The following is a 135,197-nucleotide window of genomic DNA, read 5'->3' on the forward strand; positions in this document are numbered from 1 at the left end:
AAAGAATCGATGTCCAGTCGTTGGAAATTACTTAGCCAATCGTTTAGTACGTGGAGAGACGCTTTGGCACAAGCTAGTAGTAATATTCGAAGTGGGGAAAATTACTCGGATCAGGTAACAATATATTATTTATTTGATACCCAAATTTACTAAATAATTATTTGTTTGTATTATTTATTTGTTATCTACATAATTTATTATTTATTGTTTGTATTATTTATTTGTTACTTATTTTCATTATTTACTAAACTTGAAGCCTTCTTACTTATTTTCATTATATTTGTTACTTATATATATATATGTATATATTTGCTAGTTACTTATTTTCATTAAAATTATTTATTTGTTACTTATTTTCATTATTTACTAAACTTGAAGCCTTCTTACTTATTTTCATTATATTTGTTACTTATATATATGTATATATTTGCTAGTTACTTATTTTCATTATAATTATTTATTTGTTACTTATTTTCATTATTTACTAAACTTGAAGCCTTCTTACTTATTTTCATTATATTTGTTACTTATATATATATATATATATATATATGTGGCAAACAATCTGGCAGCACCCCTGACGATCGCCCAGCGAGCTTGGAGGATACCGAAACAACGCTCCACATCCTTCCTGCACCCCTCTTGACAGCTTGCAAAGTGTTTTTCCTTTGCACTCCGCGGACGTGGCACTGTTTTGACAAAGGTTGACCAGCGCGGGTAGATGCCGTCAGCTAGGTAGTATGGCCCGTCGTACATACGTCCGTTGACCTCATACGTAACTTTTGGTGCCTTTCCTTGCAGGACATCGTTGAACACTGGGGATTGGGCAAGGACGTTGATGTCATTTTGAGCTCCCGGGACCCCAAAAAAGGCGTGCCAAATCCATGTATCAAAAGATGCCACCGCCTCCAGAATGATACTTTTTGCTCCTTTTCTGTCCCCGTAAGCGCCTTGCCATGCACTTGGACAGTTTTTCCACGTCCAGTGCATACAATCAATGCTTCCAATCATCCCAGGAAAGCCTAGCATCTCCGCCTTCTTCAACAGCCGCTCCAAGTCCATGTGTGTAGGTTTGCGGAGGTACTCAGCGGTGTAGATAGATTCGATTGCTCCGCAAAACCTCATCAGGGACTCAAGAATGGTTGATTGCCCCATCCTCGTTATCTCATCCACTTGGTCTGCAGATGCTCCATATGCAAGCATCCGCAAGGCAGCAGTAATTTTTTGCTCAGGCAGTAGACCCATAGCACCAAAAGCATCTTTTTTTTGCACAAAATAAGAATCATGGTTGCAAACAGCAATCATGATTTTGTTGAACAAATGTCGTTCCATTCTAAAACGACGTCTAAAGTACGTATCAGGGAATGCACTATTAGGAACAAAATAATCATCCAAGAGTTCCATACCTCGTCGTTGCCTGCTTCTATCAAGGTTTCCGGAACGGCTGGGCCTGCAGATCTGAGCCGCAGCTTGGATGACTCGACGGGAATGTGAGGCTCTGCCCCTTCTTACTTCGTCATTTCTCATTTGACGCTCCTCATCCTCTTCCCTCTCATTTCTTACCCCCTGGTGATTGAAGATTGCTTCAGATTCGTTAAACAATTCTTCCTCTTCCTGATTGTATTCCCACATCATCCTTGAGGAAGAAGAAGAAGACATTGAAAGAAAGAAACAGAAACTATGAATAATGATACAGATTTTTGTGAATAAGGAAGCAGAAACTATGAATAATGATAGAGATCTTGAGAATTTTGGTGTGAGATTTGTGAGGATGGATGGTGGATTTTATAGAGGATTCAGAAAGGATTAGGTTCTGCATAATGCCACGTGGCATGCCGTCATTCGTTACAAATCTGATGGAAATCTATCCTCAAAGATTGTGAACAGATTATGACACGTGGCATGTCGTCATTCGTTAAAAATCTGATGGAAATCTATCCTCAAAGATTGTGAACCGATTATGACACGTGGCGCGACGTGATTGGTTAATAATCTTATCAGAAATCCATCACCAATAATTGTATTATTTTGTATTATTTTGTATTATTTAATAATACTTCGGATAATGATACGTGGCGCAACGAGAACGATTAAAAATCTTATCCGATATTACAATTAAAATTATTTTGTATTATTTTATAAATAAAAAAAATACTAATATTTTATTGCCTATTGCAGGGGCTATTGAAGTGTAACGGTGGAGATGCAAATTCTATTGCCAGGGCTACTTACTGTTCATTAAGGGCAGTTACTATTCATTAGGTGGATTGAATAGTGTATTGCCAGGGGGGAGGGCTCCAACGCTGGAGTTGCTCTTAAGGACTTTAAAGGAATTTTTTGTGTCTTCAATGGGAGTCCTTATTTAGGGACTCCCACCGCCACTTTTAAAGACTCATTTAGGGACTCAAAGAGTATAGACATGTCCCTAAAAGAATATTAGCTCCAATTACTGCCCTCATTGTATAATCCTTAAATTTAAGGACTATAAGATTAAAAAATCATTGTTAGTTTCGCAGCCGTTGGTCTAAACAGTAAAAACAAAAAATAAATAAATAAAACTATCAGTATACCGTTGTTTCTCATCTATAAACAAAAGAAAAAGCATTAGGCAAGTAACAACAATTCGCACGTGTTGGGTACATTAATGGTAGCTGTATAGCATGACACACTCCGACCGAAATGTCCACTAAAACTCTTAATTGAGCTTTGCTGGCCGACACTTAGAAGGTGACGAAGTCATAAAGTGTAGTGATGTGGAAAATATGAATAAATTTAAACCTAAAAGTGCCTAAATACAAGAGTGCGCTAGTGAGCGGGAATGAACCCAATTCACACGTGACGTCAAGGCATAAGTAAAGTACAGTAAAGTGGATTGAGAATTATACCCTCAGAGATAACCACTTATACTGAGATTTGCCAAGAGTCTTTCTCGATACGAAAGCTCAGCTACTAAAACCTGGAGGGACGAAAAACAAGGGTGAGTGGGCCTAAAAAAAAAGTTTAATAAAAACCTTTGAAAACGTTATAACCCCTCACCATAAAACATGTATAATTTCCAAGATATACATACTACATATAGTTTGAAAATACTCATCGTAGCCTGCAAAATATCAAGATATCAATACAGCACAATAGTTCATATATAAGTGCATGACGTCAGTAATTGTATCATTTCACATAAGCAAACATATCAAACCAAGTGCTCATCGATCTATGCTAGCACACAAGTCGGAGTCGCCTAATGCAACCTATACGACTGAACTGATGCTCATCAATCTATGCTAGCACACGAGTCAAAGTTGCCTAATGCAACATGTACTAGGTGTAATCATAATATACGCTCTAGTGTTACAATCACGTGAAGACTGGCGCTATTCGCGGTCACCTACAAGTCAAAGTTGCCTAATGCAACATGTACAACATGACTGGCACCTACTTGGATCCAAGGCGAGCGTGCGGTGCAGAAGTGAACATACACGTGAAAGACTGGCCCTAGCCCTGAGCGAGCACTAAATTGAGGTGCAGCAATGATGAGGAGACTACATAAATATAAGCATGCCAGAGTGATTCAATAGTTCTAATCAACACACTAACATTCATAGTCGTAGATATAATTATGGCATCAAAGATTATAAGCATAGCTGTGCATCCCATAGGGTGTAGCATATTCCATAATTTCTAGTCAATATAACATTCATCAAAGCCGTAACTTAGATTAAGGCATCTCGTAGGATCCGGAATAATTTCATAAATTCCATCATTTCGCTAATGCTTATAAATTTTATTCTTATCCAGGCGTACATAAGAAATTCTTTTTCAAATGCATAAATGGAAATTATCAATCATATATATATATATATATATATACACATACACACACACACTATAAAAAGGAAAAGACCCACTCACTTGAAGTCCACGCTATAACTCCCTAGCACAAATATTGAGGGGTCAGGAACAATCGTCGCCTAGAACAAATATCAAATCACATCTCAGAATTCTTATCGATAGAACACATAGCTTACATAAAACACATCCCCAATAACGTTCTAGAATGATTTGAAACCCATTAACCAAAAGTCAACCATCGGTCGAGGGTCGATGGTAGGGTTCGCAACCCTACGTAACTCGATCCGGAAGATCCGCACCTAGATTTCTGATCCGTAACTTCCCAAAGTTTCAATAAGCCTCTAGAACAACATCCTAAAATCTTACCACGATCCGACGGTCGGATCTCCACCAATCACAATTCAAGTGGCGGTCAATGTTTTATTTTACAAACTTACAAATCCAATTCAGGAAGATCCGTAATTCAGATTCCTAATCCGTAAGGTCCTAATGTCCTCAAATATTATGTACTATAACATATTAAAGTTTGGTGACGATCCAACGGTCAAATCGTCGAATCATAAAATGGTTCAGTGGCATAGTATTCCATTTTAGGTTTAAACTATCAAACTATAACAAATGGTGATCAAATTGAAATTAGAACATTGAATTTAACTTTAAAAAGCAGCGTCGTCCTACTGGCCATGCGACGCCACACATGGCAGTCGGCCGCTCCGACTCGTTGAAAAATCAAACAACTCCAAAAATTCCCAAATTTTACAAGAATGAAGATCTCAATGAGTAGAGCAATTTTTATACATGTGGCCAAGTCCAATTTTGCCAGAAAAATCCTCAAATCTCCACGAACCCGCCGGAAACCCTAGAAAATGGTGGTTGTCAATTCGTTGTCTCCAATGCTTTGATGCACCAACCAAGGCTTGGGACTTGTTCCTGGGTTCAAAAGGAGTTGAACCATGGTGGTGGTTGAAGGTGATGACTTCAGAAATGACGAATCGTCGCCGCGGGTGCCCTCGAACTCACCGGAGAAGACATGAGTTCGTCATGAAATCTCCACTAACCACCATTAAGTTTGTGTGGAATTTGAAGAGGGATTGTCGTTGAGTCGAATGGTGGTGGTGGGAGACTCCAACTCACTAGAAAGAATTGGAATGGAATGGAGTCAGAACGTAGGTCGAATCGTTAAGGAGAAATTGAATTCATGAGGAATTGGAATGGAATGGAATCATAATCAAATTCTTATTAAAGTTGTTTGCTAAACTTTCTGGAATTGGAGTAAGAATGACATTGACCTATATATATTGTTTACTAGTTCACATGAATCAAAAGAGAAACTAATGTGATTACTAAAATACCCTTGTTCTACTAAATTAATTTTGTATGCTGATTAATAGAAAGTCAAATGCTATAAAATAAAATTAATAAGCAAACTAACCAATTACCAAACCCCAACCTAATTGTTCCTCTCCTTCTCCGCCTCTCTCATCTCTCAACAGTTTGAAATTCAAGGTGGGTTTGTGGCCTATGGGCAGTGGTAGTGTTAGTGATATCGTTTCTATGAACGATTAGTTTACAGGGCTGTGATTTCATATTGGTTTGGTGTGGGGGCTTGGTTTTTGACATTTTGTTCATAAAATACCTACTAAAATTGCAGCAAGGTTCTTCTTGGTCTGTGGTTTGATCTACTTTTGTGGTTTAATTGTTATGATGATGGTGGCTGGGTCTGTGTCCTGGGAAAGGCAAGGGATGTGCGACAATGGTGAGGGAGAAAGAGAGGGATAACACTTGGGACAAGAGCTTGGGTTTCTTTGGAATTTCAACTTTTATTGGAGGGCGCAATGTGTATGAAAAATGGATTCCTCATCCCCTCAATCCTTCAAAATCTAAATATCATCCAATTGTTAGGAGTCCAATTCCTCCAAATCTCATAATTGGATTCCAAAATTTGTGTGGAACCCATTAAATTTTGACTCCTCCAAATTTAGTAAATACCGGAATATTCCGTAATCGAAATTCAATTTCGTTTCTTAATGCAGATTACCCTTACGTAAACGTGCCCTTAGTTACTTTCAGCATTGTTTTTCTGCTATTAATTTCATTTGCTAGTTTGAAATCTGATGAGAAAGATTTTAAGATATGTTGTCTCTCTTTAGGAGGGACAGATCATATTACCCAATTTCTATGAAATGGACCAAAACTTCTTGCCACAGTGGCGCAAAGGGCCTGAGCTATCCTCAATTCACTTGGGCCTAAATATTGGAACCAGGTTAAATTCAGTTTCCACTCCTAAGTCGCCAGTGGGGTTGACGGCTTAAAGCCCAATAGCTAATACAAAAGAAATGTTTTTTTTTAACAAAAATACAAAAAAATTGTTAACTACACTTTCTTTTTTTTCTTTTTTTTATACACATTTATGTTCATCTTATATTTCGTTTTGTTTAATTTATTCAATTTGATGATCATAAATAAAAAAAATATGTGTTAGAGAAACAAAAAATGTGTGATTATCATTTCCTAATAATATATGCCTGACAAATAGAAAATACTAGGATATGTTGCCCGAATGTTGTTGCGGGATCACAAAGCTTATAGATAATTATGGATAAAAAATTATAAAAAATATATTGAGTATAATTAGTAAATTTAAAACTGTGTAGTAGCATAATATTGATTAACAAAAACAAAAGTATCAAGAAATAAAGAGCGAGTGGAATTGAGTACTTACTTGGGTTGAGAATTTGAATAATCGTTTTTCATTGTCTGAGTTAGATTAACACCAGAAAAGTTGAGTTTGTTGTAATTAGCAACAATAGTCATATAAGAGTTAAAAAAAAGTTATGGAAACGATAATACCATTGAAGAACAGTTAATTTCTTAATATTATAACTTTAAAAATGAAATGAAAATGCATTCCGAGATGAATCAGAATTATGAGAAGTGATAATCTCAGCCTTGATTATTTGGAGCGATGGTCATCATTTTCGTCTTTTCTCTTCAGATGAATTAGCTATTACCAATTTATACACACTCACTTCTCCTAATCTATTCCGAACACATAGTTAATTATTTGTTTGTTCACCGATGGATTTAAGATAAACATTAAAAAGATCAATCAAATCAATCAAATATGAAACTTTACACTTATAAGTAAAGAGCAATATAACTAAATTGTCGTGCTGATAACAAAAAGATACTAAACTTTTATTTCCACACAATGTTAATAACTATTTAGCCACTCAAAGTTCATTCTTTGTTCTTCCATAGTCATTTGCTCATTCCACCCACCATTTTGGAAAAGGATTATATATTAATAAAAAATTTGTTAATTTTTGACATGGTGAGAACAAACTATTATAGCAATTTGATAACAAAGAGTGACAAAGCACAACAGAACAGGAAAAAAAAAAACAAATTACTATTTCTCTTCATTTGTTTCATCCACCTGAACAAAACACAATATACAAACACATCTATTTAAATAAGGCTCACCTATATTATAAAAGGACCATCCAAAACAACTGAAAAAAATACACTTAACATGTATTCAACGTCTAATAAACGATTACCAAGTGATAAAATGATTACACAAAAGAATCTCTCCCCTAAAACCATCCTAACAACCTCATCCCGAGCCATCCCTTTCCGACCTAACCTCTTGCAGACCCTACGTACCATTGGTTCAATAAATTAACAGCCAACTACACTTGGTGCAAAAGATATTTAAACCATGTTCTCCTCGGACAGCTGAAATTAAAGGGCATGCAAGTGAAAAATGCATAGCAACATATAATAGGATCAAAACGAACTATGTGAAAAGATAAAAGCAAGCTAACTATTCTCCATGATGAAAAACTAAAGACGACTTGAAGAGAAGAGGAGAAACTAACCTTTAGAAGTAGTCGAATGAATGCAGCTTCGTGGCACTGTCCGTGGAAGCACTCAAAGCTTCAAAGAAAACACATTTATATATGTCTTTGAGGGAAATCAAATTACCCAACGGAAATTTGTTAATCAAAGGCTTTAACCTTGTATTGGAAATCAAAGCAGAAACATGTAAAAGAGCTGTGACATACCAGTGGAGCTCTTGAGCATGGAAAGGCTCTGGTTTTTTTTTTTTTTTTTTTTTAAACGGAAAATAAATAAGAAACCGGCTGAAAAACTCGAAAAACCTCTTCGGAAAAACTGGACATCAGCTTACCACTGATTCACCTAGACCGTAACAAATCGAGGCATGCAAATGGTGGTTTTTGTTCCTGAGATGAAGGGGAGACGATAGTAAAATTCAACACAAAACCAAAATCAAAAGGAGGTATATTAAGTTGGAAAAAGTATTCAAATGATAGGATTTCACCAATTTTAAGTTAGATGGGAAGTTCATGAATGGTTGAGAATAATCAGTGAGCAACATGAAACTTGTCATGTACTTTTGGTGCGAAGAGAAATAGGTCAAATCGAAGAGGAGGTGCGCAAAGCGATGAATGTGTTAGACCAAGTCCTAGTCCGCGTGCGGTTTCAAGAGTTTGTGATCAAGTCAAACTGTTATCCCACAAGAGTTAGTTTAGGATAAGACTCTTTCAGATATTCCTTTCCGTGTAAATCCAAGTTTGATCTTTCTGTTGTATCTTTGTTTTTCAAATCTCCTTGTAAATAGGGTTTTCAGTTCCCTGATGTAATCTGGAATGCATTATAAATACATGCAGCCAATCACTGATTGGTAATGCAATTGAAGTGAGACTGTGAGTGTTTGTAAGTTTTACATGGTATACGAGCCCTAGCAGTCTAACGACACAGATCAGTTTTTTTTTTCCATGGCCGATTCTAGCAACGGTGCAGCAACCCAAACCTCCAACCTCACAAATTCCACCATGAACCCCTTCTCGTCTTTGACCACAGTTGTGAATATTAAGCTCGATCGTACCAATTACCCTCTATGGTTGGCTCAGATCTTACCTGTTCTCAAAAGTCGGGACCTGTTGGGTTACGTCGATGGGACGGTTGTTTGCCCTCCCAAACAACTTTCTGGCAGTACAACTACCAATCCTGAGTACACAACATGGGTGCAGTACGATCAAATGATACTCAGCTGGATTAATGGTTCGCTCACGCCGTCTGTGCTCTCGGTCGTGGCCAGCAAGAGGACCTCTCGTGCTACCTGGGAGGCTCTTGAGCAACGGTATGCCTCTACATCCCAGAATCGCATTTTGTTTCTGCGGAATGAACTACTACAAACAAAAAAAGGTGATTTGTCGATTGCTGATTATCTTGATAAGATGAATGCTATTTCTGATAACCTTGCCCTAGCTGGCAAACCTGTGGATGATGATGAACTTGTCCAGATTATCTTGAACAATCTTGGGCCTGCTTATGAGATGACCATGAACGCTGCTCAGGCACGTGATACTCCCATCACGTACCCTACGCTTGAGGCGCTCTTATTGACAACTGAGAGAAGGATGAATGAGCAAGCTGCTCCACTCTTGGAGGCTGCTCCTGTTAATGCCTTTGTCACTGCCAGAGGTCGTGGTGGAAGATCTCGTGGAAATGGACGAGGAATGGCTCTGGCTGGACGCGGTGGTGCTGCTGGAAACCAGCGCGGTGCCAATCCCCGCAACAATTACTTTACTAACAGTATGCGCCCTAACTTTGCATGCAATGGTGAAAAATTCAATAGTGCAGGAGAACGAATTATATGCCAGATTTGTGGAAAACAAGGGCATCCTGCCCTAGATTGTTACCAAAGAATGAATGCTGCGTATGAAGGAAGGATCCCAGCCAAGAAACTCACTGCCATGGCCACCTCTTCAATCCCTGTTAACCGCCAAAACAATGGTCAGTGGCTGCTTGATACTGGAGCCAATGCCCATGTCACTCCAGATCTTCAGAATTTGGTTAATCCAAAAGAGTATAACGGTAATGAGAATGTGGGTGGAGTAGGTACTGATTCTGGAATTTCTATTTCTCATCTTGGTTCAAATACTCTACAAACTAAATCTTGCTCATTTGAATTGAAAAATATCTTAAGATGTCCCACTGCCTCCACACATATTATTTCTGCTCACAGATTTACCCTAGACAATCATTGCTATATACTTATTTTCCCTCATTTTTTCCTTGTCAAGGACCTCAAGACCCGGAAGACGCTTTTCCACGGGAGATGTGAGAATGGCTTATACCCATTTTCAGGTGGCGGTGGACAGTTTAATTATCCTATTTCAGTGTGTGTAGGCATTCAAGTCTCGGCTCAGAAATGGCATTCACGCCTTGGGCATCCTGCCTCGTCTATTGTCCAATTTTTAATTTCAAATAAGAAAGTACCAATTCTTGGTGCTTCCAATGTCAAGTTTTGTCAGTCATGTCCCTTAGGCAAGAGTACTAAATTACCTTTCAGTAGCTCGGAGTCTGTTTCCCAGTTCCCTTTACAACTTTTGCATTCTGATGTTTGGTGTTCTCCCGTTAATTCAGTTGAAGGTTTTCGCTATTATGTGTTATTTGTGGATGATTATTCTCGCTATTCTTGGATTTTTCCAATGAAAACTAAATGTGAGGTATTTGACATTTTTGTGAAGTTTAAAGCACAGGTTGAAAATATGTTTAATAGTTCTATTAAAACTCTTCAATGTGATGAAGGTGGTGAGTATAAAAGTCATGTATTTCAAACATATCTTGCCACTCATGGCATTTCCCAAAGATTTTCGTGTCCAAAACATCCTGAACAAAATGGTATTGCCGAAAGAAAACATCGTCACATTGTTGAGACCAGTATTGTCATGCTTTCTCATGCACATATTCCAAATAAATATTGGGTCGATGCTTGTTTAACAGCTACTTATCTAATTAATAGGTTGCCAAGTCGTGCCTTGTCTCACAAATCTCCCTATGAACGATTGTATGCCAAAATTCCCAAATATGAAACTCTTAAAGTATTTGGTTGTCAATGTTATCCTTGGTTAGTGCCTTACGCACAGAATAAACTCCAACAAAAGTCAAAACCATGTGTGTTTTTAGGTTACTCACTGAATCATCAAGGGTACAAATGCTTAGACTTGTCCACAAGACGAATATATTTGTCTCGCCATGTCCTATTCGATGAGGACACTTTTCCATTTAAGGAACTCACATCTTCCCTGGGGAGCATTGAATACACAGGTAGTATGACTTCTCCTGACTTATTATTTACGTTTCCGCTTTTATCTCCCTCACCACAGTCCAATTTGTTACTTCCTCGACAGTCTTCACAGGTCCTACCCCAACCAAATCCCCTATCTTCTGATGTTCCTCCTTCCAATAACCTCATCTCCACCTCTAGTTTACCTGCTCCTTGTGACACACCAGCCCCAATGCCTTTAGCAACCTCTAGGTCTACCAACTCCTCTTCAAATGAGCAAGAGGCGGTACCATTTCCTGAAATGAACCAATCCGTGTCAGTTGATGATCACGGTCCTACTTCCTCCACCCAACAGCCTGTGCCACCCGCAAGAATGACTACTCGTTCACAATCTGGCATTCAAAAGCGTAATCCCAAATATGCCTTGCATGTTAATATTAATCCTTCTCTTGTTTAACCAACCTGTTTTAGTCAGGCCATCAAGAATTAGGACTGGAGGAATGCCATGGTTCAAGAGTTCAATGCCTTACAGCGGTGTGGTACCTGGAAGCTTGTTCCATATCATTCACGAATGAACTTGTTGCCTAACAAATGGGTTTTCAAGCTTAAACAACGTGCAGATGGCTCGGTTGAACGGCATAAGGCGAGGCTAGTTGCAAATGGCTTTCATCAGAAGCCTGGCATTGATTATACAGAAACTTTTAGTCCCGTAGTGAAGCACAGTACTATAAGGCTTGTCCTTAGTCTTGCCGTTTCACAACGATGGCCTATCCGACAGTTGGATGTACAGAATGCGTTCTTGCATGGATTTTTGAATGAGGATGTGTATATGCTGCAACCGGCCGGTTTTGTTGATCCACAGTATCCTAATTATGTTTGCAAATTGCAAAGGAGTATCTATGGCTTGAAACAAGCTCCTCGAGCTTGGTTTCATAGGTTCTCGGAATTTTTGCTTCAATTAGGGTTTCAAGCATCCCCTTGTGATTATAGTTTGTTCGTTTATAATCACAGCGGTGTTTACTTGATTCTTTTGATATATGTGGACGATATTTTGTTAACAGGCAATAGCTCACGGCAAATGACTTGCTTAATCAACAAGCTGGGAACTTTGTTTTCAATGAAGGATTTGGGTCCATTACATTATTTTCTCGGTGTTGAAGTCAAATATGTGGTTGATCAGATGCATTTGAGTCAAGCTAAGTATGCGTTGGATTTATTGCAGCGTACCAAGTTCTTGGATGCCAAACCGATTTCCACTCCAGTTTCTTGTGGCCAGAAATTAAGTGCTTATGATGGTGAGGCATATGACAGTCCAGACTTATATCGAAGTGTTGTTGGCGCACTACAATATCTTACCATCACCAGACCCGATCTTTCGTATGCTGTGAACCAGGTCTGTCAGTTCATGCACTCTCCAAAGACTACACATTGGACGGCAGTCAAGAGAATCCTACGTTATGTTAAGGCCACGTACAATCATGGTCTTCTGTACAAACCTGGTAATACACATCTCACGGCATTTTCAGATGCGGATTATGCTAGGAATCCTGACACTCGGCATTCCACTGGCGGTTTCTGCATTTACTTCGGCTCCAATCTTGTGTCCTGGAGTTCTAAGAAACAAAAAACGGTGTCTCGCTCGAGTTCTGAAGCTGAGTACAGGCAGCTGGCTTACACCGCTGCGGAACTGTCATGGCTACGGTCCCTTTTTCGTGATTTACAGTTACATCTTAGCTGTCCCACTATTTGGTGTGACAATATATCGTCCATTGCCTTAGCTTCGTATCCAGTGTTTCATTCGAGAACGAAGCATTTGGAAGTTGATTATCATTATGTTCGTGAGAAGGTGGTTCGTGGTCAGCTAATGGTAAATTATATTTGTTCCTAAGATCAGACAGCTGATTTGTTCGCTAAAGGTTTGTCTGTTATGCGTTTCAACCTTCTAGTCTCCAAGCTTCCAGTTGTATCTCCCCCTATCAGCTTGCGGGGGGATGTTAGACCAAGTCCTAGTCCGCGTGCGGTTTCAAGAGTTTGTGATCAAGTCAAACTGTTATCCCACAAGAGTTAGTTTAGGATAAGACTCTTTCAGATATTCATTTCCGTGTAAATCCAAGTTTGATCTTTCTGTTGTATCTTTGTTTTTCAAATCTCCTTGTAAATAGGGTTTTCAGTTCCCTGATGTAATCTGGAATGCATTATAAATACATGCAGCCAATCACTGATTGGTAATGCAATTGAAGTGAGACTGTGAGTGTTTGTAAGTTTTACAGAATGCATGGGCAAAAAATGAAGGAACTGCGAGCAACGATGTGTAGAAGAAAGGAAAGAACGCTGAAATCGAAGAGGGAGTCAAATGGATAAAAAGGATACCCAGGATGATGATCAACACAAGGCCAAAAAGTGGAAGAATCCCGAAGAAAAGAAGGGTAACAATAAGGGCAAGAATGCCATTTTACTGCAGCAGAGAGGGTAAAAAGGACCGCTAAGGAAGAAATGGGAGGGCATATTAGGGTATTCATTGTTTATGAGCTCCTCTCGATGATGAACAGTAACTTTCTGCTGAGTTTTAGCAGATGTAAATGTAGTATCCATTTTTGTATACTTTTGAACGCGTAAATTCCTCCAAAAATAGGGAGACCAATTAATTTGCACTTTCTAAATGACGTTTTACTGTAGTGGCAGAAAGTAATAATGTCTATATACTCTTATATTATCACTGATCTCTCTCCCCTTAACAACCAATTTTAGTTAAAATGATATCTGAAACAGAGGGGTAGTTGGTGGTGTGCAAAAGGTGTAGAGGCACAGGACCCCGAATTATTTAGGGGCCTCAAAAAAATGTACCCTCCTATATATTACATATGTATAAATTTCTAATAATAAAGTTTTAAACTGAAAAGAAAAAGTATCATCATATGATTTAATCTATATTACAATTGATTAAGTGAAGCTTATATTTAATATATTAATTTTCTACTTTTCTCTAGCAATAAAAACTTGTATATTACTTTCTCCCACCAATACAAACGTATTTTTATATCTCTCTTTCAGTTATGCTCTATTTTTTCATAGATGAACCCTAAATCATGATTTTATGTTGGAGATTAGAACATCTCCAACGGAGACGTCAAATTCAAAATATCAAATTTCAATTTAATGGCTGACTTGGTAATTTGACATATTGTCTATATTTGTTTTTCCACCTGATATGCCAAAATTTATTACTTCATTTATGTTTTTTTTTTAAACAAAAATAATAAAAGTTGGTTTCTTGTTGGTTTAAAAATAATAAGAGCGAGATGCTAATTTCAAATAATTTTGAATATTGGTTGTTGAGCTTTGCATGAATATATTGTCCAAAAAAAAAAAATTCAAATAAGCAGGGCCTTTTTATTAAATTCGCACAGGGCCCCCAAAATGTTAGAGACGGCTCTGCTCTAAAATTGGCATAACTCCTCACTTTGGTCACTGAGATTTAAATTTGATGTAACTAGTCTCTGAGTTTGTCTACCGTCAATCATTTTGGTCTTCCATGAAAAATCTCTGTTAAATAAGAAAATGACAAAAATACCCTTAATCTCTGTAAAATCATTTTGGCCCATTGTTTATTAAATTGAGGATATTTTTGTCATTTTGATTTTTATTTAACAGCGGATTTTCACAAAATGACCAAAATGATTGATGGTGGACAAATTCAGGGATCATTCTATCGATTTTAAAATCTCAGGACTAAAATGAGAAGTTATGTCAATCTCAAAGATCATTTTGACTAAAATGTCCTATTACTTTAACCAATTAATGTGCCGTTTTGTCAATTATATATGGGAGAAAATTTATGTTTTTCTTTTGACATTTGAAGAAGATTTATGCTGTTTTCCTTTTTATTTTATTTTTATCAATATCAGCTTTACATCTTTGTCAGTTTGTTGTGAAACGAATTCATTAGTATTCTATTTTTAGAAAAATTAATTTGGATTAAAGTTCATGACAGTTTTACAATGTGGTTTTGGTGAGTTAACATAATTCTTTTTTGGTATATTTTAACAGGAAAAAGAAATAAAAGGTTGGTAACTTATAAGGTCTTCCAAGTAGTTTGAGTGAGTGTGATATCCAATTACCTACCTGAGTTTGTTACCTATAACATTATTGTTATACTAGTATGAGTTCAATATACCAGTATCGCACTCAAATTTTTGGAGCAATTGTAAAAATGTAATTCCTATATGAGCTCAATATATTAGCTGCAGCACCTTAAGGGATGGCATAGCCTCGCAAGGTTGAAACGAGAAAAGGCTTACGGTGCATACCTAGGCACCCAGAGACTGGAATACCTAAGAGGGAGTTATAATACTTTTTTAAAGGCTAATTATTTGTTTTATATTTGTTTTTTGTTGCTTCAGTGTAACACTTGTCTTTTTTTTTTTTATTGTTTTATTTTTATACACGATAGTGTTAATAGGTTAAAATGTCAGTTATTAGGAGAGTAGGAAATCGGTGGAGATTGAACCCAAAACATGGTGTATAGGCATCAATTTTTTTCGCCACTGTGGTAAAATGCAACCTGCCTTGTCATATTTTGTTTTGATGATTAGAAATTATATGTCCAAAAACAATTAATTAACAAAAACAAAAGTTAACTACGAGGAAGAAAAAAAACAAAAGTTAATTAACCTGACAAGGGGAGTGGATTAAATTCATTCACAAGAAAAAGCACATCCCAAATCCATGGCAAAACAAGAGTTGGAGAAAGAGGAGAAGAACAATGGCACAAGAGAGAGGCCTAACAAGAAGGAAGTCATCATCACCGTCTATGTTGAAACACCATCACCGTCTGATTCGTCCCATCAGAAAACTGATGATCATGTTAAGAAGATCAAGCCCAAGCCTAGCTCCCAAAACCCTCATCAGACTGCGAAAACACGAATCCATGATCGCCGAGCTCGACTCCTTGCTTATTCTCAAGAGCTAAGAACAACTGGTGATTCCCAGAAAGTGCAATGGCCTAAGAGTGGTTCAAGGCCAAAGCCTAGGGTAAGTTTTCATGCATATATAGATTGTTTGGTAATGTTGGTACATTGTTGATTTCGCGTCGACACTCCATTGATATATATACTTTTGGTAGTTGGTATATTGTTGATCTCTATCGATAGATTGTTGAAATTTGATATCGACAATATGACAGACTAGTCTATAGTACCTATGATATTGTCGATATCAGTACTCGTTGTTGAATTCATACGAACGTATAAATTACAAAACTGAGGTGTGACGTGCGTGTCTAGCATTACTGTATTGATCATTTTAATATTTGGTATCGACAATGTAGGTAGATTTGTATCTGGTACCGGCCAATCACTCTCCGTAGTAGAAATGCACTTGAGCATACAAATTATCGAACTGAAATTCATGTGTGCTTGGTAGGTGGAAAACAAAAGGTTCACAACTCCAATAAGACTCAGAAGAACACGGAGCAGATGGAGATACCAGCGCTTAGCACCAGAAGTAGACTTATATTGCAATCCCAAATCCATCACAGGCAGGAACAAAAAGTCCGCCGAATCAGAAACAAGTTGTAACTTTCTGGTAAATCGCTTACACATTAATCAAATTGTTTCTGCTTCATTTCAGCAATTGAAATTTGAGAAATGATCGTTTCGGCCAATGTCTCTTTTCCTTTTTCTGTTTCATTATGCATAAGCATATTGGTTATGGGATTATCCTTAATGTTAAATTAGATGTTACTGTTTTTGTCGGTGTGTTTGGGCAGAGGAAGCTAAGGTGTGTGCTGAGAGGAATATCTGGCTGGAGCTGCAACAAGGGATCCAAAGTTGCTGAGAGAAATAATCATGTTGTTTGATTTAGAGTTTTTAATGTTAATTTGCTTGAATGGGTCGTATGTCTTTTTTCTACCCACTTATCCTGCCCTGTTTCTTACAGAAGTAAAATTTAAGATCCATTTTTTCCTCCATGTGTAGACCTTTTAAACATCTTGCCAAGTCAAAAATACTCAAAACAAGGGAAGTTACTGCACAAAAATCCATAGCATACGTGTAAAAAGAACACAGTTTGGCTCCTTTCGGAATAGGAGTTAATTCTTCTTACATGCAAATCACAAGGTCACACATACTGAAAATATCGTCAGTTCCATTTTATTCACGGCCCAGCAGAAAAATACAATAGATTCTACTTGCTGTGATTTTAATGAGTTACTTTTGCATTAGTATCGTACCGTCATTTGCGGGTGATAGGGAATGCAAATTACATAGGAACCCCTAAAACAGAGGGTCCAAAATAAAGGAGGGCCCCTGAACCCACCTGGTGATTCACACAAGGAAATACATTATTCCTCCAGAAGCTGTACACCAGCTATAAATGAAATTGGCAAAAGAATCAACACGGTAGGTCACTGAATTCAGAATTTAAGAGAAGATAAAAAAAAAGGCACACTATTCACCCCTGTTGAAAGACAAAGAATAACCGATCAATACAATCTACGAGGAATATTGAACACGAAACTGCCCTCAAGTATCCAGGGTTTATGCCCAGCCATCTGCATTTCCTACAACCTGTTAATCAGTAACCTGTCACTAATCACAGCGTGCAATCCAGGCCGCAGAAGCAATGATTCGAAACCGAAAAAGTGGGTTCAACTGCCTAAGTTTCCAATGAAAATGACAATACTTCTAACGCATACCATAACAAGGTGCATCAATGAGGTGAATGCATTGAAAAGAAAATCGCAAAAGTAGAATGCATTCTCCCCAACATTTGGGCAATTTTAGTCATAAGAATCGTCCAGGTTCTCTAATTCTACGCTGCACGCCCCCACCTCTAAGCCCGACAAGCCTCCGCACCACTCCCCTGCCTCGAACAGAACCACGTCGAGGTGCAAAGGCAGAACGAGAAGCCGAAGCACGCAAAAAACCATTTTCATCCAAAATCGTGCGCCGTGAGAAGAGACCACCAATATCAAATGAACGAAATCCAAAATCATCTGAGTCACTGTCATCATCTAGCTCCGAATCAGAATCACTGTAAATGCCATCAGGGTTTGGCTCCAGCACATAATCCCCCATGATCACTGCCCCTGGAGTAGATGACACTATTGTGCTGATAACATCACTTCGCTCTCTCTCATACTCAAGCTTCTTCCATTTTTCTTCAAGTAAAGGATCCACTTCTCGGGGTCGTGCCAATGGGTGCTTTGCCTTAACATGTTTTCTGAGCTGTTTATAAGTTCCAGCAAATGAGCAATTTTCCTGCAAGCATGTTCTCTTCTTGGCATCAAAATATTGTCGTGCTGGTTCCACCACTGTCCAACCCTTCACTTGCCCCCGACATAGCGGGCATAAAAGCTCTGGTACATCTGTCTTCTCCTTGGGCTCCCCTTCACTTGAACTGAAACCTAAACTGTCCATTGGTCCATTCCATGGTTGAGAATTTTGAATTGAACATGCTTTTGTGTACGCTTTCTTATATTGTTCGAGACAGTTTGAATAGCGATGGCCAGTGGCACACATATATGGGCGACAGCCCTTATTATAAGAGGAACAAAGGAGGAGAACAGCATTGTGAGGGAACTCCATGCAGACCGAACATGTCACATTTTCCCAATCTTTCTTCTCCACTGCTTTGTGAGGTTTCTTTTTTGAATGCACATCTTTAAGAACCTTTAATGGATGCTGGATCTTCTTTACAGCTCGGAAGTCATGTTTACGTCGCAACTTGTTAACTTTGGCCATTTACAAAACACAACCTGAAATCCATCAAGAGAAAAAGAAAGAGAAAGGGAAAGGATATTATTCTTACAAATCTTCGGCATTCTAAGAATAAAGATGAGCAAACAAACTAGGTTGCTTGCATACATCTCATGCACAACAAAACATATGTGCAAATTGACTCTAAGATCTCCCTAATGACTTCATGTATCAAACACATCCAACAATTGTGTCCCTAAAAAGGAAAAGTAAATCAGGTTCTCTGAATCTTTCATATTGTACGTATAAGTCCAAATGCTATTTGTGTGGTGTCATTCTTGAAACATAAGTCCATTTAATACAGCAAATCAATTTTTTTTTGTTTTAAAAGCAAAAGGAATTTTCTGCAAAATCATAGGAACTATAATTGACAAGTGAGAACAATTCAACTGTTGACAATTTGCAATTTCGATATACAATTTGTTTACATTACCATTTACAAACCATAATTCATCATTTTATTTAGCGGGTAAGATTGAGACATAAAAAATAACCAGATTACAGAAGAAGTGAAAGTAAAATGGACAACAGCATGGGATTCTGAGATCAAACGAGCACAATTTTTTCCATGCAGCAACCAAACCCCAGTGACTAAAAGGGGAGGGGGTGTTTTATTTTTTTATTTTTTTTATTTTTTTTTTTTTTTAAGTTTTGCAGTGTATCCAAGATAAAATTATAAAAATTTCCAGACAGATCTTTGTAAAGATCTGGCTGGCCTAGCTTCATGACTTAGGAACAAAAAATATCAACAAATTCATGGAGATCCGACGAAATCTCCACTGACTGACATTATCAAATTTAGTAGCTGTCATATTGTCAAGAGAACTCAATCTGTGAGCCTCCGCATGGGAAATATAAGTGCTTACCACTCATATAATACAATTTTTATTACAGATTTAAACATCAAGAATACCATAATAATCACAGAATACTTCATGTTTATTTGATTCGGTCTTTTACACTCATTGTCCTTCTTCCACCAGTCCACTCTCGTCCCATATCGGCCCGATTTTCTATTCCTTATTAAAACCTCATCAAATTGCATACCAATAGCTTGTGCTTATCCTTAGTTATGTGTGCCCAGAAGTATTGATGAGATACTGTAGTTAGTTAATACTCCTACGCCCGTAATTTCGGTTAAACACGCAGATTTAAAATGAGATACACCACTAGGAGGACATCACAAAGAATTAAAATTGAGCAGTAGACAACCTGAAAAGATTACATCTTTTGACTAAATTGCTCTAAACTAGCACTTATTCGAATAAACACTTACAAAAATGTGGGAAAAAGACGAAAAACTCAAGCATGCATTTACTTTCAGGATCAAAATGTCACATAAATAAATCAGAAGTTGTAATCAATCGCTTGACAAAAGCCAAAAAACCTAATTTGACCGGCAAAAGGCCTGAAGGCCCTGAACTTTACAGTTTATGCAATCCGAGATCCTTTAGAAACAAATTGTACGGACGAAAACATGAACGAGCAGTGCAAAATTTGAAAATGCAAACAGAAATCGAAATGCAAATCTACATGTAATACTACGTACGCGTTCACAAATGAATCTGAAATCCCTAGAAACAAACAGGAGCAATTCACACAGCAAAGGGGTTCTTCGCAACGACCGAGACAAAGCAAACGGGAAGACTAAAACCCTAGAAACGAAATCGAAGAAAGGCGCGAAAATTGAGATCGGCGGAGGAGTCGGGTTCAGTCAGTACCTGGGAAGCGGCGGAAATGAAATCAGGCGGCGGCGATTACGGCGGGAGAGAGAGGGGAAGGTGGGGAGGAGAGAGAGGAGGGAGAGTTTTGGATTTGGTGGGAATGTGGAGGCGGAGAAAGTGAGGTGAAGGAGGGTTGGGGGAGAGTGAAAGGTTGGATCTTGGCGGGTCACGTGGGAGGAGAGAGGGAGTTGCGTGCCGTTTTTATGGTTGCTGCGATCGATGGCGTTGGTGGTGCACCATAATGTTGTCATCTGCATCACAGACGATGAAAACGACGATGAAGCCGGAGGCTTTTTGGTTGGGTTCAACCGAAAATCATTTGGGCCCACAAAGCTGAAATTCCGAGTCTCTGAGAGAGTCCATTTGTAGTGTGTGCTGGGCCCAGCCAGACCCGAATACATTGTTTCTGCAGCAAGCGACACTGCTACAACCCTTTTGCGTTTGAATTGTTTTTATTTAGTACATGTTAAATGGATTTGAATAACAAATTAGTCCTGTGACAGAAAAAAAATAAAAAAAATTAGCCCTGTGAAGAAAGTGCAGGCATGTCTGCATGCAGACTGTGAGAGGTCGGTTGAGCAGTGCATACGCCTCCGCTATGCTCTGAACCGGCTTCTCTCTACAGATGTTTGTTGCTGATGTCAACATTGACTAATGGTTTAAGTTGAAAATGCATGAAAAACCATGGAATGTTTTGTATTGGTTTTCCAAGTTACACAGAATAAAAAATAAAAAATAAGAAAAAGTCTAAATTGATGACTGATTCCCAAACAGTTGGCTATTCTATCTCCATGAATATAAAGACTTTTTCTTTGTAAACATGAACATAAAGTCTAAATTGCATGCTAAGTAAAATATTATACACAGAGATTACAGATTGTATTACGTAAGCCTGCCAATTGCAACACCGTCGATGACAAATTATATACGCCTTCCAATTGCAACACCATCGATAACAAATTATATACACATCGCGATTCCTTTCCATTTCTTACACATCTAACTACAACAACTTACTGAATTACTTACTTTGGAACTAGAAGGAGAAAACACAGAGACATCAAACACCTATCTAAATAAGGGCAAAAGAAAATCACATCCTACAACAGACGAATACGCTTGAATAATTTCTTACTAGACTGCTCGCTCCACGGTGAAAGATTTTCAGAGTAAGGAGGTGTGCACCCGAAGGGGGTTAGCAGATCCTGCGACGACCTTGAAAATTGATGAACGCACATGCACTCTACTAGCGTAAGCCAATATTTGATGGCTGAACACTGGATACCGGAGCAAGTTACAGAACGTGGATTAAATGTCCTGCATCTCTAGTGTTGGACAGAGCTGTTACCAAAAAGCAAAGAATATACTAAACAGTGAAAGCATTGGATTCTACAAGTATTTTCTTTTAGTTTACATTCACGGGAAGAGTGAGCAACAAATATGAGGCAGTGGAACACAAATCCAATCTTTTACCTTATATCACAACTTATATCTGCACAAATGTTTTCAGCTGGGCCCCCGGTGATGATAAGGAGATGCTGATCCAGAAGACGTGGGAAGGGGTCTCTTAAGAAATGGATGAATTAAGAGCTGAGCAGCAGTGGGACGTTTTTTTGGATCTACTTGTAGGCATTGATTGATGAAATCTTGTGCATCCTTTGAAAGAGAATCAGGAATCTGAGGGGGCTCCCCCTTACCAATCTTAAATAATGCTTGCATCTGTTGAGACACAAGAAGAGACTATGTCAGAAACAAATTAGAGGTCAAAAGAGATGCACCATCCAACACATTGTCATCGTCACTAGAGTATAGACCATATAGAGTACAACTTATAATGAAATTGGCACGAACCCATTCAAGATTAGAGTATGGAACCCGCCCGGTTAACATCTCCAACACAGTGCATCCAAGGCTCCATATATCAGCTGGAAGCCCATAACCTTGGCTCTTTCGGTTAACAACCTGCACAAGAATAAGATGACTGAGAAATACACGAATAAAATTTGGACACAGCCTATAACATTCATGTATCAACATATTCAGCCTTTTCAGAGGCTAGACATTTCAAAAACAGAATTAGGTCCATTCCGCCTACATGTTTGAAAAAGATACTCCATGTGATGTGATATATAGAAAAAAAAACAGAAGTTGGCAAACATTCAAGTTGCAAGATGCATCAAAACATGACAACTATCATAAGCCATAGGCATCGTTATAAAATTTTCTAGCCTTGACACAAGATGTGGGATATTTTTTAGACTGAGAAAAGATATAGGATATCTGTAACTTACCGTACTTTATTTCAATTAATTCAGCTTACTTAACAAAAGCAAATCAATGAATAATATTGCTGCATGTCTGGCTGTGTTCTTGGAGAAAATTTAATTAGGGTAGAAATCAGAAGAAAAAAAATACATCCTGCAATAACCAGGATGTAATTCAGGAAGCAAGTAAACTTTGGGAAAATCATCCTGCAATAACCACTAAATTTAGCAATCCATGATTGTACAACAAGTTTTCATCAGTATCAAATTGAAGTACATTATGTCCTCGATTAAAAGAAAAGGAGAGCTCATAAGCATTCAAAATAGTCTAATATTTTTAACTTTTGATAACTGAAATTAAAATTAAAATGTACAGGCAAACCTCTGGAGCCATCCAGAATGCAGTCCCCTGGCAAGATTTAATGTCATTCATATTTTGGATAGTCTGAAAAAAAAAGGACGCAACAAAAAATATTAGGTGAAAAATTGTTCACGATCACTTGTAAGTTGCAAATATTGAAAACACTAATACAGCAAAGATTTCGAGGCATGAAAAGACAAACCTTTGCCAATCCAAAATCTGCAAGCTTCACAGATCCATTTGCATGCACCAAAATGTTTGCACATTTAATGTCCCTTAATACACGAAACAAATGGATGAGAATGGATGCAGACAAAATTACAGAAGCAAAGCATGGAATGAACATTGCGATGGCATAGCCACTTTTATTTTCGTTCTGTTATGGGATGACCCTGACATGAGATGGCTCATTGGTGGAAAAAGAAAACATAATCCACATAATATAATTTTCAAATAAACATATATCTTGTGACATGAATTACCTGTGAACCACTTTTCGGTCATGAAGATACTTCAGTCCATGCAGGATCTGTCTTGTGTATTCAGATACATGAGAATCTGTAAGATGATATGTCTGATAGAGTTTTTGAAGGGAACCTTTAGCTACAAGCTCCAGAAAGATATAAAGGTTTGATTCATCCTACAACAACCATTGAGCAAATTATACATAACCGGATTAGATTGATAAGTACAAGAGCAATCTAATGTTGAATTAGTAAATGTATGCTATGGGAAAACTAGAGTAGATCATAATCAGACAATGTAATATACTATCAATATGAAACAGGTCAGAAATGCTTAAGCTTACACCCAATATAACTACAATTGTTGATACTACAAATGCTTAATACTTTTGGAGTCAAAGAAGACCATCAAATAATATGGCCAAAGTGGCTGAAAGTAACCGGTAACCCCCCAGGTATATACATGACACCGTGGCCAGTATAATTTTATATCTAAAATCAATTTGCATGTGAGTAAAAATAAGAAAACTAAATCAATGTATGAGAATATTTTGTGTACATTAAGGTGGACTTTTTTGTAGTTGGGCGACACTGTCAAATATAAATAAAAAGGAAGTTATACTGGCATGAATTTGTAGCATTTTATATACTGAACAGATGATCTTGACATGCATAAATACTCACATGGGACATAAAGGCATAGCATGACCAAAAAAACATGGGGCATACAAATAAAAAGGAGTACCTTTTGGGTGCCATAATATTGAACTATGTTATGATGTTCAAACTGACTCAAAAGAGCAATCTCCTGGGAAAAAAAAAAAAACAGGGAATCACAAAATGAGGAAAAGTATGTCAGCAAGAAACAATAATCAACCCAGGCTGTACTCACATATAATAACTGAATCAATTACTTAATAACAGGGTATTGACATGCAAAACCTGGACACAAGACCAGACACAACAAAAGCCTCAGTCACCTGTTCAAGTTGATAAACTCTTTGCTTTCCCTGACTTCCTTTATCAAGCAACGAAACTTCCTTGACAGCAATGAAGCATCCGCCACTGGGAGGAAAGGAAAAACATACTCAATAGGATATCTCAAATAAGGGAAAGATGCAGCATAGTTGCTCTTTAAAAAGCACATTTGTACTATTTAATTCATTAGGGAAGCTTTGCAGCAAAACAAAGAACTAATTCATTTTCATGTACAGTTATCAAACTAAACATATAGGAATAAAGGTTCTATGAATAAAAATAACTACGTCGAAGTGGCAAAGATAAAATAACTACGAAATTGCATTCCCATTCCCCTATTAAAAGAAAAGACGATACCACAAAGCCTCAATCATTTCATTTCCTAACAAAACAAGCTTGGGCCTAAGGTTCAAGCTATTGTTGGGCTTAAGCTCAGAAAAAAATCCGGACAGCTGATCCAGCTAAAAGTATGTCTCAGCTGGGCTTATTTGTGGAACAGGTGTCTGCTATCTCTAAAAACATAGCAACCATAACCTCTCATATGAATCACCTTCCTCTTATGCTTAACAAACCCAAGTACATCTGCAACTCACTACCCAGAACTATATTTGCAAAAAGGGTTCCTAGAATAACTCAGTTGTCCATACATTTGCATACCACCAGGATGGCATGATATATTGGCTTGTAGTTCTCAAAAACACTTTAAACCCTGTGAAGTAGGAAAATTAAGATATGCTTTAAGACTCATATAGAAACACAAAAAGGACAAGAAGCCTAAAAATCCCTTATCAAAAACCCTTTGAATTCCAATATATGTCTGCAAAAAAAGCTTTTACTAGTGCAAATTTAGCACTTGATTGGAGCAAGGACTCATATTCGAACAGCTATCATCTTAAGATCTTCATTCTATAAGCGATTCTTCCAATCAAATCTAAATAATGCCCTTCAAACTTCCTATCTAGAACACTCCATCAAGCTAGGCTGGTCTTGCATCACTAGTATCCTAAGGCAAATGAGGTCATCTATCTACTCTTCCATCACGTAAATTTCAAAACCAAGTGGAACCCTTTCTTTAACCATCACCATTGAACACTTATGTTATGTAGCCTCCACCTATCTACTTCCCAAGTCCAAGAACAGCAAGCTATCCTTCAAATGCTGATCTTTCTTCCCTGAGCTAGCTTATTATATCATTATTTATCCCTCTAAGCTATTAAAGCATTTGTTTCTCCTAATTACTAATTGTTGCTTTAAATTTGTTCTTAGTTCTTAAACATATTGAAGTTTCCAATCTTAATACATATACAAGAATAAGCATTAATAAGAAACTGTAAAGGGCTTTGAGCACTTACTCAGAAATTGCTTCATACACCGACCCGAAAGACCCACTGCCAAGACGGTCACCCTTCTCCCAGTGAGTGATAATAAGCTTCAGCCTCCCATTCGGCGAAATTCTCTCATTCGGAGAAACAGTGGTGGTGCTGGAAGAATCATCATCATTCGACGTCGTAAATGAACACCCTTCAGAGACCGGCACAGTATCTCTAATCTCAATCTCCACAGCACCCTCCTCTCCAACCTCTCCTTCTTCTTCTTCTTCTTCTTCTTCATCAGAAGAGGAAGCTGCAGAAGAAGAATCAATCTTCTTTCCCACAGGGTTTCCTGCGCCTTCTGGCGCGAAATCCCTCAGAATGTCCCAAGTCGAGCATCCGTCGTCGATCACCGGAACCCTCATCGACGGCGGCGGCTTGAGCACCGGCGGCCGCACACCCTTGATCCCAACACAAACCCCAGCTGAAACAGAAGTAGCAGCTGCAGCAGCAGCAGCATTATAACACCCGCTTGGAACGGCCGAGTCAGCCCGAGTCAACTCAGTTGCAGCAACAGTAACAGCCCTAACTCTACCGGACAACTCAGCCACTTCTTCCCTCAATACGTCGGGTTTCGGACTATCCGGACTATCCAACCCGTACAATCTGGAGATCGGGAGACGGTCTGAAGACGAGCGGATCTTCCGGGCCACCCAGTCCTCCTCCGATATCGAGAAGTCGTCGGGTCCGAGGCCCAAGGTCTTGTATATCCGCTCCATATCGCCCTCGTTCCCCTCGACCCGGAAGCTCGTCCGGTCCAGGTCGAACGAGCGCGTGTAGAGCGACGCCGACGACGACGAGTTGTCGAGTGAGGACGAAGTCGAGGCAGCGTCGTAGTCAATGTGCTTCGCCGCATTGCGGCGCTCGAGCCTCGGCTTCCGGCGGTTCTTCTTCGGATCCATAGCTTTCGTTCCCTTGCTATGAGAGAATAATCGAGGTAAGTGATGCATAGGGAGCTAAATCCATCTAAATTTTTCCACCTCAGCTCGGGAAATTCGATCGGAGAAAGTAAGCGACGATGTAGTGCACTTGTGTCCGATTTTCTCAGCTGATTTTCTGTTTGTTTCCCAAGAAAATCGAGCAAGAAAATGGAGGGAGGGGTTTGGGGGGCGTTTTCGGGAAACGCTGACCAAAAAGGGGAGATGGTGGGAATTTTGGAGACTGGTAAACGCCGTCGAATGGTGAGCAAAAAAAAGGGAAAACGCGGTGCCACGTGGCAGTTTATGGGCTTGGAGGAGTGGGGACCACTTGCCAAGGATCTATCTAAGGGCTTTTTGCGGTATGTCTGAGAAGGCGCGCAGATTCTTAAGCGTACGCCCTACGTCCGCGCAAAGATCTTGCTTACGTTTCGGCGACAGTAGATCAATGGTTGAAGTTAAAATCTAATTTTTTAACTCAAAATAATTTAGTTTCAAACTAAGAAATAGTCTTCAATGATTTTGGTTGAAGTTTTAACTTAAAATTATTAAATAATGATCACTTAGTATTACGATTCAGTTGTATTACTCTTCACTTGTAAGTGAAATGTTTTAGATTCGATTCTCGTCAAATGTGAATTTGAACCATATTATTGTTAGTCCATTGTAACACTAAGTCTACCCCCTCATTCTTGGTCTAGATAATATTGTTTGTTCAAAATATAGTCTAAAATATTATATTTCTAGCTTTTTTCCTTAAACGTTCTAAAACCATCTTCAACTCTTGAGTTAAAACCTAAAATTTTTAACGTAGAAAATTTAAGTTTTAATCCATAAACAGTTTTTCTTCTCCAACCCTTCTAAGTTAAACCTTTAGTCCGAGATTATTAAATAATAAATTTAGGATAATTTTTTTTCTTAAAGTAACTTTAAAAAAATATATATGTAGACTATCCTAATTTAATTTTATGAATATTTTAACCTAAAAATATTTAGATTCCGATAAATATTGTAAAATCACTAAACTGACATCATGAAACTCGTGAAACACTATGAAAGAATACGAAACACATAAAATAAAAAAAAATTTCCAATTACTTTAGCTGTTAGATTTAAATTTGGACCATTAGATCTTTCTTTTTTTATTGTTCGATTTGATCATATTAGATTTTAGCCATTGGATTCAATGAATTTATAAATATAAAACTAAAAAAATACACATATATGATGGGTCAGCCCCCACTAACCTGGGGGATTCCTGAGCTAAATTTGCTTCATAAATGAGTTTTGGGTTAAAACTCATATTTGCCCCAAGGATTGGAGGAAGATAGGTAAATTTAGAACCTAAAATTTAAGTTTTACTCCAAGAGTTGAAATAGATCTAAGTGGTGAAGCCACTTGAAGTGAAGATAATGCAAACCTTCAGGTTCCATTAAAAAAAGTTTAGAGTTAACTTAAAAAAAATATTTAACTAAACCCAAAATATAGTAAAGATAAGTTTAATGGGCTTTCAAGATAGGTAGTTAGAAAAAATTTAGGGTGTAGCAAACCAGACCACGTGTCTATGCGGCTCCAAATACAAGAAATATTCACCTACCCAACCTCCTGATTTGTCATGTTAACTCTGGCCCACTTTTATCTCACCCCCTCTCACACCACCCCTAATCCGGATGCGGCGCACAAGAACCTTTCTTTTGGTTGGTGTAAAATATTAAAATCTTTAAAAGTGATTAGTTTTTAAATAAAAATACTAAGTATTTGGATACTAAATCCTTAAACAAATGTAAATTTGAAATGTAAAAATCATGTTTGCATTTTTCTCTTTGAATACAAACACTATTACTCCACCAAGCTATAATAAGTGGAGGACATAGGGGGTTGAAGAAGAATGATCTATCAAACATGACAATCTACCACTTGACTGCATCTTATTTATGTTGAATCCCACGTCGCTCTTATTTTTTATGAGATATAACCAAGTCATTTTGGTGCAATCATCAACAAAAGTGACAAGTCAACGAACTCCTTATTGAGTAGTAATTGGAGATAGCCCCCACACATCGAAATGAATCAATTCAAAATGAATTGTTCTTTTATTGAAACTTGGAGAATACGAAGCACGATGACTTTAGCTAATGTGCAGATGTTACACTTTAGACAAGAAAATGAAATATTATTAAATAATGAAGGAAGTAATTTTCGTAAATAACCAAATGAGGCATGACAAAGATGATGATGCCATAACTAAACAGTCTTTAACTTTCCGTTATCCTGACTTCGAACTTGAGGAGCACGACTTTGTGCAACATCATCAACATAGTACAACCCCCTTCTTTTAGTACCACGCCTATTAATCGCCTGCGTCCGGGTATCCTTAAGTAAATAGAAGGAAGGAAACAATAGCACAACACAGTTTAATTGTTCGGTGACTTGTCCCACAGATAATAAATGGCTAGACAATGTGGGAACGAGTAAACTATTTTGAAAGGAAAGAGGCAAGGTAAGTGCGATTGATATAGCCCCTGTAACTGGAGCAACTCCTTCATTGGCAGTAACGATAATATTTCGTGGAGGCGGTGTGGAATTAAAGGGAGTAAGATCATAAGTTATATGATCAGTAGCTCTGTAATCAATAATCCAACCTGTATCATGATTAATTGACGCAATTAGGGCAGTGCTTGTGTTACCTGGGTCGTCAGATTCCCCATTTGAAACAATCATATCTAATCAAGAGAGATGTGAGCCCAATTCATTTGGGTCTATTTTCTAGTTTTTTTCCACAGGTGGGAAGGTTGGGCCCATGGCGTTTGGGCTGGCAGCAGAAGCTACTGTTGCTTTTCCATAAGAATGTTGGGCTCCTAATGTGGTAGGCCTACTTCTAAGCGTTGCAACAATTCTCCTTGTTTATGTGGGATGGTAAGCCCACTTGCATATGTAACCCTATCGTCATCCATAGGTTGTGGCTTCTATGAGTTCTTTTTACTCCTAATTCAAGATTTTTATGAAAGTCTCTTGTCTCGAGACTTTCAACCTTTGAAAATAGGTAATTGTTTTTTGTTTGTGGATTTGGCTACAAGTCAAATAACTCTTGGCTTTCTGCAATTGACTGGGCAACTAGCAAGAAATTTGTTTTTCACGTTGGCAATAACTAAGATTAGGATTGAGGAAGAGACAGGCTAAAACCTGCTTCGATGCCAAAATAAAAGTTATGTTTAGGGTTTAATTTCTTATCTGTAATTCTTCTCCTTCTTTGACGTAATATATATATATATATATATATATATATATATATATATAAGATATAACTTGTGATAAAAGTAACATTAAAGGAGTTTTAACCAAACTAGAAAACATTATTATATTCCTAATCTATAGGACTCACGCCAACACTCCCTCTTAAGTTGGTACATAAATATCTCCTAAACTCCACTTGTCAAGTGAGTCTTGAAACCTTCCTGCTGATACCGCATATGTTAAAATATCTGCCAATTGTTCTTCTGTCTTCACATATAGAATGTCAACCAACCTAACATCAAGTTTTTCCTTTGTGAAGTGTTTATCCACCTCAACATGTTTGGTCCTATCATGCTACACCAGATTGTTAGCTATCTCCCAAGCTGCTTGGTTATCACACTACAATAGCATGGACTCCCTAGGTTTAAAGTTATCTTAGTAAGAAGTATATAAAGCCACATAAGTTCACAAATACCATGTGTCATTTTTTTGTATTCAACTTATGTTGATGATATAGCCACCACATTCTGTTTCTTACCTCTCAAAGTCACCAGATTACCATCCACGAACGTAAAATAACCTGATGTAGACCGCTTATCAGTAATGTTCCCAGCCTAATCTACATCAGTATATCCTACCAGCTCCATATATTTATATTTTCTATACATTAGGCCTTTTACCGGAGCTCCCTTTCAATAGCTCAGAATCTACATTACAGCTGTCATGTGTTCCTCCCGGTGCATGCATAAAATGACTCACCACACTCACTGCATAAGCAATATCTGGTCAAGTAAGTGACAAGTAAATCAATCTTTCAACTAACCTTTGATATCTTTCTTTATTTGTCGGGACTTGATCCTGATATATTGCAAGATGATGATTCTGCACAATCAAGGCATCTACCGCTTTACACGTCAGCTTACTAGTTTCTGATAACAAGTCTAACACATACTTATGTTGTGATAAGTATATGCATTCTCGAGACCTAGCAACTTTAATTCCCAGGAAGTATTTGAGTCCTCCTGGATCTTTCATCCCAAACTCGGATGACAAGTACCCCTATAGCCGTTCAATCTCTTTTATATCATCCCCTGAGACAATCATATCATCCATTTATACAATGAGTAAGGTCACTTTACCATCCTTACGCTTGATGAACAAAGTATGATCTGAGTTCCCTTATCGATATCCATACTTTTTCATCGCCTGAGTGAATCGCCCAAACCAACCTCTTGACGACTGTTTCAACCCATGCAATGCCTTCCAAAGTCTGCACACTTTTCCACTAGAGTTCTCAACGCCATATCCTGGTGAAAAATCCATGTATACATCTTCCTCTAAATCCCCGTGTAAAAACGCATTTTTCACATCAAACTGTCTCAATGGCCAATCAAGGTTAGCAGCAAAAGATACCATAACTCTGATTGTATTCATTTTTGCTACTGAAGCAAATGTTTCCTGATAATCAATGCCAAAAGTTTGTGTATACCCTTTGGCTACCAATCTCGCCTTGTATTTATCAATCATCTCATCCACCTTATGTTTAATGGTAAACATCCATTTGCATCCCACCGGTTTCTTTCCCTTGATGAGTGTAACTACACTCCATGTTTTGTTCTTCTGTAACGCCTCCATCTCAATTTGCATTGCCTTTGTCCACTTCGGATCTCTTAAAGCTTATTCCACTTTGGTAGGTATTTTAATCGTTTCCATTTGTTGAAGAAGTGCACAGTATTTCGACGAAAGTCGATGAATAGAAACATAGTTAGTGATTGAATACCACACATTCCCTTATGAAGAATATATATCTGGTAACACATAAAGTGGTTTTATAGTTTCTGAGTGAGTACCTACATTAGGAATATTATCCATATGATCATTGATCTGTACTCGAGGAGGTTGAGGGGTGTAACATCCCACATTGACTAACGGAGAGGGGGTAATGTGCCTTATATGTACATGTTCCCCTCCCTATAGCACGAGACCTTTTGGGAGCTCACTGGCTTCGGGTTCCATCGAAACTCCAAAGTTAAGCGAGTTCGGGCGAGAGCATTCCCAGGATGGGTGACCCACTAGGAAGTTCTCGTGTGAGTTCCTAGAAACAAAACTGTGAGGGCATGGCCAGGGCCTAAAGCGGACAATATCGTGCTACGGCGAAGTCGATACTGTGATGTGACAGAATGTTATCAGAGCTACTTTACCGTGTGGTGCGAGTATGCCGACAAGGACGTCGGGCCCCTAAGGATGGGTGGATTGTAACATCCCACATCGACTAACGGAGAGGGGGTGATGTGCCTTATATGTACATGATCCCCTCCTTATAGCACGAGGTCTTTTGGGAGCTCATTGGCTTCAGGTTTCATCGAACTCCAAAGTTAAGCGAGTTCGGGCGAAAGCATTCCCAGGATGGGTAACCTACTGGGAAGTTCTTGTATGAGTTCCTAGAAACAAAACCGTGAGGTCATGGCAAGGGCCCAAAGCGGATAATATCGTGTTGCTACGACGGAGTCAAGACTAGGATGTGACAAATAGGACTACTGTTATTATGCTCACTAGAGTCGACACCATTAAGTCCACGCGAGTTAACACCACCTACACCTTCCTGCCACGCGACATCAACTATTCCACGTACCGTCTTTATCTCGGTCTGGTTCGATAGCCCACTTGAGCCTTCACATATTGTGATTTCAATGTTACCATGCCTAGATGGGCTTTCTGCAACATACATATCAAGCCCATATGGGTATTCCTCTACACTATCCTGCTTGCTTGGGCCATCAAGGCCAGCAAGGCCTTTTTCTGCGCGGTCACGCCCATTTGGGTTATTTGTGCTGTCATGTGCACTTGGGCCGTCTGTGCTATCTAGGATAGCAGGGTCGACATCCACATATCCATAATCTTCACCTCCAATCGTCTCCCCTTGAATAGTATGGTTGGGGGGGGGAGTTCATCTTGGAAGAATGTCACATCCATGGTGATGTATACATGTCAAGTAGAGGGATGATAACACATATACCCCTTTTCTTGAGGACTACAGTCAATGAAAACACATCGCACTGCACATGGATCAAGCTTGCTTCGTTGATTTTTATGAAGATGGACATAAGCCACACACGCAAAAACTCGTGGTTCGAGATGAAGGGTAGAAAAGATAGAAACATGATCATCAAGCATAGCCAAGGGAGTTCTAAAAGAGTGAACATGTGATGACATTCGATTCATGAGATAAACGGCGTAGGTCACTGCATTGGCCCAATATGTTTTGGGTGCACATGCACCAATAAGAAATGCAGGGGTAATCTCAAGTAGATGTCTATTTTTTTCTATCGGCTACTCCATTTTGTTGTGGAGTTTAAGGACATTTATCTCATGGAGAATACCTTTGTCTTTGAAGAACTGGGACATGTCTTGATTGAGATATTCGCCACCATTGTTAGACTGAAGAACTTTAACAGGAAGCAAGTATTGTGTGTAGACCAGACCCTAAACTTTAACAGATTATTTTATCCTCTAAAAATTGACTATTAGAATTTTTTTCCGACCAATCTAATACATATGTGCTATACATCTCATGCTATAACCCCATTTGGAAATGCTTCAAGGTTGTCAGGGTGCATACAACAAAATTGCATGATGAGAAAGTAAACCTAGAAGGTAAAATTAGAAAAATTCAAATAAAAAAGTTGTTAGCATTCCTTATAAATTTAATGTGAGATGGATAATTAGAAACTATTTTTTCTATCGGTTTGCTCTGTTTTTGTATTGAAGAGAATTTGATAATATTTGTGCTACGAATTAAACTAACAAACACAGAGTATTAGCAACAACAAAAGGTGTGCAGGTTGGGCTGGTCCAACCCCATTTTGCCTAAATTTTAACCTAAAGTTGTATAAAACGATTAGATGAAACATTTGTTGAGCTTGGACTGACAAACAGAACACAATTAGGTTGAACTAATGAATTTTTCAGTTTCTCAAAAACATAAAAAAAAAAAAAAAAAAAAAACAAACAAAATTGCGGCAACCCATTAAGAATCAATCCAAATCAACCTAAATTCCGAACCTGAGTTGGCAATTGCAAATATAAAAATACAATTTCATTTTATATAGTTGGCTGCAGGCATATGGTACAAGATAATAGATTTCTTCCGTTCTTGTCACTAGGTAAGTTCGATTAATCTACTCGCTTCACAAATCTCATAAGCTATATTTATACAACTATTCAATAATATATAGATGGTAGTCTTACAAAAATGATATATAGATTATAATTTGGTAATGACGTTCACCACATTAGCGAAGCAAGTTTCAGTTCAACCTAACTCATGTGGTTCCAGGTCCAAAATCTTATATATAGAAAAATTGAAACAACTGATATAAAAAAAAAAAGATGATTTAAAACGATTCAATCGAACTAGATAAATTCTTAAGAAAATAATCTTCCCACCTTCCATGGATAAATTCAAAATTTCTTTTTAGGCATTTGGCCATTTCTGATTCAACGAATACAGAAAAAGATGAAATATTGTATAAAACAATTAAAACGAAACATGATAACAAAATTGATTATATGTTGGTTGTGCTTTTACATGATACCATCTACCATGGAAACAAAAAAGCAATTTAAATTCTGGAAGGTTAGTTAGGATGACGACAATTCCAAATAAAGATATAGGTTTTTTTTTTTTTTTTTTTCCTTCTTTTTTTTGCGATTAAATAAATTATAGTTTGGTCTGGAAAATAAAAACAAAACAAAGAAACAAAAAGGTACCAGTTCATGGTTAGGCCGGTAGCTATTTCTCCGCAACGTTGTTAATAAGTACGAAATAGCATATTAAATAAAAATAATAATATAAAATTGGTTAAAAATAAAAAGACAAAAAATCTTTCTTTTTTTTTTTCAAAATATACGATATATCTATACTAACAGGTGCAGCATGGGGAAGTATACTAAGTCTCGCAATAAGTTAGCCGTAATAATTCAACGAAAATCGAACATAAGACCTCTCACTTACAAATGAAGAGGAATTCCCCTAAACTGTAATACTAAGTGACAAAGAGACAAAAAGTCTTGATACTTGATAGAGTTTATTGACTGTATTGCCTACAAATGGTGTGTGTAGGGGTTCCTCTAAATGGGGCACCAAATTGTTAGAGCAAGTCCATTCCTAAAAATGCGCTCGCATCCAACCCATTTAATCCACTCAAATGAATAGTGATTGACTCCAATGAACAGTACTTGGCCAAATGCATCTCCATCCTTAAAAAATGCGTTGGCACAAAGTCTAGTAAATTCGTATAAAAATATTATTAATTTTTTATAAAATAATAAAAAAAATAGTTTTAATATCGGATTGGATTTTTAACCAATCTTGTCACACCACATGTCATTATCTGAAAGTATTATTTTGTGGATAAATTTCGATAAGATTTTCAACCAATCCCGACATGCCATGTGTCATTATCTGTTTACAATAATTTAGCCAAGATTTCAATAAGTTTTTCAACCAATCTTGTCACGCCACATGTCATTATCCGAAAGTACTATTTTGTGGATAGATTTCCGATAAGATTTTCAACCAATCCAGACGCGTCACGTGTCACTATTTGTATTTTTAAACAATTTTTAATAATTTTTTAATAATTTTTAATAAGTTAATTAATTTGGACCATTTGATTTGAAAAATATTGAAATCCAACAACCCAAATTTGGACACGTAGCCAACGCCCATAATTCTGACCGTCTGTTTTTTTTTTTTTTTTAATGTTTTTTGGTCAAAAATCTTGGACCCATTGATCTTGGAATCGGACGGCCCAGAATGCGCCACGTCACTATCCAATGGTTTTGAATTTCAAAATTTTTTTACTGTTGGAAATCCAACGGCCGAAGACACGCCACGTGGCTTCTCCCCGCTCCCCTTTATTGCGCTACAACAGGGAGCCTCGCGATCTTTTTCTTGTTGAGAACGCGCGCCTACGCGCATGTGTTTCCCATGCGCTTGACCTATAAAAACCCACCATTGCCAGCGTGACGTCACATAGGTCGGGACATTGCCCAACACGTTTTGGGTCGGCCTACATGCTGGCTTGGGTTGTGGGCTGACCTATTTGGTTCGGCTTGAGTGTATTTTGTGCAGGCTAGCCTATTTTTCAGGCTTTGTCCTAGCCTACCCCATTAAGGTGGAGTTGCTCTTATGAAACATCTAAATATAGGACACTAATGTTATTTGTTCTACATATAATGACAACTTGGCCAACAATGTAGTCACCAAATGTGGTACATAATGTCATGTTGTATGTAATGTGTAAGTGCCTAAATTCCACAGCCAATATTTTTTTTCAATTTTTCAAAAAGAAAATTTCTTTTTTCTTAAAATTGTGATATAAGTATTTTTATAACAAATAATATACAATTTAATTACAACAAATAGTGTGTGAGCATATAGACTAGTATGAAATAATTATTGGTGACACTATAAAAAAAAATTATTATGCACTTACACAAGAACATATGAAAAAGAAATTACACTTCAAAGAGTGCAAAATAATTTTTCACATCACCAATAAAAATTTGCGAATAAATTGATGCTAGCCTCTTGCCACATGTTAATCATATGGCAATTGTTTTTTTTTTTTTATTGATTCAAAATACTAATTTTATAGTTATTTTAAATTTCAAACAAATAAACAGTAAAAACTTTTTAAAAATTCAAAAAACAAATATAAAAACTTATTTATTTTAAATTTATTATTTTAAATTTAATATTTTAATTAGAGAGGGGCATTCTTAAGCTTCATCATTTTAGAGTGCTAGCTTTATATATATAGAAGATAAGATATAAATATATATAGATAATCAAGGGGCGTATTGAAAATCTTTATTTGGTTTTCCGCATGTATTTTCTTTTTCTTCTCGTTTTGCCTAGCAATTGCTATTTTTTATATTATTTTATTATTTTATCTTTTAGACAATGCTATTTATGATGTTTAATTTTTTTTAATGATCACTTAGTATTACGATCTGGTGATATTCCTTTTTACTTGTAAGTGAGAGGTTCTAGATTCGATTATCGTCAAAGTAAATTTGAATCACATAATATCGTTTGTTAAAAAAAAAAATCCTAAGACATTTATTAAGAAAAAAGATCATTTATTAAAACAAAATTTTCTACTTATGCCCCATGTTCTAAAAAAAGTCTGAAAACGTCGAATGGAGAAGTTCATAGGCCCACAACCATCTATAATACAAGGTTAGGCACTGATAGGTTAACATTACGGTTCATATAGAACATAGTTGACATACCATGTAGGGTAGACTACCAAATACCCCAAACTATCACGAAGTTGTCAATTGCCCCCTTAAACTATTTTTCTTGCTAATTTACTCCCTTGATTAGTACGAGGCTGCTAATTACCCGCATGTCGTTAGATTTTAGAAAATTTCATCCAATTCTCATCAAATGGTGTCATGTAAGAGGCATGTGACACAAGTCAAGGACAAACTTGAAATTCAACTGGAGAAATCAATAAGATTCGAGAGAATTTCGTCCAAATAGTTTGGGGGAAGGGGGTAATTGACATCTTTGTGATAGACCGGTGGGTTTTTTGCACTTGGAAATACGTCACATGTCTCTCACATGATATCACTTGCAAGGTTTTATGAGTTTTATTACTATGTATTCTTCCGTTTGCTTTGAGACTCTCATTTACTCATTGTACCGATGACTTCATCAATTGTTTTTATTTCGTTGTTGAAGACTTGATGTGACATTTTATTTGAGTATTTATACATTCATGGGAGATTGTTGCAATCCTAATTTAATTAGGAATGTGATTATGTAAATCCTTATTGGATTCTATAATATCTTTTAGATAGGGGAAAAGATCCTCTCCGAATCTCTTCCATTCGAATCCGAAGGATCCTTCAATCTCAGTTGTTCAAAAGAAAATCGAACGGTTAAAAAAATGTTTTGACACCATCGGAATAGGAAGAAGCTACGATAGCAGCAGCGGCCATCAGATCCTCTGCATCAAATCCCTAATGATGGTGTTGACGGCGGGAGGGGTTGAGGGGCGCGAAGGTGGAGGAGACGACAACGTCATTGGGATCGTACTAGGGATTGATGGCTTCATGGTCCTGTTCAATGCAATGTTGAGATCGTGGCTTCGCAGACCTGTTCGAGGAAGAAGATGAAGCTGCAATGGTTTCGCAGTTGTGCTGGAGGCGAGGGTTGACATAACACACACCTCAAAATTCACCAATTCTCCTTTCATTATTATTATAAATAAAGACACAATGGGTTGACATAACACATACCTCAAAATTCACAAATTCTCTCTTCTCTCTCTTCTCAATGCACCCTCTCTCCCTCCCTCGATAATCCTTCAGTTAAATAGCCTATAACATCGTAACCCAAAGTTAATAATTCATTGGACAGCATTGATGAACTTGAGTAATGCGAGACACATGAAATTTAAAGGAAAAAAGTGAAATTAGTTGCAACAGAAGGGAGGTAAAGTGATGCGTATGCTACTGTTCGGGGACATTTTGATAACAAAAATGAAGACATGCGTTTTTCATTAATTAATACTTTAAGAAAAATAAAATTAAGATAATTTTTTCCTATTTTACCTATAAAAAATAAAAATAAAAAAAGAAGATGAAGAGGGTGTTCATGATACGTTTCATCCTTTCCCAGTGTCGCTAAAAACCAACACAAAATTTACACAACACAACCCAACCCTCTCGTCCTTCCTCTCACCCAAACCCAGAGTTCTCTCCCCCTCTCCCCTCTCGCGCAAACAAGACTAACAAAACCCTATTATTTCAGACTCTCACAGCGTTCTAACCCCATTCTTCGTTTCCCCCAATCCCCCCTCCTCTCCTCTGCCGCCGCGCTTCCTCTCGCCGCCGCTCTCCCCCTCTCTCTCACCTCCGTAACTCTGAAACTCTCTATCTCTCTCTCGGGACTCTGAAACGCATTGTTTTCAATAGAGAGAATATACTGGGGGCGGTTATTAAAACGGTTACGTTACGTTTTGGTTAATCGCCAATTCACTGCGCGGGGCTAGGGTTTGTTCTCTCTCCCCTCTCTCTCTCTCTCTATCTCTAAATATTTTCGTATCGCTTTGGTGGAATAATTTGGGGACTCTGCAATCCTAGGTCTATTGGGAGTTCTATAGAAACAGAGAAGAGATACAAATATAACATATATATATATATGTGCTAGGGTTTCAATTTCAGCGCATTTACTCGGCGTTCAGTCCCAAATTTTAGGTTTTTTTAATCGTCTCTGTGAGATTGAACCGTTGGATGGGTGTGAATTTTCGTGTGAGAATCATGGGTTGTTGTTATTCATTGTTGGCCTAGTGAACAAACACCCAATTGCTTCTATCTCTATTGGGCTTGAAGATGAGGTTCTGCTGAGATTGCAATTCCCTTCTGCAAATCCATCTTTCAATTGAAGATGGAGGCGTAGACTGTTTTTCCCCCTTTATATTCTTTGGGTTCCGTTGTTTTCGATATTATCGTGTTGCAATTCGAGACATGCACTCTTGGCATTTCCTTTGAGTTTGCACCTTGGTTAGAATCTGTTTCGTTTTCTAAGTCCCATGGTGTTGGTAGATTGTAGTATATAACCCATTCAGTTGGTAAAATCGTAGCAATATCGGAGACTGTTTACTTGATTAACTGGCAGCGGCTGGGAAGCAGGATTGGTTATTTAGGGGAAACGAAAGTTGGACTTTGGCTCTTCTATATTGAAGAGTACCTTCTGGGTACAGAACTTGTGGATATTTTCATCTTTCCATAAGTTTGACAGAAGCAAATTCTAGTTGTGATAGATACGGATAAAGCAACCAGCTCTTATTGTAGTGAGGAGTACAATTTGAGTTGTGGTAGTCACTTGCTTATCTTGGTTGAAGCAAGATTGGCTCTTGAAGTGGAAGCTAGAAATATTTTTGTTCAAACTCGGTATATCTGTGTCCAAATATAATAAGTTTGGGGTAAAGGACAGAGGTGGTGGAGAAGGTGAGAAGTGTTTCTGTTGTTATAGCTGATCATGTTCACTGCTCCTTATGGAAAGAAGTGAACCCACCTTAGTTCCAGAATGGTTGAGAAGTACAGGAAGTGTTACTGGGGGTGGCAGTTCAGCCCACCACTTTGCATCATCATCTTCTCACTCAGGTACTTTCCGCTATCCAAGTTTTATGGTCCCAGTGTTTTCCTTTTGATTTTATTCATACACATGCGCTTACACATACATACTGCGGAGGCTTCTATTACAATGGAACTTTTGGGTACATTGTCTGACTTAGGTTATGTTTGTAATTCTTATACAGATGTTTCTTCTTTGGCTAATCACTTGCGAAATAGAACCTCAAAGAGCATAACTGATTTTGATACACCGCGCTCTGCTTTCCTGGACCGTTCTTCCTCCTCCAGTTCCCGGAGAACTTCTAGTAATGGTTCTGCAAAGCATGCTTACAGTAGTTTTAACAGAAGCCACCGTGATAAGGACCGCGAGAAGGAAAAAGAGAGATCAAATTTTGGAGACCATTGGGACCGTGACTCTTCTGACCCTCTAGGAAACATTTTTACCAGTAGGGTTGAGAAGGATACATTGCGACGCTCTCAGTCTATGGTGTCCAGGAAGCAGACTGAACTTTTGCCCCGAAGAGCTGCTATTGACTCAAAAAGTTCCGGTAATAGCAATCATCACAATGGCAATGGTTTGCTTTCTGGTGTTGGAGTTGGTATTCAAAAGGTTGTGTTTGATAAGGATTTTCCCTCACTTGGAACTGAAGAAAGGCCAGCTGCACCTGATATTGGAAGAGTTCCATCTCCTGGATTTAGCACAGCTGTTCAAAGCTTGCCTGTTGGTAGTTCAGCTTTAATTGGTGGGGAGGGATGGACCTCAGCTTTGGCTGAGGTCCCTTCTACTATCATTGGGAGCAGTAGCTCAGGATCCTTTCCTGTTCAACCAACTGTTGCTGCCACTTCAAGTTCTGGGGCTTCAACTGCAATGTCTGGTCTTAACATGGCTGAAGCATTGTCACAAGCTCCAGCAAAAGCTCGCACTGTTCCTCAGGTAACTGAAGTTTGATTTGTCTCGTGCTATTTGAATAATATGTGCCTGTGGTTAATCTGACGAGACACTTTCTTTTGTAGTTGTCTATCAAGACACAGAGGCTTGAGGAATTGGCAATCAAGCAATCAAGGCAATTAATTCCAGTGACACCTTCGATGCCCAAACCTTCTGTAAGTAAATTCCACTGATGTTCACTTCAGCTTGTTTTGATAGATATTAAACTTTCGAATTCTAATTTATTAGACAGTTCTTAGAGTAATATTTTATCGGTCATTTGTATTGTTCAAGATGGTGTTCTTGTTTTATTATTTATGTTGTTTACCTTTATGCTTCTCAACATATATATTTGCATTTTTTACCTTACCATTGAGCGTCAAGGAATTGTGTAGAAAAACCAAGTTGTTATGCGAGAGTGCAAGCTACATGGTGACCTTTTCCTCATGTACCTTTCTTTGATGCTTAACCTTAGTTTTGCATTCTGAGTGGACCAACAACCACATTTCAGTATGCGTTGGTAAACTTGGTAGTCAATTTCTTGAAATTTTAGTTCTTTTAGCCTTTTCATCTCCCGTATATCAATAATTTAGGTTAATGGTTGGGACTAATATTACCTTCGTTGACATTGAACTTCACGATCTCACTTGTAGTGCAGAGGCATATGGAAGAGGTCAAAACTGAATATTGTAGGATTGATGCTATAATTGTGATTAGATCGACCTTTCAAGTTACAAGTTATAAATGTTTTGAGTTTTATGTCTGATAGCAATTCTGAATACATGTTTACTTGAGTTTCTATTCTTAGTCTGAATGGGGATGTAATTTTAGGTTCATTGACAATTGCTAGTTTAGTAGTTTAATTTTATTCTAAAACTATGCAAGTAAGTTGATCTTGTGGCTTTGTTTGGTTTGGCTCCATTTATTTCAGAGACGCGACAATCTATTTTATAACTTAGATACAGTTGGTTTGGTTCCATTTCTTTCTTCTGATGCTCATGTGCCCTCCCGCTCTTACTCCCTGGGACTTATGCCCTCTCAACCTCTCTTCTTTTTGTTCCATGCATGATGGGGATTTTGGGAGTAGGTGGACATGATAGTTTGTTGCGGAACTACTACTCTTGGAGATTTTTTTCCTTATTTTTTTTTATGTGATTGTAGGTACTGAATAACATATGGGATACTTTTGTAATTTACCTTGTAAGAGACATTGGTTGTGTCAAAATAATGAAACCTTAAAATGCTGTGGTACTGTGCGTGCACAGTAAATGTATTTGTAAATACGAACATTGAATTTACCAGCTTTAGAAGCCTTTACTCTTTTGAGTTCTGGTAATAATTATCTTATTTCTTTTCAGGTTCTCAGTTCTTCTGACAAATCAAAGCCCAAAGCAGCAGCTAGACCAGGGGAAACAAATGCGCCAGTTAAGGTTGGACAGCAGCAGCCCTCTCAATTGCACAATCAATCTCTTCGTGGTGGCTCTGTCAAGTCCGATGCTCCAAAGACTTCTAAGTTCCTTGTTCTCAAACCAGTATGGGAAAATGGAGTCTCCTCTTCACCAAAGGATGTCACTAGTCCAACAAGTAATGCTAGCAGAGCAGCAAATAGCCCACTTGCTGTTGCTCCCCCAGTTGCATCCGTTCCCTTAAGAAGCCCCAACCACCAGAAGCTTTCATCTGTGGATCGCAAGGTAGCAGCCTTGGATCTGAAATCTGGATCCACGTTGGAAAAGAGACCTTCTTTGTCTCAAGTCCAGAGCCGGAATGATTTCTTCAAACGCTTGAAGAACAAAACCTTGATGAACAGTACAATTACTCTCCCAGATTCAGCCCCTATCATTTCATCTCCAACTATGGAAAAATCTGGTGACATAACTAGGGAATTATTCAGTGATCCTGTGAGCCCTCACACCATTGAAAATGGTGCTCTGGTGACTGGCAATGGTGATAGCTCTGAAGATGTTCAGAAGTTTTCTGATACTGGCCCCAGTGCGGCAGTTTATCCGGACGAGGAAGAGGCTCGTTTCCTTCGATCTCTTGGTTGGGAGGAAAACTCTGGGGATGATGGTGGCCTTACGGAAGAAGAGATAAATGCATTTTATGACCAGGTAAAGAACTCTTTTTTGGCTCCAGTAAGGGTTAGGTTGCTCCAAAGATGGGATCTACCAAGCTGATCTGAATTGACGTATTTGAGTTTAAATATTTTGTTGTTTAAGAATTTAATTGGTGCAGTGTTTCGTAGTTTGTTATTGTTTGAAGTCCTAAAAATTTGTTTGCAATTCATTAACTCTTTGCCTGTGCTCTTTCTTGTGCAGTACATGAAATCACGACCATCTATGAAGTGCCGAGGCATGCAGCCAAAGCTTGCTGTGGTGTCTGAATCTCCTGTGACTGATTTGGGCAAGGCTCGGTCTGAATTGAGGTCAACTGACTCTGTGTCTGAAGCTTGATTTACTTTTTCCCTTACACAGATCCAAGAATTTTCAATTTTTTGATGGCAGATGGTTAGTCTCTTCTCTCTTTTGTTTTGCAAAAAAAAGAAAAGAAAACTGATGAGTTTCGGTTATGAAAGAAGAGAATGGGTTTCGGTTCGAACTCTGGATTCTGCAAATAGTGCAATAAGTTACAGGTGCCCCAATCCTGTCCGCCTAAAATGGTTTTTTTTTTCTTTTTCTTTTTCTTTTTTCGTTTAGGTTTTAAATTTAATGGGGAGAGATAGGTTAGGGGCTATTTTGTCTGCAGTGGAAGAAGAATGGGGAATTGATATTTTGGTGTATTTTGGTCCTTTTCTTCATTTTTTTCTTTCAGGAGGGTTTTCATTCTACAAGAAAAAGCTTATGATGTTTTTTGGTCAAATTTTACGGAAAAGAAATCGAAATGGTTTATTTTTAGTTTTAGTTCTTTTTGGTATGAATGTTTTTGCAGTCGTTGGTTAATATTTTCTCGTTAAGGTTCTTGTTATTTGTTCGATGGTTCTAAGAACTTCGATGAATAATGCAACAGAGGAAATTGATTATGGATTTCATTCTCATGTACAAATGTGAGCAAATAAAACCACAAAATGTGAAGTTGTGACATTCAGATGTTTGTCATGAACTCTAAGGCAGAATTAGGGTGTGTTTGCAGTGCTGAACTGAAGTAGATAGAAGTGTTTTGGAGAATTGCTGTCAACAAAAGTAGGAGGAATGGATCGTGCCCATGGTTGAATTTGCCTTGCCATACATGGAAAAGATTCTTATGTGTTTGGTACCTATTTATGATGACCCATTGCACAGTTCCCTAATTCCCAAATCCACTGCATATTTTATCGCTTATACCTAGAAAAATAAAAGTTCTTATGTCACTTAACTAAAGTTGGTTGGTATAAATGTTATGTTAGCTAATGGATTTATGTCCTTGGATCTTGGTTATATACATTACGCATCACCTACTAATAAGATGTGGTACAAAATATAGAAATACGGGTGTCTACAATTTGCACCCTTACAATTTACGTTACACACAGGCCATTTCAGGGAAGTGATACTTACTTTTCTAAAAAAATGAAGATTAGTTGTGGGACCTACTCTACATCGAACTTCAACGATCCGAATCATCTATTTTGTAAGTCTCGATTCATAGATTATTCTTGCAAAAATTTAGTTCAATCAGAAACAATTTGCCTAGTTAATTATAATGATGAAATTCCATTGTTTTTTATAGAACAAAGTGTTCGTCAATTTCTTTGAACTCAATTAGATGTCTCAAATATTCCCAATTTCTTTGAATAAAGTGTGGTATTCTACTTCACTTGTAAGTGAGAGGTCTTGGGTTTGATTCTCGCCAAAGGCGAATTTGAACCACATTATTGCTAGCCCATTATGAGGCTTAGCCTATCCCCTTCCCCTTAATATCGTTTGTTCAAAATAAATAAATAAACAGTTCAAATCATTGAAATTCGATGTGATGTTATTTTCATAATTAGTCTCTACTTTAAAAAACAAATGGAGACCCTTACCTTAAAGGGTTCCATGATGTGTAATAATTTGGTCTGTCGTTTAAAATGGACACTTTACTGCCCTAAGGCTATGAATTATTACATTGACCCTCCCATCGAGTTAAAAAGCTCCTTTTTACATGGAACTGTGGTAGTAATTAGACGAACCCAATCGGGTGCAACCTGCCGGAGTCGTTTAAACTCGATCCCTACGTTTTTCTTTTGTTGTTGTCAACTGAATTATTTTGCACCACTCTGGGTTGTAGTGGATGCTTGTATTTTCGATCTTTCTTGTTTTTTTTTTTTTTTTTGGGCAAGTGCTTTTACTTAATTAAAGAGATGGGAATTAATGAGCTTTACTTTCATGCCACTGGCAGAAGTAAATACATGTTGTAGATTTTTTTTTTCTTAACTAAGTTACCTTTTTTTTTTTTTTGTCAAACAATATATTTGGTTAGATTAAATACTAGATTAACCATCGACAGAGTTTGAACCCACGCCGTCATGCAAAGACTCAACACCTTTCTATCACTGCGATAAATGGTTACTTGCAACTAAGTTACCTTTTAAAAAGAAAGACATGGTTCAATTTTAAATAAAAAAAATTACAAAAATTTCTAATCGTATGATGTACAATCAACAGATGTGAGATCCTCACAAAGAGGATTTGAGAAGGATCCTCACTCTAACAACATGGTTAAACATCTTCATGATTAGACATTTTTATCATAGTTTTTTTTTTTTCAAAAAACAACTGGTTCTGAACTACAATTATTCACCCCTCAAAACATATGAAATACTTAAAAAAAAAACTCATGTCACAATTACATGTATGGAAGAGTTAATCATTAAAGTAAGAAAAAAAAGTCATATTTTGACTTCTAAAAAACAGAAGACCTTAGTGGTAGATTCGGTCTAAGATCTTAAAATAACTAGGGGAGACAAAACCCTTGCAAAGGTGAAAGAAAAATAAAAAACATGACACATAATTAACTAAGAGACATCAGACATCTCTCCACATGGAGAAGAGACCTGAGTTATGCATGCACATATTGTTCTAAAAATCTCCATTTAGGCACTAGATGACTAGCCATAATTCCATTTAATGCTTAGGTATTTGAAAATTAAGAAAGCGCATAAAACTACTGAGGCGCCTGTCTAGCCTGCCCAGACCTGCCTAGGCACCCACCTAAGTTGCGACTCATTTAGACAAAAAATAGATAACTTTTATTTTGTATTTTATTTTTTACAATAATTATTAGGGACTTGTTGTATACATAAATGAACACATTATATGCTTGTGTCCCAAGTTTTCATTATGTTCCAATACTTCATAATATATATATATATATATATATATATACACACACATCATTCTACTTGTAGTTTATGATGAAATTATATATATATATATATATTAAGTATAAACAAATACTTATATACACGAAATATAATAGATTCACTTAAATCCGCCTAGGCGCTAGGCTCCAACATGCTGCCCGACTAGCATCTAGTGTTTTTTAGAACTTTATGTATTTTTAGGAGAAAAACCTCTTGGAATCAGAGGATGTTGCAATGAATAAGATATATATGTTTGGGAGATAGAAAGAGATAAGAAAAAATAACAAATTGCCGTGATAATTTTCTTCAGTTATACAAGACATGTTATTTTTCTATGCAAAATTTCTCATATAACACATTGATCAATATAAACATAACAGATGATGACTTTAATCTTATATATAAGGTACTTTTTTTCTAATTCAACTGTTGAAATTCGTGAAATCTTTGTAATTTATTTTAGTGATTGTAAGTAAAACAAAGAGATTGAACAAACTCTTTTTTTCTTTTTTACAAACTATGTTAGAAGTAGAGAATTTGTAAAAATCGAACTTACACCAGAGTTTAGAGAAATGGCAAGGAGACTATTTTAAAGTGAAATTCTCTATAAACTCTCTAATATCTTACAATTGAATGTTAATTTCAATACTAATATTATAAAATATTATGCAAAAAATAAAATTGCAGAGAGCTACGATGAATGCCATTTTTGAGAAAGTCACTTATTATTACTTTCAGCCATGGTGCAAGAAAAAAAGTTAAAAAAGAGAATTGTTGCCACTCAGTAGGACTATTTAAATTATTTAGATGGTAACAAATTAAAAATAGCATCTTTGTTTAAAAAAAGCTAAAACTGTGCCAACTTTAGACAATTGACTCGGTGAAAGCCATGCGTCCCTCCTATGAATGAACGCCACGTGTAAAGCAGTGCCGCTGTACGAGTTCAAATGTGTAGCGTCACTCCACGCTACAGTGGACCCCACGTATAAGAAAAAAAATCTCCTAAAACGTACCGTCCTCACTCACTCCCTGCAAAAAACGAGAATCTCTCTCTCTCTCTCTAGAAAAAACTTTTTTGGAAGAAAAAAACAAAAAACAAAAAACAAAAAAAAAAAAAAAAAAAAAAGGAGGAAAAAAAGGGGATCCGAAAGTATACGAACCAGAATATAACCGTAACCCTAGCCCTATCCCAGCCGCGACTCACCTCACCCTCCGCCGCTTTCTCTCTCTACCTCTCTCACTCTAAAACGAGTCTTCAAATTAGGGTAGGGTTTTTTGTTGGCTGCATCTTGGGGATTGGAGAATCATAGGTCGATTGGGATTAGAATTGGGATTTTTGAGAAATTAGGGTTAGGATAGGTTTAGGGATAGGATTTTGGCGATGGAATTTATGGTCGGTTGTGGGTCGGGGGGTTGTTGGTGATGACCGGAGGCCGATGTCACGAGAAGAAGATGATGGGTAGGGGTGCGGACGGAGGTTGCGGCACCGAGGAGAGGCCTTGCCCAATTCCTAGGGTTCCGCCCAAAATTCCGGCGACTCAGCCGGAAATTCCCGAGAAGTCGTCGAGCTCTTTGAGAATTGATTTTTTCTCACAGGCTAAGAAGGCGTTGTGTGAGCGCTCGCCTTTTGATGTTGCCGAGGACGGCTCAGCTTCGAGTGTGCCCACCACCTTGCCTAGGGGCTTGGCTAGCTTTTTGTCGAGGCAGTCGGACAGTCGGAAGCGGCATAAGAAGTCGCATGCGGGTGCGGAGAAGAAGAGTTCTCGGCAGAGCGAGAGGTCCCGGTGTAACAACATTTGGGTGGAGACTGAGGATTACTTTAGACCCTTGACATTGCCTGATATCGACGCCTTATTTCAGGTATCTGAGCTTAGTAATTTAGCTTCTCGCAAGTGTTTTTCGATTCCGGTTGTTGGAAATGTTCCAAGGCGGAATGCAAATGAGAACGTGAATGCAAATGGAGTTGGTGTCAGTGAGGACGATGCAAGTGGTGGCAAGTTAAATAGTGTTGTTGTCAAGGATGAGAGTATAAATGGGGGGAATGCAAATGATTCCCATGTTAAGTATGAGAATGCAAACGATGGGGATGCTAATGATGGTGTCGTCAAGGCCGAGTGTGCGAATGATGGGAACGCCGATTCAGTTTCAGTTGAAAACGTGAATGAGAATGGTGGAAATGAAAATGGGGTTGTCGAAGATGAGGCCAAGACAGAGAAGGATGAGCATTCCATGGAAATTGATTGTGTGAGAGCTTCTGGGTTGCCTGTGGGGGGAAAGGGTAGTTTTAATTCATATTCTCCCAGTGGTGTTGAGTGGCTTTTAGGATACAGGAATAAGATTTCTTTAACATCAGAGCGCCCGTCAAAGAAGAGGAAGGTTCTGGGTGCTGATGCAGGGTTGGAGAAAGTGTTAATAGCCTCTCCATGTGATGGGAGTTCATCTTTATGCCATTTCTGCTGCATGGGTGATGCAGGCAAAGAGTCAAACCGATTGATTGTCTGTAGTTCTTGTAAGGTTGGAGTTCATCAGAAGTGCTATGGAGTGCTAGAGGATGTAGATGCATCATGGTTATGCTCTTGGTGTAAGCAGAAGATGGATACTAATGATTCAGTCAAGCCTTGTGTGCTTTGCTCAAAGAAGGGTGGCGCTTTAAAGCCGGTTCTTAAGAGTGTTGAAAATGGTGGATCTCTGGATTTTGCTCACTTGTTTTGTTGTCAGTGGATGCCTGAGGTTTATATAGAGGACATAGCAAAGATGGAGCCTATCATAAATGTTGGAGGAATAACTGAAACTCGCAGAAAATTAATATGTAACATATGCAAGGTGAAGTGGGGCGCTTGTGTTCGATGCAGTCATGGTACTCTTTGTTGCTTTACTGTCTTATGCAATTATCATTTCTGTTTTTGGCTTTCATGCCAATGGGTTTTTTGGTAATTGCATATATGCTTAATTTTGGATTTAATAGAATTGATAGTTGTCTTGTAACGCAAAAGATACAAAGGTGTTGCCTTGCTGTGTTGCGTCTGTGTTATGGGAAAATGGTAGCAATAATTTTGCTTAGGTAGTTTGTAGGGTCATAATCTTATTATTTATAGGATGTAGCTTCTCCTACCGCAACTTGCGGTGTACATTCTCTCTCTATCAAACTTAACTTCAATTGGTATTGCAAGTGCAATGTTTTGGCAGTCCTATATGGTTGTTCCGTGTTATCGTACTTTTACGTGAGCGATATGGCCTGTTTAGGTTTTATCTTAATGATAATTTGCATGCTTAAAAAACATCTTAATTATTTTGGTATATTGTGGAAGCTCGACTGTTACTGTAGCTACAAGGTTAATGCACGTTGCATATGGCAGCTTCATTGTTTTACCAGCTTTGTCTGGTTCTGGTTCATATTATTGATGTCTGAGTTGTAAAACCTTGTAGAAATGGGGCTTCCATATATTTTTAATTATTGCACATTCTTTAATCTGTCAGATCTTTCAACTACTAAAATATCAATGTTTCGACTTTTGGATTTCATTCACTATATATATTTTTTCTTTTGGCTTGGGGGTCAGGAACTTGCAGAACTTCGTTTCATCCATTATGTGCAAGGGAGGCAAGACAGAGAATGGAAATTTGGGGAAAATATGGGTGCGATAATGTAAGAGTTTTATGTATGCATTTGAAAAGGGAATTTTTATATTTATGACCATTGCTGACTGCTGTCTAGTATTGCTATATTTTTTGTCTTCAAGAGCCAGCATATGATTGTGATTAGTCTTTCTGAATATAAATCCCAACTTTGATAAACATATAGGTTGAGCTGAGGGCATTTTGTTCAAAGCACTCGGAAGTACCAGATAACAGCAACAGTCAATTGGTATCTCCGTCCATCTCAGCTGACAAGAACTCAAATGTCTCCAACCATCTTCCGATGGCATTGTCGGAAAACAAATTAAACAAGTTAAGGATTGGCCCTAGAAATGGTGATAAAACTGCAGTCCCTCCAGATATTGTTTCTGACAAATCGGGTGATAGTGAATCACAGGAAATAGTGTTTCCTGTTCCAAGTTTAAATTCTGGGCTGACATCAGAGGGTGGTGAAGCAGAGCCGATGATTGATGCAGGGGCATTTGAGAGAAGCAAAGAGGATGTTAATGCATCTAATTCCCTTAAATTTTCTCTGATTTTGAAGAAGGTAATGTCTGCTTGTGGTCACTTATTCTCTATAAATTGGGAACTTCATGAGCTTGTTTTAATTTTTTATCTTCTCCTGCAGCTGATTGATTGTGGAAAAGTTAATGCGAAGGATGTGGCATTGGACATTGGCCTCTCACCTGATTCCTTATCTGCTTCACTTGCTGTAATGCGAACTAAAGAATTAGTTTCTATGTTTCTGATTGGTTTCTAAAATATATTTAGCATGTCTGGTGCTTTCTTAAAATTTTTCCTTGTGATGTAATGTCTTTCCTGCAGGATCATACTGTGGCGCCTGATGTGCAAAGCAGAATAGTTAAATGGCTCAGAGACCATTCTAACTTGGATTTAAAGCAGAAAAATGGGAAAATGAAATTGAGATCAGCAATTTCATCCATGACTGAGTTTGGGGGTTCTGATGGTTCTGAAGCTGCTTCATTATCAGAGTCTGATATGGCAGATGTAGCTGTTAAGTCTGTACCCCCACGGAGAAGAACCAAAAGTAGTATTAGGATTTTGAAGGATAACAAAGTAATAAGCTCATCCGAGGGGACCTGTAATGACAATGGCACATTGGACAAGATTAAGTTTGATCAACCCATCATTGATGAACAAGAAAATTTAAGTAAAGCGTCTGTTCCTGATCCTGTTGAGAAGGTAATTAATTACCTGAGAGAAGGTTGTACAAGCCTTCTGACTAGTGCATTTGACTACTAGTGTAATCTTGGTGGAGGTTAGTTTACTTGTAGGTTTAGTTGAAGTGAGTATGCTTAAGGTTACATGGGGTTTGATCTTTATGGATGTTATAATGTACTTTTTAGAATAATAAGGTTGAAAGTGTTTATTTTGTTTTTGAATGGAATTTCTCTGTAGTTATGGCTCTGTTTACTTAAGTGTGGCTTGAATAAATACCTCTCTCTCTTCCCCCACCCTCTGGGTGTTCTTTCCTACCCCAAGCATTCATTACTAAGATATTTCTAGTTTTTGCAGAATCTGACGGAGGCCGATGGGGTTCAAAATTCTTTGCTGACACATTCACCCAGATCAGAAGGTACTCTTCTCCGTTTCTGCTGATTAGATGTCTCAAGTATGGTTGAAGGCGGTGGTTGTTCGTGTGCATGTTGATTGCCTAGGGAAGACTTCTAATTTCTGGTTCTGGGGAGATCCATATTAGGTGCACATAGCCAATTTCATAATAGGGTCCTATAAATCTTAATTTATAGATTGAAATATTATCTGGATGGTTTGGAGTATCCTTGACTAGGAGTCAGGAAGAGTTCTTATCCCATTGTTGAATGTTTAGGAAGTACATTTGCATACCTGTACAGGATTTTGATAGGCTTTGTTAGTTTGATTGTAATTTTTCCTTTCACGATTTTTGTTCTGTATATTCTGTTGTACCAATCATTTATATATAAATTAACAGGTTCATTTTTCATTGGTCTGTATTAAATTTTACCTTTCTGTCACCCCTGCCTTATTTAAGCTCACAATCAAATTGTTATTGTCTTCCTCTTATCAGAAAGAAAAAGAAATTACTGCCTTTCTAGTTTTAAATCAGCTTAATTTACTGATAGATGTTAATTTTACATTGGTCATGATTACCGTGCAACTTTTGCTATCACCAGCAGTGAAGGCTAAGGAATGGAATGACTTGTGTCGACCTCATTTGATGGTAGTCAGTATATGAAGGACGACAGAGCTATCGTTATGCTTTGATGATTATGTAGTTTGTGTGAAATGCCTCTACTGTGCATTGTCAAGTTAAAAGTTCTATGTTTTGGGTGACAGTTACTCTGTTCAAACAACTTTGGAATTTGGATACATGAGACACTGCTGTTTCTTCAAGTTCCAAGTTGACTTCATTTAAGAATATTCTGTTGTACATTTTGAGGAATGCTAAACAGCATAAAAGTGTAGACAATAATGACCGAAAAATAAAATAATGGTGTTGGTGTGGAAGTTAGATTTGTGTATAGTGCATAAATAGGAAACCGTGACACAACTCCAGAACATAACCTTTTTAATAGATTTCATTAGGATCTACGTGTGCATGACCAACCAGTGTTCGTGTAGATGTAATTTTGTTTCCCGAAGTGCCTTAAAGTAACTTTATTTAAGTTGAACTGGCTCACTTTGTAACTGCATCATAACTTGTTTGAGGGGCTCAGAAAATATATTTGTGAACTGTGTTGCTATTGCTGTCTGCTTTTCTTCCCCTAATATCTGTTGTTCTATTTGCTCTGTTTGTCTGGAGATGAGGAGTTACTACACTGTTATTGTATTTTTAATTTGGTCTGTTAGCACATTTTCTTTCTAGCTCCATAAGTTTGATGTCGTCTCTGTATTCGTTCTAGTCTTCTGTGTTTCATGCATAAATGACCCTCACAGTATTGGAGAAGTTTTTGGTGTATTTTGACTTAAAATGTTGTATGGTGGGCAGGTCTGTCATCTAAACCCTTGAATTGCAGCCCTTTGCAAATGGGTCAAGAGCAGTTGGCTACTATTCCTTTGCAGGGCACCTCAGTTGTTCCTGAATTGAAGTGAGTTTTGTTGTTGTTGTAATTCTTTCTTTTTTTGAATGTTGTGATTTGATGATAGCTATTCTGAATCTTACAAAAACATGGTTGGCAGTAAATCTGTGACTGAAGAAGTTCCTGGTTGTTATGTCCATCCGTATATTGAAAATAAGTTGTTGGAGATGCAAACCGGGGTGTCCTTAGAAAATCCAATATACGGTATTGATACAAATTTATTTATTTTTGTTTACATTATGTTGTTATGGTGAGTTTGACATGTAGTTTATTTGGCAGGTTCAAGTGATGGAGTGATCTCACGTTTGGAGGCATCTTCTCATGCCAGTGTTTGCTGTAATCACCAAAATAAGCATCCAAAATGCTGTGATATGATATGTAAGTCTGATGAGATGAATCTAGAACAGTTGGTAAAGGCTCAAGAAATGGGAGTTCTAGAAATGTCTCCAGAGGATGAAGTGGAAGGAGAACTCATTTATTACCAGCATAGGTTGCTCAACAGTGCAATTGCAAGAAAGCATTTTACTGGTATATGCAGTGCACTTCAGTCTTCCTTTTTGTAACTTTAGTTTTATTCTCACTGCTGCCTCTAGTTGAGGCATGCAAAACTGTCATTTGATGTTGTATATTGATATGGCTATTAACTTCTGTTGTATATACATTCTCTTGCAGATAATTTAGTATCTTATGTTGCTAAGGGTCTTCCATTGGAGATTGATGCAGCACGGAGGCAAAAATGGGATGCTGTACTTGTTAACCAGTATCTTTGTGAGCTTAGGGAGGCAAAGAAGCAGGGTAGGAAGGAGAGACGGCATAAAGAAGCACAGGCTGTGCTAGCAGCTGCAACCGCTGCTGCTGCAGCCTCTTCTAGGATTTCATCATTTAGGAAAGATGCCCTTGACGAATCTTCCCATCAGGAGGTTAATGATTATCTTATTTTTTCAATAAATGTTGGCTCTTTGTGGTCATTTATTTACTTTGTCATTTTATTCCTTGTAGAATGTGACGAAGTTGAATACCTCTAGTGGGAGGTCCAGTTTTTCCTCACAGATGATGCCGCGGCCGAAAGAGACGTTTCCAAGAGTGGCTGTTCCCAGGATTTCATTAGAAAAACACTCTGGTTTTGTTCAATCAGTCACTGATTTTTCCAAAGAACATCCTAGATCTTGTGACATCTGCAGACGTTCGGAAACGTTGTTAAACCCGATCTTAGTCTGTTCTAGTTGCAAGGTACTCTTGCCTTTCTTATGGGTTTACTTTGAAGACACTTGTTACTTTGCTTGGTTTATGACTGATAACCAAGCTCTTTTTTACAGGTTGCCATTCACTTGGATTGCTATCGTAGAACTAGAGAATCCGCAGGTCCATGGTATTGTGAATTATGTGAAGAACTGTCATCATCTTGTGGCGCTGGTGCACCTGTCAATTTTTGGGAGAAAGATCATTTTGTTGCAGAATGTGGTTTATGTGGTGGAAAAACAGGTGCATTTAGGAAGTGTTCTGATGGTAAATGGGTTCATGCCTTCTGTGCCGAGGTAAAATTTTCTGACACACAAGTGATGTCAATTAATTTTTTATTGCTTAAATAAATTGATATTATTTGCTGTTTCATTTTGTAGTGGATCTTCGAGTCAACATTCCGAAGGGGGCAAGTATCTCCCATAGAGGGAATGGTATGTGTATGTGTGATGCGCTGGCAGTTGTAATGTTGAACAATTTAGATTGTTATGTTTCATTTGGTAGTTGTAATGTTCCAGCAATTATAACATTGTCATTGAATGCCAGGAGACGATTTCTAAGGGGCTGGATTTTTGTGTTATCTGCCGACGCAAATGTGGTGTCTGTATAAAAGTAAGAGTTTGACCATGTCTTTTTCCCTCGTGATATTATCCTTTAGTGGTAATGTAGTGGAAATGTATTTTTTTGGTTTAATAATTAGGGAACTGATTGTCAGGCACCTGTATTATTTGTCTGCAGTGTAACTATGGCAATTGTCAGTCAACATTTCATCCCTCGTGTGCTAGAAGTTCTGGTCTTTACATGAATGTGAAAACTGTCGGTGGAAAGATCCAACACAAGGCATACTGTGAAAAGCATAGTGTTGAGCAGAGGACAAAGGTCTATATCTTTATCACTCAAAGCCTCTATCTTTTAGGTGGTTGATGAGTTGTTTTGTTCATTTTCTTGGATTCTGAATTTATGCAGGCTGAACAACAAAAACATGGAACTGAGGAGTTAGAGAACCTCAGGAAAATCAGAGTAAGTGTTATTCTTGTGTTTGTTTTTTCTTCATCTCTTATACAAGGGGAGGGAAAAAATCGTGAAACATTCAAAATACCAAATTTTGCGCTTCTCTTAACTAGAACCCCATATTAAAACTGAGTAGTTAGGGTTAAAATAATAATTTCAACACAAATCCACTTAGTGGGGTGGTTACTTTCATTCTTTATTTTTAATTATTTTAATTAAAAAATAGATCCAATAAAAAGTAAGAAAATATTTTATTTTTAATTTAACATAAAAAAGGCCAATGTATGTTCTTATAGGAGTGGTTGAAATAGTATCTTTTAAACCCTCACCTGACTGCCAATGCTTGGTTCTCTGAGTGACTGACCAGGAGTGGCTTGGCTAAAGGAAACCACTTGAACGCTAAAAGCTTATTCAAGACTTGATTAGTTGGAACTTGGAACTGTTAGTGTGACCTGTGTAGCATACTGTTCACATGTGCAAATGTGTTGGAATTGTTGGGGTTTTAAATTCATACTTTTAAATAACAATTTGATGTATCATTGGTCTTTAGGTGTTGTATTTTTGAAAGTATTTGTGCCGTAGTGGCGTCATGTTTTGCATTTTATTTCTCATATCTCAACTTGTGTTGTTTGATGAACCAAAATGCCTTATTAGTTATGACATGAATAATTTGTTGCAGGTTGAACTAGAGAGGGTACGCCTACTTTGTGAAAGAATCATCAAACGAGAAAAAGTAAAGGTGAGGCATTTCCAAAGTTGTGTACATGGTTTTGATGTTTGCTTGGTATGTATTATTGGCTCCATGGTTTTCATATGTCTCCAACCTTGAGGTTCGAAAATAGGTTTTCTGTCTTTCAGCCTTTTAGCTCATTGTTGCATCCATGGGAAGCAGTGACTTCCTAGACTACATATGGGCCAGTATGACCCACATGAAAATGTTACCTGGTGCATCTTAGCATTGTTGGCTCTCAGTAGGAAATTGGGACATATATATGTAGACTTGGCATCTGTAATGACAATGGAGCTGGACTAGCGTCACTAGCCACATAATTTTACTTGAACTGTTTATAGCTCTGATTGTCTTAACTTGCATAATTTCGCACTTGTATTTCTAAGATACTCTACCTATCTGTTGGAGGAATTAATGCTGAGTAAGGTTTCTTTTGAATGCAGAGGGAACTGCTCATTTGTTCACATGACCTTCTTGCTGTGAGGAGAGATCACGTTGCTCGGTCCGTGCTTGTTAATAGTCGTTTCTTGCCACCTAATGTTAGTTCTGAATCAGCTACAACATCTCTTAATGATGTGACTGTGGATAGTACAATTTCTGTGAAGCGGCGAAGAGTTCCTATAACTATTGACAACGACCCGAAAACAGATGATGACAGCTCCACATCGCAAAACCATTCTACCAAAAGCCTTCCGGAGAGGCCACAACTTTCTGAGAAACAGATTCCATGCAGAGCTTCAAGTGCTGCCACCTGTAATCTTTTGGAAGATGGAGGATGGAGGTCAAAATCTAGGAAGGTATTTTACATTTTGCGTACTTATGGTATTACACGCGCATATTTATAGAATAAGCACAATAAGGTCTATAATAGAACTGACTGTAAACCTTAACAACTCACAGCATGCCGAGACATTTGAGAAAGAACTGGTAATGACATCGGATCAAGCATCGATGAAAAATATGAAATTACCGAAAGGATATGCATATGTTCCTGCTGATTGCATTCCCAACGAGAAGCAGATCAACCAGGATTCTTGTTCTGGTGAACAACCGCAAGGAGATGGGTAGTGTCAGAAAACTTGCGTCCTGTGTGTTAATCTGCCCTTGGGGAGCGCAAACGTACCCAGAGAAGACAAGTATTCTCTGCCCTCCAGCCCAGGCATCACAATGCCCTTGCTGGAAATCGCCACGATGATTGGTTTCGAAAGGGAAACAGCCGAATGAGAGGAGGATAGGTTACCGCCTTGTACGTAAAGAAGTCACATCCAGGTTCTGGAAGTGTTAAGTTTTGGCGTCATTGTTGTATATTCTGGTGAGAGTTAAAGTGTACAGTGGGTGAGTTCATTCCATTTACATGTATTAGAAGAAGGCAGGCATGGATTTTCCATGTCTTGTTAGGATTAAAGAGAAGCTCTCTGCCTCTGCTTGTAAACCGGTGTACAAGAAATGAAAGCGTATCACCTGCTCACTAGTTTGCCTGCTCTGTAAAGTTATTGTATATATCCTCCTCCTCACAAATCACAATACCCATCCCCCGAATGCAAACACCACAATTCTTATCAATGTGTTTTGTTGTTATATCTCGCTGTTCCAGATATTGGGGGTACTAATATTTCTGGAGTAGTTTTTCAAGGGAGAAATAACTTTTCCATGTGGAATCCGTTATCCTTAAGAGCAACTTCACCTCACTAAGACAATTCGTTTGTTACTTGAATTTTATTTAAAGTACCAAGGATACAACATGAGAGATTTTTTATGTATCTTGTGAATACGATTAGATTCATTAAGTATCATTGTTTCAAGAGGTTTGATGCTTGAAATAGTTTTCATGTATTTTTGTTATGACGATTGATATACCGGGTTCATAAAACATGTAGCTTACAAATTAAAAAAAAAAAAAAAAAACCAAGAATAATTGGGTTCGGTTTGGGTTCGGTTCGGTATCAAGGGCGAATTGATGCCAAACTGAAATACAAAAAAAAAGGGTTTGCATTCTGTACCGAACTGACCGGTTTATTTCCGGTTCGGTCCGAGTACGGTTTTCGGTTTATTATGCCCGGGCCTACCGTGTAGGAATGTCCGTGGCCCTTATTCCCATGTTATCCGGCCCATTCCTTTCCCTGTTAATCCCGGGTCTAATAAAATTTGGTGCCAACATTACCAGAGCTTCTTTTGGCGAACGGACTTAATGGGTTCGATAAGATCACCGCCTAGTGCGGAGAACGGCTCTGCCACCACTAACCCGGCCACCGCCACATGCGACGCCGATAGAAAGCCTCAGGCCGGCGATGGATACCAACCTTCGGCCAACGAAATGACGCCGGAGTCGGAATTTATGAAAAAGCGAAAGTCATCGATGCTTCCTTTGGAGGTCGGCACGCGCGTCATGTGCCGGTGGAGGGACAACAAGTACCACCCCGTGAAGGTCATCGAACGACGGAGAGTGCATTGCGGTGGGCCCAACGACTACGAGTATTACGTCCACTACACTGAGTGTAAGATCAATTTCCTCGTTGCCTGCTCAATTTGCGAATTAGGGTTAGGGTTTGATTTCTCTTAATTTCTGTCGTTTATCTGAATTTAGAGTGTCTTTTTTGCTAGTATGCCGTCCGGGTTAGCTGGTTGTATTGATAATTTGATAGACACCTTAAATTTGGAAACTTGCTGAGTTTTCAACTGGGCCAGGAATCAAATTTGGGATTAGGGCTCCATAGGGTTGATGTGTAGGTGAAATGACAACTTTCCTTCAAGTCCGCGGCATAATCTTTTAAAATGTCGAGGTAGTAGAGAAATTGACAAAGTGATACGTTACAATGTAGAGTGACATAAAATGATGAGCATTATAGGTTTGCTAAGAAAAACTTGAGGAGTAATATGACTGTACATTTTCTACGATGATGAAAAGGTAGTTGCTAAACGTATGTTCGTCCTGTTAATGGGATATGTTTTATGTTGATGATGGAGGATTGTGAGGCCAACAAAAAATATATAAAAAACTTGGTGCAAGGGATTTCATGAGGTAGGATTAATCATGAGTCACACACAGACACAAAACTTTTTTTATGAAGTCATTTCTATGTGTTCATTTTGTTGTTTGATTCTCGTAAAAGTCAGCGTTCGATATCATGGAAAATCTATTTTTTATACATCATTAGTAGAAGAGGGTAATTAGCTTACTGATTGCAGAACTGTTATAAAAATTTACTTTTGGATAAGCCCCATCAGGTGATTATTTACTTAGTTTTCCACGTCTTATACTGTGATGTAATTAAATTATTCAGTTATGATCTCAATTCTCAATGAAATATTTTTTCTGATGCTGTTGTTATGTTTGTTCCTTGTGTCAGTCAATAGGAGGCTTGATGAGTGGGTGAAACTTGACCAACTGGATCTTGATTCAGTAGAGGCTGTAGTTGATGAGAAAGTGGAGGACAAGGTAATGCGTTGTTCCTCATTGTCAACCCTTCTTGAATTTCCAAGCATTTTCCTTAGTGATAATGTTTAGGATTGTGATAAGAAAATCCTGCTATTTATGAAGATGACCTGTATTTTCCCCTTCATTTGCTTGTATCATACCTTTATAGTTTCAAAATATCCTATGCTAATATTTCACATGTATCGGTTCCTTAGGTTACAAGCTTGAAAATGACTCGTCATCAGAAGCGGAAGATCGACGAGACACATGTAGAGGTATGCACTGAATAGAATAATTATTTGTTCTTGTTTTGCTTGCTGCATATCCCTGTTGTTTAAACATAGTGCCCTTGTATCCATCACTTTTGACTGACAACTGAATTTAATAGTCTAGATCATTCATGTTTCTCAATTGAATCAATTCTTATGCCTCTCTCTCTTTCTCACACACACACACACACACAAATTTGGGTACACATGTGCACAACATACTCAACGACAACCTAGCTAAGTCTTTTGTGTAAAAGGTTTTGACCTTACTTTATAGTGACAGTGGGGTTTTATATGAGGAAGGGCATTAGTTAGGTTCGCCAAATGCTTGTGCATTTATTTGAAGATGTTTCAGATTTTGTAAATTTATGGTCTAAAGGTGTTCCTACAATTCTATAGGGCCATGAGGAACTTGATGCTGCCAGCTTGCGTGAACATGAAGAGTTTACAAAAGTGAAAAATATAGCAACCATAGAACTTGGAAGATATGAAATTGAGACATGGTACTTCTCCCCCTTTCCACCAGAATATAATGACTCTTTGAAGCTGTACTTTTGTGAGTTCTGCCTCAATTTCATGAAGCGCAAAGAACAGCTTCAAAGGCATATGGTGAGCTGTGCCTCAAATTTTTTTCCCTTTCTAACTGTAGCTTTCTTGTGAATAGTTTATGCTGTAGTGAACCTGGAATATCTTTCATTCATGATTAATTTACTGTAGTTGACTGTTTCCGTTATTAACATACTAACTTATATATTTTTCTGTTTGCATATGTAGAGGAAATGCGATCTCAAGCATCCCCCTGGTGATGAGATATACCGAAGTGGTACACTTTCTATGTTTGAGGTTAGTTGCATATTTTGTGCACATCATCTCCGTGATGGTTTCAAAAGAAAACCTTGTTAATTTTCTGAAGTTATGTCGTTTCAAAAGTTGCAATTTGAAGTTGACTCTGCTTTGAAAATAAAGAACTCTCTCATTGTATATTCTGTTTTTATGCATTTTTTTTTTTTTTTCCTTCTGCAAGTCTTTAGATCTTTTTGTCGTGTTCAGTATTGAGTTTGTGGCTGTTATGACTTTTTTTTTTGCTTAAATGTATTGAATCAGGTTGATGGCAAAAAGAACAAGGTTTATGGGCAGAATCTTTGTTATTTGGCGAAATTGTTTCTTGATCACAAGACCCTGTATTATGATGTTGACCTCTTTCTGTTTTATATTTTATGTGAATGTGATGATCGTGGATGCCATATGGTTGGATATTTTTCCAAGGTAATATTTTTACTGTCCTTATCTTTTTACATTGAAGAAGCAAGAAAAAATTGTATTAGAATTCAATTCATGAAGTATCATCTTTCCGTGTGAACTTTTTTATTGAATGAGTAATGGATGTGTTTGTAGCCTGCTTGCTTCCCTTGTGCAACTTTAGTCTGATACTGTAACATCGTTTTTACGATTTCTTTCTGCATTACCTTGAAGTTTTATACCTTTTATTACCTTGAGTTATATATGGCCTTTCTAATGACTCAAAGAAACTTCTGAATATCTGTTATTGTGTGTATATATGACTTGGTTTATGCTGCTCATGGATTTAAAAGTGAAACCAGGTTTTATTTCATTTGTAATAAACTTTTGATTATGAGGTGCTAAATTAGCATTTGGATACAAGTTCCAGTTGGTATAAAATTAGAATTTGTCTGTTCTCCCATGTTGCAAAATTAGACATATGAAAGTGTTCTTATGGTTCTGAAGTGACTGAAGAATTTTCTGTATTTCCAGTTTTTTGTTTGATTATTTTGCCTTGGTTTATCTCTGTGTTATCTTAAAACGTCAATATATCTAATTATGTGATTTATTGTGATGCAGGAAAAACATTCAGAGGAATCTTATAACTTGGCATGTATACTCACCCTTCCTCCATATCAAAGAAAAGGCTATGGAAAATTTTTGATTGCCTTTTGTAAGCTCTGCACTTACTTTGTTTATTTGTTTTGGCGTATTTCCTGTGTCTCTGTTCTGTCTAGACAATTTCTGACTTTACTATGATAGTCTTTGCAATATTTTTGAATTGTGTTGTACCATTGTAGACAGACATCTATTATAGGTATATGCCCCATTAAAGTTTTTAAAATATCCTTCTATAGTCCTGCAATGAGATGCAGTTGTAGATTGTGGAAGACTGTACTAGGCCAAAATTTCATTATATATACTGTATAGTACTATCTAAAGCTCTCTAACTACCCAATTGTTTTGGTAGTAAGAAATTGATCAAGTAGAAGAACTGCAAACCTCAAATTCCCTTCATATCTGTATATTTGCAGTTGCTTTTCCATATAAATCTTCTCTTGCAAAGAAATTAAAGGGCCTCTAATTGTATTCATGGATTCTATAACCTGGTATCCAACTGTTCTCTATACTGAATCTTCCAAGCCTTCATATAAATAACATGGAGCACTTTGGTCATTGCCTAGGGGATAAACCTGCTATCTAACTATTCCCACATCATGCGATCAGTTGTGTCACTTCGTGTCCCTAAGAACTTTTAAGTTTCATATAGAATTGAGCCAATAGGGGTACACATACTTATGCAGTAAGTGCACTGCTGTAAGCATAATGGGTTAATCTGATGAATAGACTGCTGCTGACTCTGGTGTATAATAGGCCTCATACGACAAGTCTTGCCTTCTGTCAATCATTGAGATCAATTTTTGGACTGATGTCAACTTTTATGATTTGCTTGTGTTATTTATCCTTATATGGATTATTTTTGCCAGTAACAGTTACTAATGTTATCAAACATGATGCAGCATATGAACTCTCAAAGAAAGAAGGTAAAGTTGGCACGCCTGAAAGACCCCTCTCTGACCTAGGATTGCTGAGTTATAGAGGGTACTGGACCCGGGTGCTTCTAGACATTTTGAAAAAGCACAAGGGAAATATTTCAATCAAGGTGAGCATCTCCAAGTCCTTAGTTAAACCAAAGATTGTCCACCCATCGTATAATTGCTGCTTAACTCTATATGCTGATAATGGTTGAAGTGTTTTGCGCTTTGCATGGAAGTTGTTACTAATGATTAGACCAACCAATTATCCACAACCTCTGAATGGGATTTTGCACGATATGAAGTAAACCCAAATACTTAGAGTTTGCATACTGGATTTATCTTCGGACAATTTAAGCACCCTTTAGTGTGGGTTTGTATTTCAACTAGTAGAGATACCTAATAGTGTGCATAGACGCTTGGAAAGTAAAAAATATGTATGACAATCACGGTGGAAAGTAAAAAAGGGAAAAGGTTTATCATATCACTATCTGATGCCATATGGTTTTGCTTAGTTTTTTTGAAACATATCGTATGTTTTGTGCCATGCAGGAGCTTAGTGACATGACAGCCATCAAGGCAGAGGACATATTGAACACCCTTCAGAGTCTTGAATTGATACAGTACAGGAAGGGGCAGCATGTCATCTGTGCAGACCCAAAGGTCCTGGATCGGCATCTAAAAGCAGCCGGTCGTGGGGGCCTGGAAGTCGATGTTAGCAAACTGATCTGGACGCCGTATAAAGAACAAGGGTGATCTTACGTAGTCCGTGTCAATCAAAATCTGTAAACTTGCTCCTGCTTATATAAATATAGATTTAGGCATCAAAACAGGATTTGAACTTGAATGGCTTGTGTTGTTGACATGAATAACTTGCTTAGGGCAATATTGTCGCTTGTAACAATGTGTATCGACAACATTCACTGGTATGGACCTGGTAATGGATGCATTAATCTGCTGATTGTTTCTCTCTTTTGTTTTCCTTTTTGGGTTTACTTTGCTGCACATGCAAGGGTAAGGGCAATTATAATTTTTTATTTTTGTCGGTGGGTTGCCAACCAACCATGTACTTGTGACTCAAAGTTTGCAAATTAGCTCTGTTTTTGGACTATGTAACAAGTTAACTGTTACGATAGCGTTCTCTGTCAATAAAATAATGTGTATATTTTTCAAACATATAAGATTGGAACGTCACGTGCGATGAACTCGTTCTATATAAGTTGCTCTCTTATTTATGTTGAGCCATACCATAGCATTCTATGAAAAATCTTAAATGCAAATTGTTTGTTGTTTTAATTTCTACTTATCATTCAAGAAAACAGATAATACTTTTGTGTTATGTTAGAAGTACTTGTAAAATGTCCTAGTGGTTTCTTGGATCCATGTTTTTATGTCAAACGTAGTCAAAAGTATCTCTACACATTTTATCGAATTCTGTGAGAAGTGCTTTTGAATTTCTAGGGCATTCCGGATTCAAAACATGTCCTAGACTGAGTAATCGTTCGTTGATCACATAGTGGCATTGTGTTGACTCGTTCCTATAACATGACGAGTGTTCATTTTGGGAAAGGATTTGATTGGGGTGAGGATATGAATACTATGTCTTGTTGTTGCACATGAAAACTGTGCATGTGGAGCGCCCTTTATACAACGGCACTGCCATGTCCCCACCATGACTTCGGGGCATCGCCAACCCCCTGTCAACGTGGCAGCATCCCAACACGGAAGATGGAGCTGCCACCACAATTCGGAGTAGAATTATTTTTCCTCTTATTTTCCTTTCATTTCCTTCCTTTTTCTCACACTTCTCATTTTATCTCTCCATAAACAAAATTAATATAAGATGTTAACGTAATTTAACCGTAATCATTCAAATAAAAAAAAAAGAAAATGAAATGAAAAAAAAATAGAGGAGAAAATCCTACTTCCACAATCCTAGTCTTTTCTGTAAAAGTAAATAGTAAATTTCACCGTCCAAATCTTCGAGACAACACACTTACGAGGAACAGTAACTTCAATTTCTGTAAACAAACATCGTTCGACTTGTGTGGATTTGGCTCTTCTCTTCAACTTGTGTGGATCTGGCTTTTTACCTCGGCGATTCGGAGTAATTTTTGTAGTGACAACGTAACACGATTATGCGACTTAGTAATTTATTTTCCGTATAAGATTCGTGCTTTAATATGAAAAAAAAAAAGGAGAAAACAAAAGAAAGGTGAGAGACCTTCCTAATTAAGAATATCATATGTTGGGGTTTGTCACTAATTCAAATAAATAAGCATTAGATTAATTAACACGAATAACTAAACAATATCAGCTCGACAATTAGTCTTAATAATATGTCATTACTCGTTGGAACAGTGAATAACCAATCAAACAATATATCCAAAATTGGGATCTAAAACAAAAACATGTACAGCAAATTTTTTCACTCCCCTTTTGGATTTTTTTTTTAAAAAATTTTTACCCATGAAATTAAACAGTAATGGGTTGATTTAGGTGCCTAGGATGGTGAATCTGTTTAAGCTGCAAACCTTTCAATTCAACCCCACCAGATCTCCTCTTCCAAAGACTGTTCATCTCTTCTTCTTGTTCTTCAGCAGGCTTCTTGTGCACCCTCTTGATCACAGGCAGAGGAGGATCCAAATCCACTAGGTTAATATTCGCAACACAATCATGACCGTTACTAATCCGGGGCCCACTTCCACCATTGTTACTATTCACAATCACTTGCCTTCTACTACATCTTGTGGTGGTGTTTGTAGTGGCTGTTGTGGAGGTAGCAGCGGCGGCGGCATTAGGGTTGTTTAGGTTTTTGCCAGAGAAGAGTTTCTTGAGCTTGGAGTACTTGAGGTGGTTGTTGGGGCTGCTGATAATATTGTACTTGGAATTAGGGTTGGAGGAGAGGGTGAGTAGTCTGTGAGTGGTGAGAGGGGTTGGAAAGCCACTGACTTTGTTGCTTCTTTTCACTTGGCCCGTGCAACTGATTCTTGGGGACAAAGGTTCATCTTTTACGGATGCAGACTTTGGAAGGCTCACATCTTTGATGGATGGTCTCGAACATAACATGGGCAAGAATGTGCTTGTCTGATGATTATGCATATGCAGATTCTGATGGTGGTTGTGGTGGTGGCGGTGGCGGTGGCGGTGGCGGAAGCGGTTGTATTCACTTGTCATTGGAGCCCACTGTTTAGCTTCTGAACGAAACTGAAACTGAAGCTTGAGAGAGAGAGAGAGAGAGGATAATGAATAAGAAGAGGCAGAGAGAGGAAGGCAGTGTTATATATTATTCCTATTGATTACACATAATTTAATTTGTAAATTAATCTTCCTAACGTATTTTTATAAAATTTGAGGAGGTCTTTATGGTATTTCAAAATTTCCGAGTCTGGAGAGAAAAGGGCATGATGTCACATCCCGGCCCGGGGCGGATCACTTCCCGGGCCCGCTCCACCACCGTAGCACGATATTGTCCGTTTTGGGCTTACCATTCCCTCACGGTTTTGTTTTTGGGAACTTACGAGCAACTTCCCAGTGGGTCACCCATCATGGGATTGCTCTAGCCCCCTTCTCGCTTAACTTCGGAGTTCCTACGGAATCCGAAGCCAGTGAGCTCCCAAAAGGCCTCGTGCTAGGTAGAGATGAGAATATACATTTAAGGATCACACCCCTGGGTGATGTGGGATGTCACACATGATATTGTCAAATATTAGCATATGGACATAACAAAGTGTGCGAGGAAATTTTTTATTTTTGTTTTTGAAATAGAATGAGAAATGAAGAGAGTGATAGAGAATTTGAGAGTGCTAAGGTTTTTTTTTATTTATTTTTTAATTAGAGATATATTAGGATTATATGTAGATGAGGGTTTGAAAAAAAAACAAAATTTGATTGTGTGAAATTACATTTCTACCCCATATTTCTTATTCATGTTCTATTTTAATTAGAGAGTTAAATTGATAATTTCATAGAATTTTGATTAACAATGAATGTTTTATTAATTAGTAGAGATAAACAAAACGATGTGTATTTTTGAAAAACAAGACTAATCCTTTTATTTTATTTATTTTACTTTTTAAAATAAAAAAAAAAATTATGTTGACTCATTCCAATTCCCATAAACAATGACTGGCAGAAAGGAGAGCCCAAGACCGAAGCATGCATGTCACGTCAGGACCAATCTTTAAAACTTGTGGCAGTAAAAAGAATAGAAGGAGAGTATGCGTGCTTAATTAAGTGATGAAATGAAGGTGTGAAAAGGAGACCTCTTTTTCGTCTTCTATCAATCCCATCCCATTCCCAACCAATTCATGATGGCAAGTCTACACGCTATGCTTCGTAAATCATAGGCTGACCTCCTCCTTGTCTCCTTTTGAATCTTGATCTGGATTTGGTGGTTAAAGTTTAAATCTTTGGGCAGCCTATAACATAAACAAATAAACACCAAAATAAGTTAACCAAATAACCTACTTATTTACTCAAAACTACTCAACACTCAAGAGTCTATTTTACTCTTTGGTTTTTTTTTTTATTGCCAAAAGCCCTAGTTTTGTTCCCACTTCTCACATCATTGTATATATGCATTCATCATGGTTTTTGTTCTTCTTGCAAAATTCTTTTCTACACGATGTTCGTTCTTTTTTAAAGATTGAATTAGTCCGACACTAAATACGTAAAATCTAAGATACACCCTAAAAATATCAATCATGTATCAATAAATGATATAAAAAATTGAAGAAAATATAAAAATTTTGTTTTGTAAGTAATAATCCTATGACCTATCCATAGAAAAATAACTGTAAACTGGTCGCCGCACAGATTTATTGTGTCTATCGTTTTCTGTGACAGATTTGTATCAGCGACGTATGTAATTTCGTGCATATGGTAGCCATATAGGAGTTTACAGTAGTTGTGTATTTATGTGAATTTACTTCAAATCAATTTCTTGATTACTAGAGCAATATACGTATCCAATTGGCACCTCTATGTTTGTTTCGGAAGATCAACAAAATACCACTCTATCATTCTTGTAAAAGAAAACCTGTTTTCTATGCTAAGACATAAAAACCTTTTGCTTAAGTTTTGGTGTATATATATTTTGATTGGGACTTATGCATACTTGAAGCAGTCAAAGGTCAAACTAATCGCACTTAAAAATGTCGAGCATATATTATTAGGTGGAACCACGTTTACCCCGAAGGCCATTAACCACTTAATCCGCGGTCTCTTCTGTTGTTATAAACTACAAAGCATGCATTTCATACTTTTGGCTGCAACAACTACCATAAATTACCAAAAAAAAAAAAAAAAAAAGAAAAAAAAAGGAATTGATATTAACACTTCAAAAATCTCATTTGGCACTTCAGACTTTCTATAATTAGAAAGAAAAATACAGAGGAATGTAGAATGAGATTTTTGAAGTGCTACTAATAGTTCCCAAAAAATATATGACTTTCACTTTACATAATCTTCTTCCAAGCTCCTACTAATTAAGCTAATTAATCCTATGTTTCTCTTTGTATGCATATTTCCCCACATTTGCATTTGGAAGATCAAACTTTAATTATAGTTTAATGCTTTTCAAGTTTTCTTCTTTTCATGTTGAAACGAGATTATTAAACTGTGATGTGCTGTTTACTCTGTAGCAAGCATTTTTTACCTTTTCAAATGATATATATGTAGTTTTATTAGCGGGAGATGCCAAATGCTTTGGAATGAGTTTTTTGTTTTTTTGTTGGTTGCAAGGTTCTTTAACCGACGAGATGTAAAATGGTCATCTAGGCCGGATAATGTAAATAAAAATATAAATTTACATATTTAGAAGGTGGTCTTCGCTAGTTTAAGAGATAAAAGTAAATGGGGCACATCTCCCCTGTTGAGATAGAACTCATATTTTCATCTTCCGAAAATGTAAAATGAAATACAATTGTGACTTTTTCGTCTCAAATTTGCACACTTCCATTGAAAATATCATCATACACTCGTTATGTTTAAATTTTAACTCAAAATGCAGCATATAAACTTTTTAAATTGCAAATAAACCTTGAGAAGCCGAAACCTTTTTTTCTTGTTTTATAGGTGCTGTTGTATAACTCAAGAAACCAATTTTAGCATCGATCAAGAAAGTACCAACAAAGAAAACAACGAAAATTTAAATTTGTAACTTTCTGCTTAAGCTGGCATGTCAGAACTCTAGCTGTGAGCAGAAGACAATTCCAAGCAATTGGGGCAAACCGTGCATGCTCAACACAACAAGAATATATAATTAACACAAAATTAGTATGCTAATAAGATTGGTTATTAATTGTTTAACATGAATCGCGCCAGCATCACGAGCATCATCTGTCATAGGATAAGCTCACTTAAGGTATCTAAAAATATTAAACTCGTCAAAACTCCAGCTGCCAGCTAAAGAGAACTCAAGCAATTGCGGTAAACCAAATACTCAACAAAAAATTAGTAGGCTATAATTAACTAGTATCTTAAATTTAAAAATTATACAATTTGATAATGTAAAGATAAGTAAGTTAGATTAGTGTCAATTTGTCAAACATGTATAACCTGATTTTTTTTAAACGTACATCCATCTAACTGATATATTATATGACAAACAATAAGATAATTTACATTAATTATAAATTCAGCTAAACAACGGCAAGGATAATGTTAGCTTAAATGTAGAATCTCTAACCAACTTGGTTAAGTCTATATCTACTAACTAGCTAGTATGGTATATGAAAAGAATTGAATCCTAAACTATTTCAATAGTTATAGCAACATAAGAATAAATAAAATCTTATTCTCATATTGCAGGTGTGACTTTAATGTTACGTGACACTTAGTATTATCAGTTGTTTAATTAGCTATTAGATTTAATTTCCACGACTTTTAAATCTTTTATTTTCAATCTTAGACATTCATTTTTCGTATCACTCAATGCTAATAATATGTCTTCGTTTTCACAATCCATTTTGTATTGTACGAGAGTTTGGGTTGGCTGAACATTTGGGATTTAAAATTGAAGCACATGCATATCAGGTGCAGGGAAGACCTGAAATAGAAGCAGGAGCTGCATACATCTCAGCAGACAAACCATGCACCACAGAACGTGGGAGGCACATGAAAGGTGCATTTGGTACACTAATTCTATCATATCTTAACAAACAAGCTCCCTTGGTTGGCACTTTGGCCTAAGATGCATGACATTATTATGTGTTTGGTGTGTAGTAGTGTAGTAGGACTGCAGGGACCATATCACTTGTAAAAAGAGGTTCATCGCATCAATTCTCAATTATGCTTATCTATCACCAATCACCAATCACCAATCACCATTGACATTGCCTTAAGAAAATCGACTTTGATTTTGTTTTTCAACGAAGATTTTTGGTCGGTTAATTAAGGACTTAATACTAGTGCATTACATGTTAAAATTATCAAGCTCGAATCTCCTTTCCTCGTTAAGTATAAAAAATATTAGATAACACGATATTCTAGACTGTATAACATTTATCAATAATTAGGATTTTACATAATTTAAAGGGTTTACATTATTGTCTATGTGGGATCAGATCAGAACAAAATCTTTGAAACTTTGGGTATGGAAGTTGGTTGTCTATTATCTGCTACAATTTCATCAACATTCAAATTTTTTATTCTACGAAAAACATAGGAGACAAAAGTCGAACTCTTATTATAGATATGAAAAAACCATCAATATACAACTTCCTCTATCCCACTTTAAAGTTAATACGATTTATAAGGACCAAATCAACAATGTTATATATAAGATCTATACAAAAAAAAATATGAAGAAACAAGCTGGACCATGATTTATATTATAAGAACCAAAGAGCAAGGAAGGACCCCTCATTTGCAAGTGTTGTAGAAAGTAAAAGGCCTTAGAAATGGGTAGAAGCCAATGACATATACACGTATAAAGAACAGGAAAAAGGTAAATGGCCAAATGCAATGGCAAAGGATATAAATACATAAATATATTCAAAACTATGTGACATTAATCTTTATAATATGAAGATTCTTGGACCCCCAGTTTGAAATATTCAGTATAATTGAAGGTTGTCTCAAAATATTATGTAATATTTTATAACTTTTGTAGTGGGGTGTGAAGCACAAGAAGGGAGGGTGATCCACTTCCAGTTGGCCTGCCTGGCTATTGAGAAATCAGACAGGTCAAATTGCATAAGATGATCACATCTAGATCCCGAAATCGACGTCCGGAGAGAAAAACATGGCGTCTTGATTTAATAATATTATGTTGTATGAAGAAAAATTTATATATAATATAATATTATTGATCTGAGATGTTACAGTAACGGTAAATTCATTTCATAATAGTTTCTCTCTACCCTATTAGTATTTAGTAGGGTTTGGAAGCTTTTGTTTGTAAACTGGTTGTCCTGGATATCACTAACTCAAGTTATATTTTTATGTCCTTTAGAAACATCGACATCAAAGTATTATATGTTATGATCTGAATGGTTTCTACTTCCTCTCGAACATTATTGAAGGGAAGGCATGACATGAACGCCAACGGACAATATACAAAAGGAAAGTAACAAGGAATTGGTGTGTTATCTTCAATAATGTCCTCGAAAAGATGTATGATCGTATAACCCATATCTTGGAAATATTATTGGTTTGTTACTTTCAAGTGTTGTAATATTATTGTTTTTATCTAATAGTTAAGTCATGTATGAGGTGAATCATAATTAAGTATCGAACTTGCTAAGCCATTCAACTTACAAATGAAGAGGGATTATCATGCTAGTAGCTTTAAGTTGTATAAAATGAGTGGACACCGAATTTATATTTGAGATATATTATTGATAAATAAACACATATTATAACACGAGCAAATACTAAACCATAACACTCGCACATGTCGGTATTATAGTTGAAGAATTTCTCCTTATATTATCTCTTAGTGTAGTTGTACTTCACGTCATTGAAATGTGTCTCAAATTTAAATCTTCCCTTCTCATTAATTAAAAAGAATAGATTTGGGTCCAAAAACTAACATTGTTATTATGTTAAGTCCAATATTATTTTTTCTCCACTTTTAATTTTTTTTTTATATTCATTATATATTTTTTAAACTATTAGAGATACAGTCTTCTAAGTTCATGCATTTTCTAATTCCAAGATATCTACTTAATATCTTCTTCTTCTTACAAAAAACCAATATACAAATCCATATACAAGACATACGATTGTAATTCAAGTAACAAATTTATGGATGAAATCAATATCCCTAGTCCCATTCCCATCATTTCTAAATCAATCTATTATTCATCTTTACCTTTTCTTGTATTTTAAAGTTATTTTAGTTATCAAGTCAAAAACCAAATTAAACTGGTTATTCTCATTGTTTAGTTAAGGTTCACATAAAATTAGTAATTTGTTGAGGTCCAATCAGTTCTTACGGCTCGACACATGAGATTAAAATTAGTCTTCGGCAACAACACCAAAATTTTGTTGCGTTCCTTCCAAATGCAAATATAATGATATAAGTAAGGGTGTCGAACCATAATAACTGATTAAACCTCTACACTTGTAAATTATTAAATACACACACACATATACATAATGTTGTCTCAGGTATATATAGCTCTTTTCAAATGGTTTAGTTCCTTTGCATTATGTAGTGGTAAGTCAATATGTAGGGCCTTCTATTGGGATTTGGCACAACACCAGCACGTGAAAAATACGATTAGATTACATCTTACATCTGAACTTTCCTAATTGCTGTCTGTTTGGTTTCAAAGGGGGAGGGATATATGTGATTTACCTACAATAACAGTAATTATTTGGTACAATTTTTCAAGGTATTTGGTTTTGACGCCTGACTTTGCGCATTCGACTGAGTGACGGCCCAGAAACACGTCCACCAGACCCAGTCACCCAGACGAGACGAGAGTCGGCGTTCTTGCATTTGTTTGTATGCCACATCTTATTCATAATGTCGGCATCGATGCCAAAATGACAAATTATCAAACTGTCAAACAGTCACACTACATTGTCATCTAAGGCAGAATATTCAAACTTATTCCAACTCGGAATATTGAATACATTTGCTACGATCAATCGTCAAAACACGCATAGACAGTTCCTAGCTGTTGACGTGTGGTGGGCCCCACATGCATCAACGGCTACAATCATCCTAGAAGATACTCACACCGTAGCATGGCATGCCAATACATTTGCAACGATCAATCGCCAAAACACGCATAAACAGTTCCTAGCTGTTGACGTGTGGTGGGCCCCACATGCATCAACGGCTACGATCATCCCAACAGACAGTCACACCGTAGCACGGCATGCCAGCCAGAGATGATGGCGTCGTCGGACATTACACTGAATTCAAAACTTATTTCGACTCGGAATGTTAAAGAGTACTTCTGTCACATGATTAACATTTTTCACCAGCATTGAAAATTAGAAAGTTTAACTCAAAATTATTTTTTTCCGTTTTGGACAAACTACAATATCAAGCCACAGTCAAATACTACTCCATCATACACTAAACTCCTACAGCAGCCTATTTAACCGTGGAGAATAGTAAATTGCAAAAAATATTTCGAAGTTAGAACATACATTTCTGCTCGTTAATGACGGATAGCAAGGTGCAACTACGGTGAAAATCTCATTTGATTGTCTCCAGCAGGGCAGCGTGGCTCAGGATCATTGTACTGCTACATGCGTAAGATTACGAGTGCCCGCAAGCATACACTGTTGCACCCCGATTCCTGAGAGTTGTATATATTTTCCATCTTCATACAAATGCAATTTGACGTATTCCCAAACTCAAAGTCCAAGCTCCTCACTTCTACCTAAAATCTTGACCAGTACGAGGCGAGAATGGACAAATGACAGCGCTCGTTTCCAACCACGACGATATTCCATCTGCGCCAGCAAAGAGGAGAAATGGGGCCCTGATGGTGGTGATTGCACTGGAAAACATACTCCTGCAAAATACATGTCCTGGTAGAGCTGCTATTGAGAGTACTCCTCATGTGTACCACTCTGTGGTGAAACTTCTTGATCCTGTGACAATGAGGATTCCAAATTTTGATCATCAGTAAGGGGCTCTTTCTTTAAAGCATCATCCATCGTATCAGTGTCATTTGATGTCTCATCATTCGGCTCTATAGCTCTAGAGAGTTCCTGTTGCTTTGCTGTTTCAGTATGCTGGTGGAACTCTGTATGCGAATTGTAAGAAGGAAGAGATGGAGCAGTAACGCCTAACCCTTTAGAAAGACAAACATATTTGAATGCAAGTTGCTTGTAATTATTAAGAAGGTCTTCTACATCATTGATGGTTAGGTCACCAGCATTCGCAAACAAGTATGGATACTCCCAGAAAACCTGGTTCGCCTGATCATTGGTTACGAGGATCGTTGCACCCTTATTCTCCAAATCCGAAAGGGATGGAATTTTTGAAAAGGGTGAGTTATCTTTTTCATTGGGTATCTTCTTCCCTCGGGAGTTTGTTTCAGAAGATCTGGATTGTGCCACTGGGTCCATGTTGGCATTCGGATGTTGATGTCTGGTTTCCAATGATTCTGATCTATGTCCATATCCTGCAAATTGACCTTTTTGAGAATACTGACCGTCCAGATCAGCTGAAAGTCCAGAAAGAAGTGCTCGAGCAGTTTCCATGTTCTTGTCATACTCAGATTCATCCATTGAAATGGCGTTTGCATCAATATTTGAGATGAAGGATTCAACGGAGAGCATGTTTGTGAAAAAATAGGATGCTTCACCAACTAATCGAGATTGTCGCCTGTACCTTTGTATATACAATAAATTTAAGTGCAGTTGTGGAGGGTTTGCCTGCACCGCATCAATACAAAAAAGAAACTTTGTAAACCTGACATACTATGTTGCCTTCTAGAGGGATAATAATTCAACGATTTATTTAGAACAGAAGATAATACGTACTGAATCAAAAGTAAATGTTTAACCAAATAATTCAAGCCATTATAAAAGTTAGTCTTACCTTTAACGTAACATAAATTAGGACAGGAAGAAATTCATCAGCTCCAGGGGGATTCTCATTGGAAGCAACAGAAGCTTTCATGAGCAAGTTATTAATAACCTTGCAACAATTAAGGATGCACACAAGCTTATCCCTCGGTGCCTTGTACATATTGATCTTTTGCAGTTCTTTTTGTGCAAGCTGCAAAGATAGAAGCAAAAATAATCCATGGTAAGGATTATTGAGAGGTATGCAACAAATAATTAAGTCGAAGTACACAGGATTCAGAAACAATAGATTATGATTCAACAATGTCCCATGTGCATTCTCATGAAAACAATAAAACCTAAGGGCCATTTGATAACCATTTCATTTCAGTTTTTAGTTTTCATTTTGGTGCTATACATGGAGCAAAAAGAATGTCAGAGAAAGGAGGAATGAAGAAGGGCGAAAAAAAGGGTGGTTGAAGAAATGTGTATGGAGTAACACACAAATTGAAAACTACAAAAAAAAAAAAAAAAATAAAAAAAATAAAAAAAAAAGAATAAAAAAAGGAAGATAATATTAAGTTGTTTTTACAGTCAAGTTACAGTTTTCATATAATCTCTTTCGTTTCTCCCTCCTCCCTCCCACCACCTCCCTACATCCTTCTCCATTCCTATTTCTCACATATGCTTTCCCTAAATCTCCAGCAAAAAAAGATTAAATGGTTATCAAACGGCCCTAAGGAAAACAAAGTTGAATTACAAATTAGAGAAACTAAGACACATTAATTACCCCAAACATGAAAAGACAGTGAGTTCACTTATCTAGGAGGAACTGTAAAGGGGAAGTGAAAATGGCAAGCCCCCTAATATCCTGATTATTTCCTTTTTAATAACTGTCAACATGTGCTCAACAATCAGATCGTACTAAACTTTTTCGTGCATTCATTGGTTCATTGTTAAATTCCATACTGCAATCATTATGAAAGGTGGAAATTATAAAATTATTTTTGTGGGACATAAGTTTTCCCTAAAAAGGCACTTAAACAAGGACCTATTAACAAATATAGATGGCTCATATGCAAATCAATACATCTCGATTGAGATCCATGCCCATGTTTATATGAATGTACTTCATTTATGCATATCTGATATAGGAAATTTGGTTTAGGTCAATCAATAATTTCATATTTCGGCATAGGTCAATCGTCATTTTATTTTCTAGTATAAATTGAACCCAATTCTCCTCGTGAAGTATATTCAATAAAAACAATCTCCAGGGCGAATACCACATGCTAAAATTTCTCTTCATTAACCTCTCTTTAAAGCATAAAATGTTTGATTGATTCAACCCTAATGCTAAAAGATTTTGTGACCTCAAACAAATTACCCCTATGTGATATATGTACTATATATCAATGTAATGAGTATACAAAGACACTTCATTAATACATATTTCATATGGGTAGTCCTCTACTCACCAGCCATGAAGTCTCATTTTGAAAGGTGGGCTTAATGTCCAAATTTTCCGGCCGAATAAACTGTTGTACTAAAGCCATCTTCTCATACAGTTGCTCATCGAGTTTCACATCATCTGGAAGTGAAGCAAATACGCGAGGAAATAACTTCGTCATAACATACTTCTCCAGCCCCTACATATAACAGAAAGCCACAAAAGAAAAATTACCAATTAATAACCAAAACATTTTATGGTTAGCCAAACTTAAATGCAATATGTTGGATTTGTAAAATCAAACAAATCGGGACAAAATTCAATGTCAAATTCAAGCTCAAAGTTGAAACTCACTTCGCCGGCGCCGTCGAGCTCCTCCTCTGAACAGCCAGCCCAAAGTGGATGAGCCCTGAAATCAATTTCCATCCGGGCAAAGAAGTCCTGCACTGCGGCGCTGTCCCTCTCCGGATCAGGAGCATTGTTCGAAAACGACACTATGAAGCTGCAATCCAGTCCAATCCAATTCAATCCAAATCAATCCAATCCAATCCAATTCAGTAAAAACAAAATGAACATCAACCATCTTTGCTAACACTCAAATTCTCAACTACTGGAATTAGAGATTATCACTACACAAACAAAGCGTGAAATGAACAATCGGAATCCAAAATTCGTTTCACCTTTTTATAGACTTGACTAAATCGGCGGCCGACGGTTGACGCATGCGTTCCAGAAAGTCCTGCAGTCCTAAGAACACGTCGGTGTTCTCCATTATCTGCCGTCCGATGGCTCCGAAATCTCCGCTCAGCGGCGATGATGAGAGAAAGAGAGCTGGAGAGCAGAGTGCTTTTACTTGGGAAAGCCAATTGCTAGTTCATTTGCGAAGGAGCCGATGCAGGAATTGATTTATCAGACAAAAGAACATAATACCCAAAGTTAATTAACCAAAAAGTTAACTTCGTAAATCTTCAGCTCTCACACATACTCCAACGGAGGATGAGAAAACTTAGATTTTAAGTTCTAAATTTACCTTAGTTTACACTAACTCTTGAAGTAAATATGAATTTTAAATCAGAATTTATTTTTAGGGCAAATGTAGTTGTTCGGGATTTTTTAATTATATATTTATAAATTTATTGAATTCAATTGTTAATATCTAATGTGATCAAATCCAAAGCTAAAAAAAAAATAATAATAATTCTAATAGGTTAAATTCAAATCTAATGGCTAAAGTAATTAAATTTTATTTTTTGTGTTTCATATTGTTTCATAGTGTTCTACGAGTTTCATGGTATCAGTTTAATAATTTTTTAATATTTATCAGAATCTAAACTTTTTTAAGTTAAAATATTTATTAAATTTAATTTGGATAATCTACATAATATATATATATATTTTTTAAGTTACTTTAAGGAAAAAATTATCCTAAATTCATTCTTTTTTAATCTCGAGCTAAAAATTTAATCTAGAAGGATTGGAGAAAAACTGTTTCTGGATTAAAAATTTTAGGTTTTAACCCAAGGGTTGGAAATTGTGCGCGTTCTATATTTTGTGTTTATTTTTATTTTTGGTAATTTTTTTCAATCGTCACTTTATTTTAATTTCATTTTGTCGAGCAATAATACCAATCAACCGTCTACGTTTGCAAGTGGCTATTTACCATAATGATGGAAATGTGTTGAGTTCCTATATGACGGCGTGAGTTCAAATCATGTCATTAGCTATCTAACATCTATAAAAAATAAAAATAAATCGTCTCCAAAAAATAGTTTATTTGTATTTCTCAACTTTTATTTCTTTGAAAAGGAAAAGTAATTAGTAAACGAATTTTAATTTAAAAAATAAAACAGAAAACAAAGTCTAAAAACCGAAGGCGAAATGATTATTCATGGCCCTTTACAAGACTTAAATCATAACAGATAATGCTAGAGAGACTAAATTTATAAACTAATTTTTGTAAACTACATGATATGAAAGTTGATAGTTGACTATTACTTAAGTGTTGATTAACATGTTAATTTCGTATTGATGACACCTCGTTTGGTCTGCAAATTTAGTACACTTACTCATCATGACAATAGAAATTACAAGGTCTAAGGTATCTCTTGACACATGTTGAGTACCTTAGGGTCTGTTTGGATGGAGAAATTGGTGGCTAAGATGATGTGAGTAGGAAGTGAAGGGATTGGGATGAGGGGAGTATATTTTCTGTGTTTTGTATTACACAAATGGAAGGATACAATACAACATCAATTGAAAATGTTACTGCTTCTGCTCGGGCTACAACTGACTCCCACATCAGAAGAAAACAATTCGATCCTAACTCAATTTGTATAAAAACCCCTTTACCCTCCACACATATTTACAATCAGAAGTATCCAAACAGCTGCATCCCCTTCACCACAAGAAGATTGTGGGCTGCACTTGATACAACGTGCTCCGATTTAGATTAACGAACTCCAAACAGCTGCATCACCTTCACCACACTTCTCATGAACAGATTTAATCCTTTCCACCGACTTGCAAATACCACTGCAGCTCCAATCAAATGATGCAATACACATATTACCTGCCTGTGCCTTCCACTCACAATCTGCAGACCATTCAACTAAACTATAAATACCTCAGCAATGGACAAAATTATGAAATTTATACGTTGCAAACATGCACCAAATGCCATTGCTAATACCAAACTACATTTCTTTGTTTTTTCCTCCTTAGATTTGGATGCAAAACCTTCACTAATAACATATTTGTTTCACAAAACAGTACCTGGTGGAGTACGACAGCACATATTGCGTTCATCAATGTGTTCGACTTCAAGACCAATAAACCACGAACCAAGCGACACGTCTTCATTGGCATACTTATGTAATATGGGCCTGCAATAAAAAACAGGATGTCCCAGAACTCTATCATGTCTTGCAAAAAGTAACACGTGAAAATTTTAAAACCATAGTTACCAACTTAAAAACTTGCAGATTTTATTAAATATGAACCCATGAATTAATCCCGTTTAGACCTGCAGAGGGTGAGAACTGACAACACCGCTGCTTTCAGGCCATTAATTTGATTCAGATCCATATCTGAGGTATCAATTCTCATATTTTTGCAATTTCATACCCTTGACAAAACATTTTTTAAAGGTTAAAGACAAATCCAGACTTGTTTTTCTTTTATTTTCTATTTTAGAGTATTTTTGCTGACGCAGGTCAACCATACAATGCATTTCCTATCTCCAACACAAATATTTCAAGTCTCAAAATCTAGTACAAGATGCTAAATGTAGTAACAGACAAGGTTAATATTACTTATATTTGAAGAAATAGAAAAGATGAACTGATGTATCCTTACTGGTTAATGGAGACATATGTAGCAAGATCCCTTGAGATTGCATAAATCTGTCCAGTTGCATGCCGGAAGTATTTGTTTCCCTCCTCTCCAAACTTCCAATACTCTGGTTCATGGTACTTCACATTCCTAGAGAGTAAAGAAACATAAAAAGATCAATATCTCCTCCCTGAAGGCCCATATAACTTGAAGAGTAACATTATCTCTCATTGTTATAAATGCATCAGGACAATTACTTTTGGGCAAGAACAGGTCCAGATTTCATACACCCAATGTAGACTCTAGGTTTTGAACGGTGACGGGCAAGAGTTGTAGCTAGCATACCTGCAAGCAAAGCATGTAAGGCACTCATCCTTGGTAACAAATTGTAATAGTTAGAGATAAAGAAATGCAGCAGCGGTGCATACCTAAATTGACATGTACATCATCATCCACCTTGACATAAAAATCAGCATCCCATTGTGCAACTGCTGTGGTGAAGAAAATTTTCGTTTTGGCAGACAATTCATGATAACCTTCAACGTGTTCCTAAAGTGCAAAACAAGAATGAGACCGAATTCCTTACTGAATTGTCTTAACAGTAGTTACACATATACAAAATTTTATGTCCGTTCTCTTACCAGCCTGAGGAAATCATTATGTTGAGCATCTTCTGAATCAATGGCTCTATCTAAAATGCTGTTGGATGTTGCACTGTACGAATGAGGCAGATACCACTCAGGTCAGTTTCAGAAAGAAAACAGAACACCATCCAATAAAGTATCCTAGCGTTGTGTACTATGGTTAGAAGAAATAGGAATGCTATGGCATCTATTCGTACATATAATTTATCCTTTATCCTCCATATTCATTCTTTTCGCACAAGAAAAAAATTGGCACGTCATTGTTACATCAGAATGGTTAGACACAATATGAGGCCCAACATTACCAGTAGGACACACAGCAACCAGTATACGATAACATTAGCAAAAATAAAAAAATGAAGAACTAAGTTGCAAGTCTCAATATCTTGAATGTTGATAAAAACTGAAGTAAGAGGAACGTCCGATGCAGAACAAACCCACAAAAATGAGCTACGAGTAGATCATATTAAGACCTGGTTTGGTACTGAGGTGATTCTGAAAAAAGCTGCTATCAAAAAAAGCTGGGAGCTGTTTTTGTGTTTGGTAAACACTCAGCTTCAGCTTCTTTTCACAGTTTTGGATGAAAAAAAGCCAAAAACAAGAAGCTGCAAAACCTAGCTTTGAAAAACCGGCTTTTTTTCACAAAGCACAACAATACCAAACCAGCCCTTAATGTGGTAAAATGTTTTAGTTTGTTTTTTTTTTTGGTCAATAAAAATGTTTTAGGTTACCAAAAGAACAAGTGTGAACTAAGCTGCATGCCTAAATTTCTAAGTTATGACTTAAAATTAAAGGGTGGCATGTGCTGCAGAACGTGTTACTGCTAAATGAGCAGTTTATTGTTACCGGACATTTTACCACACCACAGAGCAACTATATGAATAAATTCACTTAATTACTTAGCCATGTTAGAGGAGTACTGCCTTATCCAAACAATATTCTACTATCTATGAAGTAGAAGTATCAAATTTCATGGGAGACGAGCACATGCATATGTCAAAATTGCCTCATCAAATTTCACTTCATAGGCTGTAATTTGATGATCTAAATGTAACTTTTCCATACCCGTGGCCAATCATAAAACGGATAACTATCCCCTTCTCGCGCTCCAACTGCAGTAGCTTTTCCCCTGGCGAACAATTCAGACATATTCAGCAAGCAGGCCCACAGAAACAAAAGATCTTGTTTACACTTATAAAGTAGAATAAATAGCTTATAGTACCTTGAGGCATCCAAGTCTCTCTAACTGAATCTCGCCTCCTTCTACTACTAAAAGCAGTATTAATTCCAATAACAATAAACGCTTTCTTTCTCGTCGAATTATCCTTGGACAACTGCGAGTTGGAGGTGGAGCCACCGGAGTCCCCCATCTCCTGTGAACTCCGAGCTGCCGCCAATTCCATCTGAATCGACGCCATCTGCTTGTCTAGAGATCTGGCACGCCCCGCAAAAGTCACAAGAAAGTAGCCAAATTTTCAGTACAAAGTACAAATTCATACAACCCCAACAAAAACAAAATATCCCTAGTCCAAAAAAAAAAAAAAAAAAAAAAAAAAAAAAAATACAAGAGCTCAAGTGTTTGCACTCACTGAATTGATTCATGGGTTTTGTAGATTTCGTCCATCACATTCTTATCATGTCCATGCTTCTATAAATAGCAACAAATCTGTTCTTAAAGAATAGTCAAATTTTAACCAAAAGGGTATGTAATTAAAGAGCAATTAATTAAAATGACCACCTTCTTAGTTGCCCAATCTTCGGAGACGATTTGAAGCTCTTGCTCTTGGCGACGAATCGAAATTAGCTGACCGTTGGATTCAGGTGCTGCCCACATTCTGCTACCATCAAAAATCCAAAACCCATAATTCGTTTCAGCACTAAAAGCTAGAGAGGGAGAGAGAGAGAGAGAGATTGCAATTGAACAAAAACCCATAACTTGGGTAAGCTGGAAATGTTACCTGCCGGTGATAAGCATCCCCAGAAGGAAAGCAGGGATGCAGAAGATGGGAATCCATGTTGCGGAGATCTTCTTGGAGCTTCGGCTCTTCATTTCTTCTCTTTGCGTTTTTAGAGAGGAAGTGGTGACGAAGCTGATTGTGAATGAGAGAGACGGTGAGAATTTATAGGTGGAATTTCGAAAGAGAAACAGGTTTGAATTTTCTTTTGAATTTTAGACCTGTTGGGGTCCATTTGTACGCTTGAATCTTCGGGCAGCCAATAAAATATAAAGTTTGGCAACGACTTTTTGCAAATTTATGCGAATTCGTGTCTGCTTGTTTGGCCATTGCTGGCGTTCGTCTCAAGTCGTCGTACTCAAGTCGTCGTCTCTCCGCGCCAGTTACGCCACCGGTCAAGATTCAAGGATCCTTTTTTTCAACTCGGATGCGTTACGTCCCGTACCCACCCCTTTTTTGGCTTCTTCTGAAGCGGCTGAATCAAACAGCCACCGTGGCCTGCCTCATTTCGAAAGGTTGAATAACAAACAACTACTTTTGGTTTTGTTTTTGACAAGAAAAGCGATAGTGATTTTTCTTAATAAACAAGAACAATTGTATTTGATTAGGGCTGCAAGTTGGAATGGTATTTTCGATTCCTTAAGTACAATTTTTGAATCTATAAATTTCAAATTCAAATATCTACGAAAAATTAGACAGAAATTGAAATGCATTGAGATTTTGCAAATTCTGATTTTTCGATTCGAAGTTTTTCCGAACTTATTTTGTTAAAAAACTTTAGAAATATTCTGATATTTTTAAAGTTATCTAATCATCAAACACTTTGTAATCAACTTTTGTATTTAATTATTGGGTTAATTACACTAACAACCCCTCAGGATTATTGTGTTTTCACAAAACTAATTCACGTTTGAAACATAGCAGTAACACCCATTGATGTTCTAATTTACTTTCACATAACCCTTTAGAGTTGACATCACCTTAAAATATTTTCTTAAAGACAAATTTGCCCTTATTTTTAATTACTTTAAAAAAAAATATATAACCTTTTTTAAAAATCAATATAGGGTTTAGGGCCTCCCCTCCACATTCACTACCACAACATCATGGATTCTTAACATGTTTCACCTCCTCCCTTTAGGGCTCACAAGAAGCTGCTCCTTCATCTCGATTTTTCGATCAATCAGCCTCTCCACAAGCTTGGCCTCACTCTCCGCCATAAAAAAAATAATATGAAAACCATCGAATTCCTTATAATCTTCCTCACAAAATGCAAGTTGTCGTTAGAAACCTTGAACTTATTTATTCCGAAGAAGATCCGAGTCCATGGTAGAGGAAGAAAGATAACGATGTTTGTACCATACTTGACCAATCCCGAAACAACTAAGCACCGGTTAACTTCATACCTTCAAGGATCCACTGAGGGGTTCATGCTGAGGCACCCTGCCAAAGCACAAGAGTTTCCCTCTAACCAGGAGGCCAATCATAGCACGACATAATGTCAACTTCAAAATAAAGTTCATAGAGTCCTACATCGACCACGGACAAAAGTTGGAGACTCTCGTCAAATATAAAAGAAGACCACTCTTACAATGAATCCCTAATGTCATTATTGTACTTAAACTATTCATTCGAACTCACTAACGATGATTACACTTGAACCTATGTATTTGTATAAACCCTTCACTATTAATGAGAACTCCTCTACTCCGTGGACGTAGCCAAACTTAGGGTCAACCATGTACATCTTGTGTTTGATTTCCTATATCTTTACGTATTTATCATCACTAGTGACTGGAGCAACTGAGCGAAGGTCACAACCTTGACACTTTACGTTGTTCCAAAGTCTTCATTGATTTTGTGCATCAACATTTGGAGCCGTTTGTGGGAACGACACTTATTACTACTCTCCCCAGCTTTGTTAAGCTAGTTTCCATCGTTTATACACTCTTCTTTGATCATGCATCTCTCTCCAACATGGGAAGCGAAGGAAGTCACAACATGTAGAACAACACCTCTCTCGTTCCTAGTGTGAGACAGCGAAGGAAGGAAAGAAAGAAGTTTGCTCTTCTCGCTAAGGTCTAAGAGCTTGAGGCTCAGAACAATAAGATATCAATGAAGAATGAGATCGTCCAAGAACAGTATGAGAAACTCTTCGAGATGCTCCGAGAGGCTAGGCAGATTCAATTTCACAAACTCATCGCCCATGTGGATGGGAACCATCACCTATGTGCCCCCCAACATGATGGGTCACCAATCTTCAACATGGATATTCCTAATGAGGAGCAAACTACCCATCAATGTGTTGATCAACACGAGACTTCTCTCAACCCAACTGCTTCGACCCAAAGCATGAGAAGTGGAGAGATGCACCTTCTCACAAAAGGAGTGGATGAATCGAAGGCTATTTAATGATCAAACTTCCCTACTTCCAAATGATGAGGGAAACTTAAGAAGAAACGTTTTAATGATGCCTAACTCTACTTAAGACCCTTTTATCTTGCAGTTCCTTGAAGAAGTGAACAGGTTAAAGGTCGAGCATCAGGCCAACATACCTGACTGGAATCAGCCAAGGCCAAGCCCTCTAACAATGAGGATCTTTTGCACCTCTCTACAAGGAAAAAGTAAACATAAGCTTGGCTTACAATCGTATATTGGGAAGGAAGATCCAATTGAGCATATCTACGTCTTTGAATCTACCATGGCATACCGAAGACACAATGATAAGGAACGATGTCTTATATTCCCTTCAACTCTATCTGGTAGAGCTCTCAATTGGTATTGTCGGCTTCAACCTAATACTGTGGATTCTTTCATTGAGCTAAGAAGACTCTTCGTGGCTCAAAACATCTTCCAAGCTGATCGCTTACACTTTGCTGATGAGTTATACACCATTTGTCAAAAGTTGAACGAGCCATTGAGTGAATATGTTGGTCGCTTCAATCATGAGTACTCTCGTTGCGCAGAGGCAAATGATAAAACAACACTCAGAGCCTTCACGGTAGGCATGCATGATTGCTTCTTCAAGTACATGATAAATGTTAACACTTGGAAAACTTACTCTAAGGTGATGATACAAGCTTACAATCATGCTTTTGCCGAGGCAATGACATACCAATGGAACCTTCATATGATTAACACATATCAACAAGTAGGGAGTAGAATTCAAGTTCTACTAAGTGAGAAAGTTTTTGCTATCTAGACACCTATTGCATCATTTCCTGCCTCATGTAGCAACCTACTAAGTCACCAAACGTATTCATCTCTTGGCAAGATAGAGGATTTTTACTCTTAATAAGCTCATTACGACAAAAGGGATAAAGGTTCGTATCAAGACAACCAGGGTGAATGTACCTTCAACTATTATGACCATGGGGTCAAGCCTCACTCTTTCAAAATAGGGGGGTTGGGTGCTGAAGGAAATGCTTTTACAAGAAGGCATACGCATTATAAATGTTTTGACCTTCAACTGTTTGAGATCCTTTGTAACACAAGTCATTTGGCAAATATTTAATGAAGATGGAATTCAAACAACTTCGTCTGAGTCTTTTACATTCTAGCATTGGAACACTTGGTCTACACTGACCTACCTCTATACTCTAACTGAGAGCTTCAATATGCGTATTTGATATAAAATAAGTGAAACTAAGTGTTATAACCAACATTGTTCACATATCCAAACAATGGATTCCTTCATGCATAGCAAAACATTCATAAGCATCACTTATGTCAATCAACATAAACAACATACATTTCAACACATTCATACATAAGCCAACTGAGCTTTGAATGAGTGTCAACATGCATTTTGCTATTAGGCACTTGCTACAATGTACCTCGGCAACTTGCTCTTATTCTCACCAACTAGGTGATGAAGGCACTCATATTCGTATCTCCAACCAAGTGATGAAGAGTACAACCCATACTCTAAGAAATGTATGTTGACACTCACATTATTTCTTAGTGCACTCACATATTCGTATCTCCAACCAAGTGATGAAGAGTACAACCCATATTCGTATCTCACTAACTAGCCCTTATTCTTACCACCTAGATACAACCGGTACTCTAGGTGATGAAGGCACTCATCTTTGTATCACCAACTAGGTGATGAAGAGTACAACCGGTACTCTAAAAAATAATTTTGAGTTTCAGCAACTTGTCACTCTTCTTATTAACCAGGTTATAAAGGAACTCACATTCGTATCACCAACCAGGTGATGAAGAGAACAACCAGTACTCTAATAAACAGTGTTGAGATTTGGCAATGTGTCACTCTTCTTACCAACTAGGTGATGAAGGAACTCACATTCGTTTCACCAACCAGGTGGTAAAAGATACAACTAATACTTTAATAAACATTTTTGCCTCGGCAACTCACCATCCTTCTTACTAACTAGGTGATGACGGAACTCACCTTCTTATCACCAACCAGGTGGTGGAAGATACAACTAGTACTTTAATAAATATTTTTGCCTTAGCAACTCACCACTCTTCTCACCAAACTGATGATGAAAGAACTTACCTTCTTTTCACCAACTAAGGAAGAATAGTACATCCTACACCTGTGGATTCTTAGCATTCATAAGCAATCGAAAATTTTCAAGCCTTACAACTCGGAAAAGGCATATACAAACTCAACAAAGCCTTCCACACTCTTGCTCAAGAGTGTGGAAGCAAAATCGTATTATATGGTTCAACTACCTTCAATAGCTACAATACGTAGATTGTCTTCTACACTCTTGCTCAAAAGTGTGGAAGCAGAATGGTATTATACAACAAACCTTCAATAGCTACAACATGTAAATTGTCTTCTACACTCTTGCTTAAGAGTGTGGAAGTAAAATTGTATTATATAGTTTAACAAACCTCTAACAACTACAACATGTAGAATGCATTCCACACTCTTACTCAAGAGCGGGGAAGCAAAATCTATTTATATGGTTCCTCCAAACTTTCAACTACAACAACTTGTAGATTGCCTTCCACACTCTTGCTCAAGTGTGGAAGCAAAATCTATATATTTGGTCACTCCTACATTTTCTTGTCCCTAGTTCAAAAAAAAAAAAATATCTGCCAAAAAAAAAAAAAATCTGAAATTAATTAATTAATAATTAATTAATTAATTGTTATTTATTAATTGAGCAATTAATTAATTATTAATTATGACATGTGGAGAAGGCCAACAAAACTTCAACATATAAGAGATAACTACAACATGTAGATTGCCTTCCACACTCTTGCTCAAGAGTGTGGAAGCAAAATTAATTTATGGAGTCCTATAAAATGCTTCCCACACTTTGAAGGGTAGGAGCTTCCCACACCCTTGAAGGGAGGAAGCTTCCCACACTTTGAAAGGTTGAGCTTCTCACACCCTTGAAGGGAGAGAGCTTCCCACATCCAAGGGAGAGAGCTTCCCACATTTTGAGGGAAGGAAGCTTCCCACACTTTGAAGGGAGGAAGCTTCCCACACCCTTGAAGGGAGAGAGCTTCCCATGCCCAAGGGAGAAAGCTTCCCACACACTTGAAGGGAGGGAACTTCTCACATTTTGAGGGACGAATGCTTCCCACACTTTAAAGGGAGAAAGCTTCCCACACCCTTGAAGGGAAAAAGCCTTCACACACATTGAGGGAGGAAGCCTCCCACACCTTGAAATGAGGAAGCTTCACACTTTGCCTAACTACAAAAAAATCAAAAAGCCTTCCGCACTCTTACTCAACACTGTGGAAGCAAAATCTATTTATGTGGTACAAAAAAACTTCAACTAAAAGCTTCAACAAAAAATTCAAAAAGCCTTCCACACTCTAGCTCAAGAGTGTGGAAGCAAAATCTATTTATGTTGTTCAAAAAAGTTACAAAGTTTCAACAAAAAAGCTTCACCTACAAAGCCTTCCACCAAAAAGCCTCACCTACAAAGTTCAACCAAAAAGCTTCACCTACAAAGCTTCAACCACTCAAGCTATGTGCCCAAAGGAAAAAGCTTCACCTACAAAGTTTCAACCAAAAAGCTTCAACCACTTAACTATGTGCCCAAAGGAAAAAGCTTCAACCATCCAAGGTATGTACACAAAGGAAAAGGTTTTAACCACATTTTCTTTTCTCACCAAAAAGAAAGAAGGAATTGGGCTTAAGAAAAAAATATACATACTTGGGCTACACTAAAAAAAAAAAAAAAAAAAGGGAGGAGAGAATTTTTTAAGTATTTTTTTTCTAATGACTCAAGAATATCAAGCCACCTCCTTCAACTATACTCTTCACTTGGAAACTTGGGCAACTCTTACTATATGCTACTACACTTTGGTACTCAGAAGTTTCGTGATTACTCAGTGACTTGGATTTTTCAATTCCCCAACTGAAAAGCTTTCCTCACTTGGGAACTTAAGGAAGCATTGTTTGTACCATACTTGACTAATCCCGAAACTACAAAGCACCGGTCAACTTCATACCTTCAAGGATCCACTGAGAAGTTCATGCTGAAGCACCCTACCAAAGCATAAGAGTTTCCCTCCAACCAGGAGACCAATCATAGCACAACATATGTCAACTTCAGAATAAAGTTCATAGAGTCTCACATCGACCGTGGACAAAAGCTGGAGACTCTCGTCAACTATAAAAGAAGACCACTCCTACAATGAATCCCTAATGTCATTATTGTACTTCAACTAGTCATTAGAACTCACTAATGATGATTGTGCTTAAACCTATGTATTTGTGTAAACCCTCCACTATTAATGAGAACTCTACTCCGTGGACGTAGCCAAACTTAGGGTGAACCACGTACATCTTGTGTTTGCTTCCCTATCTCTATCTCTTTACATATTTATCCTTACTAGTGACCGGAGCAACTAAGCGAAGGTCACAAACTTGACACTTTATATTGTTCCAAAGTCTTCACTGATTTTATGCATCAACAAATGATATTTTTTTTTTATTATTATTTATTTTTATTTTATATTGTTTCATGTAAGATTTTAATTATATTTATTCAAAGGATTTTTCATTTTTTTTAAAAAGTATAATTAATAATGAGGTCAAATTTGTCCTAAAGGGGTTATGTGAAAGTGAACTTAAACCTCAAGGGGTGTTAGTGTTATGTTTCAAGCGTGTGGGGGTTTTGTGAAATTACAATAAAATAGAGGAGGTGTTAGTGTAATTAACCCTTTTATTATTAGTTTTGGATACATTTTGTTCATTGTTTTTCTTTTAAAAAACAAAAGTCAGGCTCTCCTAAGGTCCTCATTTTGAGGACCTATGAGGACCAAGTGCATGTTAGTCATAAAATTATAGTAGTTTAGATGTAAAGGCTTAAAACATTTGACAACTTAAAAGAGTGGTCAAAATAATGTACGAACAAGTAAGAGAATATTCAAAAACTTCAAATATATGATTTTCCAAATTATGTTTTCAAATTTTCGAGATTACTCCAATTTGAAAATTTTGAATATGTTGAAAACTATGAATTTGAAACTGTGATCTGATGCGATTTGATTTTGAAAATTTGGAACGAAAATTGGAAATGTTGTGATCCAATTTTTGTGAAAACACTCCATATCCAACAAAATAAAAAGAATAATTATAGGGGTTGTCTTTTTTTTTTTTTGATCGAGAACGAGAAAGATCATATAAAAGAGGGTGGAAACCCATATGGAACACATAGAGGAGGTAGGCAACACTCCAACCCCAAAGGGCAAACCAACAAGAGAACAATAAAAGAGGCCAAAACAGTAGCCATAAAACGAGAGAAACTGTTGAAAGATAAAGGGGACTAAAAGCGTGAGAAATGGGTTGTAAAGAGACAGGAAGCGTAGCCTCAGTCTAACCCATATGCCACGCTCTATCCCAATAGTTGACAAGACTAATGAGGACATAGAAGATTGTCAATGGATATAATGTGGATGAGAAATGATGGGGGTCTAGTGATCCACACATCCAGACACATCCCTCTTTTATAATGAGATGCACCCCAGTCGACCGCAGAATTCGCTTCACTCCATTTGAGGTAAGTGAACCGATGAGAGAGATTCCTGATTTGGCAAATAATGGGAAATATGGACCAACTACAACCAGAAGCAACTTCAACCAGTTTTGTGACAAGTTCCTTGCAACGATTCGAAAACCACTGAATGAAAGTTATTGGTAATGGTCGTTTCCATTGCAAGCGGAGCAGCATGGGCTTCAGAAACTAGAGATGAGGAAGGAAAGCCTCTCCTGACATTCTCACCAACTAGAGAACAAAAAGAATCACGAGCCACCATACCCAAACTCATTGATCCACCTACCGGAGACCATGCACCATCAAAGCCTCGATAATGCTAGAAGGCGATGAGGACCACGAAGCCGAAGAAGAAGGCTCCAACGATGTTGAGGTGAAAGCCCCAAAAATCAGAGAAGGAGCAGCAGCAAGGTTTAGAAATTCAAATGCAACAGTCGAGGCACGGTGAACCGTATCTTCCACGGAGGGACAAAGATCATTGAAACTATAGTGGTACTTTGTCTTCCATATTTCCCAACAAACAACAGATGCAATGGTGTACAATCCGGCTTGGTTTATTTTACAAATGCCCCCAAACTTTTTTAAAGTAGAGAACCATTCGTCAAAAGAAGTGATCGATTGACGGTCGCTCCAATAGCATAAAGCCAAGGCGAACCAGACACGACACGTCAAAGGGCATAAGAAGATGACATGTTTCGCCGATCTGGGGGAGGAATTACATAGAGGGCATAAGGGATGGGGCCGAACCTTTTTTTTGTAGATGGCTTGCATGGTGGGAAGACAATTTGTGGCAACCCTCCAAAGGAAAATTTTGATTTTGGATAGTGTACGGGTATGCCAGAGACACTTCCAGAAAAAAAAGGAAAAATTTGGTTAGATTGTTGTGCAGTCCCAAGAACAAGATAACGCTCCTTAGAGGTCGGAATATGGTAGAACGCATAACCAGATTTTACGAAATATGTTATGTTCTTCATCCAAGGCCAAACGAGACGATCGATGGTGGAATGGTCAACCAGAAGGGTTAGCTCGATACTCCTAACCTCAGAAGAAGATATGAAATTGCTGATTTGTTCTAAATTCCAGGTCCTAGTTTCCCAATCAATGATGTAGTCAACAGTTGAAGGGGTCGAATGTGAGAAAAGAGCCAAAAGGTGAATAAGACCATTCAAATTATCTATGATCCACTTATCATTCCAAATGTTAATAGATGAACCATTACCCACTTGCCATCTAGCTTCATTGACTACCAAAGCTTGCCTCTCCAAAAGACTACTTCATACCCATAATGCTCGAGAGCCCTTATTTGCCATGAATGCATCCTCATCAGGAAAATATCAACCTTTGATGATCTTTGACCAGAAAGATTAAGGTTCTTGAATGAGTCTCCATAATTGTTTGGCTAGAAGAGCTTTATTAAAGTCGGATAGACTTTTAAAACCTATACCTCTGGCATGCTTTGGAAGACAAACGACATCTCAATTCCTCTAATGTATTTTTCATTCATCATCCCCTTTCTCCCACCAAAAGTTTGCGATCAATGCGTCAATTTCCCTGCAAAAAGTAATAGGAAAAAGGAAGCAATTCATGGGGTAAGTTGGGATCGCATAAGCCATTGCTGTAATGAGAACCTCCTTTCTCGCCAGAGATAAGGTATTTAACTTCCAGTTTTGTATCTTTTTCTTAATTCAGTCATTCACAAATGCAAAGACTTCCTTCTTAGATCTCTTCCAAATGGTCGGGAGACCAAGATAAAGACTGGGGGTCATTGGTGATAGGAATATTTAGCATTGACACTCTGAATGTCTGGGGGGGGGTATTTGAGGGGAGGAACAAGGAAGATTTGTCATAGTTTATGAGTTGCCCTAAAGCCACATAGTAGGTATTGAAAAATATAGAGAAGTTGTTGGTAAGAGGAAGTGGATGCTTGCGTGAAGAATAGAGAGTCATCGGCAAAAAAAATGTAGGAGAGTATGGGGCAAGAAGGGGCTAGTTTGATTCCATTTAGAGTGTCATAGGTGCAGGATTTGGCGATTAACCCAAATAAAGGCTTCAGTAATGAAGAGGAAGAGATATGGCGATAATGGGTCACCTTGTCTTAGACCCCTAGATGGAGTGAAACTATTTCCAACTTTCCCATTGATAGATACCAAGAAAGACACATATTTTATGCAAGACATGATGGGAAAGACCTAGTTCCGATTAAAACCCATAGTTAGAAGTACCTTCTCAAGGAAATCTCATTCGACCATGTCGTAGGCTTTATTCATATCCACTTTCAACCCCATCTTGAACCCATTCTTTGTTTTCTTGTTTTTGAGGTAGTGGAAGGCCTCGTGAGTAACAAAGATATTATCCTGAATTTGACGATTCGTGACAAACGCACATTGGTGGTGGGAGATCAGGTTAGGGAGAAAGTCATTCAATTGGTTGGCAAGAAGTTTTGAAAGGATCTTATATGAGAAGTTGCAAAGGCTAATAGGTCGGAATTGGGTGACCGACTCGGGATTGGGGACTTTGGGAATGAGGACAATATTTGTATGGTTTAGGGTTGGGGAAAGAATACCTTGAGTTGAAAATTTCGTAGCTGCCTCAACAATGATTTCATTGATAGTTTCCCAACATTTTTATAGAAAGACCCATTAAAGCCATTCGGACCGGGGGCTGTCTATCCGTATATATTTTAGTGACCAATTTAGTGATTAAGAGATGATTTGCACAAACACGCTTAATGAGTAATCCAAAATTCAGTGTTCAAGGGGTTTTGTGTACGTTGCATGAGTATGAAGCATGTGTCCACTCCAATTAAATATTAATAATTCCTTTGGTTTCAAAATTATGGTATAGTCCTGTCATATAGTTCACGTTAATTAATTTGGCAACATCTACAAATACAAATAGGTAACATGTTTTTTTCCATTTCTAGATTATGACATGTTGTGAGCAACTTACATCTATGGATAGAGTGATGGCTTGCTATTCCTGACATGTCTACAGGTTATGATGTTTATATTCATGATTTCTTCATTAAAAGCCAAAAAAAACACTTTGTTAGGCTCTTGATGCGGATGAAGCAACTTATAAAACTAATTCACTGCCACGTAACGTTTTAATTGTAATGTTATGTGGCAAGAAACTTATACGTGACATTGTATTATTCAATCAGGATGTCATGGTGACGGTGTACTCATTCTATGTAAGCCTTCTTTGATACTTACGACATAGCTTATTGAGTACGATAGAAAATAATGGATCTTTCTCATTTCTCTTCTCTTCCTCTTTACTTGCATGTCACAATCACGTAATATAATTCATCTCCATTGGTCAGAATTTATATGTGGTTAGATTTATCGTACAAGTATGTAAGAGAGATGCAAGAGGTGTCTAATTTAGTTATTTACAAGTATACGTTGTTGCACACAAAGTATGTGTTCAATTCTCCCTTGCTAATACTCTTTTTTAAATATTACTAGCATTTGCCTACACACTTTGTGTGTATGAACACATTTTTTTAGAAAATGAGAAGGAGTAGGGATGGTTCGGTATGGGATCCCATACTGAAACCCTTGTCCCGATTCCCAAACTGAAATTTTCGGGAATCCCAAATTCAATACCGATCCCAAACCAAATTTTCGGGAATCCCAATTTTCAGGAATCCCGAAATACTTTTGGGCTAAAATTTGACATATTATGCTTTTGGGCCCAATCTGCCAATTTGTTATTTCTACTAATTTGCCCACTGCCCACTGCACAAATTTGACATAGTTTCATAAATTAAGTTTCAATCTGCCCACTGCCCATTTGTGCACAAAGTTTCAATAATAACAAAGTTTCAATCTGCCCACTACACATGCATCATGCATGCAATAAAAATAAAATAAATACCAAACCAAACAGCAAAAATAATAGTTACAAGCCAAGGTTTTAAAATAAATAAAGTAACAAACCCAAAAGCAAAAATAATAGTTACAAGCCAAGGTTTTAAAATAAATAAAGTAACAAACCCAAAAAAAAAAAAAAAATAGTTATGAGCATAATTAAGGTACAAACCAAAAGCAAAAAAGCAAAGCTTAAAGTTTATAAATATTGTTGGCCTCTTCGACCCCTTGATCTTGTTGATGCTTGTGATTGCTCTCTTCTTGTTGGTACTTGTACTCTTCCCCTTAATGTTGATGGTTGAGCCCTTCCCCTTACAATGGGTGGTCATGGAGGTAGTGATTGATTTTGACGTTGTTGAACTTCAACTTGGGGTGGTCGAGGAGGTAGAGGTGGCATTTCATTTTCTTATGTTGTATTCTCCTCACCTTCCAAATTAGCCGTGCCTAAAACAATAAACCACAAATCATTTACATTGAATTATAGTCTAATAGTTAATAAATACTAAGAAAATAAAAGAGGAAATTAAATTGTTTACTTGCTTCTTTCTAAGTGTTCAAGCTCCTGTAGAAATGAAATTCGTCAAGTGTAGGCTCCTTGTAGAAACAAAATTCCTTTCCTCTAAGCCAATCACTAGTACACACTAAAGCCTCAACTATTTTAGGTGTTAAGGAAGTTCTAAAAGGACCAACAACTCTCCCACCAAGACTAAAGGCATTCTCACTAGCAACGGTGCTACTAGGCAGGGCCAAAACATCCTTAGCAACTTTACTAAGAGTTGGATATTGAGCACAATTTCCTTTCCACCAATCCAAAAAATTGAAACCCTCATATGTTAGGCTTTGATGTGGATCATTGAAGTACATATCCACTTCATTGGCTATCTCATTTTGATGTGCCTCTGTTTCTTTCGTTGGATCTTCTTTGTCATCTTTGAAGCAACATCAATATCTACGATCACACCCCCCACATCATCTAGTACAACACTTGATCTTTGCTCCACATTTGAGGTAGCACTACTACTAGTACTACTAGTACTACTACTAAAGACCACTCCCTTCTTGTATGCATTATACAACTCGGTTACATAGCCTTTAACCCTTACTTTCTCCTCCCTTATTTTGTCCCATCCATAGCCTAGCTCTTCTAGATTTGTCTCCAACATATCAAATTTGTACCTAGGGTCGAGTGCTTGGGCTACAAAGAGAATAGGATTCACATTTTCAATGTAACCCCAATATTTGTCAAACTTGAGCTTCATTGAGGTAGCCACACTTTGCAAAGTGGCATTAGAGGTGTTTAAAATTTGTTCTTGTATCTCCACTTGTAAGGCAATCACCGTGCTAAGTATTAAGTGTGACGTTGGAGTAAGGGTTGCTCTCAATGTCAAGGTGGCATCATAAAACTTTTTAAGAAAGTGAGCAAAACTCATCGACCTTTCCCAATCATCCACCTCTGGAGAACCCACCCGCTTGGCCTTTGTTGTCACCCCATCAACCTCTTTCGAGACCTCCTCTTTAAAGTAAGCAATAAAAGAGTCACACTTAAATGCCATCTTAGAGAACACTTCTTTAAACTTGAAAGCACTATTAAGCATCTCATACGTGGCATTCCACCTTGTGACAACATCAAAAGGGATACTTGACATCCTATCAAATCTCAACAAGACATAATATTCCCTAAAAGACTACAACCTTGCCGGGGATGAGTGTATAAACTTCACACAATTTCTTATGAGATCAATCTCACAACTAAGCTCCGTCATTCCATCCTTAACTATCAAATTGAGGATGTGACAAGCACACCTCATGTGCAAGTGAGCCCCGTCAAGTAAAAGAGTACCATTTGACTTGAGTCTTTTTTTCATGTATGCAATAGCGGTGTCATTTGCACTAGCATTGTCAACGGTAATGCTAAACACCTTGTCTATGCCCCAATCATTCAAGCAAACCTCTAGACATCTTCCAATATCATCACCCTTATGAGAAATAACTTGGACAAAGTTTAGGATCCTCTTATGCAACCCCCAATTAGTGTCCAAAAAAGGGGCCGTGATGACCATGTAGTTTATCATTTGAATTGAGGTCCAAGTGTCGGTTGTAATACTCACTCTCAACCCCTCAATCACACTTTTTATTTTAGCATTCTTTTCAACATACAACTCCAAAACCGTCGCCACCACCTTATGCCTATTAGGAAGTTTGTACTTTGGATTCAAGTCACGAATAAAATCTCGAAAGTCCTCTTGATCAACCACCCTAAAAGGCATCTCCGCTATTATAATCCACCTCACACATCTCCTATCAAGTGTTTTTTGATTGAAAGTGTAAGTGACAACCGGACCTCTCATCCTCGCTTGTGTCAATGTAGGTTACTTCGGATCCACATTCTCAAAGAGACTAGAACCCGGGCATTTCCTCAAATGCTTAAGAATTCCCGTAGTCCTATGAATTATAGGGTGTGTTGGTACTAAGAGTTTGCAATGCTTGCATTCAGCCATGAAAGATTTCTCCCCATTATTATCAGTGATCGTTACCCTCTTAGCATCATTCCACGCCGGACTTGGACCCTTTCTTTTATTGCCCTTTTTCCGAGGAGGACCCTTCCATTGTTTCACTTCTTCTTCTTCTTCTTCTACTTCCTCTTCCCCTTCTTCCCCATCTTCTTATATTTGTTCTAATGCAATATCCTCCCCCCATATCCGGATCATCATCCCAACAATCTTCATAATAATCATTATGCAAATAATCTTGAGGTGAGGGAGTGCCTAGTTGAAGGGTACCACTAGGTTGGGTTTGTTTTCGTTTTCCTAATACCAAGACCATAGGTGTACTAGATTGGCTACTAGACCCGTCCATCCTAACAAATAAAATAACAATGCACATTAATATATCACGACCACGGTTTAGCATATATCCAAATTTCAATAAATAAATAAAATAAATGGTTAAAAAATCTGAGCATTCAACATAGAAAATATATGGTTGTGAGAAAAATAACTCAAAATATATAACAGAAATCAAAAGAAATCTGCCTATTCAATACTTTCATGGCATCTGCCCAATCTGCCAATTTGACATAGTTTCATACTTTCATAGCATCTGCCTATTCAAAAGCAATATGCCAATCTGTTTGTGCACAATAACATTCAACATAGAAATATATTCCAAGCAAATATATTTAAAAAATTTGCCAATCATGTTTTGTTTCTACTAATCTGTGCACAAATATGCCAAAAGGCCTAGTTAAGTATCTACCTATAAGTATCTGCCTAGAATATGCCAATCTGTGCACAGAATTACAAAACTTGATTTGCTATCAAACATTAAAGCAAGACCATGTATCTATGATTCTATAGCCAAAACAAAAATATTACCTGACGCAACGTGTGACTAATTTGAAGTTTGAACAGGTGGAATGATTAACTCCTCAGTTGCTACAGCAGTGCTAAACCTGCTAACACTACCAGGAAAAATGTTAAGATGTGAAAGGTTAGCAGGTGAAGGCATCGTGGGACAGTATACAATACATTCACATTTGATTTCTTTTGATTTTGTATTACATACTGGTAAGATATCGTTGAATTACAAACTCAAAATAAGATATAAAAAGTAGAAAAAAAATATCTATATTTATTTCCGTACTCAGAAATACGGTCAAACGAATTATGATCTTGTCTCAACTTGGAAGATTGAGTCATTGACCACTAAAATATGGTCAGAGTTGTTTGCTAAACATTTATACTTGATTTCAATTGATATAAACAATTACTGATTTGCAAAGTTATCCACTTGAAACTCTTACATGGCTGGCTGTTAATTTATTTACCAACCCTTCTAAATTTCCCTTTCCTAAGTTTCTCTTGTTTGCCCCCCCCCCTCCCCAAAAAAAAAAAAAGTTGACTTCTATTATAAAAGGGGCTTCTCATTGGAGTTGCATCTTTTACCTTGTTTTCCAAGTTTTAACATGCAAGGATAGTTTATTAACTTATTTGCTCAATATGGTGAAATTTTATGATTCAAATATGAATGCCTGCATGTAGATGGAATGTACCTAAAAGAAGTTGATCGGGTCCTCAGACCTGGTGGACATTGGATATTGTCTAGACCTCCAATTAATTGGAAGACCTACTACAAAACGTGGAAACGGTCTAAGGAGGACGTGCAGGCTAATCAAAAATAGATTGAAGCACTGGCTGAAAGTCTTTGCTGGGATAAAAAGTATGAGAAAAGAGATATGGCTATCTGGAAGAAAAAAATAAATACAAAATCCTGCAAAAGAAAGTTTATCGATGTATGCCAGACAGAGGATGCTGATGATGTCTGGTGAGGCTCTGGGCACTATGGTTTCCCTTTATTACTTTGGTATTTTCACAACTCATTGTTTTTAGACTTGTTTAATTGTTTTACATCTTCCCTATTGAAGTATAAAGATAATCTTATGGTCATCATAAGTCTACCCCCTCTAAATTTGAGGTTTGGTAGAACTTCCTGAAATGAGACAGACTCATTTAGGGGAAAGAGTCACAAATCTTTGCAGCAAATGGCAGGATAATGCATGAAAAACATTTTTGACAATCTCAAATTACATGATATTGAGTAACTTTCATCCAGCAATTTGGTTTACTTATCTAGAAAAATGCTAAATAGAACACAAGTTTTATAAGCAGAAGTAGTTGAATTGGCATGCTGCATATATCCAACATTCCCAATCCTATGTAAGCATGCTCTACTGCTATGCAGGTTCTGCACTGTTTGTGTTGGTTTGCTAGTTCAATATTAGGCTTTTAACTGAAATTCATTGATATAAGCAGGATACCCACCTCTAAAACGCGTTTAACTAGATCAAGAGAACCTTCCCACATGGGTGCCGCAGCGCATCATCAATAAAAGAAACCAAATACGACCCGCCAAAACCAAATACATACACAACTAAAGCGCCAAATACACAACCAAATACAACCTGCACTTTAATCCCTACAACCCGCCAAAACCAAATACATAGCATCACACATGGGTGTCGCAGCACATCATCAATAAAAGAAACGATTTTTGAAAAAGAATACGATAAACTCAATCAAACATCATTTTAATTATTGAATGACTACTAACAAACAGATGAAGATGGAAGAAATGTATAAGTTATTAACACACAAAAAAAAAAAAATGCCAAACGGCATAAATTAATTACCTAATTTGGGTGAGAGTGAAACTCGGACTCAGTGCTAGATTGAGAGTTCTGTCTGTGAGGGAAGATCGCCCGAGAGAGAGAGATCGCAAGAGTCGAAGCCGATTCGTGAAGGAAGGCTGGAGAGTTCTGTCCTTAATGCTTTGGTGTGGCGGTGGCTGGGTGGTGATTCGTGAAGGAAGGCTGGGTCGCTGGAGAGTCAGAGACAATTCGAAGGAAGGCAGGCTGGGTGGTGGCTAGGTGGTGATTCTGGTGAAGGAAGGCTAGCAGTGGCTGCGCTTCAAGCTCAATGGAATTGGAATCAATGGAACGGAAGTGAAATGGTGGATCCGACCTAAAAACAAATGAACGACACATATTAAATTTAAAACGATGAACGGTTGAAATAATTCTCTTATAATTAAAAAATAATATATATATATAATATTTATTTCGGTTCGGTATTGGAATACCGAAAAAATGGAGATGCAAAACCGAATCCCGTACCAAAAATTTTGGTTTGGTTCGTGATGACATACCGAAAATTTCGAGAATTTTTGTTTGGGATCGGGATTTTTTCGGTTTGGTTTGGGATTTTTGGGATTTTTTTCCAGCCCTAAGAAGGAGAGATGGAGAGAGAGAATGTGAGGGGAGTGGGATGTTTTTGTTTTTGGTTTTTTTTTTTCAATATTGGAGGTATTTTAACATCACCTGTAGGTGAGGCTTCAATAAAAAAAAAAGTAAAATTTGGACCTGTGAAATTACATTATTGCCCATCAATTTTTTTTTTGTGTGTGATAGAAGACTAATTTGTCTTTTCACTCTCTTTTGGTTGACAACGAAGGTTTTATTAGTTAGTATAGATTATTAAGGGGAGAGGGTGGAGTTCGAAACTATTATAATAATTTAGGAAATTTAACGAAAAGCTCTCAGTACTGTTCACTTTAACGAAAAACCACATTTTTACATTAAAAGGTCAATCCTAGTATTATTCACTTTACACTTTATTCTGTCCTTATCGTTAAAAGTCAAAGTTTTCAAGCCATTTTCAATAATTTTTCTTAATAATTTAGGAGTGGGGAAGTTTTGAATTCGAAACGCATCGGTGGAAACTCAATCTTATCTACTAGGATATTAGACCACATGCAAAAGAATTCTTTTTGACAAACTATAGGATAATTTACATTGAACTATTGAGATTGCAAGGGCGAATACTTTTAACCAACTGAATTACAAGCTACTTGCAAATTAAGAGAAACGAAAAAGAAAATTAGAGAAATAAACTTCCATTGTTGCAATTTGAATCTTTACTTTATGGAAACAAATAGTATTTCTGATGCCATTTTTCCTACTTCTGTAGCTATAGGTATGCACTTTTACCTTTATGGGTAGCGGGTTCCATTGATTAATAACTGATGTGCTTATGAGCTATTAGGCATAAGGAATGGAACACATCCTAGCGACTTACTATTCAAGGTGGTATATAACCTTAGATTCAAGGTTGTACAAACACTACCATTTACGACTTAATATTAATTAAATTGGACAATCAAATTTTCTAGGTTTGGATAAAAAGGAAGTTTCTTTGAGCTTAAATTTTAGGTTCGAATCTCATGGATGACGAATTCGATATCAAATTAGGCTGCTCATTGTGTGGCTGAGCTAAACTCCTCCTCCCTTAATGTAAAAATATCGATGTAATAAAAAAATCTACTTGTTTATTTCATTCAAAGGTCACACGACTCACACTATAAGCTTGGCAACCAAACTTCTTTTTTCCATTATTTTCCACTGGACACAAGATGAGTGGACGACCCAACATCAATATTTGTTGGGCTAAAAGTTTGACATTTATGAAAATTAAATTTGAGTCCAAACAAATTAGGAAATGCATTAATAAACTTTTCCGTTAACTGATAGATTAGGGATATATCAAGGCCACTTTATAGCAAAACACAAGTGATGGATTGTCTTGATGATTAATGTAAGATATCGCTTATAATTTAAAAAGGAAGATCAAATAATGTATGACCAAGTTTTAGAAGCCTAAGTATGAGTCAAACTATAAATTCATACGGTCTCATACCAAAATCGTCAATGACAATTTGTTCAGGCATTAGGCAACCGTATGTGTTTCAAAGTGTAAATTTTACATTTTCTTTGAAGAAAGTATTAATATCCCATAAAAATGCCATACACATTGTTGGAGGAAGTGACGCACGAGAGGTAATATGTGCGCTCTAGATGCCCAAGAAGTTGATCAAGTTGTTCTACTACTGTTGGAGTTTTGTTCTTTTTAGTAGTTTTTGAACGAGTGTGATTAATAGGATTTATACTTATATGTAGTTTGAGTTTTGTCTCCAATTTTATACTTACAACATACGTTTAATGTATTGTTATCACACTCATGAGTTTAATATATTGGTATCACTCATGAGTGCCCACTAGTATGAGTTCAATATGTTGACACTACACTCATGAGTTAATATATTGAACTCATGATTGGTATCACACTTGAATTTTTAGGCCCACTCTAGCAAATTTGATTCCCATACGAGTTCAATACAGATTCTTTAAGGGAATGGATCCTTATTTTTTTTTTTTAAAGTAATGGGGATTAATTGAAAGTCCCACACCACATCGAACTTTAACGTTCTGAACCATCTATTTTTCAAGTTGCACCTCATAGATCATCCTTGCACACTATTAGCCAAATCAGAAATATGTGAGACATCTAATTTGAGTTTAAAGAGATTGATGAACACTATGTTCTAAGAAACATTGAAATTTGATCGTGACAATTAAATGGCAAATGGTTTTAGATTGAATTGAATTTTTGTATAAATGGTCTATAAATCGAGACTTACAAAATATGTGATTCGGATCGTTAAAGTCTGATGTAGAATGGATCTCACGACTATTCTCATTGTTTTTCAAAAAATGAAAATCTCTTCTCTTAAAGGGCATGGAGTTTTACTATATTGAGATAACACTCACTTTCTTTAACAAACTGTAAGGGCTTTAGGATATCTCCAGTGCAAAAATGTAAAACTGGATATGCAATTGAATCTTTTGCATCTCCGGTTTCATCTTTATAAGAATATTTTGAAATGTAAAACTATTTTGTTCTAGTGATGAGTTGTAAAATTTTGAAATGTTAAATTTGTATTTTTATCTGAAAAGTTTAATGTAGCTCGTTAGAATAAAGATAAATGATTCTTAGCCATTTAATAACTAGAGTGACAAACTTTAAAGAAGATGTCAAAACTGCCACATAGATATACAAAAGCAAAAAAAGCATGTAAAACTCTATCCAACTGAGTCCTTAATTTCTCACGTGGAAGCGAGTCAATTAAAGGCAAAGTTGTCTTTTACCAAATTGATGTAATGATTGTTTACCAAAAAAAAAAAAAATTGATTTAATGATTTTTTAATAGGTGTGATGCAATTTATAATAAATGTTATTATGTGTTCCAAATTCCAATTATTTGATTGGTTGTCTCAATAATTAGAGCCCCAAAGAGATGAAATAAATTATAGAATGACAATTTTATTTAACATATTGGGTGGAGCAAAAAATTGTATAAAACGTTAAATTGTCACATAGGCCATCAAATATTATTTTGATGTTTTATATTTGATATTTTCTTTAGAAATGCTCTAACCGAGACTTAGTCGCGGTCCCCACAAAAATATTTTAATTAATTACGCATATGCTGGGGTGGTGCTCAATCATCCAATGAACCTCCTTTTCTGGAGTTCAAATATTCTGAGCCCATTTTGTGTGTGGCCTCTTTGTGATTTTTATTATTGATTGACACGTTTTTCGTTAAATTGTTAGATACTTGTCAATTAATAATAAATGTCACACACAAAATTAGTGCTGTAATTTTGAGATGGGAGAAAAAAAATGCAAAATATGAGATTTTTTTTTTTTTTTTTTTTTTTGCGTTTTCTAGTGGGTTGCACATTCCCAAATTCTGGCCCACTACGATTAAAATTAGTTTTTAAGTTGTAAATTTATCATTCCAAGATAATTTATATCTCCCATTGGAAATGCTCTTATGTCATGTGCTAGTTAACAATTCTCATGTGAATAGCTTATAACAATTTTAACAAAAACTATCAAGTTTAACTCATTAACTCATTCTATTTGTATGTTCTAAAAAACGGATCAGACGATCGACGTTGCTCCTAAACACTTGGCAGCAAAGCAACGCACGACGAACCCAAAACCGTTTTGGAAGTCGGCAAGGCTATTAGGCGGCCTCTTGGGCGAGTTAGGTGTCCATTGGGCGTTTTAAGTAGACACTGCTAGCTTTAATTGAAAAAAGAGGTTTTTTTTTTTTAACAAAAAGTGGGGGACTTTGGTTTCAAGTCGGGTCCATTTTGTTTTAAAACTAGGCCCACCATTCTTTTAGATAACACGTAAGCTTAGACTCAAGCGGATCCTCAAGGATCTTATAGATCATTTAATCACGTATGTTCATCGTATATTGTGAGGTCAAAAATTATTGTAAATTTTTTATTTAAAATTAAATATAAATAGTACCTGACAAAAACTGACCGAACGATATACGATAAACGAATATGATTGGAAGATCCCCGGATCCTCACAAAATGGATCCGGCAAGGATCCTTTCTCGGCTTAGACAACCTTGCAAAACGAATAAAAAGAGTCATCAAATTTTACACATATATTCAATACATACATATATATATATATATATATATATATATATATATATATATATATTTAATTACAAATTTAAAAACCCATCTAAGCCCCTAAGCATTAGGCTCCTACTTGCCGCCCAAGCTGCCCCTGTACTTTTTAGGACTTTCTTTGTATTGAGCCACAATTTGTGGGCAAGGCATAAACATTTATAACTTTTTCCCCTTTGCACATGACCCACAACCTACCTTCGCCAATCTCGAAAATTGTCATTGTTGCCAGATAATTTTAATTTGTTGTTCAAAAGTGAAATAAAGAAATAGTAATAGGTGCAACTTTTTCATCTTCAATTATATTAGTATTGTGAATTTTAGTTTATACATGTATTAGAGAATTCATGAGAAAATTCACCACTTAACATGTTTTTCTAAAGTCATTGTTCGACAGTGATTTTAAGACTGAAAAATTTGGCTGGCCAGTTGCTGAAAAAAGTTGGCTGCTCGAAAAAAGTAATTGAATTGAGTTGACAATCATGTAATTAATGGAATAAGATCCTCTCCGGATCCTCTTTGTGGTAATCCAAATGATCAATCAATCGTGTCCATTCATCATACATCATGCGGTTAGAAATTATTTTAAATTGAATATAAATAGTACCTAATGAAAAATGATTGCACGATATACGATGAATGAATACGATTGATTGATTCCTGAATTCCCACAAAGAGGATTCGGAGGAATCCTTGTCCGTAATTAATTTTGAACGAAATGTAATCGGGTTTAAAATTTTAATCCAGGCCCAACCCAAAATGTAATCGGGCTTAAAAATTTGAAGCCCGCCTTTGACCGGGTTTCTTAACTGACCTTCTCCTTCAACGCCAGCATTCTCGAATACTCGACGCACGGCGGCTGATAAGTGTAGGTTTTCGCCATTTCTACCAGGTAAAAATTCCACCTCCTCCCTTACATTTATTCAGTGAGTCGATCTTCCTTTCTTTTTCTCTTTCTTTATCATTGAATTATTAAATCTCAAATTTTAGTTAAATTATCAATAAATGTTGTTTTTCATCGCGACAGAGTATGCTTGATCGGAACTCAAAAATTGCATTTCTGGATCAGATTATTTGTTGATGTTAGAAATAATTATAGATCCGTGGTTTTTTTATTTTTTTATTTAATCAGGTCAAGAATTATGAACTGAATCTGATTAGATTATTTTCAGTTCTTAAGAATTTTTCTAATTTCTTCGGTAATCTGTGTGTTCAATTTTTTTTCATGATTCAAACGAGTTTTCTTTGGTGGTTAAGGTGGTAAGAGGCAAGAGCTTGTTCTTTCTTACGATCATGAGCATGAGCATGTACGGAGGGATGCGGACCTACGCAAAGTTGTTGAGGGCTTCTGAAGCTTCTCTATTGAAATCAGGTTATTTTGATGCCGTCTGTCGCTTATTTTATTTGATGTTGATGCATATTATGTAATAGTCAGGTGGATGCACAATGTGAGTCCCGGATGTAACTTTTGAGTGGTCAATAGGATTGAACGGTTTAAGCCCGGTGATTCAAACTTGATGAAAATTAGGAATTGTGTCTGGACTACAATGTTATTTACTTTTTTTCTCCATTCAGGGATTGTTTCGAATGTTATTAGGCATAAATCATGGCATTCAGGTTTTCTCCATTGCAGATGGACTGGTTATGGATAAAAACATAATCCATTACCTGTTTGATTCTCGCCAGCTCCGTTTGAAAGAATAGTAAAACTAGTACACATCCACTTTTCACCCCGTGCTGCTTGTAGTTTAGAGCTTTCCCCTCCTTCAGGCTTGTCCTTGTTCCTGTTTCCCTCATTGCCTTTTAGAGAACTGAGTGAATTTCCACTGATGGCACTCGTGTTGTCACGTGGGCGCAGAGAAACCTCGAAGTTATTCCTTTCTTTTCTCACTTGTAAGAAGGTGTTACCATTTCTCCTCTTATGTAAAAGAGAGGTCTTATACATATCTCTATTCCACCATGGTTAGGTGCTTTTATAAATTACTTTTGGCCATTCCAAATGGGTTCTTGCTTGAGAAATTGTGTTCAACGGCTCAATTTCACCCGGCTAATAATGATTATGGGGCAGCCTCAAGGTCTTACATGTTATAATTCAGGGAACCGCCCCAAATTTATTTTTTTCCACCAAGTACCACTGTACCAACCACTCACTGTTTGCTGGAGTATAGTTTCTTAGGTACTGGCTCAATTTTTGGCACGAGACATTTACAGGTTTTACTTTTAAATGTGAGGGGAAATAGGAGAAACTTTACGATAGGGATCCCGCTCCATGTAGTCAATATGTTATCCATATTATTGATATCATGTCGATATCGTGTTGATATGGATGTCAATGTGGTGTCTATATGGATGTCGGTGTATTGTCCATATGGATGGCTATCAATATATTGTGAGTATCCCACTCCACTGTTCATTGAGTGGGATTCCTCTTGAGAAGAGGCTCCTGGTTAAATTTATAACCTAGTAACCTACACCGAGAGATCTATTGGTAAAGGTAATGGTGCCATCTTGTGTTGTGTGGTACTAAGAGTAAGGGCAAATCGTTGCATGCTCCAAATTCCAAATTACTGGCCTATAAACCAAACTTATTTAACTGTCTATGTATGAGACCATCATTGCCATTGGTATTTTCTGGTGTTTTCGTGCATCTGATATAGTTGGTCAATAAAATTCAATTAATTTGAACTGATTTTTTTAATCGAGTTTGATATGCTCATGTGCTTCTAGAGTTAAGTACTGAGTGATTTCACGCAGTGACACTAAATCTCTCTCTCTCATCTAGAAGTTCATGCCTTTACATGTGTAAATCCCCAGCAATCCATCCGTAGTGGAGAATGAATGGATGCCTTATATGTTTATAACTTAGCTGAGGTATTGATTTGTTTGAGTTTAATGCGGAACGTTGTTTCATTGTATGTACTAAGTAGAACTAGTGGCTACTGTGCTTTTACCAGGAACTAGAGGGTTCCACTCAACTGGAGTGAAGAGAATGAGTGATCACGGCCACGATGAACCAGCCTACATGCATGCCAAACACATGTATAACTTGGACCAGATGAAAAACCAGAAGTTGCAGGTGAGCCTTGGAGTGCTTGCTGCCTTCAGCATTGGCGTGGGTGTTCCGATTTGGGCTGTCAATTTCCAACAGAAGAAGACATCCTCTGGTTGAGATGGACAAATGCAGGAATAAGAGACGCAAAACAGTGCAGTCCGGACATTCTCTTGGATCCATTTGTCATTTACTTCTCTTGTTAAAAGTAAGTGGTGCATTTGTTTGATAAATTTTATGTTAACCTATGATCGTGGCACATAAGAATCAGATTTGAGCGTTAAAGTTTCCGTTTTCCCTTTCGGTTCAGTTCTTTCGCAGCTTTAAGCAATGGCAGTTAAGCAGACAATAAAAGGAAATCCCGAATTTTGGATGCCAAATGATATGACCTTGGGCTATTTGTATTTTTACCCCTTTCTAATAATCTTTTACGTGAGTTTTATCTATTTTTATTAAAAAAAAAAATGAAGGGAATTGTAACGAAAACTCAGAAATAGCCGTTATGCACTACGCGATCGAGAAGAAATGTATGTTGATTAGTATGGAGTGTTAATAACTTCAACTTAAAACGAGTATTCAATTTGAACGCGCTGGCCATTGGGCCTGAGATTCAAACCTTTTATATTCTCATATTAAGGAACATTTTGGCGTATATTATCTTATTGTTTTGTCAAAATAAAATAAAATAATACACACCGGTGTTATGTGATGAGGTTCTCGGAATTCATAGATGAGGACATTACACATGGCAAAAAGTAGGGGAAAATTGATTGAAATTATCCATTTACATATTTCAATTGTTGGGATGATCGAAATTTAATAGCGACAACGTATTGGGAACCGGATCTCCTCAGGAGCAATATAATTTAAGCCTGTTGAGCAGGTCATCCGGCTTGTTGAAATTTGATCAAATGGTTACAATTATTATTATTTTTAGGGGGCCTTCCTATTTATAGTCGTTTGATCAAATTCCAACAGGTCAGATGACCTGCTCAACAAGCTCAAATTATATTGCTCCAGAGGGGATCCAATTTCGACATATTGGTCAAATTGACCAATACGTCAATTAAAAATATTTATTTATTTAGTTTAAGCAAATAACTTCATACAAATAACATAACAAAAATTATAGGAGTACAGGATGCGCTTGTTGCATCAGATTATCTCGGACTGGAATAGCTTCAGGGACTAAGCTAGATTGGCTTAGACTACACTAAGCTAGACTGACTTAGTGAAGCGTTTGGTGCTGTATCGAACTAAAAAGAAGGATAATACCAAACTACAATATCATATTTTTTTAATTCATATCTAGTAATATTATATTAATTAATTCTACCTTTTTTTATTCTAAAAAAAAACTCTCCCTCTCTTTGGAAGCCTCCATCAGTCCATCTTTTTCTCCCTTTTATCTCCCTCGTTCTCTCTGTCCCACGTTCTCTTTCATTTCCCTCTTTTTTTCTGATTAATTGCCAAAATAATTTTTCTGCAAAACGAAGAATCAAGCTTGGTTTCTCAAGTTTTTGTTCGGTGGGCGTGGAATCCCGAATGGGCGAGCTTGGTTGGCCTAGATGCGTTCGATTTTGGGTTTGACCTCATTGAAGCGGTGGTTTGTGCTTGCAGCGCTGTCGTTGGAGCAGGGATTGGGGACACTTTTGGTCGTCGTTGCGCTTGTAGAAACGCTCATTCTGCAGTGTTCTTTCAAATATCTCGTCTTTTGGGGATTTGGGTTTCGACGACGATGCAAGTCCGTCATCAATCATCAGACGGCTACGAGGACGATGCGAAGCATACAAGAGTCCTGGACGAGCCTGAGATGAAACAAAGCAAGCGTAGTTGACGAGATTAGCAATCCTCTCCTTTTCGGGGGGGTCTCACTAAAGCCCTTTAGTGAAGCATTTAATCCCAGAAAGTCCAACTTAGTCTCATTAAACACAATCCCTGCTTGCACCAAACACGGTCTAAGTATCTTAGCCAGTCCAATGAAACTTAAAGAAGCCAATCAAACATGCCCACAAAGTTTTGGATATCTGAAGTCATGATCTCTACCATACTGTATAAATTTTAGAGCTTTTAAACTTTTCGACAATTTCAACTTATTTTCTTGGTCAAATTCAAACCCATGTAAACTATTAAGCTCCACAGTATTGTGCATGTTTGGGTTAATATTTAGCATTAGGCTTGATAAGAACAAGGCCCAATGAGGTCAAAATTGAATGAAGATTTGCCTGAGGTCCAGTCAACAGACCAGGAACAAATTGGCGCATCCTCAATTAAAGCATAGGCCATGTGTCTATGATTGAAATGACAACTGACAGAGACCACCTCACTATCAGCCAAAAAACATTTTCTAGTGGCACTACAAGTAAACATATGATGATTCACTGCCCTTGAGAACCTTTGGCCAAGAGCAAAGCCAAAGCAATCGAATCAAATTGCCTATAGAAGGTGAAGCAAGCACAAGAGACAAGGACACTCAACCAATCAAACAAACAACATACAAACTCTACTCTCAAGCCAGATATGCATCCAGAAAGTTGAAACTCGCCTAGATTTAGTCCATTTAGCAATAATTCTCTTAGAAAAACTATCTTTTGTTTAGTGTAAAAGCTCTACTACTTTCCATAGTGTTGTAGTATCGATTCCCTCGTGTAAAACCTGTTTACCATTCATCCTTTTTTAGCATATAGCCTCTGTAAACCCAAAGAGAAGTGGCTGCAAGAAGTTCAACCTTGCCCAACAAGGTGAAATCTTGCCCGAGTCTCTTCGTTTGTACTTTCATTTAGTAGATCTGTCGCTTAATACACTTTTCAATATGTATTCAAGTTATTTCCAACTGTTTTCTACCTAAGAATCCCATTTTCATTCGAATCTGGTTAATTTAATAAACTTGCTTTCATTAAGAACAAACTGGAATCGAGGAAATGGTTTAAAGGGCTCTAGACTCCCTCATTTTTGGACATATAAGATTATGAACTAAAAGTCATTGTTTACAATGCAAGAAAAAGAACTTAATGCAGACTTAACCCATCTGCAACAATCCTTTGATAACAAGAAGTTTAAGTAAACTGGGGGCGCAAGTAATCAACTTAAATCACATTTGCTCAACATCTATTATACGGAGATAGCAATGGCAGGCTTATCACTTTGTTAGTTTGATTGTGAGCCTCAAGGCCTACATCTAAGGCCCCACAAAGGCACATTTCAAGCTAACTTTGAACTCGTTTTGCAGCACTCTAATTAGTAAAAGCTCGACTACCAAACATCAAGTGCCATTCACCCTTGGGGAACTGTGCGAAGGGCTAAATCCATCTTTGCCTCGAACAATGCTCATTTGTTTCCTCCGCGCCTGGTTCATTACACTACTATTTGGTATCTTTTGGTACAACAAATCTATGAAACTTATCATCTGAGTTGGAAAGACATTTACTTGTTCAACCAATGTTGAAAATTTGTCAAGATTTGTTTCTGTTTAAGAATCTTCTGGCCAAAAAGTTCGAATCCATTCCTTCAATATTCTCAAAATCATCTTAAAGCGCAGCACACCTAAATAGGTGTGGCTATTGCTTTCATCCCTCACCAAAAGGGTTCTGGTTACCTAAAAAACCACAACATCATACCATGCGCATTGAAACGACAATATTACCATTTTAGATATGTCATTTGCAAGTCACACGATTAAAGTAAACGAAAAAGAAAAATTTTATTTGAACCTATATAACCTCTTTCTACACTCAACTTACCTTCTACACCCCATATTATTTTTAATGAAAGAATTAATATCTCTTTAAACCCAAATTTATACCTAAACTACCCTCACAAACCCAATTCAAAATGTGAATATATCTTCACGCCCGTTTAGAAAATAAAAATCCCAATTGAATAATTTGGTGAAGTTTCTACTTGTTTATGACTCCTCCATATACCTAACACTTCAATATCTTGTTTTCTTGATATCCATGTTCCCGTGATTGTATTTTCATAAGCATAAAGTACATGCTTTCATATGTCTATACTTAAAACACCAAAGAAAATAAACTAATAATAATTTTTCTTGCTATGCAGATATTGTGAGATGTGGCAGTTAGGCAGGAATGATAGGGGTATTGACAAAGCTGCCATAGGTGTAGAGAATGGTGATGGAGAATTTGTGTGGCTCGTAGCAGTGGAGGATGAGCTTGCCAAACTCTACCACGAGATGAAGTGTTATACTTAGAGGTGACTTATCGTCGGGTGGTGCTATTATTTTGGCAGGTAGTTTATTAAATACCATCACATAACTGCTCATAGTGAAATCAGTTACCAAGGTAAGTCTATTGTGTTGGTTTCAATTTTCGAGTATCACTTGGTTGGTTGGGTAATGGACAATAGACTACAAATTTCTTGCTCACTCTGGAAAACCCCACGGGGACTTGCTAAGAATCATCTATATCTTCTAAAGATGAAGATGCCAAGTCCCGACAGTTTGTTCTTATCTAGTTTAGTTAGCAAATCATTTGGTTACAACTGTATGTAAATGGAACCAATCATAACTGACTGACGGTTATGTCCTGAATGTGCTACTAGAAAGGGTATATATGGTGTGACGAAGATGGATGAGTTTTTTGTCCCATCTTCTGCCCTTTCTGTAATAGCCATAATAATGCGAGACCAATGAAACTTACAACCACCTCGGGAACACTCAGCTCCTTCTTAAGCTGGGGAACCACTTCTTCTTCGTTGAAATATTCAACCAAGAACAGATTCTTAAGTCCAAGATGAGGCTTCGCCACCACCTACACAGTGAAACCCAAAACCCATCTTCTTAACTTTCATTGCTAATGGCCATAAATTGAAACTCAAAAACTCATCTTCTCAACTCTATAAAAATAGAAATCAAACGAAAAATTGCATTTCAACGTAGGATCAATGTAGGATTTTAGCCGAAATGAATGTAGGATAAACATTACATGATGGTAAGATTTTATTTGGGTGTGGGTTTATTGATAAATTTTAGTTTTATTGTTAATTTCATCTTGTACTTAACAGTAATCATGCAATAAGGTAAAAATGACAATTCACATTTAAAGTTTAAGTTAAGTATAAAAAAATTATATAAGTTCAAATAAAATTTCTCAACGAAAAATTGGGTGGAAAAGTTTAAAATCTCACCGTAAGGAAGAAATTGATAGGTTGTAATGAGTTTTGAGCCCAAAATAAAAAGAAGAGAAAGATAGTAGTGCTTTCCTTCTTGCAAACTAAAGCCTTTTCTGTTGGGTTGCTCCCTACCTCTCTATGCTCCTCGCCTAATCGAAAAAGGTGAATAGCATCTCCCGATACAATCGCTTTTTGCTTTTTTATCTTTTCGTATCGTATATCAAATCACCATCCGTTGTTGTCTTTGATCACGTCACAGTTTATCGTAATGGTGCAAACTCCGACCAAACCTTGGCCCACGGATCAGAGGCGAGTGAAAGAGACGCGCGCACTTCACCATGGCTTCAGCAGCCGGAAAAACTAGCGGAGGCCTTTTCGAAAGGCTCTACAGGGTCATCATGCGCTGGAACTCAGTCTACATCACCTTCGTCATTGCCGGCGCCTTCCTCGGTGAGCGGGTGAGCCTCTCAACTCTTAGATTTACGGCTTCTTCGCTAATTAGTCGTTTTGGTCTGTTTGGTGATCTGTTTTTGTAATTTTCTGTTTGGTTGCTTAGAAAATCTGAGGAAATGAAATTTGCTTGATTTGCTACTATGTAAACTTTGGCTAGCGTAGTTGCTAGCTTAGAAATAATCCATTCGCTTTATTATGGATTAGTATTCTGTTTGTGAGAAATGGATTGAAAGTTGATATTGTTTTGTAGGGATTTATTCAAAACTTTTTATCCTTAATTCGACTATTGTTAGTCATGTCGTAGTCATATGCTTGCGCAATGTGAGAGATTTAAATTACGACAATGTTTGGTTTCTATATTCTGCTGGTTGCGAAATTGTATGCAGTAATCTTATGCCGTATGGACAATCAATTTCTAACCTCAATCGAGTTAAGGGTCATACATTGTAGAACCATTGAGATGTAATTCATGGCCATCTTACGGAGACCAAGCAGAACTTAGGCCTCGTTTGGCGGCTAGTGGGTATTTTACTGGATTCAATGTTTGTTGAAGGAAGAGATGGGTGCTAACTTTTGCCCAAGTAATAAGATGGGTTGGACGTGACAAAAAGTTTGTTCTTTCCAAATCCTACCATTTTTGTGGGGATTTTAAGGGATACTAATCCGTCTTAGACCTTGAATTGGAAGTTGACAACTATTTGTTTATTCAACATACAATGAATCTTGTGAGTTATCATATCCAGTCCTTGACACCAAATGAGGCCATATAAAGTCCGATTTTGTGCTTTAAAACGACTACCATACGTGGTTCTGTATGTTTTTTTTTCCTTTCCTTTCTGAATTGTTTTGTATTATTTAATGTGGCATTTGGTTTCTTCTCCTCTCTTTTTACGAAAGAAGAACAATTTTCAGAGCTCTTATGTATTTCATTTGCTGGTTTCAGGCCGTGGATTATGGAGTTCACAAATTGTGGGAGTACAACAACATTGGGGTATGTCCACCATTATCATTTTAGTATGTTATGCATTTTTGTATTGTTCAAAATATGTGCTTGATGTATACAAATATAGTTGATCGAAGAATTATATGTATGCATGTATCTTCGTGTTATTGTACGGGTTAGATACAGAATATTGTATTGCATCTACCTGTTCTTCCTTCTTTTAGTGCATGTTAGTATTTCTCCGAAGACAAACCTTTGCCCATTGTTGGAGCCGTTGCATACTACTAGGTCATATGCGTGTTTGGATGTATATTGAACCTGCATCTTCATGTTCGGAGAGCAGTTAGCCTGTTAAAGGAACTTTTATTAATCTGACCATCGTTGATATGGGTGGATTTTTTTTTGCACATCCATGTCCTAGACAATGTATATTGAATTGCAAATGCCTTTCATGCAGTTGAGATTCTTTCTTCCGTACTAAGTAGCTTTACAACATTCTTGATATTGAACTTTTTTTGGGTAAATTACATTTTATACCCTCAAGTTTGGGCATCATTTTGCTCTCACACCTCATCTTTACAACATTACAATGCCATACCTAAAGTTATTATTTTGTTGCAGTATCATACATCCGTCATCTGAGTTTTACATCTGAACCAAATGTTCTCTTTTGAATGCAGAAATGGTATGAAGACATTCCAGTTTTGGGGCAAAGGCAATCGGAAGAATGAGTTATCATCTCTCTCCTCTTTCACTCTTTCATAATCTTCATACTTTTGGAAAATTGGAGTATTCAATCGTGCATTAGGTACAAATTCTTGTTTCCGTAATAAAAGTTTGAATGGACCGGACTTACTAATCAAGCATGTTCCTTTCGATTGGGTGTTTCTAAGTGCTAAAAAATTTCTATATGCTCAGAGTGACTCTAACAATGGTTTTTGTTTCCTTGAGAGATATTTTTTCAGTTCTTTGGTGCCCTCTCCCGCGTGCAGTTGTTCTGTTGTTTGCATAAAGGCTGATAAGAGCGAAAATAGGTTGCTCCAGTACCTCGAGAGTTATTATCACCGCTCTAAAATAATTATACGCCTTTCCTCTTCCCGTAATTTTTACATTAGGTACGTGTAAATAGACAATCGAAGGTTCTGAAAAAAATAAAAAAAATAAAAAACATGATTGACATTAGGAGGAGAAATTTTATTTTGAAGAGTGATCCGCTTCCCCCTAAAACAAACCTTTTAGGTTTGAGGCCATGTGGTTGAATCATACCACATAAACTTATCTCTCAAAAAGTTACTGAATTTGCTACTGTTGCTCAGAAGCGGAATGTTGGTAGTGCATGAAAAGGTTTTCACCAAGTCCACTCATCTGGACTATTAAAATTTGATTCAACGGTTGAAGTTATAATAACTTTTAAAGGGGTTCCTGTTTGTAACCGTTGGATCAAATTTCAATGGCCTCGGATGAGTGGACTTGGTGGAAGGGATCCGGAGAGGATCCCATCTCCATAGTGCATGAATATTTTGAAGTGTCACAAACAATTATTTCTGGCTACTACCGTTTTGTTTCCCTGTGTTTTCAAATTACGTGGTAATCAAATATTTTTCTTTTAGCAATTATCCTCAAAAGTGAATTCATGGAGTTGAAATATAGGATGGGTAAGCTTTTATAGAAAATTATTTCTTTTATACAAGCGAGACGAGACGAGACGACTTAAGGTGCAAGAGTGAATAAGGTATAGGCTCTTTTTGATACAGAAGAAAAAGAAAAATTAGAGAAAAATTTAATCAAGTAAAGTCCTTTTCAAATAATTCATGCACCTATTTTTATAGGAAAATTAATGAAAATGGTTTGAAAATTTTGAGTTTTAACGATAAGGACAAAATAAAGGGTAAAGTGAATAGTATCATGATTGACTTTTTAGTGTAAAAATGTGATTTTTCGTTAAAGTGAACAATACCAGGAGCTTTTCGTTAAAGTTCTATATTTTTATCTCTCAAACACTTTTGTTAATGTTTTGCCGGTGATCTTCTTCAGTTCATTCGACCCGACGGTCAAAAATTAAAAGGGATTTGAGAAGTAAAGATGAGTGTGTGAATACCATTACTGTAACATCCCACATTGCTCAGGGGAGTAGATCATGTAAGCCTTATATGTATATTCCCATCTCTACCTAGCACAAGGCCTTTTAGGAGCTCACTGGCTTCGGGTTCCATCGGAACTCCGAAGTTAAGTGAGTTCGCACAAGAGCAATCACAGGATGGGTGACCCACTGGGAAGTTCTCGTGTGAGTTCCCAGAAACAAAACCGTGAGGGTGTGGTCAGGGCCCAAAGTGGACAATATCGTGTCACGATGGAGTCGAGCCCGGGATATGGTGGGGGCCTGGGCCGGGATGTGACAATTTGGTATCAGAGTCAATCCCTGGCCGAAAGTGTGCCAACGATGACGTCAAGCCCTTAAGGGGGGTAGATTGTAACATCCCACATCGCCCAGGGGAGTGGATCCTGTAAGCCTTATATGTATATTCCCATCTCTACCTAGCACGAGGCCTTTTAGGAGCTCACTGGCTTTGGGTTCCATCGGAACTCCGAAGTTAAGCGAGTTCGCACGAGAGCAATCCCAGGATGGGTGACCCACTGGAAAGTTCTCGTGTGAGTTTCCAGAAACAAAACCGTGAGGTCTTGGTTGGGGCCCAAAGCCGAAAATATCGTGCTATGATGGAGTCGAATCCGGGATGTGGTGGGGATCTGGGCCAGGATGTGACAATTACTCTTTGAGTAAAGCTGTACTTTTTCTTTTCCATCAAATAAAAATATTCAAACCACTATCCTTCGATTCAAATCGTTGCCCTCCACATTATAAAATATTGTTTGTAACAAAATTATGATTATTGACCACTAACAAAACATATATATTTAATATTTCAAAATTTTGGTGTCACGAAACTAATTTTATTAGAAACAATAAATAAAATTAAGTATAAAAAAATAAATAAATAAAATTATTTAAATTGATATTTCCGTTTACTTTTTTACGTTAAAATTCTGTTCCTTATCGTTGATTTTTAGTTAATTGATCTTAAATTTGACTCGTAGGTGGTCAGGTCAAAGCATCTTTAAAAATTATGTCAAAATGTCAAAATCAACATTAATAATAAAAAAAGGCAACAACAATGTTTTTCAATCAAAAAGTCAAATATAATGTAGCATGACATTAATTGGCAATCCTCACTCATGTTGCCAAAATTGATAGCAGCTTCAAATCTTTTTTAATTGATTATTGAATGCAATTTTATTAATTTGATTCTTTTTTTCTAATTGCACATTAAATGATTTAATTTAACATATTGGGTAGAGAGTAAATGTTTATAAGATTTTAAAGTGTCACATACACTGTCAAATTAAATGCTTTAATTTAACATATTGGGATCCATAAAGGATCCCATCTCCATAGTGCATGAGTATTTTGAAGTGTCACAAACAATTATTTCTGGCTACTACCATTTTGTTTCCCTGTGTTTTCAAATTACATGGTAATCAAATATTTTTCTTTTAGCAATTATCCTCAAAAGTGAATTCATGAAGTTGAAATATAGGAGGGTTAAGCTTTTATAGAAAATTATTTCTTTTATACAAGCGAGACGAGACGAGACGACTTAAGGTGCAAGAGTGAATAAGGTACAAGCTTTTTTTGATACAGAAGAAAAAGAAAAATTAGAGAAAAATTTAATCAAGTAAAGTCCTTTTCAAATAATTCATGCACCTATTTTTATAGGAAAATTAATGAAAATGGTTTGAAAATTTTGAGTTTTAACGATAATGACAAAATAAAGGGTAAAGTGAATAGTATCATGATTGACTTTTTAGTGTAAAAATGTGATTTTTCGTTAAAGTGAACAATACCAGGAGCTTTTCGTTAAAGTTCTCTATTTTTATCTCTCAAACACTTTTGTTAATCTTTTGCCAGTGATCTTCTTCAATTTATTCGACCCGACGGTCAAAAATTAAAATAGATTTGAGAAGTAAAGATGAGTGTGTGAATACCATTACTGTAACATCCCACATTGCCCAGGGGAGTGGATCCTGTAAGCCTTATATGTATATTCTCATCTCTACCTAGCACGAGGCCTTTTAGGAGTTCACAGGCTTTGGGTTCCATCGGAACTCCGAAGTTAAGCGAGTTCGTATGAGAGCAATCCCAGGATGGGTGACCCACTGGAAAGTTCTTGTGTGAGTTTCCAGAAACAAAACCGTGAGGGCTTGGTCGGGGCCCAAAACCGACAATATCGTACTATGATGGAGTCGAGTCCGGGATGTGGTAGGAATCCGTGCTGGGATGTGACAATTACTCTTTGAGTAAAGCTGTACTTTTTGTTTTCCATCAAATAAAAATATTCAAACCACTATCCTTCAATTCAAATCGTTGCCCTCCACATTATAAAATATTGTTTGTAACAAAATTATGATTATTGACCACTGACAAAACATATATATTTAATATTTCAAAATTTTGGTGTCATGAAACTAATTTTATTAGAAACAATAAATAAAATTAAGTATAAGAAATAAATAAATAAAATTATTTAAATTTATATTTCCGTTTCCATTACTTCTTTACGTTAAAATTTTGTTCCTTATCGTTGATTTTTAGTTAATTGATCTTAAATTTGACTCGTGTGGTCAGGTCAAAGCATTTTAAAAAAATATGTCAAAATGTCAAAATCAACACTAATAGTAAAAAAAGGAAACAACAATGTTTTTCAATAAAAAAAGTCAAATATGATGTAGCATGACATTAATTGGCAGTCCTAACTCATGTTGCCAAAATTGATAGCAGCTTCAAATCTTTTTTAATTGATTATTGAATGCAATTTTATTAATTTGATTCTATTTTTCTAATTGCACATTAAATGCTTTAATTTAACATATTGGGTAGAGAGTAAATGTTTGTAAGATGAAAAGTGTCACATACACTGTCAAATTAAATTGTTTACTTGAAATTTGATATCTCCTTTAATAATGCTCTTATGTGCTAATTTGCCTGAGAGAGAGAGAAAGAGAGAGAGTTATACCAATTCATTATCCTAGTTGGCACCACTGTGACACACCCCGATCGAGATCAGGGCATGCTGGCCGTCACGTGGAAGTGACGTAACCATGTGCACAGTGCGGAAGCTAATAAAATAGTAATATAAATAGTACGAATAATTAAAAACTAGTCTTACACAAAATAATAAAAAGTGCAAGCGTAAGTGTGACGCTAAGTTCAGAGCATAAAGCATAAGCAGTCCAAAAGAAGAAGACGCAACAACAGTACACCCGAAGGTAGCCCTACGTTGGTGATCGTCTGTCAGAAATGCCCGGAAAATCCTCTGGGAAACCACAAAACCTGCTAGTCAACTAGAACCTAGAGGGGCGCAAAACAAAAGCGTGAGTGGGCAAAAACAAAGCTTTTCGAAAACCATTTAATAAATAAGTTCTAACCCCTCGCCGTAAAACCTGTATACTTCCCAGAAAATAGACATATATATATATATATATATATATAACAATCATGCTCAAGAATATGCCATGCCAAAACCTCAGAATAATATGCAAGTGCCCAGGTATAATCATATCACTATTATATAATCTGACAGCCGGAGTCACCTAACGTGACCTGTACGGCTGAATCTAGAGCTCATATCTCAATCTCACTAACTGGACCTGCACACGAGTCGGAACCACCTAAAGTGGTCTGTACGACAGGCTTGGGTGTAATATATATATATACGCTCAAGTGCTACGATCACGTGAAGGCTGGGTGAATAATCGCGGGTCACCTACGAGTCGGAACCACCTAGAGTGGTCTGTACGACAAGACTGTGCACCTAACTTGGATCCAAGCTGAGCGTGTGGTGCGGGAGGTGAACATCACTTGAAGGACTATGCCCAACTCTGGGCGGGAGCACTAACACCAGGGGTGCAGGTTATGAGCTCTCTAAGCATCTCAAATCACTACTGAATGTAAACATGAATAACACTTACCTGACACTTACCTGTGCGTCCGCAGCACCAGTACATACATATATATGAATGCAACTAACGATGCATAAACAATGGTAATATAATGCATGGCATATCAACGAATAAACGTTTCAATCAATTTCTGGGAAAATATAAGTATATAGGTATATACGGAAAACCAAAAGCCCACTCATTGGTATGTGGAAAGGTCGTAACCCCCTGCCTCAAGTGACCACGCTCGTCCTCGGGATAGGTATCACCTATATGCAAAACAACTACAAAAACATTAATTTTAAAGCACACAACCAACCTTTAGAAATAACTTCTCATACAATGCTCAAATGGGGTGTATGAATACACCAACGTGATCTACTCAACCTCAGGAACATCCCCATATTTTTAAAATAATTTTTCACCGTCGCACACGCCCCCACGCGCCGGCCATGCGCAGGCACGTGCCTGGCACGCTGACGGCGTCAGTTGACGCCGTTAGGAATATTCCGTTATCCCTAACAGATTCCGTCAACGGCGTCAGGAATATTCCGTCGTCTTCTCCAGCGACCTCCAGCGCCGTCGCCAGCGCCGGAAAATCGGGAAAAATTCAAACCTTTGTAACTTCTTCGTTTTTCAACCAAATTTCACAAAATTGGTACCAAAATGAAGCTTACAACGAAAGGAACACAATCATACCACTTTCAAATGCTAAAATCGATGAAATCTCGCCTGGAAAATCACCCCAACTCCGGCCAACCTCGAAACTCGTGATCCCGACGACCAAAACCTTCAAACGAACCACCCCGAGCCTCCTAAGGACCTCACCAAGCTTCCTACAAGCTTGAAATTCCCAAAAACATGAGAAATTATGTGTGCATGAACAGTACCAAAATCAGGCATCGTGAGTTCGACATGAAAACGAAGGTATTCTTACCTGAAATAGGTATGGTTGGACTTCTACGAGCCTCACGAGCCTAAATATGTGCTTGGTTTCTTCGATCTGTGGAGGTTTGATGGGTTTGTGGGTGTGTCCGTACGTTGTATGGAAAATAGGATGGGAAAGGGAACTCGGGACAGGTGCAGGGAAAGGGAGAAAAGGGTGTGGAGTGTGGGAGTGAGTGTGTGGTGCAAAACCAACCACACCTAGCCAAAAAGAATAACGACACAACGTAAAATCATGCTAGGGGCAAAATCGTCTTTTCACGCGTACGTTTTAAATTTCTCGGGACGGGCTGTCACAACTGGGTTGGTAGCAAGAACTAATAGTAATAAAATAATGATAATTTACTAAATTAATAAATTAAAAGCGTGCCTTTGCCCTATGTTTACCTTCTCACACATGGCATATGAATTCTCGGATAATACTTAGATACGCACTATTGAGTATCATATATATCACTTTTTGATATGACTAAGTAAAAAAATGACACGTGTTTCTTGTTTTTGAAGTCCAAGAAAGATTAAATCCTTCCCATGAAAGGAATAGTCACTGAGACATTTCAACATCCTTCTAACCACCATCGTGTGATTTACTAGCGGCTTGAATCGAACCTAAACATGTCGTATGAAATTCATTCTCAACCACTATGCCATCCATGATGGTTGTTTTAGAAAACGATGCATATGTTTTACAATTCTTTTAGAATTTAAAAATAAAAAATACATGTTATTTTTATTGGATTAAATAATATTCACTTATTATTTTTAAAATGGCAAAAATATGTGTTAAAGGAAACCTTTAGGAAAAGGAATCTTCATTTTTTATAAAAATAAGGATTAGTTGTGGGGTCCACATCATATAGAATTTTAACGATTTGAACTAGGGGTAGGCACGGGTTGGGCTGTAACCAATTTTGAAGGGACTGGACCAGACCCGGGTTTAAAAGAAACAGGCCGAGTCCACGGATCCTTTGTTTTTTTTTTTTTTTTTTTTTTTGTGTGAATAGTAGCAGAAATAGGAGATTCTGCTGGAGACGACTGCAATAGCTCTGAAAGCTAGACTTCGATTGCACACATGCAACCACAAACCTAGCCCTATCATTTATAAATTATAAATAAATAAGATATTGAAAACGTGAATAAAATCATCACAAATAAAAGAAAGTTTAATTATTTGATAAAAACTGTAACACACCGACCTGAAATTTTTTATTTAGGAAAATAATTACGGTGATAGGTGATAGGAGCATATTCATGCGACTTAAATGGCTTGTTCTCGTGCATTTACGTTATGTTTCTTTAGTTATTTTAGTACTTTAAGCTATTTTCGTGTGTTTGTAGGTCCAAAGGGCTAAAGGAGCAAAAAGATGCATTTTGGAGACTTTTGGAGCACTTTTGGGCTAAGGATGGATAGCTTATGCTTGGAGCCAAAGTGTTGGACGAAATTGAAGACCTAATTGAAGACCAAAGTGTTGGAACCTTGTTCCCTTTAGTTTTAGGACATTTAAACCTTTCCTATATCCTTAGCCGTGCATAACATTCCAACATTCCAATCCTTCATTTCAGCCACACTCCCACATATCATTACTTATCATCACCACTTATCACTTATCATAATCACATATCATTACTTATCATAATCACATATCATTACTTATCATCACCACTTATCACTTATCATCACCACTTATCATACACTTATCACTTATCACTTATCACTTATCACTTAACATGCACCTATCACCTAACACAAAACCTTGCAGCCACATGCATTCCCCTTTTGCACATGCTTTCCCATTTCATTATTCATTCACCTTAATCATTCCCTCACATGTTTTCCATAAACCATCAACACATGCACCCTAGATTCTAATCAGCCACTGCACATGCATTTCCAACCTAATTCACATGCATTCCATCCTTTAAAACATTGCACATGCACTCATAATCATTCACACCTTGCAGCCACATGCACTCCCTTTAATTAGTTTAACCTAGCTGTCATTCCACATGCACATTCACTCCCATTTCAGATTGCATTCCCATTCACACATCAAAATCTGCCCATGCCGTGAGTTCCCATCCCATTTCCAGTTTTGCACATGCATTCACTTAACCTAGATGTCATGTTTCCCCTTTAATCATTCAAACATGCACACTCCCATTAATTAAACCATTCAGCCACATTTACACCAACAACAAGCACATGCACTCCCACCCTTTAATCACATGCATAAATCAGCCACATGCATCTCCCATCACCATTCCAGATTTCCACCAAGTTCCTAGCTGTCATGTTCCCCCCATTTCACCTATAAATAAGCATCCATAACACACGTCAATTCATAGACTCTTCCATACACATTTCAGTCACAAACACCAACCATTTCCTTATTGCCGTGGTTTCCATTCCATTCAGAAAAATCATCCAAACACACACAAACACCCTTGTGCCGTGCCTTCCCTATTAATCCAAACACCACTCCCCAAACTATTCACACCATCAAACTATCCTTAGACCTTGTGCTACAACGAAGAGGAAGAGAAGAGGACCTAAACGTTCATACAATTCAAGTTTGAGTTGTTGGAATGTTTAGGTGTTTCTTTGATTTCAATGTTTAATTTCAATAATCTTTGTTTTGTACGAATGAGGAATGGAAGAGAAGAGGGCCTAAACGTTCATACAATTCAAGTTTGAGTTGTTGGAATGTTTAGGTGTTTCTTTGATTCTCTTTGTTTTGTAATCATGAGGAACTAAACCCCCCCTTGGCTAGGGGGAGATTCGAAATATATGTTTATGCTTGCATTTTGATTTGATTACTTCTAATTGTGTTTCATAAGTTATGGATTCAATTTGTTTAACTGTTTGATTGATAACTTATTTATGTATGTTTATTGAGAGTGCACGCTTAATTTTCATGCATGAATATGACGCTAGAATATAAGTGAGTTTCACCTAATAGTTACGAACTTATATTCACAAGTAGTGGAGGTTGCTTATAAACAATCGCGTTAAACGAATTCTTGGCAAGAGTTTCATGCATTCATAGTAACGAATGCCTCGTCAACACTTATAATTTTCATAGAGCGTAATGATTCTTGCTTGTACCTCTTCTATGCATTCATGTCGAGGACTTGTGGGGAATGTTTTGAATTGTCGCATGCATCATCCAATTCAATAACGTTAGGAAGATTTGAAGGTTAATTAGTGCATCACGGTTAACTTGGGGTGTTGAGAATTCATGGTTTATTGAAATGCAATTGGAAATCATTTTATTATGCAAGTATAACATGTGTGGAGATGAACCCCTTAGCTAGGTTCCCATCCATTCAATTCCATCAATTTCATCTTTACTATCTGTTTTAATTTAAATCTGTGCATTTAGTTTAATTTCATAAAAAAACCAAATCCCCCTTTACTTTATTGTCCAATTTAGTTAGAAAGTATCTTAGTTTGTGTTTATAAGTGTTTTGATTCATTTTGTTACACAAATTCGTCCAAATTCACCAAAGTGCTCAAATCTGCCTAAAAACCACTTTCTGGGCAAATTTGAGTGTTTTGGGTGATGTTTGAGTCTTTTGGTTTGTTTTAGTGTTTTTATAAGTTTAGTTTTGCATTCTTTGAGTCTAGTATAGTGTTTTATATTGTTATTTTACATTTTTGAGTGAAATCCAAGTGATTAACAATTCCTCCTAATCCCCGGTCCAGAACGATCCCTACTTACATACTTACTACAATTGATAAAAAGAGGGTTTAATTTGTGTGCGTATAATTCTCGCATCAATAGGCCAAAAAATTAAACTCTCGTTTAATTAACTACCATTAATCACAATTCTTTATTTAAATTTCCTAATCACTCACAAAATCTATGACCAAAATTTATTTACCAAAAACATAAGATTTAATTTTTCAAATAATTCACCATAATTCCTTTTCTTCCTTCAAATTTCCAACAAAAGATTAATCTCAATTATATAAGGCTGCATCTAACTCCTGTTAGACTACCTACGTACCCTTGAACAGGATCAAGCCTTTCGTAGTTTACATTCATTCTTTTATCCATTTTTGAAAATATTCTAGTAACGGAAATATTTAACATTTGCTTTCACAATCGAATCACAACACATGGGTACCAATTACGGATTTAAAAATATCAAATTTTGCATGAACCAGCCCACCGGCCACACTTTGCTGCACGTGGCGGTTTTCGGCGAATGGAAACCTAATTTTCTGACTAACTCTAAAAATTACCAAATTTCACAAGAAAGTAGAGTTCAATGAGAGGAACAACTTTCATACTTGGGCTGAAGTCCAATTCGGCCGGGAAACACCTTAAATCGCCCTCGAACCGCGCAGAACCCTAAAATTGGGTGTGCTTCGATTCGACCTACATACCACCATACTCACTCTGACACCTCCATCACTGATTGGGCTTTCTTCTTGGGGTCGAGGGGAGCCTATTGGTGGTGGTAATTGGCTGAGTTAGCTTCAGGATTTGAGGAACGTCGCCGTACACTCACACGAACCACCGTCCGTTTTTCCCCAAAACCACCACCAAATTCCTTCTAATTTTGGGTGGAAATGGAAGAAGGAAGGTTATGGAGATGTTTCTAGGTGGCGAATTGCCTCGAATCACTGTGAATGCTTAGAAAAACCTTATGCCGCCGTCTGGTCGGGCCAGGTAGAACACCCGTTCCCCTTCTTTTTTCGTTCTCTCTCAGCCACACATGTGGCACCATATCCACACTCCAACAAATTTGGAGCGTTCCAAATTATAATTAAATTACCATTTTTACCCCTAACTTCGTTCTTTAATAACTCATTCGTTATAACTCTGTTTCACAAACAGTTTGTACCTACGTGTTTGTGAGATTGAGCTCTATCCAACTATGCCAAGAAATATGATAAAATATATGAGGATAAAATACGTCCTCGTATAATTACGTTAAACCAACTAGGGCCATTTTCATCTTTTTCACTTATCGATACATTTTATGACATAAATTATAATAATTTCTAGTAATAAAATTTTAAAATTTCTCAATTAAATTTTCATAACCATAAATCGATTTATTTTCAATTTTCTCCACATATTCATAATTATGAATATCAACTCATATAATTAAATTTTTCAGGGTATTACATTCGACCCCCATTAAAATAAATCTCGTCCCCAAGATTTCCACCCATCGAATAACGAAAAGGGATTTAGAACTAATCCCACCGTTCCATTTATAATGAATAAAATCATAACCTTAGTCTACGATTTTATTCAAGCTCAAAATAAATAATTCCACGAATTAATTATCATGATTTTCACGCATATACTCAGATTTCCAGCCACATTAATTGGCAGAATAAATATCAGAAACTCTAGCCGTACACATTGGCAAAATAAATATCAAACATCAAACCGCAATCCTTGTTGGCTAAATAAATACCAGATTATCCAACCATATATACCATTGGCTAGATAAATGCTAGCATAAGAACCCCAATCATGAGTAAAACTAATTACCATCATTGGCTACACATAGCTGTTACCTTGATTCTTTCTCAAATTTTCTGGCCACAATCACTGGCAACACCAGACATCAATTTTTTTTTTTTTTTTTTTGCAAAACAATTATCATACATTCCATCAGCCATCATCGGCCAAATAAATATAAGAATTTCATCCACAATCATTAGTGGCTAAGTAAACATTACAATTTCAAGTCAAACCAGCATAATTGGCAACCCAGATGTCAGAAATTTCAGCGAAAATCATTGGAACTTCTAATCACAATCACTATATAAAAATAAGGAATTTAAAACCAACCCGCAATTTCCGTTTACATTTAACGGACTCAAATTCTCATTCTATTATTCATGTCCACCAATGATTTAACAAATGAAGAAATCTCCATGGTTGTTTTCCACCATTCCAATTATAATGATCAATTCATAACTTCGATTTATGATTTCTTCCCCGTTCGATAAATTTCATCTTGATTTTCGTAAATATTAAAATTTTCAGCCATAAATATCATTGGCAAAACAACGATTTCATCATCATTTTTTTTTTCTTTTATCCCAAAAGGTGACTAGCAACTGGAAAAGATCGTAATATACCTAGTCGATACACATCACATTGATAACTCATTCTCACAGCCCACACATGGGGCTTTTCTCCCGGAAAAACTTGGTCTTTGTGCCCATTCAATTATTTCTCCACATTTCACGGGTCATTTCACCCAAATCAACATTCATGGGCTACTTTGCCCAATCAAACATCCACAACCATTTTGTCCAAACAAACATTCCTCCAATTCCACGGGCCATCATGCCTAAATCGATATCCACGGGCCTTTTCGCCCAAATCAACATCCGTGGGCCTTTTTGGCCCAACTCAACATTTCTCAATTTCATAGGTATAATACAACTTTCCCAACTACTTGTCACAATTAAACAATCCTCTTAACGTTCAACATTTTGATAATGCATAACATAATATCAATCCAATTCAAGATTAATCCGAGACTTTAATTAAGTGCTCATCTTCAAAGCTATAACATGAATACGATATTTTAAAATTTCCTACTCTCATTCAATTCAATTCATGATGATTCACAATATATGCATTCCACATAAATTCCTTCATACTCATATTCATAATTTACAATTCACATCCACAAACACCATTAATATCCCACATTGTAAGGTAGGATCATTTGCTCTAATACCATTTTGTAACGCCCCAACTAAAATTTTTTATTTCGGAAAATAATTGTGGTGATAGCCAAAAAATTAAACTCTCGTTTAATTAACTACCATTGATCACAATTATTTATTTAAATTTCCTAATCACTCAAACAATCTATAACCAAAATTTATTTACCAAAAACATAAGATTTAATTTTTCAAATAATTCACCATAATTCCTTTTCTTCTTTCAAATTTCCAACAAAAGATTAATCTCAATTATATAAGGCTGCATCTAACTCTTGTTAGACTGCCTACGTACCCTTGAACGGGATCAAGCCTTTCATAGTTCACATTCATTCGTTTATCCATTTTCGAAAATATTCTAATAATGGAAATATTCAACATTAGCTTTCACAATCGAATCACAACACATGGGTACCAATTATAGATTTAAAAATATTAAAATTTGAACGAAAAGGTAGCATTGGGCCACCGGCCATGACACACCTCGACTCGAAATGCTCACTAGGACTCCGAGTCGAGCTGTGCTAGTCGACACCTAGAAGGTGACGAAGCCATAAAGTATAGTGATGTGGAAAATGTGAATAAATTTAAACCTAAAAGGGCCTATGTATAAGAGTGTGCTGGTGAAAGGGAATGAACCCATTTCACATGTGATGACAGAGTACAAGTACAGTACAGTAAATTGGGTGAGAAATTATATTATTGAATGTAATCATCTACACCATGACTTGCCAAGAATCCTCCTCTATACGAAAGTTCAGCTACTAAAACATGGAGGGGCGAAAAAACAAGGGTGAGTGGGCCTAAAAATAAAGTTTTAATAAAAACCTTTTGAAAACGTTATAACCCATCGCTGTAAAACAAGTATAGTTTCCCGAAAATCATACTACGTATAAGTATGAAATCAAATGCATGCCAACAATAAATACAGAAATATGCGATAGCAGAATATCTCAAGGGCAATATGAATAATCATGTGCTCAACAATCTATACTAGCACGCAAGTCGGAGTCACCTAATGTGACCTGTACAACTGCACCTATGGCTCATCAATCTATGCTAGCACACGAGTTGGAATCACCTAATGCAACATGTACGACAGGTTAGCACCTACTTGGATCCAAGGAAAGCGCGCGGTGTGGGAGGTGAACATACACGTGAAGGACTGGCACTGGCCCGGGGTGGGAGCACTAACACCAGGGTGTAGCAATGATGAACGAACTATATGAATATGAGCATGCCATAATGATGCAACAATTCCAATCCACATAATAAACTCACCTGCACTTACCTGTGCATCCCGTAGGGCTACTTTAGCATTTCACAATAGTACAATATTTATGAGCAGGTAAAATGGGCATGCATATGCCATGATAGTATATAAATCTCAACCACGTAACATCATTTTTAAAACTAAATAAATCATGACATAATATACATAAACCAATTTAAAAGCATTTATGGAAACTATAAAGTTTATATATACATACTATAAAAAGGAAAAGACCCACTCACCTGAGGTCCGCACTACAACTCCCTAACACGAATATCGAGGCATCTCGAACGATTGGCGCCTAGAACAATTATCAAATCACGTCTCAAAATTCTTATTGGTAGAACACATAACTTACATAAAACACATCCCCAAAGACATTCTAGAATGATTTGAAACCCATTGACCAAAAGTCAATTGTCGATCAAAGGTCGGCGATAGGATCCACAACCATACATAATTCGATCCGAAAGTTCCAAAACTCGGATTTCCGATCCGTAACTTCGAAAGATCCACATTATGCTTCTAGAACATCATACTAAAATTTCATTACGATCCAACGGTTGAATCTCCACCAATTGCAAATTCAAGTGGCGATCAACGTTTGACTTTACAAATTTACAAATCCAATTCGAGAAGATCCATACAACGGATTACCAATTCATAAGTTTCTGATATCCTCAAATATTACGTACTATAACGTATTAAAGTTTGGTGGCGATCCAACAGTCGGATCGTCAATCATATAAGGATCAAGTAGCGGTTTCTATCAAAACTATGTTCATACGATGAGATTTCATCAATCGGACTTCACCTATGGAATTGGGGTATCAAACTTAGCTTAGGAAGGTGAGGGGGTGCCTCGGCCCATGCACCGCCGCACACGGTAGTTGGCTACCCTAACTCGCCGGAAAAATCAACTATTTCTAAAAATTCTCAAATTTCACAAAAATGAAGATCTCAATGAGTAGAGCAAGTTTTATACATGTGGCCAAGTCCAATTTGGCCAGAAAAAGCCTTAAATCGCCACGAACCCGTCGGAAACCCTAGATAGGTGTTCATTGATTTGACTTCTCCAGTGTTCCAACGCCCCTATCACTGGTTGGGTCTTGTTCCTGGGTCCAAGGGGAGTTGATTAGGGGTGGTGGTGGGTGGTGAAACTCGCTGGAACGGAAGAATAGTTGTCGAGCACCTCCAGTCCTCCATTGAGGTTCTACACGGTTTTGGACCTAAAAACCTTTCAATTTAGGTCGAGATGGTAGATGAGAGGTTGTGGAAGAGATTGCAGGTGTTGGATGATGGTGGTTTGATGGGAAAAATGGTGGAAACCGTCAGAATTTGGTCGAGTGGGTGCACGGATGGGTCGCTGGAAAGGGAAGGCTGAGAGCTTTCTCTCATTTCTCCTAATTGGCTATCTCTCTCTCCTCTAATTTCTGATTAGCCCTTCCCCCTTTAATTTGATTGGTTACGATTCCCACATGGTGGGAGTTTAGTTAGTTTATAAACTAAAATTTGAGTAAACAATTTCAAATGTCTGTAACTATACCGTTATAATCCGGACTCGCAAACGGTTTTCGCCTATACGTTCGTAGCTTCAAGATCTATTTGGAAACATTAATTGTAACTTCGAACGGTCAACAAAAGTCAAACATCCTCTAAGGGCATTTTTGTAAAATCACTATTTTAAAATTTATAAAACTTAAAATTAGGGACAGGTTGTCACAGTCTACCCACCTTAAAAAAATTTGGTCCCCGAAATTTAAAATAATTTGTTATACAAGAATAGTGAAAAGACAATAGAAAAACAGTTATGTAAAGAACATATCAAGTTAGAGCGGTTGCATAAAAGAGAATGCAATTCTGTCGCGATCGGAGTGCAGTGATTCCTCTTTCATGCCCTCAAACTCGTACATTCCTTCTCCTTTAGCATAATACTACAGTATAAAATCCTTTATGAAAACATCATGCCAAAAATAGATATACAGTAACATATCATCAAAATACATATATCATATAACGTGCCATTTAAAATAGTTGTACTAGAATCAAAACTAAACATAGATTATTTTTTTCACCTACGCACTCGTTGCGTCACGTATTCCGAAGGTAAGCGTGTAGTAACCTTAGGTCAAGACCAAACAATAAATAAATAAAATACTAACATAGACAGACCTAGATGTCCACTTGTTTAACGAATCCTACAAATAAGTTCTCAATATTACGGTCTTCAACCTGCAATACTAACAACTCACTATGTCTCGATAAGCAAGTAACAAATTCCCGAGGGTGCAATATTACCATCATGCCCCTCATTGGGAAATACACATACAACGTCTCATCAAAGCCGCGATCATATTCACGCACTACCCATTTCGAGCAACATCGTCAATATCATAAAATTTTATATATTTTAACCTCGGTTATTCAAATACCTGTTTACAATACTCTTCTATCAATCATATGATGTGCATAAAGTCTCCATGCAACGTTTCAAACAGTGCCATACTCAGAATCAAAATTTGTAACTGTAGTTACATGCCTCTAAAATAAAGATAACTGCATTTTACAACCATGCTAATTGTAGAACGGACAAATTGCAACATGTCCGCTAAGGTCTGAGTAGTTCGTTTCAGACTAATCATTAGCTTAAGGGTAAAAATGTGATACTAGCATAACCTTAGTACACATGGCCTTCAAGAGGACTGCCAAAGACTTGGACGTAAAACACGTGTCACGGTGAGATATAGTAGTGACACACACACCATATAGCCGAACAATGCAGTTCACAAAGAAATAGTGAGCCGATTCATGTAGAATTCTTCTTGGATTTAGCGAAGAACTATGTCAAACGCTAAAAGAAATTTGAGGGTCAAAACAAGTCCATCAAATTTAGACTTCGAGATATCTAGGTTGATTGCATGCCATCACACTACAAAAGCAACTTCCGGAAAATTCAATCACTAACAGTAACAATCCATTCGACGGATTGTCGGGTGATTGAAGAATTTATGATCACAACTAGATTTCAATATCCAAGCAATTCTTCTGAAAATTCTACCTACCTTCGATATAGTACGAATTGCAGTAGAGCAGACACATACCCAAAGTTGACTAGAATGTTTTATAGCACAAAGAGGTGATTATGGCATCATGGTCAAAGTAAATGTTGATCAAAACGCCAAAAAACCCGATAAATTCAAGAATGAGCAATTTGCCAAAAGATCGAAAATGTTGTCCATCTGGACCAACGGAAATTAGTTGACTTGTCAAGTCGATCTATAATCATCGAAACATCATCATAATCTCCACATGTACAAGATACCTCGTACCATGAACTTATGGTGATATTTCCCAACTCCATTCATTTACAGGCAATAATTATAACCACTCGAACGATTTCTTAATAATTTAGAAATAACATCAAATCGATGCTTGTGAACTCCAGCTAGAATGGGACAGGGAAGGTTGGAAATGTTCAAGTGTAAATATATTTTTCGTCGTAGTGAAGTGTAACTACGTATGCATGACCACGGTGATACACAATGGTGCAATCATAGATGTTGATTTCGTTCCTCTGTCGCCATTATCAGAAATCTAACTCTTTTCAAATGAATATGTACTTGAGAGGTCTAAGTTTGATAAAGATTTTGGACATATTTCTCCATAGAGAAGTGTCATCCGGTTTTCGATGAAGGTGACAACTGTTGACTCTAGGCCATGAATAAGACAGTTCATTTCGAATGGTTCTAACCATTGGAAAGTATAAGCGACTCTCCGTTATGCTGCCTTAGCACAATCAAAACATCCGAAGAACACGTCATCAAGGATTTCCAAAATGATCAATGTCATCGAAAGGTGTAACACAACGGTAGGTTGAGACAACAATTCAGTTGTCAGAAACTTTATTAATAACTAACATCACAACTAAACTAACTTTCCTCGGTTGTGAGGAAAAACAATATAGCCGAAAAATCGCTAACCAATTGTCGATAAAATCGACAAGACCAAAGATATCTAGAAATTCACAATACTTTGTGAGAATTTCCACTTTCTTCCGCTACAATCTTTTTGAAAAAGAAAAGAATATCGTCTGCGGATATCACGTCTCCTGAGAAAAGTACCAATGTAAACAAAACTAACGTTTGAGAAATTGGGTATAAAGCTGATTGTTTACGTATAGAGATGAGAAAGTCATTGATAAGACCACTTTGAATTAGTCAGGCTATGGAAGAAAACTCGAGTTACAAAGGTTGGTCAACTAGACCATTAATTCGAAATATAGGTATTAAAAATTTTAACCGTCACCCAAGGAAGTTGCTAAAATCTAGGTACGAACCTAAAGTTTGATCTTTGGCCTTCGCGGATAGGTTTGAGGTTCCCTAGATAAGGGGTCTGGTTGGATAAATTCCTAATCGGTAAACATTAGTAGCTAAGTTCTTGCAATGAACTAGGACTTGTTTGAAAAGTCGTAAGGAAAACTGATGTAGTACAAGAAAGTGGATTGATGGTGCACTTCACTTCACCATTTGATGATATCCCAGGTAAGATTTTGGAATATGATGCCCAAATGTACGTCCTCGAAACGTACCATACTACTTCCTTTCACCACACCACCAACTAATAGGTCTTCACAGCTTTCTTGATACTCAATTCACTCTAACAGTGAGGAATTAACTCATACTTTGATTATACTGTCGGAGAGGTTCTGTTTAACTAGATAGGTGATAAGGTATAAACAACCATTCGTTTATTGTCCTAATACAAACCTTGAACCTAAGTTTCTTCGACTCAGGTAGTAACCATTACTCGGCTTATTAGTCGCGCAGCTAATTAACGCACATATGATATTTTTTTGATATTGTTCGCTACCCTAAAACCATGAACTGGCATTTTGGTATATAGGTATCACTCCCAGATACTAGTACCTGTGTCCAGTATCAGAAATCATACCGCCTGAATACTGGTTGACAACTTTCGAGTATCAAACATTATCGTCAATTCGTAACACCACCATAAGCTGATTATAAATTAGAGCTCACTCAGGTAGATGGTCTTGAATAATTGGTAAATAACTGGTCTTGTGAGATGGTCTTGAATAAATTAGAGCTCACTAAGGGATCAAAACTATTCTTAGCTTCGATTCTCGAAACGGTTGGTAGAAATGACTAGATGGTAGTGGAATTGGTGGGTAAATCCTCTGTCATACACAACTATAGATATATTAGCCTGGCTGCGGGGCTAACAACTCATGTCCAAAATGGAATTTTCCTTTGCAAGGAGGTTTGTCGTTTATTATCTAGGGGCGATTGCCAAAACGATTTTGTAGAATGTCGATAAGTCGTCTATGTCACTCAAAACTTAGAGAAAAAGTTAACACATTTTTCGTATTCAACGAGGTGGCAAGATTAAAACGTTAGGCTCAAGAACCTAGAATGCTTATAACATATGTGTAATGAATGCAATACTTCCCAACTTATGCTCTGATATCAAACTGACACACCCCGACCCGGAATGTCCACTAGGACTCCGAGTCAAGCTGTGTTGGCCGACACCTAGAAGGTGATGAAGCCATAAAGTGTAGTGATGTGGAAAATGTGAATAAATTTAAACCTAAAAGTGCCTAAGTATAAGAGTGCGCTGGTGAGCGGGAATGAACCCATTTCACATGTGATGACAGAGCATAAGTACAGTATAGTAAATAGGGTAAGGAATTATAGCATTGAAGGTAATCATCTACACCAAGACTTGCCAAGAACCTTCCTTTATACAAAAGTTCAGCTACTAAAACCTGGAGGGGGAAAAAAATAAGTGTGAGTGAGCCTGAAAATAAAGTTTTAATAAAAACCTTTTGAAAAAGTTATAACCCCTCACCGTAAAACAAGTATAGTTTCCCGAAATTCAAACTACATATAAGTGTGAAATCAAATACTTGCCAACAATAAATCCAAAAATATGCGACAACAGAATATTTCAACGGCAATATGAATATAATCATGTGCTCAACAATTTATACTATCACGCAAGTTAGAGTCACCTAATGGACCTGTACGACTGCACCTATGGCTCATCAATCTATGCTAGCACACGAGTCGAAATCGCCTAATGCGACCTGTACGACAGGCTAGGTGTAATAATATACACTCTAGTGCTACAATCACATGAAGCTAGTGCTATGCACGGTTACGTACGAGTTGGAGTCACCTAATGCGACCAGTACAATAGGCTAGCACCTACTTGGATTTAAGGCAAGCATGCGGTGTGGGAAGTGAACATACACGTGAAAGACTAGCCTGGCCCGGGGCGGGAGCACTAACACCAAAGTGTAGCAATGATGAGCAAGCTATATGAATATGAGCATGCCATAATGATGCAACAGTTCCAATCCACATAATAAACTTACATGAACTTACATGCGCATCCCGTATGGCTACTTTAGCATTTCACAACAGTACAATATTTATGAGCAGGTGAAATGCGTATGCATATGCCATGGCAGTATATAAATCTCAACCAGGTAACAACATTTTTAAAACTAAATAAATCATGGCATAATATGCATAAACCAATTTAAAAGCATTTGTGGAAATTATAAAGTTTATATATACATACTATAAAAGGGGAAAAACCCACTTACCTGAGGTCCGCGCTACAACTCCCTAGCACGAATATCGAGGCGTCTCGAACGATCGTCACCTAGAACAATTATTAAGTTATGTCTCTATCAAAGTTTTATGATGATCCAACTGTCGGATCGTCAATTCATATAAGGATCAAGTAACGGTCTCTATCAAAACTATGTTTAAACGATGAGATTTCATTGATTGGACTTCACCTATGGAATTGAGGTATCAAACTTAGTTTAGGAAGGTAAGGGGGTGCCTCGGCCTACACGCCGCCGCACACAGTGGTAGGTCGCCCCGACTCGCAGGAAAAATCAATTATTTCTAAAAATTCTCAAAT

At 37.1% G+C, this 135,197-nt stretch overlaps 10 protein-coding genes across 16 annotated transcripts; 4 read left to right on the forward strand and 6 right to left on the reverse strand.

Annotated features, from left to right (window-relative positions):
• Nucleotides 1-17,102: 17,102 nt before the first annotated feature.
• LOC137745475 (uncharacterized) lies at nt 17,103-20,614 on the reverse strand. Its single transcript, XM_068485435.1, has 2 exons — nt 20,430-20,614; nt 17,103-18,707 (listed from the first exon to the last, which is right to left on the reverse strand). Exon 2 carries the CDS (start codon nt 18,691-18,693, stop codon nt 17,734-17,736), a length of 960 nt encoding a protein of 319 aa, XP_068341536.1. The 5' UTR covers nt 18,694-18,707; nt 20,430-20,614; the 3' UTR covers nt 17,103-17,733.
• A 732-nt stretch (nt 20,615-21,346) lies between these two features.
• Nucleotides 21,347-27,012, reverse strand: LOC137710096 (mitogen-activated protein kinase kinase kinase 1-like). Of its 3 annotated transcripts, none has more exons than XM_068449060.1 (9): nt 25,852-27,012; nt 24,502-24,586; nt 24,267-24,329; nt 23,540-23,697; nt 23,260-23,332; nt 23,079-23,141; nt 22,284-22,394; nt 21,906-22,151; nt 21,347-21,749 (listed from the first exon to the last, which is right to left on the reverse strand). In XM_068449060.1, exons 1-8 carry the CDS (start codon nt 26,817-26,819, stop codon nt 21,939-21,941), a joined length of 1,734 nt encoding a protein of 577 aa, XP_068305161.1. In that variant the 5' UTR covers nt 26,820-27,012; the 3' UTR covers nt 21,347-21,749; nt 21,906-21,938. The 3 variants fall into 3 exon arrangements, with proteins under 3 accessions (XP_068305161.1, XP_068305153.1, XP_068305159.1); XM_068449052.1 differs by having other exon boundaries at nt 21,347-21,757; XM_068449058.1 differs by having other exon boundaries at nt 21,347-21,773.
• An 11,742-nt stretch (nt 27,013-38,754) lies between these two features.
• LOC137736185 (uncharacterized) lies at nt 38,755-44,000 on the forward strand. Its single transcript, XM_068475510.1, has 5 exons — nt 38,755-40,205; nt 40,361-41,109; nt 41,190-41,279; nt 42,462-43,211; nt 43,419-44,000. Exons 1-5 carry the CDS (start codon nt 40,097-40,099, stop codon nt 43,551-43,553), a joined length of 1,833 nt encoding a protein of 610 aa, XP_068331611.1. The 5' UTR covers nt 38,755-40,096; the 3' UTR covers nt 43,554-44,000.
• A 3,537-nt stretch (nt 44,001-47,537) lies between these two features.
• LOC137746904 (uncharacterized) lies at nt 47,538-57,584 on the forward strand. The gene is made up of 19 exons (XM_068486920.1): nt 47,538-49,277; nt 49,981-50,066; nt 50,223-50,603; nt 50,685-50,768; nt 50,882-51,259; nt 51,593-51,653; nt 53,046-53,145; nt 53,237-53,340; nt 53,416-53,664; nt 53,809-54,056; nt 54,136-54,366; nt 54,453-54,671; nt 54,756-54,809; nt 54,922-54,987; nt 55,114-55,254; nt 55,342-55,395; nt 56,066-56,125; nt 56,560-56,913; nt 57,017-57,584. The coding sequence occupies exons 1-19, from the start codon at nt 47,843-47,845 to the stop codon at nt 57,182-57,184; spliced, it is 4,473 nt and encodes a 1,490-aa protein (XP_068343021.1). The 5' UTR covers nt 47,538-47,842; the 3' UTR covers nt 57,185-57,584.
• A 676-nt stretch (nt 57,585-58,260) lies between these two features.
• Nucleotides 58,261-63,587, forward strand: LOC137736466 (histone acetyltransferase of the MYST family 2-like). The gene is made up of 9 exons (XM_068475734.1): nt 58,261-58,611; nt 59,464-59,552; nt 59,747-59,806; nt 60,200-60,409; nt 60,575-60,643; nt 60,905-61,066; nt 61,661-61,754; nt 62,602-62,744; nt 63,169-63,587. Exons 1-9 carry the CDS (start codon nt 58,305-58,307, stop codon nt 63,370-63,372), a joined length of 1,338 nt encoding a protein of 445 aa, XP_068331835.1. The 5' UTR covers nt 58,261-58,304; the 3' UTR covers nt 63,373-63,587.
• Nucleotides 63,588-64,825: 1,238 nt separating this feature from the next.
• On the reverse strand, nt 64,826-65,847 carry LOC137719111 (uncharacterized protein At1g76070). Its single transcript, XM_068458401.1, has one exon. The coding sequence runs from the start codon at nt 65,791-65,793 to the stop codon at nt 65,092-65,094; it is 702 nt and encodes a 233-aa protein (XP_068314502.1). The 5' UTR covers nt 65,794-65,847; the 3' UTR covers nt 64,826-65,091.
• A 7,419-nt stretch (nt 65,848-73,266) lies between these two features.
• LOC137748601 (vacuolar protein sorting-associated protein 9A-like) lies at nt 73,267-77,038 on the reverse strand. The gene is made up of 5 exons (XM_068488772.1): nt 76,732-77,038; nt 76,406-76,553; nt 76,080-76,250; nt 74,636-74,815; nt 73,267-74,469 (listed from the first exon to the last, which is right to left on the reverse strand). The coding sequence occupies exons 1-5, from the start codon at nt 76,821-76,823 to the stop codon at nt 73,630-73,632; spliced, it is 1,431 nt and encodes a 476-aa protein (XP_068344873.1). The 5' UTR covers nt 76,824-77,038; the 3' UTR covers nt 73,267-73,629.
• Nucleotides 77,039-77,912: 874 nt separating this feature from the next.
• On the reverse strand, nt 77,913-82,143 carry LOC137739011 (beta-1,3-galactosyltransferase 7-like). 5 transcript variants are annotated; one of them, XM_068478507.1, is made up of 11 exons: nt 81,984-82,143; nt 81,764-81,860; nt 81,615-81,673; nt 81,248-81,459; nt 81,091-81,154; nt 80,023-80,095; nt 79,810-79,930; nt 79,639-79,726; nt 79,406-79,531; nt 78,824-78,933; nt 77,913-78,644 (listed from the first exon to the last, which is right to left on the reverse strand). In XM_068478507.1, exons 1-11 carry the CDS (start codon nt 82,073-82,075, stop codon nt 78,496-78,498), a joined length of 1,191 nt encoding a protein of 396 aa, XP_068334608.1. In that variant the 5' UTR covers nt 82,076-82,143; the 3' UTR covers nt 77,913-78,495. The 5 variants fall into 5 exon arrangements, with proteins under 5 accessions (XP_068334608.1, XP_068334602.1, XP_068334594.1 ...); XM_068478501.1 differs by having other exon boundaries at nt 81,761-81,860; XM_068478493.1 differs by having other exon boundaries at nt 81,764-81,863; nt 81,984-82,123.
• Nucleotides 82,144-94,727: 12,584 nt separating this feature from the next.
• LOC137726423 (zinc finger BED domain-containing protein RICESLEEPER 2-like) lies at nt 94,728-96,116 on the reverse strand. The gene is made up of 2 exons (XM_068465354.1): nt 95,653-96,116; nt 94,728-95,496 (listed from the first exon to the last, which is right to left on the reverse strand). The coding sequence occupies exons 1-2, from the start codon at nt 96,114-96,116 to the stop codon at nt 94,728-94,730; spliced, it is 1,233 nt and encodes a 410-aa protein (XP_068321455.1).
• An 8,437-nt stretch (nt 96,117-104,553) lies between these two features.
• Nucleotides 104,554-107,090, forward strand: LOC137746931 (uncharacterized). The gene is made up of 3 exons (XM_068486943.1): nt 104,554-104,630; nt 104,996-105,110; nt 106,693-107,090. Exons 2-3 carry the CDS (start codon nt 105,032-105,034, stop codon nt 106,905-106,907), a joined length of 294 nt encoding a protein of 97 aa, XP_068343044.1. The 5' UTR covers nt 104,554-104,630; nt 104,996-105,031; the 3' UTR covers nt 106,908-107,090.
• The last annotated feature ends 28,107 nt before the right edge of the window (nt 107,091-135,197 follow it).

Source organism: Pyrus communis, chromosome 1 (genome assembly GCF_963583255.1).
Source record: "Pyrus communis chromosome 1, drPyrComm1.1, whole genome shotgun sequence".
Taxonomy (NCBI): domain Eukaryota; kingdom Viridiplantae; phylum Streptophyta; class Magnoliopsida; order Rosales; family Rosaceae; genus Pyrus; species Pyrus communis.

What these genes read in the sequence shown, in the direction of transcription:
- LOC137748601 (XM_068488772.1), bottom strand. Translation starts at nt 76,823, where the DNA reads ATGGAGAACACCGACGTGTTCTTAGGACTGCAGGACTTTCTGGAACGC. An exon ending in TTAGTCAAGTCTATAAAAAG is followed by an intron (nt 76,554 to 76,731) that starts GTGAAACGAATT and finishes ACTGGATTGCAG; the next exon opens with CTTCATAGTGTCGTTTTCGA. An exon ending in TAATTTATGTTACGTTAAAG is followed by an intron (nt 74,470 to 74,635) that starts GTAAGACTAACT and finishes GATGCGGTGCAG; the next exon opens with GCAAACCCTCCACAACTGCA.
- LOC137746931 (XM_068486943.1), top strand. Translation starts at nt 105,032, where the DNA reads ATGAGCATGAGCATGTACGGAGGGATGCGGACCTACGCAAAGTTGTTG. An exon ending in AGCTTCTCTATTGAAATCAG is followed by an intron (nt 105,111 to 106,692) that starts GTTATTTTGATG and finishes TGCTTTTACCAG; the next exon opens with GAACTAGAGGGTTCCACTCA.
- LOC137746904 (XM_068486920.1), top strand. Translation starts at nt 47,843, where the DNA reads ATGACCGGAGGCCGATGTCACGAGAAGAAGATGATGGGTAGGGGTGCG. An exon ending in TTCATGCCTTCTGTGCCGAG is followed by an intron (nt 54,672 to 54,755) that starts GTAAAATTTTCT and finishes TTCATTTTGTAG; the next exon opens with TGGATCTTCGAGTCAACATT. An exon ending in GGAGGTCAAAATCTAGGAAG is followed by an intron (nt 56,914 to 57,016) that starts GTATTTTACATT and finishes AACAACTCACAG; the next exon opens with CATGCCGAGACATTTGAGAA.
- LOC137745475 (XM_068485435.1), bottom strand. Translation starts at nt 18,693, where the DNA reads ATGGCCAAAGTTAACAAGTTGCGACGTAAACATGACTTCCGAGCTGTA.
- LOC137726423 (XM_068465354.1), bottom strand. Translation starts at nt 96,116, where the DNA reads ATGCCTTTTAGGGTGGTTGATCAAGAGGACTTTCGAGATTTTATTCGT. An exon ending in GGGGCTCACTTGCACATGAG is followed by an intron (nt 95,497 to 95,652) that starts GTGTGCTTGTCA and finishes GAGATTTGATAG; the next exon opens with GATGTCAAGTATCCCTTTTG.
- LOC137719111 (XM_068458401.1), bottom strand. Translation starts at nt 65,793, where the DNA reads ATGACAAGTGAATACAACCGCTTCCGCCACCGCCACCGCCACCGCCAC.
- LOC137739011 (XM_068478487.1), bottom strand. Translation starts at nt 82,075, where the DNA reads ATGAAGAGCCGAAGCTCCAAGAAGATCTCCGCAACATGGATTCCCATC. An exon ending in ATTGGGCAACTAAGAAGGTG is followed by an intron (nt 81,674 to 81,760) that starts GTCATTTTAATT and finishes TGCTATTTATAG; the next exon opens with AAGCATGGACATGATAAGAA. An exon ending in TGATGTACATGTCAATTTAG is followed by an intron (nt 79,727 to 79,809) that starts GTATGCACCGCT and finishes CTTTGCTTGCAG; the next exon opens with GTATGCTAGCTACAACTCTT.
- LOC137736185 (XM_068475510.1), top strand. Translation starts at nt 40,097, where the DNA reads ATGGAAAGAAGTGAACCCACCTTAGTTCCAGAATGGTTGAGAAGTACA. An exon ending in ATCATCATCTTCTCACTCAG is followed by an intron (nt 40,206 to 40,360) that starts GTACTTTCCGCT and finishes ATTCTTATACAG; the next exon opens with ATGTTTCTTCTTTGGCTAAT. An exon ending in CTTCGATGCCCAAACCTTCT is followed by an intron (nt 41,280 to 42,461) that starts GTAAGTAAATTC and finishes ATTTCTTTTCAG; the next exon opens with GTTCTCAGTTCTTCTGACAA.
- LOC137736466 (XM_068475734.1), top strand. Translation starts at nt 58,305, where the DNA reads ATGGGTTCGATAAGATCACCGCCTAGTGCGGAGAACGGCTCTGCCACC. An exon ending in AACAGCTTCAAAGGCATATG is followed by an intron (nt 60,410 to 60,574) that starts GTGAGCTGTGCC and finishes TTGCATATGTAG; the next exon opens with AGGAAATGCGATCTCAAGCA. An exon ending in AAAATTTTTGATTGCCTTTT is followed by an intron (nt 61,755 to 62,601) that starts GTAAGCTCTGCA and finishes AACATGATGCAG; the next exon opens with CATATGAACTCTCAAAGAAA.
- LOC137710096 (XM_068449060.1), bottom strand. Translation starts at nt 26,819, where the DNA reads ATGCATCACTTACCTCGATTATTCTCTCATAGCAAGGGAACGAAAGCT. An exon ending in GAGTTTATCAACTTGAACAG is followed by an intron (nt 24,330 to 24,501) that starts GTGACTGAGGCT and finishes TTTTTTTCCCAG; the next exon opens with GAGATTGCTCTTTTGAGTCA. An exon ending in CATTCTGGATGGCTCCAGAG is followed by an intron (nt 22,395 to 23,078) that starts GTTTGCCTGTAC and finishes ATTCTTGTGCAG; the next exon opens with GTTGTTAACCGAAAGAGCCA.